The sequence below is a fragment of the Neodiprion fabricii genome, chromosome 5 (assembly GCF_021155785.1).
Source record: "Neodiprion fabricii isolate iyNeoFabr1 chromosome 5, iyNeoFabr1.1, whole genome shotgun sequence".
In the NCBI taxonomy this organism is placed as follows: domain Eukaryota; kingdom Metazoa; phylum Arthropoda; class Insecta; order Hymenoptera; family Diprionidae; genus Neodiprion; species Neodiprion fabricii.
The window spans coordinates 30,068,146-30,173,367 of record NC_060243.1 but is presented as its reverse complement, the minus strand read 5'-3'; the positions used below and the strand labels follow the sequence as shown (position 1 = coordinate 30,173,367).

The 105,222-nt window shown below is 37.1% G+C and overlaps 11 protein-coding genes across 26 annotated transcripts; 4 read left to right on the top strand and 7 right to left on the bottom strand.

The window, feature by feature from the left end:
- Window positions 1-12,520: 12,520 nt before the first annotated feature.
- Window positions 12,521-15,991, bottom strand: LOC124182268 (26S proteasome non-ATPase regulatory subunit 6). Of its 2 annotated transcripts, none has more exons than XM_046569285.1 (5): window positions 15,745-15,991; window positions 15,112-15,463; window positions 14,720-15,048; window positions 14,461-14,629; window positions 12,521-14,369 (listed from the first exon to the last, which is right to left on the bottom strand). In XM_046569285.1, exons 1-5 carry the CDS (start codon window positions 15,887-15,889, stop codon window positions 14,195-14,197), a joined length of 1,170 nt encoding a protein of 389 aa, XP_046425241.1. In that variant the 5' UTR covers window positions 15,890-15,991; the 3' UTR covers window positions 12,521-14,194. The 2 variants fall into 2 exon arrangements, with proteins under 2 accessions (XP_046425241.1, XP_046425242.1); XM_046569286.1 differs by having other exon boundaries at window positions 15,112-15,514; window positions 15,745-15,878.
- Window positions 15,992-21,486: 5,495 nt separating this feature from the next.
- On the bottom strand, window positions 21,487-43,093 carry LOC124181942. Of its 2 annotated transcripts, none has more exons than XM_046568675.1 (10): window positions 41,506-43,093; window positions 40,384-41,150; window positions 31,410-31,477; window positions 30,934-31,145; window positions 30,512-30,816; window positions 30,225-30,366; window positions 28,769-28,838; window positions 26,892-27,041; window positions 25,509-25,651; window positions 21,487-25,264 (listed from the first exon to the last, which is right to left on the bottom strand). In XM_046568675.1, the coding sequence occupies exons 2-10, from the start codon at window positions 40,620-40,622 to the stop codon at window positions 23,216-23,218; spliced, it is 3,378 nt and encodes a 1,125-aa protein (XP_046424631.1). In that variant the 5' UTR covers window positions 40,623-41,150; window positions 41,506-43,093; the 3' UTR covers window positions 21,487-23,215. The 2 variants fall into 2 exon arrangements, with proteins under 2 accessions (XP_046424631.1, XP_046424632.1); XM_046568676.1 differs by having other exon boundaries at window positions 42,973-43,080.
- LOC124181941 (DNA (cytosine-5)-methyltransferase 3B-like) lies at window positions 26,232-52,467 on the top strand. Of its 2 annotated transcripts, XM_046568674.1 has the most exons (20): window positions 26,232-26,530; window positions 31,933-32,009; window positions 46,689-47,637; window positions 48,195-48,283; window positions 48,379-48,498; window positions 48,590-48,671; window positions 48,749-48,862; window positions 48,928-49,008; window positions 49,230-49,382; window positions 49,468-49,559; window positions 49,645-49,755; window positions 49,869-50,091; window positions 50,204-50,334; window positions 50,423-50,470; window positions 50,548-50,612; window positions 50,680-50,945; window positions 51,031-51,267; window positions 51,382-51,523; window positions 51,615-51,829; window positions 51,928-52,467. In XM_046568674.1, the coding sequence occupies exons 2-20, from the start codon at window positions 31,962-31,964 to the stop codon at window positions 52,146-52,148; spliced, it is 3,387 nt and encodes a 1,128-aa protein (XP_046424630.1). In that variant the 5' UTR covers window positions 26,232-26,530; window positions 31,933-31,961; the 3' UTR covers window positions 52,149-52,467. The 2 variants fall into 2 exon arrangements, with proteins under 2 accessions (XP_046424630.1, XP_046424629.1); XM_046568673.1 differs by lacking the exons at window positions 26,232-26,530; window positions 31,933-32,009 and adding an exon at window positions 43,381-43,555.
- Window positions 52,468-52,574: 107 nt separating this feature from the next.
- On the bottom strand, window positions 52,575-58,430 carry LOC124181940 (polynucleotide 5'-hydroxyl-kinase NOL9). 2 transcript variants are annotated; one of them, XM_046568670.1, is made up of 8 exons: window positions 57,419-58,430; window positions 57,092-57,236; window positions 56,268-56,993; window positions 54,063-56,067; window positions 53,736-53,956; window positions 53,630-53,671; window positions 52,951-53,150; window positions 52,575-52,860 (listed from the first exon to the last, which is right to left on the bottom strand). In XM_046568670.1, exons 3-8 carry the CDS (start codon window positions 56,309-56,311, stop codon window positions 52,622-52,624), a joined length of 2,751 nt encoding a protein of 916 aa, XP_046424626.1. In that variant the 5' UTR covers window positions 56,312-56,993; window positions 57,092-57,236; window positions 57,419-58,430; the 3' UTR covers window positions 52,575-52,621. The 2 variants fall into 2 exon arrangements, with proteins under 2 accessions (XP_046424626.1, XP_046424628.1); XM_046568672.1 differs by lacking the exon at window positions 57,419-58,430 and adding an exon at window positions 57,297-57,389.
- A 730-nt stretch (window positions 58,431-59,160) lies between these two features.
- Window positions 59,161-64,792, top strand: LOC124182342 (potential E3 ubiquitin-protein ligase ariadne-2). The gene is made up of 7 exons (XM_046569479.1): window positions 59,161-59,320; window positions 59,981-60,503; window positions 60,607-60,838; window positions 60,953-61,070; window positions 61,180-61,404; window positions 61,534-61,746; window positions 61,997-64,792. The coding sequence occupies exons 2-7, from the start codon at window positions 59,981-59,983 to the stop codon at window positions 62,150-62,152; spliced, it is 1,467 nt and encodes a 488-aa protein (XP_046425435.1). The 5' UTR covers window positions 59,161-59,320; the 3' UTR covers window positions 62,153-64,792.
- LOC124182343 (haloacid dehalogenase-like hydrolase domain-containing 5) lies at window positions 63,957-69,811 on the bottom strand. The gene is made up of 3 exons (XM_046569480.1): window positions 69,546-69,811; window positions 67,940-68,757; window positions 63,957-67,144 (listed from the first exon to the last, which is right to left on the bottom strand). Exons 1-3 carry the CDS (start codon window positions 69,603-69,605, stop codon window positions 66,832-66,834), a joined length of 1,191 nt encoding a protein of 396 aa, XP_046425436.1. The 5' UTR covers window positions 69,606-69,811; the 3' UTR covers window positions 63,957-66,831.
- A 1,210-nt stretch (window positions 69,812-71,021) lies between these two features.
- Window positions 71,022-76,301, top strand: LOC124183128 (GPI ethanolamine phosphate transferase 2-like). Of its 4 annotated transcripts, XM_046571201.1 has the most exons (15): window positions 71,022-71,261; window positions 71,358-71,500; window positions 71,824-71,986; window positions 72,086-72,284; window positions 72,373-72,582; window positions 72,743-72,931; window positions 73,076-73,418; window positions 73,862-74,058; window positions 74,154-74,399; window positions 74,474-74,655; window positions 74,907-75,088; window positions 75,171-75,324; window positions 75,404-75,704; window positions 75,824-75,990; window positions 76,073-76,301. In XM_046571201.1, the coding sequence occupies exons 2-15, from the start codon at window positions 71,473-71,475 to the stop codon at window positions 76,299-76,301; spliced, it is 2,790 nt and encodes a 929-aa protein (XP_046427157.1). In that variant the 5' UTR covers window positions 71,022-71,261; window positions 71,358-71,472. The 4 variants fall into 4 exon arrangements, with proteins under 4 accessions (XP_046427157.1, XP_046427160.1, XP_046427159.1 ...); XM_046571204.1 differs by having other exon boundaries at window positions 71,022-71,450; XM_046571203.1 differs by having other exon boundaries at window positions 71,022-71,500; window positions 73,904-74,058.
- Window positions 76,302-76,444: 143 nt separating this feature from the next.
- LOC124183130 (GPI ethanolamine phosphate transferase 2-like) lies at window positions 76,445-80,707 on the bottom strand. Of its 4 annotated transcripts, none has more exons than XM_046571205.1 (9): window positions 80,495-80,707; window positions 80,162-80,360; window positions 79,874-80,080; window positions 78,478-78,726; window positions 77,972-78,398; window positions 77,716-77,878; window positions 77,290-77,584; window positions 77,029-77,198; window positions 76,445-76,694 (listed from the first exon to the last, which is right to left on the bottom strand). In XM_046571205.1, the coding sequence occupies exons 1-9, from the start codon at window positions 80,641-80,643 to the stop codon at window positions 76,445-76,447; spliced, it is 2,109 nt and encodes a 702-aa protein (XP_046427161.1). In that variant the 5' UTR covers window positions 80,644-80,707. The 4 variants fall into 4 exon arrangements, 3 of the variants coding, with proteins under 3 accessions (XP_046427161.1, XP_046427162.1, XP_046427163.1); XM_046571206.1 differs by lacking the exons at window positions 79,874-80,080; window positions 80,162-80,360; window positions 80,495-80,707 and adding exons at window positions 78,799-79,001; window positions 79,083-79,288; window positions 79,349-79,401; XR_006870931.1 differs by having other exon boundaries at window positions 76,577-76,694; window positions 77,534-77,584.
- A 1,399-nt stretch (window positions 80,708-82,106) lies between these two features.
- On the bottom strand, window positions 82,107-93,217 carry LOC124183127 (transmembrane protein 94). Of its 4 annotated transcripts, none has more exons than XM_046571197.1 (25): window positions 92,909-93,217; window positions 91,862-92,033; window positions 91,481-91,615; window positions 91,250-91,386; window positions 90,886-91,079; window positions 90,002-90,469; window positions 89,624-89,785; window positions 89,355-89,458; window positions 89,176-89,267; window positions 88,846-89,083; window positions 88,663-88,756; window positions 88,272-88,489; window positions 87,926-88,161; window positions 87,544-87,668; window positions 87,307-87,455; window positions 86,405-86,539; window positions 85,778-85,921; window positions 84,962-85,106; window positions 84,663-84,871; window positions 84,386-84,560; window positions 84,016-84,261; window positions 83,408-83,678; window positions 83,217-83,310; window positions 82,874-83,035; window positions 82,107-82,795 (listed from the first exon to the last, which is right to left on the bottom strand). In XM_046571197.1, the coding sequence occupies exons 2-25, from the start codon at window positions 92,029-92,031 to the stop codon at window positions 82,723-82,725; spliced, it is 4,176 nt and encodes a 1,391-aa protein (XP_046427153.1). In that variant the 5' UTR covers window positions 92,032-92,033; window positions 92,909-93,217; the 3' UTR covers window positions 82,107-82,722. The 4 variants fall into 4 exon arrangements, with proteins under 4 accessions (XP_046427153.1, XP_046427155.1, XP_046427154.1 ...); XM_046571199.1 differs by having other exon boundaries at window positions 88,272-88,486; window positions 92,909-93,160; XM_046571198.1 differs by lacking the exon at window positions 92,909-93,217 and adding an exon at window positions 92,739-92,858.
- A 1,131-nt stretch (window positions 93,218-94,348) lies between these two features.
- Window positions 94,349-96,925, top strand: LOC124183135. The gene is made up of 4 exons (XM_046571239.1): window positions 94,349-95,424; window positions 96,016-96,300; window positions 96,396-96,691; window positions 96,788-96,925. The coding sequence occupies exons 1-4, from the start codon at window positions 95,035-95,037 to the stop codon at window positions 96,894-96,896; spliced, it is 1,080 nt and encodes a 359-aa protein (XP_046427195.1). The 5' UTR covers window positions 94,349-95,034; the 3' UTR covers window positions 96,897-96,925.
- On the bottom strand, window positions 95,916-100,064 carry LOC124183134. 3 transcript variants are annotated; one of them, XM_046571237.1, is made up of 8 exons: window positions 99,722-100,064; window positions 99,265-99,374; window positions 98,983-99,169; window positions 98,719-98,847; window positions 98,457-98,642; window positions 98,061-98,333; window positions 97,746-97,828; window positions 95,916-97,657 (listed from the first exon to the last, which is right to left on the bottom strand). In XM_046571237.1, the coding sequence occupies exons 2-8, from the start codon at window positions 99,371-99,373 to the stop codon at window positions 97,554-97,556; spliced, it is 1,071 nt and encodes a 356-aa protein (XP_046427193.1). In that variant the 5' UTR covers window position 99,374; window positions 99,722-100,064; the 3' UTR covers window positions 95,916-97,553. The 3 variants fall into 3 exon arrangements, with proteins under 3 accessions (XP_046427193.1, XP_046427192.1, XP_046427194.1); XM_046571236.1 differs by having other exon boundaries at window positions 97,746-97,917; window positions 98,072-98,333; XM_046571238.1 differs by having other exon boundaries at window positions 98,072-98,333.
- Between the last annotated feature and the right edge of the window lie 5,158 nt (window positions 100,065-105,222).

Sequence of the window (105,222 nt, the reverse complement as noted above, 5' to 3'; positions counted from 1 at the left end):
ACGTGTAATATTTTAGTACGTCTCTACACGGTTGTACCGCATATTTCGAAGTCACGAGTAATTCGTATCCGTATCCTTGACGCGTTTTTTGTTTTTTCTTTTTCATTCCTTCCTCAAGCCCGCTTTTCAACTATGTTCCATAACGTAAATTGTACAGGAGACTCGGTGGAATAACTCGGAGCAATTAGCTGCAGAGCTTGTATAGCTAGCGTAATTTCTTTTTTTTTTTATTTTCAACGTTTTTCATTTTTCTTCGCCGTTCGATGAACGCCGTTAATTCCCAAAACCGTGAAAAGATAAATAAACGATGATCACTTGACGCGAAAGCTCGATGAATATTTACGGCTTGAGGTTGTTAGAATAATACATCTGCATACGATTCATCGATTTCTTTTCCGAAAAGCTCCTCGAGCATTTTGCATGACATTCACGTTAAATTTCGTTAGTCAAATCTTACGTGATTTTTAATTGTTGTAGTCCCCCCCCCCCCCTGCTTCTTCTTCTTCTTCTTCACTTCTCTTCGAGCCAAAAAAGTCATCTGAGAAACGCGAGAAAGTCAACGAAAAAAAAATCGATATAAAAAGGCAACATCGTAGCCAGAAATATAATTATCTTCATTGCAATCATAATGAAATCACACTCGAATTGAAATGCAGTTGTCGCTGTTTAATTTTCCCTCACTTTGCCAAACTTTCCAACGACGAAACGCGCGAGATTAATTGATCGTGAATTGAACGTCGAACCGCGTTGTCAACGGCGGTTATGTTTAGTTCCGCTAGAATAGACGCGTATAATGAGGTATATAGATAGATTGGTCATACGTATAGGATTTTCAGGGGAACGTATCGCCGCAAGTTCGGCCGATCGTTTCACTCTGACAAGTTCAGTAGTAACGGTCAACGGGCATAAAGGACGCAGAAACACGTACGTCGTGCTCTTCCGCACGTTCGCACAAACGATACTTATCTACACGAAATTTGACGTCACGCTTACATCTAACTGTCAGAAGCGCGCGGCTGCCTGTTGATGTCATCGTGAAGAAGCTCGCGTTCTAGGAATGCTCCAATTTCCCCTGTGATTTTCACCTTTTATTTTTATTCCCGATTACAATATGCAATTGAAATGCAAGTAATTGCATCACGAATTACGTTCCCTTTCTGTAATTGAAATGGAATGAAATAATATGCACACGCAAGATTTATATTTTGTAATTTCAATGCAAAATAAAATAACAAAATTACATCCGCATTTTGTAATTAAGAGGGGTGAAATGAAATACGAATCAAGTCCGTTCTTAGTGTTTCAAAAAAACAAGATATTAAATACAATTGCACGTTTGTGTTTCGTAACTTGGCTGAAATAAAATACAAATTGCATTACAATGAACGGAGTATTTTATTTTTATTATTTTAGCAATTTTTTTTTTTTTTTGTTTTTTTTTCCTCACATCCACGTCGACTGTTGAAATTTGAAACCAAAATTATCGAATTGAACTTGAGGGAAAATTGTACAAAGAGTGCGGAATGGTTCTGTTTTCGATTCTAAGAACGTTTCGAACGGTTTTTAGTACGAAAATTCAAATCTTTTGTGCAAATAGTCTGAAACGGTTTAAATACGTTTGACGACGAATTCTAAGAACGATTTTCCAGACCGACGAACGGAAGCGCAAGCATAAACTTTGACAAGAAAAATAGGCAAATAATTTTTCGCACAAGTTCTCGATTATGCTTGAATAATTTCTACATATGCTGAAACTCTTGTAGCTATTATCAGCTCTACCGACATTATTAAGCCATAAAATAAAAAGAAAGAAGATCGTTGCATGGAAGAATTTGTCATCGCGAATGAGTAAATATTTGATGAAGAGAGAAAAAAAAAAAGCAAGAAACAAAATAAATATTGACACAAGACGAAAGAATACCGCATGCAAGCTTTATTTAGCCCCGAAGAGTCGTTAAAACGGCAACTATAATCTAACAAACGTATAAGATAGAACGTTATAGATAACTGTCCATTGTGTATTATATACAAGACTCTAAAAATTGATCTCGGACTGTCGTAGGAATCGGGAATTATACTGGCTGACTAAGTGATGCCAACGTTTAATAGTCATCTGTGTCGTCGCGAATGACAACCAATCAATTTCAATCCGTTAACAAACGTTTATACATGCATACACATACATACATACATATATATATGTAATGTATATAATACAGAAGTTAGGCGGCGAGTATATACCTAAATTATATATCATCTAGACGTAAGTATGTACATACGTGTATACCTGTGTACATAAGTATCTATGAGGACCCGCGGTTAGTCATCGCGGGATGCTCGAAAGTCATCAACCGGACGTGCCAAAAATAGTTCAACTTATAAGTTTGTACCTATTCGTATATTGGACAGTAAGATGTGTATAATGTATGGATGTAACGAGGCGTCTATAGGCACTGTGCATTGGCAAGTGCCCTCTTATTATACAAATTTATCCCACGGGTTTAACAGTACGATGAAATTGAATGTTATAAGAAATTTTTTTTTAAAATGGAAACTAAGTGTAACCGAGTAACTGGGCGAGAAACAAAACTTTGAAACGAGTATCTTTTTCGATTGGACTTCCGAAAGAAATGAAACGTCAACTGTTACACACAGCTGTAAACATAATCGAGAAATATAGTTCAGAGTACAATACGAACTTGAGTTTTTTAGTGGCAAAGTAGAAAATCTTGCATGTGTACGGTTAGTGGGTTTTTTCATTCTGGTCACTTGTACTGTATTTTCTCGTAACTATGACTACAGTTTTATATTGGTGCACTAATAAATTGATGTTAAGATATTGTTTGATTGACGGTGAAGAAAAAAGAAAATTTTATCATGTTTCAAGAACCGAAAAATTTAGTACAGACAACTCTAATCGCACTAAATTGACCAAATCGTTACTTGTAACAAATTTTCTTATTATTACAACTGTGTTGAAACCGTTATTGTAACGATAAAAATTCCCTTAGAATTTTCTATTTAGTAACTATAACAAACGAAGTTCTACTTGGCTACGGTAACGATACAAATCCCCCTAGAATTTTCTATATAGTAACTATAACAAACGAAATTTTACTTGGTTAATATAACGATACAAATTCCCCTAGAATTTTATATTTAGTAACTATAAGAAACGAAATTTTACTTGGCTACTATAACGATACAAATTCCCCTAGAATTTTATATTTAGTAACTATAGGCAACGAAATTTTGCTTAGTTACTGTTACGATAGAAATTCCCCTAGAATTTTATATTTAGTAACTATAGGCAACGAAATTTTACTGGGTTACTGTAACGATACAAATCCCCCTAGAATCTTCTATTTAGTAACTACAACAAACGAAATTTTACTTAGTTACTGTTACGATGAAAATTCCCCTAGAATTTTATATTTAGTAACTATAACAAACGAAATTTTACTCGGTTACTGCAACGATACAAATTCCCCTAGAATCTTCTATTTAGTAACTATAGGCAACGAAATTTTACTTGGTACAAAAATACGAGTATATTGATGACGCTGAGGAGAATCTGGCCTGCGGTGGAATTTAAAAAAATCTGTATATATTTAGTGCTCTATTATCGTGAGTTTTGAGGAAGCGATTTGTGATTTTGAGAGGCGAAAATGTGATCCAGGATAGGGTCAGGTTAGGATCAGGTCTGGCAAGCAGAACGGCTATTCTATATATAACCGGTCACCCCTCACTCGTGAATCTATCTTTACATATTACAATCTATTGGGAAATCATCCACTCAGATACGCTACCTGACGGATCAAATATAAACTACTCTATGCAGGTCAAGTTTAAACTGCTGATACCAAATATAATATGTGAGAAATGTAGTTTAAAAGTGTTAAACTTTTTTTTAAATATTAAGTAATCAATTATTATCTGTAAGCTTAGTTATTACTTAAAAACATCTTAAATTTCAATATTTGATCAAAAAATTTAATCATGGAGTTTCCATCACGAGAAAATAAATATAAAACTTTCTGCTGCGTGTATGGGTGTAATAGCAAGTCTAGTAAGAACAATACAGTTCGATTTTACACTTTTCCTTCGGCAAATTCTAGTTTTGTAGTAATCAAAAATAAATTTGGTGAAGATGAAGTAATTGATCGTCGATTAGCTTGGATAAAAGCATTGAAAATTGGGAATGAGGTTACACAGTCAAAAAAAGTGTTTTCATTACATTTCACCAAAAATGACTTCATACCAATATGTAAGTAATTACCTATAGAATTTCATTTCATAATTATTTGTTTATCATCAATATGAAATGAAATTTTTTGTAGTGTAATATTTGTCAGAAAAAATAAAAAACAATAAACATTAAATTTTATTTTTCATTGCAGCCAATGTTGCGATATTGCACCCACAATTTCATGCGGTGGATCTTTTAAACGAGAAGTTTGGAGACAGAATGCAATTATTTTATACTCATTATCACAACTAGTATGTGATTGCTGTAGGCCAAAATTTCATTAGATGTCCCGCATCAAGTATATCTTCACCACCAATAAAATTTTTATGACTAGGCGGAGTATTTGCAAACTCACAAATTTCTTGTATTGAAATTTTCATATTTTATTGAATTTTGTTTGAAAATTCGAGTTTAATAACTGTAAATAAATACACACTTTCACATAAGAACACGAAAGCTGATTTAAAAATGCGTTTTAGAATAGTTACTGCTTCTGCCGCAAGGAGAAGCCACGCCCCCGGCAGATTTCCCAATACCGCCGAGCCTCCAGCTATTTGGCGGCTGCCAGTGGCCATATTGTATACCCACGGCTTCGCTGGGTTATGTAATAATCGGCGGGCCGATTCCCGCCATTAAGCTGTCCGTCAAAGATCATCGCGTTTAAACAACCCGAGGGAAAGACAATTTTTATCGATATTTCTTTTTTTCTTCTCATCCTTTTTCTTTCCGCAAATCATGTGATTGCAAATTTTATCGCATCGAATAAAACATCGATATACGTACCTGTAGGAGGGAATCTATAAATTCATATACCTAGATATTCGACTGTTTTTATCTTTAGAAACAATCGTGTGGTTATAATATTTTGAGGGTGTTTTTCTTTTTCAAAATCACACGTATTCGGCATTATATTACCGCATTATAAATCCAACTACCGCATCACGCATGTTGACATGTATACCTACATACATATATATATTTTGTATACGTGTACAGGGTTGTATGCATGGTATATTCCGAAATTAGATACGGCCCTAATGCGCAAGGTCGTTTCTAACGTGCAAGTTATGACCTTGACTACTACCACAGATATACGTATATAAATGTAACACAAGTGTGGCGTTCCACTTCAGGAAATACTTTGGAAACCGGTGCATTATAATCGGAGGTGTATAATATGAAACCGCTTCAATTTTTACGAACCCAAATCTAGCTTCGCATCTTGTTACATTCGACCGCGAATATAATGATAGTAATAATATCGTGGCCACATTATTTTATTTTTCATAATTTTTTTTTTTTCACATTTATTTATTCCTCTTTTTTAAACCGAACGATTTTTTTATCCAACTAATTATTCATTCGTGAAAATATAGTGGAACAAAAAAAGTTCTCAAATATTTACAATATACAACTTAAAAATAAGGACCCTGGACGTTTTTATTCTACGTAGTTGAGATCGAAGCGAGGTAAAAAAAATATGCTTGTAAAAAATATAAAAAAGTGAATAAGTAAAGTAGACGGATTCGGACCACTGCGCGAATCAGATAAGCTTTATAAAGCTTCCTATATACTCAGCTTCTAGATTTATATGATAGGTTATAAGTACTGGGGTAAGTGAAAAATCGTAAAACCAGAACCCGTGTTTATTGGTAAAACGTGAAACCCGAATTGCGGAGCGGCGAGTGATATTTCTGTTTAATTTTACACCAATCGGATTTATCGAACCATATAAGTTACAGACACACCTATAACAGAAATATATGCTACGGAATGTTGTATCGCTGCAGTAGATAACTCAATCATTTCATCAACGATACGATGTATGTGAAATATATTGAGCTACAGATACCGGTATAATATCTTTGGTGGTATATAAAAATAAGGATACAATGCGCAAAAAGAAATAATCATAAATTCGTGGAAATATTATTGCATTCTTCACCCTGTGCGTGAGCGGTGCAACGGATATTTTTCGCAAGTATTTGAGAAAAAAACGAATATGAGTATGAGAGAAAAAAAAAAAAAACGAAAAATTACGAGCAAACCGGTTGATTAATATCTCACCGCGGAATAAAAATAATCCATTCCACGAATCTCTCCAGAATTTTTGCGGACAGAGACGCAGATTGTTTGTACAAAATATCGCGTATCTGTACCGGAAAAAAATTATCGTTTCGTCTGAACTCTGATCGCAGTTGAGAATTTTTATTAATTTCAACAGATAGATAGAGATCTTTTGACAGTTACACAACGTTTCCTCGATTAATACAATCGCACGATTGTGCGGAAATTTGATAATTCTTTTCACTTTCCTCTTTTTCTGGAGAATTGCCGATCAAGATCGCCGCAAATTTCTGACTGCCAGTAATATGCAAATTGTCATAAATCAATTTTTTAAGGTATGCACTTCGGTACGCTAAAATCGCATCTATATGCATACGATTGCAATCAGCTGTTCGAACAGGTGCAGATGTACAATATATTGGGGTGCTTTACGTTTAAGCCAACAATATGAAATGTATAATTATAGACCGAGACTTTGATGCCGGTATACTAATATATGGATAACTTTATATTACGTGGGATAAAGTAAATATGACATAAATGCAGCTTAAACAAAAAAGAAAATCGCATGGTAAAATATTCGTTAAAGGGGGTTCTTTTCGAGTTGTTGTCCAGTTTTTAGAAGCGTTAATTGGGTGTTGAAAAGTCGGGGTTAGGCAAGAATGCGACATTTGTTTAAAATCGGCAATCGAAGAGCTAACGATTGCGAATAATTTCGATCTGGATAGATAGGCGTTTTAAATATTCTGTACAGACGAAGGTTGCATTATCTTGTTTACATTATTTTTTCCCCCTCCGCAGCCTTTCCTTTTCAAACGTCGATTGAGACAGGATCTTGAAATTTTCTGTCTATGCTTCTTCACTGAATCACGACGGGTTAAACAGTTCTCGGGAACGCGTTCGGTACGATGTTTTCAAGCCAGTTCTATAATTATTGCAATGGAAATAGGGTCAGGTCTGTTACCGACCAAATACACGGCGAGGAGCGAGAACAGTCGAGAATTTCCATCTTTTTTTAATTATTTACGTTAGGACGAAAATAAAGCGGGGGAATTTGGCAACCCGAAATCATTAAACCGTATCTCACTTTTTTTTTTCGTTTTTTTTTTTTTTGTTTTTTTTGTTTTTTTTTTATATCTACATTGCCTCAAATCCACCGTCGCAGAGTGTCATTCGATGTTACAATCGGGGTTACACCGACGAGTCAAAAATCGAAATCAGGATAAGGATTACGATCTGAGATTTGTTATTGAAAAATGTCCTCGTGACGTCAAAGCATGGTTGCCGGCGCCATTTTATCACCACATAACCTAAGTTTTTAATTTCAATGAAGGCGAATCGTAATTCTTGGGGTTTCAAATTACTCATGTTACATAAATTGATGAAACGTAATTGATTAATGTACATTTTTTACCATCCGCACGCGAAAAAACACGGTCAACGATCAGCTGTCAACCTAGATGCATTAGTTTGACTTTTTTTCCACCATGTGACGCATTGCAAAGTGACAATCCCAATAGACGGAGAATAAGTATGATGTATACAAATTTTTTCGAAACGGATCCAAGACGTGTTTTTTTAAAAAAAAAAAAAAGAAAAAAAAGAATGCACAGGTCGATATGAGATAGTCCCTTTTCTTCGTAGGAAATGATAATTTCGAATTTTACTCGTTCCAAATTCACTTGCAAAACGTTTTCTGTGATCTTCTAGTGTTAGCCGAACAGATCATACGTAACGCTTGTTTCTTTAAGTGGTTTAAGAGACCTCCAAAATGGTCTATTATGACAAGAGGTATAGATTGTACCTATATTAATACATCTTCTCGATGTGCTGCGCCAAAACGCGAGGCTACAAATTGTTTACACCGTCGCCCTGGCTAAGGGATGAGTGAAAAAAAAATGCCAGAGATGTCTCTGGCTATTTGACATATTTCTTTATTCTGCAACTTCTGCCAAGGAATTTTGTGTCCGTCACCCTGCAGCGAAAATTGAAGCTTAACGAAGAACACGCGCAATCGTTTATGCAAACTGTGTATAAAATACATTCGAAGAATTTTTACTCCGCAACAACTTCATTATTATTATTATTATTATTACTATTATTATTATTATTATGCGGAATAGAAATTTGTTCGTATAACTTTCAACACGTAATAGATATGATTGAATTATTTTAAAACATACTCGTACCGGCATCAACTATTTGTAGTACAGCCCGATCTGCGGCTAAATATCGAAATACATCGTTCACGTTTCAGCGGTGAGATCAAGAGCCTATTAAATGTCATGCTCAGACTTTCGGTTTTAACCCTATTTTCATATTTCTATCACAGCTCTTCGCCAACGAGAATTATATGCCACGTAGCGTCCGACGCAGGAACAAATCTTTAATCGTCGAAAATGGGGAAAAAAAAAGAAAATAATAAATCCCTAGAGTTAGTAAAATTACCAGGGAATTAGACAAATTCTTTGGAAATAATCTGAAATTAACTCTAGAACGGTAAAGTTATTTTTTTTACCTATTCCGGTAACGGGGGGGTGAAAAAGACCCCATCTTGTAAATTTCATATCCCGGGTACATCGTATCGTTAACGGTCCAATAGGGTATCATTTTCTTAATTTTTTTAATAAAAAATCACATGTGCTAAAAAACTTTTTGCGTAAGTTCCAAAAATGGGTTCAGAAATTGATGTGTCTCGAGTCGAAAACGTTAGCTGTTCTTTTGCGGCGGGAAATTTAAATTGGTGTTGTTTCACACCCCGTTACCGTTCTAGGATTAATATTCCATATATTTCATGGCATAATGGGAACACTGTTGTTTACAATTATTTGATTTGGAAAGGAGAAAACTTTGCTGATAATTGGTTCTACACATTGGGAAACGGTCTCGCTTCTCTGCACGTTTTATGCATAAAGTTGTCAAAGCGCCTATTTTGAATTGAGTTATTCTGTGACAGAAGATGACTGCAGACATAGTTAACGAAGGCTGGGAACATCCGGCAATGAAAGTGCCTGAAAGTACGTGTATATGTATATCTGCAGGGTTGGGATTTATACATTTTGCACGTTTTACTCGAGGTAGTCTCGCAAGTATGTCGAGTCTTGTGTATATGGAACAGCTGTTCTAAACATAACCGTTGGACCATTCTGAAAATAGATATTATGAGTATGAGGACAGGACAAGACAGCAACCTATTATGCTGCCCGGAAAAATTGTGTTACAAGCAAAATACACGGGCGGTCATACCGAGGATTCGACCATTTTTCTATTCAAAATTTACCTCTTTTTTTCCTTCGATCGTTCGATCTACTCGCCAATTAATCATTATCTATGTAGTGGCAACTTATGTGAATAGCAAATTGAAAAATCCTCATCCATCACTAACGATAATAAATGTACGATTTTTGATATACGATTTTTTCTTTTTGCCTTCTGTTTTCCATTCAAAGATTATAAAAAAGTTTAATAAAACGGCGCATATTAACATGAAAGGGGAGAAAAATGTAGGGCACGTGGACTGGAGAAAAATTTTTAAATTGAGATAAACACCGTTTCATGGCAAAGAGCATCGTTGATGTATACATATATATACATAATGTTATTACAGATTCTAAAAGTCAACAAAAATTTTGTATATTTATAAATTGAAAGTAAGACTAAGCAGTGGAAGGAAAAATTTCATCTCAATAACAGAACCAAAAAATAACAAGTCGAGACGAATATTAAGTTATATATAAGTCGGGCTTATCACAGGTATTTTGTAAAAATAAACTCGGCACGCTAGTATGTAAAAACAGACATCAATCAACTGTACAAAGCATAACAAATGAAATAAGAATTTCTTTCGAAAGAATTGAAAAATAATGAACGCATGCATTCTGCAGTGACAAATAAGTTACATGTGACACGTATACGTATGCATATTAGTGTACAGGCTTGCGATTGACGAAATTTTTCACGCATGTTGCATCACGCTCTTGGCCAAATAATGATCGTTATTCACCGATCTAAATTCGTAACTAAGAAAATAAAAGCTCGTCTTCCTCATATTTATTCACCCGCGATTTACGAGGAAGATTTACTTTTTTTTCCCTTTTTCTTTTTTCTGTTACTCACAATACCACATGTAGGTATACTGCAAGAGCAAGGAACAAAATCTCTGTGCGTGTTTGAGGTTCTTTTTTCTTTATTACCAGAAAAAAAAAATGGGACATACGACTCATCCGAAAAAGAAAAAGATTCTTGTTTGTACAATATATCGAGAACGAAGTTGCAGTGGAAAGAAAGTGAAAATAGAGAGAGGAAATGAACGTGGAAAAACAAGAAAACAAATGACGTCATTTGGATATTAAATTTGAAGAATCCTCAACTTTTCTTGCGATATCGCGATCTCACGTAAACAATTTGCCAATTTCATGTACTATCGGAAATCATAATTTAGTAGACCGGGAGAAATCCCTGAAAATATAGTTTTGGGTACGAAATACAAATTGGTTTTATACCTGTAAGCAGAAAATCTAGCAGGTGCTACTATTCTTTTCGGTTACATCGTCACTCGTACTCATCCCGATAATTCGGTACAAAAATAAATTGATGTTAAGATCTTGTTTAGCGACGAAAAAAAAATACACAACAGTAAGCCAAACAAACAGATTTAACGTTGCTATAACCAAAAAAATTTAATAGAAGCATTGAAAACTGTATACACAGTAAATAGTTACTTGAATCAAAGTTTCTTGCGATTCCGAATAATACACCTATAAATCCGTTACTGTATAACGATACTCTCGAATACATGTACCCAAAACATTGGCCTCGATGCACTGATAGACTGTAATAATTAGTAGCAGGCAATAATTTATTTTCGACAAATGTCACTATCCGTGACCTATAGCTAGGTGCGACTAAGGGTGGGTTCCGAAACTATCTGGCAGCGCTAAAAATTCCCTAGGACAGAGACATGGCTAGTCACAAACTCCGCAGCGCAAAAGAGATGAAAGATTGTTGACAGCACTTGGAGCTAATTTTGCAACGCACCCTAAACCGAATAGAGTGCAACACACGACAGACGAATATGTGTGCGTGTGCGTGAATTAGGGGGGGTGGAGGAGGAGGTGGGTGCTTGATAATATTGAAATAAGGAAAATTGTGGGTGGGTATAAGATGGGATTGCAGAAGGTGAGGATGGGGATGGATGGATGGATGGATGAATTGCCCAGAGCGGTTTCCACTTGTTGTTCAGACGCGAGGTATTTTTGGTAGCGGGCGTCGGCGTCGACGTCGGCGGTGGGCGCCGTGAAACACGGCGATGCCTCCGCTTCTTCGGCTCTGGATCCGCTGCTGCTGCTGTTGCTTCTGGCTCCGCGCATCGGGAAAGAGGATTGAAGGACCGAAGGCAGGCGCAGACCCGAGCTGCGATACCAGCTGCGCCGCGCCGGCTTGTAATTCGAGAGCCTCTGGCACCGGGCCGACCATATATGTCCGCTGCCACTGCTCTCAGTCCCTCTCGCTAACTTTCCATCTCTCTATCCCTCTCCGAGAGCGCAGGCTAGCGCGGACTGCCAATTACGAGACAATCTCTTTCTCTCTCAGTCTCCGTCATTCCCCGATACTTCAATCATCTATGAGACAATATCGGGATCCATTCACCTCGCCCATTTTCTCCCTATTCATGATTCCTTTACCTTTTGTTTTTCACATCGCAATTTTTCTTCAAATGCACAAAGCTAAAATACTTGCCGAATGGATATACCGATTCTATTATTAATATCATTCTTACTTTTCTTCTAATTACAAAATTATATGATAGTCAAATTTTCAACAATTGTTTTGTAGTCGCGCCGCCTTTCTCGCAAGGGCTATTGGGTCATTTGAAATTCTCAACATCTTGCTAAAAACATTCGGTTCTACTCCTGATGGACTACAATAATTTGTAGCGAATATGACGATTTTAGATTCAAATTCATTTTTAATATGACGTCATTTTCCTTAAGGCAGGGTGCGACCAAACCGAATAAATAGACTGCACCATATTATTGAAATTCTTTTTCTAATCATTGTGACCTCATTTCACATCAATGATTGTACTGTACACCAACGGTTGTAAATCTTGCATTAATATCGAAGTTGTATTCAAGAATCATCAACAACGCAGCAATACGACAACATCGTGAACTTTACACATTACTTCAGAGATTGACAAGATAACGAAATATACCATAACATATTATAAACGACCTTTACAATTGTTAAGAATCACGTTACCTTGACTGTAATGAGACTATCCAAGGGATGTGCGTCACTGGCTGGGCCTCGTATTCGTCTGACATCCGTGACGTAGACAAGGTCATACAATCTTTTACACGTTACTCCGTACGAGGAAGAGGCCGGCAAAATGAGCCCCCTTTACAATCGAATGGGATTTCAAAAAATGCCGATAACGGTTGGAATATATTTTTAGGCCAAAGACAATAAAATAGTGTTGTCGAAATTGGTTTAACGTCATTCCTCCCTTAATGCGATCCATTTTGTCCGCTTCTCCCCTACATATAAATATGTTGTTGTCTACCGTATTTTATAATTAATCATTTTTCTTAACTATCAACAGACGTTCTAGGGTTGGCTTACAATTAGTTTTTCTCTCTTTTGCCTCTTGATGTTCTTTTACCGTAATCGTGTCCTCGTTGGTTGGGGAAAGATTTTTGTTAAAGACACTGTTGTTACTCAATAGCGCGTTTAGAGTGTGACAGAAACGAATGCCAAGTGTCCGATTCCTTGCGAAATCGGATAATATTTTAAGAAAACTGAACCGCGGCATTCAGTTTTAGTTGGACTTATGACAATTATTATACTTACCGTTATACTCTCCCAGGCGTCTATATATTACTTTTTAGAGATGATAAATTATTATACCGTTGACTGTAACGAGCAGACTCCCCACGGTTACTTATAATATAATTGACGCTAAGCAACGGAATTTTCACCATTGACTAATAAACCTTGGTGTAATCATTAATTCGTTGGTTACGTCTGAATGGATGAGTCGCGATTATTCTTCTTCATTTTCAGAAATTTTTAATACACGAAAAGATTCGCTAACCTTTGAAGATTTCCTGTTTTTATGTGTGAGAAATTATTACAGGAAGTGGAACGCGGATTACATTATTTAAAAAAAGAACCAATAACACTAATCGATCTAAGTCACAAAGATATTAAGCAATAAATCAGCAAATCTTTGAAGGCAAAATAAAAATAAAAATTCTATGTTCATGATGCTTAATGAATTCATCTTTATATTACCCGAGGAATATTCGCAAAACCGTTAATGTGGAACTCAAAAAATGTAGAAAAATATTTTCGCAAAGTTTTGTCTTACCGACTACGTAAGTTTTATTTAGTTTATTCAAGAGTATCGTTTCCGCACTTTTATGTTACTCATATTTATTTTTATCTTTTGTAAATTTTGGTTTTCAAACACAATAATGATTCGTATTGACGAAGTTCGTGCGAATAATATTAAAATTATAAGTATATGGAAATTTCTCTAGAAACAGGTGAGTTTTTTTTCATTTTTCCCTTCCGAAGTCGACGAATATCTCGAGTGAAGAAAAAAAAACCGATAAAATTCTACACTGAAAACATCCTAATTACCGTAAAAATCTATGATTACTTTTCAACGGCATTGTTAGCATAACGGCAAATTGCACCTTTCAAACGGACCCGTGATTCGCGAGCTTGATGTTAAATTCTCCGTTTCAGGATAACAAAACGTTGTTTTAGATTCTCATTTTCTGCATAACTTTGTACGCAAAAGAAAGCGTTCGGTTTACGAACTTGACCGATGATCCCTGAGCCCCCCGCTGTTATTATTCGTTACAATTAAATATTTATCACTCGAGACAATTTCTGGACTCTGTTTAAAAGCAAATCTCCTTGCTTAACCATAGCTTGGTACTGCCAATTTTTGCTGTCCGGTCGATTTGTCTCCACGACACCGCCAACACGGTCGACTTTACAATGCAGTCGTCCGGCGGCTATGAAGCGCGAAAGTTCCCTGGGTGACAGAAAAAGTATACCAAGGAAAGTAGTTGAGCAGATCTTGCGATGCGAGTCGAGTTAACATCACAAACAAGAGTAATACTCACTGGTCGACATAATCCACTGTGACGCCAAAGGCTTCAGCCATGTACTGAAGCGTAAGCGATCTGTAGGACTCGAGGAGCTGAGTGTAAGCTAAGATACGCATTTCCCTAACATAGTAACGGTAATGGGGAAAAACGAGGTAATCTCTGCGCAACAATCCCTCAACTTGGGCTGAAACATAATTTTAGAAATGGATAACTCTATGAATCATGGTTTGGGATCTAATTTCTCATTACGGAAAATGTGTAGTCTGAATCTTACCTAAATTTTTGAAGAAATCAGCGTAGTGGCAATTGTACAAAGAAAACAGATAGTCCTTGGTGTCGGGATTGGTGTGGAGAACTTCAAGAATTTCAGAACCTTTAATAATTTTGTCTCGAAGCTGGTTACGGGGCAAACTTATCATGCTCAAGTAGACCGTGTATCTCACAAATGTGTTGTAGTCCATCAGCTCATAGCTGGTGAACGTGCTAATTGTGTCCAGGAAGAATGTCGCAGCTTCCTTGAAGTCACGGACTGCGATGCAGTAGGTTCCTTGGTAGACTTTGAGCCTGTTCCTTCTGTCCCAGTCTCCACCTTCCTCGATCAAGCTGTGCAGATGGAAATAATAAAGTTATGAGTAAGAGAAGTGAAAAAAATTCAGATATCTTTACCTCTTAGCCTTCTCTATGTTTCGTGTGACGAGATCGTGGTCCATGTAAAAAAGGCCGATCCTAATATTGTGGAAGACAATGTCGAGTCTGTGACCCAGAGATACCGTCTTATCGTAAGTTTTTCTAAATGCAGATATCGCTCCATCCTTGTCTCCGATTCTGCACAGGTGTTCAGACTTCTTTAAGTTCGCCTCTCTAACTTCCATCTCGCCTAGGTTTTGCTCCGCGTCTTCGATCGCCGCATCGAGCACCTTCAGCTGCTCCTGATTCGTCGCTACCATCTTTGCTAGAAAGGCCTCGTCTACAGTCCAATTAAGGTCCTGGCAAACTTCTTTGTAGAACGGCGCCATATCTGGGAAGAACAGCGCGAAAGGTCAGTTGGATTAGCTCGAAGAGAGGTGGGCTGCAACAAAAGTGCAACACGAATCGGCTGACGCTTTTTCAAATATGGGGTTAGGAAGCACTTTTCAAGATTTTCGAGGTTATGTTCCCGATGAGTTGACGATAACCGCAAAAGGTAGAAGAAAAGATCTATGGAGTGATTACGGGATTGGCTGGTATTTTGATGATTATTTTTTTTATTTACAGGCAGTAATTCCCGCATGCAAAAATAGTACCGTGGTATTGTCTTACTTTCCGCTTTGATGGCATCGAGGAGCTTTGTTTTCAAGCTTATCTCATCTTTGTGCTCCGGTAAACCAAGCAGGAATTTTGTCTGGGCCAATTCCAAATTTGGATTCTTTTCCAGACCCTCTTCTTCCAAATTTTCCAACGGCATTTTTCCTCTTGACAGCTTCCTACGACTCAGCAATAAAGGAACAATCCCACTGTTAAGGACGGGAATGAATTTACACTTTATGGTGACACGGGTGACACGCTTCTCTAGTTGGTCAAACGGTTCACTAACCGCCCCAGAGACAGCGCCACAAATCAACCTGCAAAGCCTCAAAAGCCCGTCGGTATTACAGATCCCGGTCGTCTCTTGTTTTCTCTCTTTTGCTTCGTTAGTTCATTCTTCCTAATGTTTGCTATTCGGCGACATCGATGCCTTTGAATGTCAACACATTCACCTACAGATATTAATTGCACAAACGTTTCACCGGCTTGATATTCATATAATATATTTGAGATGATTTTCTGATTACTCTCTTTCGGTACCAAATACCTCATACATACTCATTCATCGGATTGATTCCAATTTTGAGAACAAAATTTTATGGAAATCATATCTTGATTCTAGCAGAATTACTGCAAAAATTTGATTCCAATTAATCTTCAAGTTTAATTCCTTTAATGCGAAGCGTCTTATACGATGTAATATTTCAACAATGATTATACCGAGAAAGGAACTGCAAGAATATTTGTAGAAAAAAAATTGGAGGCAGGGAGCACCGGTACGATAATAAATAAAATCCGCGTTTCGATTCCTATTAGTAATTATATACAATTTTAAATAACTCCAGATATCTACCGTATTAATTGTGAGTTGGGTTTTTTCCACACATCTTGTTTATACCCCAACGACGGTTTTAAATACAGACACAGAAAATATGTATCTATATGAATATATATATATAATATATATATACACTTATGTTTAGAATATACGATATTTTAAACCATATAAGATTGAAACTCAATCTCACAGATCGAAACTGACGATCAGTCTTACTCACCGTATAGTAAAGAGCTTTTAAACATCAGAAGCAAAGTTTTTTTCATATTTTCATCTTCTCTTTTTCCATAACTTGATTAATCGTCAAACTAATGTTCATTTCCATCAAGTACATATTTAAATCGAGCCGAAGACATCTTCGTATTCGTATGCGGTGCGAAATGATCTTACTGTTCCATCTCTGCGATAATTTCTGAATACGGGGATAAATTAAACGCGGCTTAATATCATCATTATATTGGTAGTACTAATAATGATAATGATAATGGTAATAACGATCATAACAATAATGATAATAGTAGTAATTGATATCGAACAAATTATACTGAATCATTCATTCAATCCATATTTATCGTTTACAGTTAAGGTATAGTCACATTATATTATACGTAGAACAATAGAGATTCGAAGCGATTAAAAAATATGTTTGGAGGCCACTGGCCCAAGCTCTCTTATATAAGATTACTTTCCACGTGGTACTAGAGACGAATTTCAATACTTTCTTACGGTTAATTCGTAGAAATTAACTCTTGCGTCATTAGTACATAATTGTTATTTATAAACCAGCAAAATTCGATGCTACATATGTAACCACATGAAAGGTAACCGTTATATGTACTTAATATGATTACTTGCTCCGTTCAACAGCAATTTTCTTTATATGTGTATATATATACTTAGTTATTATTTAATCCAATAATTTACAATTAAGTATAATTATATTCAATACGAATTAATAAATCGTAATCATTTACCTCATTATCATCGGCATCATCGTCAGTTACTTCGATAGGTTTACGTGGTAATTAACATTAACATTTATATTTCAATTTTAATTCTGATAATTATATTATTATTATTATTATTATTATTATTATTATTATTAGCATTAGGATTAGCAGTAGTAGTAGTAGTAGTAGTAGTAGTAGTAGTAGTAGTAGTAGTAGTAGTAGTAGTAGTGTAGTAGTAGTAGTAATCTATACTATTGTATAGATTCTCGCAAAGAATTATACATCTATTAGTTGCGAATTGTTTTAAATTTGTTAATATTACAGAATTCATTCATTTCTTTAAATTTATTTTTATCATTATCATTATTATTATTATTGTTATTATCATCATCATTAATAACATTTTCAGGCCGATAATTTAATGAAAGAACATCTAATAATTAGACAGTTATTGGTTTTTTTTGTTGTTGCTGTTGTTGTTATTATTATTATTAACGATTTCATCTATACCCTGTGCATCATATTAATATCTCAACACATTCTATTTGATTACTTGATAAAATGTTACGTAAAATTATTAGTATTATTATTATTAGTAGTAGTGGTATTGTTATTATTATTATTCACTCATATATATATATATATATATATTTATTATATATATGCACGCGTTTTATGTATGTTTCCAGAAACATTTAAAAATCATGTATTATACCTAAGTACTTAAATTTTCTTATCTGTACACATATATCACGTATTATAGGTATTTATGGTGTATGTGTACTATTTTATACCAATATAATTTTTTATTTATCATGCTAGTACTGCATGTATTCGGGTATATTTATACGTGTATGAATATATAATAATGATATAATAATATTAAAATTTATTTCATATTATGGTATTATACTAATAATTGTATACTAATATCGGTATTATTATTATTATTATTATTTTTGTTGTTATTATTATTATTATTATTATTATTATTACTACTATCATTAATATTTGAAAGTAATAAAAATAATATTGTCAATAAATGTCATAACAGATTTATCAAATTTTAAGTCACAAGAGAGTTAAATAATAATTTGATCAAACGCAACGGTGTAATCAGACGTGAAAAATTAAACTTGATAACACCATGGACGAATTGAACATGACGGGCAATATTTTATCGAAAATTTCATGTATTCCATATTTAATGTGAAATTTTTTATGTCAAGCGGAAAATTTTATGACAAATTTCAAACAATGGTGGCAAATTTCGGAAGATTAATAATTTAATACGTTTTATTTATGTACCCCTATATTTGTCGATTCGCATCATATTTTATCTTGTTTAGTCGTTCTGTTCGATGATATCTGTTCTACATTGAATAATATTTATAATATGCCATATCAAACAGATATATCTAACAAACTGTTTAACTATGTAATATGTTTATAATCCATGGGGTAGCGCACCGTAGTTCTTCTTACTATTTTTATTTCTTTTTCTCATTGTAGCTTGAATGATGAAAGATAAATTATAATTTAAGTACATAACACAGTTAACGTGATTGATGTGTGTGTGTGTGTGTGTAATCATCACCGTACGTCTTGAATAGTGTATAACACGGATAGAGGATAACCCAGAGGACAAGGAACAGTTTTAAAATCCATGCAGAGATATCATAATGGACCAGTAAAAAAAATGAGATTCGTTGCAGGCTATTTTTCTGTGTTAAGATTTATACAGTGTACAATAAGTATAATAGGTAATGCCATAGAGGTACCTGCGATCAAATTATGCGTATACTTAAAAAAAAAAAAAAAGAAAACAAAAAGATATTACGTATAAATACGCACGTATATACCACAGAATGATGTACAAGCTCAACGGCGGGTATAATTGGATCATTTTGACAATATCATATAATTATGTATAATAATGCACATACCGACAATTCGAATTTAAATATGAAAATTACCTAGGTCGCAACGTCTTCAGAGTTTCCTCTTTGCCGATTAGCCGATTAATAAGATATTAAAATATTATTGCACAATTTTATAAGCAAGCCTAGATTACGCTTTATATTTCTCGACGCACAACCGACATAACACTATGGAACCGGAGGAAGTTTTTTTTTCCTGTTCAATTACATCGCATTAAAAAAAAAAAAAAAAAACGGCGAAAAATCCGGCTCATAAGTGACTATCTAAGATTTACTAACAATCGGCCCAAAAACGCAATAGCAATTCCGAAAGCCCCAAGTTTTAAGCCTGATGAAAACAAGATCGCCACTTTAAGATCATTGACATATATTTAATTGATATATTCAAGGCTTAGCGATACTGGTTTAAACATAACTGCAGATGTAATTCAGACATAGAGAAGGCAAAAATCAATTTGCAATTCACGGTTGAGAGAATATTTGAAAGTGAAAAACATTGTTATTGTAACATATCTTAATCGTGCAGGTGCCGATGATCCGATGAAATTTCAAATTTTTGTCGATTCACAGAGTTGGTGGAAAATCCTGGAGGCTAAAGTCGCGAGGTGGACAATTGAAAAAGCTTCGCGGCCATTTGCCTTCCATTCCCAGAAACTAGACCTAACCTCGAATCTAATATTCCTCTATAATCCGATGGTAAAAATATGGTGCGTTCTATCGCTTTCATCCGATCATTGCCAAGTCTGCGTTATATGCATTGCAACCGTCTCGACTAAGCCTTATTATAACTTGATATGGACAAATTGCAGGCAACGATTTCTTGTAAATTTAAACTATATATTTACAATCTCAACAATAATAATCTCTGATCAGATAATGCTAAGAAAAAAATTTGCATTCACTTAAAATAATAGAAAAAAACAAAAAACTAAAATCATCACAACGCTCAAATATTTCAAATTTCGGTATTCGAGATATAATATGTATACCTAATATACATATTTTTACGCAATCATTATATTTTCTATGTTTCGAATAAAGAATCATTCTTAAATTGATTTCCACCTCTTCCCGGACAGAACGGATTCTATTATACACATATATAAACATATCCGCATATATATATATATATATCCATATATATGTATATATGTGTATAAGTACAGTATATATACAAGTATATTGCACGCAGGCCAGATTTTACACATGAATTAATTTCGTTTGACATAACAAAATTATCACATATAAAAACTGTAATTTTAATTGCATTTCCATTTATAATATATATATATATACCACCTGTTTACCGCTATTATACTCGCGTTTTTTAAGAACTAGCATTTATCGCCAGTCAATTATATCTTTTCTCCTAAAATAATTGAATTAATATTATCCCTGGTGGAAAAATATTTCTGAGTCACAGTGTTCCTGCAATTACTTGAAAGAAATTAGAATATTTTTAGATATAATCAAAGATTATCAGATTTTTCACAGAGTTTTTCATACTTACTCATTATCAGACTTTTACAGAATATTTCTGAATAAATCTAAAAAAAAAAAAACTATGAATAGTCTAATAATCTCTGATTATCTACGAAAATATTCTAATTTCTTTCACGTAATTGGAACACAGTGAGTCAGAAATATTTTTCCACCATGGATGTCCAATAATATTTCTCTAATTAATAATAATCATTAGTTAATAAAAGATAATATTAATAATAATAATTAATATTATTATAATAATGTCATACCTAAAACTGAACAAATATATAACAATATGTATAAACAATAATAATTAATTATTGTTAATCACCATATCGCCGGGACACAATTAAATCTCCTATATACTTATAATACGTATGATAACTATATATCATGTACTCAACCATCGTCGCATGTTATAATTATAATAATAATAATAATAATGACAACAACAACAACAACAACAATAATAATAATAATAGTAATAATAATAGTAATAAAATTATTAATATTCATAATAATAATAATAATAATATTAGTATCGTATGATAGGATAAAAACCTGTGCATTTATACAGTAGCATACGATGTTTTTCTCCTTATCGCAGTTTTTTTTTTTGTTTTTTATTCAAATGGCACCATAAGTGTCCCGTTGAAAGCCGAGGGTCAGGGTAACACTTCGAGGATTTAGTTTAGATTTGAGTTATAAGTATACGCGTAAAAGTTATAGCCAGGAAATAGTCGTGATTTTCACCGCACTACGTAGTGGATAGGTAGGTAACATACATATAATAATTTTGACTATTGTTAGTTTAGCCATGTACACATACGTCTATTATTAGATGCTGATAATATAATTATATAGAATTTCGTTAAGAAGAAAATAAAGTACATAACTAGTATAACTCACAGTTGTTAGAGCGCATATAGGATATAGACCAGGGCAAAGTGGATGATATTATTATGTGAGTTATTCTAAAATAATATTGTATACAGTTTATATCAATTCGATTTCACTTTACCCAAATATTGGAAAGAAAAGGGAATTGGAAAATTGCACTTTGCCCCTTGATGTTACAACCATGCGCCCTGGTCTTCCCTATATAATTACCTATTTATACTTACTTATCTTCAAATAAGTAAAAATCAAAATTTTACCTACAGAGCTGATTGCTTTGAGTCCGTAACAACGCGTGATTATTACCGATATATCTACGACACATTCTTGGCCACAGACTTTGCGAGCAACCTTTTATTCGTTCGTCTTAAACTTGTAGCGTCGATGTTGCGAAAAATGTGATTTTGAAATTTTAATCTTAGATAAAATAAAACGAAAACGGCGACATCGTCCACGGATCTCGGAGATAAGGATAGAGAAGTAATTCAATTCTGTTCCCATTGAATATCTTTCACCTGTCTCATTTGTTTTTTTTTTTTTTTTTTAACACCGTTCAAAGTTTTTTCCGGATGTAAGTTATAATTGATTATTATCCACATTACAATGAGTAAACCATAGGCAGGCAGTACGTGTTCTGACGAGTGAATTTCGCAAGTTGGATTGTAAGTCCATACAATTTTATCAAGAATATAACCGTAACTAAACATATGTTGCTTTGATTTCGTTTCGCGTGCTATAGCATGCGATAATTGGCGAGTATTGAAGATTATTTTAGACCCAAAATGAAACTACAAACATATCAACGGCTACCATTTTTAATCTATATCAGCATATGAATTTACCTTTCAGGTATTCTTCACGATTTGACAACGTTTTTCACTTTCAAAAATCTACCCCACATATAATTCACTCTTTATACATTGTATTTGTGTACTTCTATCTATACCGAATAATAAGTATCAGGTTTACTGTTGATATGTAACTAAAAAAATACTGCAGTTTGTAATATTATTTATACAGAGAGAGAAAAAGAGAAAGTTTCGATTTTTTTTCTTTTCTTCCAAAATCGTACGTTAGCGCCGATTTCGCGAAAGTCTATTAAAACTAAAATTGGACAAACTTTATATGATCAACATTTTTTCTTCGTCATAAATAAATAATCAAATAAAATAACAATAATAAATAACCTCCTTATCTGAGAGAAAATAAATAAAAATCAAATACCGATAAATAATTTTTCATATCACTCATCGAGGCTACGAGATATAAAGGCGAAAAAATTCAGATCGGACAGTAATAATAAAAATAATAATAATAATATAATATAATGTAAAAATAGAAAAAAGCGAGTAATATTATATCGATTACTTTGATTATCATACAGCGTCGTAGGCGAGGTCGACGGGTGGCCTGTGATGTGACGAAAGGTAGGAAGTCGCGGAGCTCCCGGGACCGGGTCCACCGCCTCCAGGATACCCTGGATAGTTGGCACTAGGCGCGTGAATCCCGGCGTGGGAAGGTGGGTAAGCGTCAAAGGAGCTGGTGTACGACCCGTTATAGGGATAGGGATTAGCCATGGGTCCTAGAGAGGGATGCATGCCGCCCATCCCACCCATGCCGCCCATGCCGTAAGTGCGTTGCATCAGGCTGGGATCGAGTCCGCCGAAGAGATATCCGTTCGTGGAACCCATCGGGACGGGATAATGGGGTCCGGGTATGATGTTGGGATACGAATTACCCGGATGGGGGTGGTTCATGCTCGAGCTGTAACTGTTCGAAGTCAAATTTTCCACGGTATAAGACTTGCTGTGCTGCTGGGTCTCCGGGTGATGCCGATTGTTCATTCCGTACAACGAGCCGTAGTTGTCTGCCGGCGAATGATGGAGAGAACCGGGATAAAGTCCGGCGTGAGGCGGCGCGGGAGGCGGACTGTAATTCGACATGCTGGATGGCGTGAAACTTGGTAGATACGAGGCCTGGTGATGGGTATCCATCTTCTCCGCGAGGGACTCGTCGCTCATAATGCTCTGCGAAGGGTGACGCTGGTTACCGCTGTCCGCTATGCTCGGTATCTGGTCAACCAGTGACTCCAAATCGCTGAGGCTCTTTGACGAGACGTCCTGGCCCCCAGTGCCACCCGTGTTGCTCCTCTTCACCGTATTGTACTGCTCATGGGAGTGCGGCGACATTGCCGGGTGCGTAGGGGTGTGCGGATGCGTGTGAGGGGGCGTCTGGTGAGAGTGGTGAGAGTGCTCGTCGTTGCCGAAACCCTGCTGGCTCAACGGCGTCGGCGTCGTCTGGTGGGGGTGGGTGTTATGAGACTCCGGCCGCCGGTCGTGGTACCCCATGTAGCTGTTGTAGCTCGAGTGTGACGGGGTTCCGGGATTGCTGTGGTGACCGTTGTTGTCGCCGCTGCCCGGGTTGTACGATCTGTGATCGCCGGCTATATTTTGCTGGGCGATGCTGGTCGGGGGTTCAAAGTCCGGGTGTTCGACGCTCGGCGATGTCAGGGGGGACGGCTCAAGGTTGTTCTCCGACGATATCGCCGTGTTTATCTCCGAGGACAAATCGGAGTGGGTGAACGATAGCGACATAGACTTTGGACTCTGGCTGTAATGATGCATGTGGACAGGGCTCTGCTTTGCACTTATGTTGTACGGACTGTCGTTCATACTCTGACCAAAGAATCCCGAATCCCCCATCGACGGGTACGGCGCCATATGGGGAAAACTGTTTGGCGGTGACATTATCGGTGGTGAAAAACAGTTTGGCACGGAATTCGAATAGTTGTCGTTATGATGATTGCTGAGAGTTTGATGTTGTTGTTGTTGTTGCTGTTGCTGTTGCTGCTGCTGTTGATGCTGATGATGGTGTTGCTGCTGGGTCTCTCGTTCCCTGCTGTCGCTTTCCATTTGCTGTTGTTGCTGTTGTTGTTGTTGTTGTTGTTGTTGTTGTTGTTGTTGCTGCTGCTGCTGCTGTTGCTGCTTCTGTTGCTGATGTATTTTCTTCGGCCTACCACGCCGTTTCTTTATCACTTCACCGTTAGCATCAAGCTTCTCTGGGTCTGGCGCGGGCTGTTCTTCGATACTCTTTATCTTCTTTGGTCTTCCCCGCTTTTTTTTACCCGGTATCACACCTGTGCCCGGTTCTTGCTTTATCTGCACCGTGCTGCTCAAATCTGTTATCTGGTTTTCGCTGTCCGGTGTAAATTCGTTATCGAATATCGGCTTCCTGTCCTCCACTGGCTCCACCTCTTTTTTCTTCAGTTTCGAATCGGCGAAAACTATGTCCGATTCCTCAAGGTGGCTTATTGCACCATTCAAATAATCACGGAACTTCTTCAATGCCGCGTAGTATGGAACTTTGTCCGCCGCTCGTGGCAGCTGTGCACACCTCGCACTACTCGACGGCATGACCCACATGTGCTATTAAATCAAACAAAAAGTCAGTCAGAATACCCCAGTTTGAAATATTATTCTATAATTTAAAAAATTAGAAAAATGCGAATGTGTGATCGAGGAAAAAAAAAACAACTAAAATCAAGAATACGGTAACTGTTCTATTCGATGGAATAAAATTTCTTAATCTTTGGATCCGATTTCCTTCTGTTTTGCGTACTTTTTTTAATTTATTTGTTCATGTTTTTCAGTGTCATTAATTCAACTTTACCGTATTAGTTCCATCGACGAGAGTTGGTTGCCTGCCAAATCCAAATTCTTTTTTGCCAGAAAATACTTCGTAGATCAATTTACCGTTGAATACGGCTATTTTGGGCTTATACTTTTGTAATTTTTCGAGTAACACGTGACTTCCTGAAACAATTTTAACAACATGTGTAAATGTCAGTTTATTTCGAACATGTACAAACATTCTATGAGAATTTTTAACGTTTACGAGATAAGGAAAACGTTGACACAAATTTCTGCTAGTACGAATTGATATCTTCTTAAAACTGAAACTAATAATAATTGTGTCAAAGTTTATAACGTAAATAAAATTAGAGAATCAAAGAATATTGTATAGGTTTTTCGTGGTAATTATCTCATACATAAATAATCGATTTTAATTCGCATCCCGTGTTATAATAGCCCCAATCAAGCAATAGAACGTTAGCACGCGAACCTATAAACCATAGAATGTAAAAATAATACGTAGATGGATTTCACGTGGGTACATTTTCAAGGAACTAATCTGGAGCGTTTCTCAATCGCCTGAACTTTGACACAAGTTGAACGGCGGCAAAATAATCCCAGGATTTTGTCGGGTACAGGCAAAGATACTAAACTACAGAGTTAAATATCCGTGGGGTACAGGGTCAATTACGTCATTGCCGAAGTGGCAAAAATACAACAAAAAACACAACTGGCGTGTGTGCGGCACTACGTACGTGGTGTATTTACACATGCAGATTCGTAGGTTGATCGCCATTCGCCATATTCTTTGTGTTCGACTCGAAGTGATCAGATTGAGTGAAATGTAACTATTGTCCAGTACAGAGTTTAAAACTGGATAAGTGTTTTCTGTCCCGTTTAGGCGTACAACGTGGTCCGAGAAACCATGCAGGTTAGACATCATTAAAAATCAAAGTAACGAACGAAGAAAGTCATAATTGTGCCGGTGTAAAATTGTGAATTGTCACACCAACGCAACTGATAAATCATTGAGTATTCTCCTCGATTAACCTCCCCTGGGTAAGTACGCATCAAAAAACCTAAGCGTGCATCTATCATTTTGTGCAATAGATCAAATAATCTGATCAATCTACGCGATCGAACAATAAAACAACACCATAACCAACAAATCTAGTGATTTTCTCGCGGATAAGTCTAGCTTTGTTCGATTGTTTCGGCTCTTCGGAAACTTTCTAACACAGATCAAAACGATGTGTGGTTAAATTACATTAGAACCACTACAATAAGATCGCTTTATCTCGAATTGTGTTTACAAGTTCCACGAAAACAAAAGGCGGCCGCTATGGAAAAAAAAAATTAAACAAATTCTGGGATTCTGGTAATAGATGGCGGAAATATACGCATGTAAAATTGGACTGACCTTCCTTTATTTCCTTCCGCGTGAGATCGGCGCTTCCTTTGGTCGCGCGTGCCACCATATTCGTAAATCCTATTCCAAGCCGTAACAATTTATAATCGTCATCGGCTGTAAGAGGTTCGGGCGTTAATCCGCTCAGATGAAGACATTTCCCTGAAAGAAGTCACAGTTTTGACAATTTACTTTCGACCCATCGACGATTTTTTTTATTGCGATGTAGACGTATCTTTTCGATGTAGAACTTTTTACTAGGGGGATTCGTAACGCCTTCCAACGAAATCCGAAAAAACCGTTAACACTATTATCGTGCGTCGTACAAGAGGCGATAGATAATAAGGCAAAAAATCGTATCATTAAATCGCGGAGTCGTGAAAAGGGATCGTATAAAAGTAAGATCGACACACTTTACACATTTTACGCGTATAGGTGTAGCAGAGAAAACAAATGAATTAACTTTTCCGCTATCGAACCGTTTGTAATAAAAACTGCCATATCACATTCGAAATTCGAATCCCGATGATCCGTTAGCTTTACCAATCGAGTATACTGCATAAACATCGTCATATCTGGTACCGGTTCGGTGAAATGCATTAAAAAATCGTGACTACGATGATGACGATGATGACGATGATGACGATGATGACGATGACGATGACGATGACGATGACGACGATGATGATGATGATGATGATGATGATGAGAATAATAATATTAATCACATTATTATTGTATTCTCGTTAACGAAAGATTACCTCGTGACATACGAGGAGGAGAACGAACAACGTGTGGGATATAATCGATCGAGCTAAAAAGTAGGACGAAGCGCGTACCGTACGTATAAACGTATAAACGTACATACATGCATGCATACATACGTATGTACGTACATACGTAAGTATATTATACATACACAAGCCGTAAGAGATTCGTAATTTTCCGCCATGAATCTGTTGTAACGAACTAAGCATTTGTAACGCGCGTATAAATCGCCGTTGGCGCGATGCGTTTAATTGTAAATGAAAAGAAGGAAGTAGAATGTCACCGGAGGAGGAACCGAATGAACGAAAAAGAAAAGTCTATTAAAATACACGTGACGGAGGTCTATTAAAAATATACATGTTTGTAGAGAAAGAAAAAGAATACGACGGGACGGTGAAAAATTAGGGGCAAAGGGGCGAGGGATGAAAAGAGAGAGAGAAAACAGGGAGTAAAAAATAAAGAGAGAGAAGGATAGAACGAAAGAGCGAGAAAGAGCGCTGGACTAAAGCTGCTATTGAACGGATAGGCGTGGGACATGAACTCACCCACACCTCTTCATTCCACCCACATTTTCCACCCTCCCGTCGTTCTCCGGCCTTTTCCTCGTTCCCCCTGCCTGAACTCCTCTCCCTCCCCCTTTCTGCCCCCCGTTTTTCCCGCTCACGTCTCTCCTCTCCTCTCCTCCCTCATTCCCTGGTCCCTCTCTCCCTCCCTCCCTCCCTCCCTCCTACCCTTACCGTCTTCCTTACTCCGTACAGTCGTTTTTATATAGTTCATTTATTTACTTTTTTTTTTTACCTTGTTATTTTTTCTTCCGTTTCATCAACTTTCTATAAAATTCTCATTATGTTAGAATAAAGTAAATGCAAACGATTTTTCATCTTGACCCATTGATTTAAACGTTGTTTATTTATTTTTTTTCTGCTAACAATTTTAGTCTCCTTTTTATCTGTCATTTGAAATTACTTTTAACCAATATATAAATAACATAATTATAATTGCTGACACTGACAGTAAATTTTACACGCATTCTAAAAGCACACCGGGATAATTATATTTAACATTCGTTCTTGGGTAAGGAAAATTCGGATAGTAAATTTTGGAAATTAATTGCTACTTACAGAAATGATTTCCAGGTCCCGCGTAATGATGCCCTTTGTAAGCGGCAAACAATCCTGGATTGATGCCAATCTATAACATAAAAATATGAACTGCTTGAAATTATCTATAGGAATATTTTATTCTCAAAATGAATTTTTTTTCATTAGCCACAATTTTGAAAAACCAGAAAATATTTGCGTCTATTTTATATATATATATATGCATTGTACATGTTTCTTGATCACTGAACACCTGATGCAAATTTGGCCCAAATGATTACTTATTTATTTCTTACTTTTTCTAGAACAAAGTATTCAAACATAGATGCACACATCATCTCAAATAATCGTCTAATAACTAAACTTTATAATCAAACCTAGAAACAAGAAACGAATCATGCATCCAGGAGGATAATAAAAATAAAATACAAAGTATCGCTGTATGAAGAGATGACCAGAACCAATGCAAAAATAATAATGGATGTGTAAACTAGTGATAGATTTACGAAGAAGTCTATTCATCGCAGGCATATAATAATAACAAAGTTACTTTTCATGCAAAATAAATCAGTTCGACGATGCTGGCAGAGCTTTTTAATTCCCTTTTTGGTTGTATTTGATGTCGCGTTTGACCAAACATATACTTCTTCTTGGAGGATTCTCTCCAATCTTGGTATCAGCTTCAAACCGATTTCTGGTCTTTTCGAGTCACTAGATGTTGTATGGCGAACTCCAATTGCAGGTGTTATCCTCCTTGAATAGTCTAATGCTCCTTATCTTTCTTTACTATTCTGCATCTCATCCAATATCGTCTGAGGACTCGCAATAACTTGATGATCGAAGCTGGTGTTACTCAAATATTGTTTCAGCTATACCCTGATCAGTACTAATCACTAGCTCACTCATAGCTACAACTGGAACTTATATAAACGTTGAAAGAAATATGTGATAAAAATTTGTAGATCCGACAACTTGACGCTGCTGAAAGTTTTCAATTAACCTCAAGAATCAAATATTCAGAGAGTCGATGTTAGAGGTAGAAGAAGCAGCTAAGCACCGTACAATCAGTACTCTTATTCAACTGAGAGGAAACGATTTAAACGCACCAGTTGGATTTGATTTTCAATCACTCCGACTAATTCAATGCAAATGTTCTTCTACCTCCAACTCATTACAAAGATAAACAATCTTCAATTATGACAATGCTGTTCCATTTTTCATCTGGTTTGTTTTACCCTGTTTACAAATGTTGCCTCATTCAATTACTTTTCCTCTTGACTTGTTGGATTGCTCATATATCAAATTTCCATGAAACTTCAGACATTCTCAATCCACTTTAATGATTCATTCAACTTTTGTGTTTAACATTTTTCTGCGCATCTATAACTTTTCAATTGTTAACAGAGAATTACTTCATCACTACCAATGTTTGCCGAATGAACCAACAGTTAACCACCGAGTAATCATTAAAACTTACTATAATAATGTCGAGATTACTCGTCAGGTGATCCGGCAGCACTCGTTTACTAACTTCCTCTTCCGGCATCCCATCAAATCTGTCGTGCTTTTTTCGCTCCTTGTAAGTCTTTGCCCGTTTCTTGGCCTCTGCCAGTTCGGCTCTGTAAATACAATGAATTTCAAATGAACGGGGGCAATTTTTATATTGACCAAGTCTATTTGAGTCAGACAGAGAAGTAAAACCAAGAAAGACTCCTACTTGAGCATCATATTATTTATGGGCAAAAAGAAGAGGATAGTTCTTACTCCTCCGGCGTCAGTATCATCTCAGACTTCTTCTTTCTGCCTCGTTTCTTGGGTTGGTGCGGTAACTGAGGATTCGTCCCATTCATGGCGAGGCTCATCTGAAGCTGACTCGTGATATTGCCAGGCGAATGGTTCTGCAGGTGAACAGGAGGCGTCGAAGGTGTTCTAGATTGAGCTCCTCCAGGACACGTCATACTTTCCTGATTGCTACCTGGACTACTCGCCGCCCTCATACCGCCTCCCATCGACATTTCCTCATCGACAAATGAGTAAGGATCGACAGGTGTTTCGCACTTGATTGTGACCTGCGATAGTTAATCGTACATTGGTTAGTTTTTTTTCTTTTTCTCACTCAAAAAAACCTGCAGAGAGTGTACTTATCAACATTTGCAAGTAATAACGATTCCCAACTTGAAACCCACCTGATTGAGATTCGTTGTGTTGCTACCTGGCTGTTGAGATGTCGCAGACATCGGTGTGAGCGGTGTGTGAGGTGTGTGAGGTGTGTGTGGTGTGTGAGGTGTTAGGGGTGTATGATATTGTTGACTACTGTCGCCACCCGTACTCCTGAGTTCGAGATCCGGGCTTGTTTCGTAGCCATCGTCCCTGGCTTCCTGCTTCACCATAATTCCACCTGAAATAAGGAAGTCAATGATGAATCGTTACCACAAGAGAAATCCTGATGACTCAATTATTTCCCTTTACTTTCTTGTAAATATATTTTTATAGTTTTATCATTGGTTTTATTCGAACGCAAGTAAGTTCAAGGAATTTTTCAGCGAATGCGAGTTTACTTCTGTGATTGCAAACCGTCAGTTTTAGCATTCAACCAGGAAAACCGTCGATGCAAAGTTCCTTGTTTACTGAAATGATTCCACTGTGTTTTCTTGGTACAAACCTTGTGTGCTTGAGCAATTCATCGTCTGGCCATTGGGAACTCCATTTTGAACCGGAGAAGGATATGACCTGAAACAAATACCGGTTTAGTTAACAAAATTCTGAAACAATGCTGCGTCATGTCACAAGAACATTAGTTCTCTTGCACAAATACACTAGAGATTAAGTAGAACAAAAAAATATCTAAATGTGTTGAGAGCAAAAACCCACGTAATTCCGACTATATTCAATTAAGGGTCTTGGCTTTTCTATGATCCGTGTACAACGTCAGTCAGTCCAGCTGTCATATGGCTTAGGAGTATTAAAGGTTTCTAAAGATCAGAGGCCAGTGCCAGTCCGACAACATCTATTGTGACTACAGATACATAAAAATTTATCTGATGAAACAATCCATAGGTGAATTTTGCAATTCAAGATTTTTTTGTGCATGTTTTGAGTTTAAGACCTGAAAAGTTCAAATTTCTGTTATGTTGTATCTACTGGTACTAGTACACTATTGAAGTATCTTCAATCCTATGTTTCAGCAATAGGCGAATGACACAAGATTGTGAAAATGGAACAGAAGCAAAGGACTGGTGGAGACTTGACTTCTACAAAACAGGTATTTGAATGATCAGATGGAAATTGACGTTGATTATTGGAGTAATTATGGAGAAATAAACCGTCAAAACAAATTGAATTTCCTGATACAAGTAATGATGATTATATTATTATTCGTCATGGCTGATTGTAGGGGAAAAAGAAAGCTCTCGCGAAACTTCAATTAATTCTTATATATTCGTCAAGATTCTGTTAATGCTATTCTAACCGTCCATCCATCAATCAACTAAAAAGTAGAAAGAGGAGCATCTTTTACTTCAATCAGAATTCATCCCTCTTCTATTACCACCAACATCTGTCCGAATTCTTTCAACTTTTTTTCCAATCAAGATATCAGAGTAAGATGATTTTTCACGGTGTGATTTACACGCGTTTACGACCCTGCAACTTTGCAGGGTTGTATAGTCGTTACTCATTCATCAATAAAGTGCGAATAGAATCGTTGGCTTATCTTGACTGAATATCTCCCCTTGTACAGGATTTTAAACGTCAATAAAAGGGACGTGTTGTACGAATAAACATAAACGAAGGGTTGTCCCTCGGTTTAAAAAAATAATCAACTAGACGGTCTCATTAGCGGTGTCAGTGGGTCGTTCATCAATTATCCAGCAGTATCCGTTTTGCTTATCGTTTATACTTTCATTAATCACTAACAATAAGTAAGCAGAACAAAATCCCTATAGAGTAATAACTTTTAAACAAAAAATCTTGAAACTTGACCTAGTCATTTTCGGTTAAAAAAATAAAACTGAAAAACTTTCTACCCGTTGTCAATAGCACACCAATTTTCCATCATCAATCCGTTTATTAGTGTAATTCGTGTTTTTTCACCCTTATATACCTAAACGTTTCAGGAGGTATGACGAAATTCCGTGAAAAATTGTTTGATAAACCATCTATCATTTATACTATCTCAACACCGTCTTACAGAGACGAAAAAAAGTTATTGTGTAACATTTTGTTCCATTTTTGTGCAACATGACCTGCATCGCAGTTGCGGTTGTACTTTTATTCGATTTCACGTAGCATAGAATAAAAAATACGAGATTTAAGTTAGTAACGTTATCGTAACGAAACTTTAGGGAAAAAAATCACTATTTTCTTATTTTTACAATAACTGAAAGAACAAAGATTTCCAAATACAAGTATGTTTTGTTTTACTACGATTTACTGAATTTCAAACAATTGCAAAATCACGAAATAACGGTCTTTCCTCAGTCTGAATCGTTACGGTAACGTTGCTAACTTCACCACGGTGAAAAAGACCACCATTCTTATTTCAATTCGTGACTCGAAATCTTTGATTTATTTTTTATACCCTGTATATTCCCTCCATAAATTATCGTCGCCGATTATCGCCACAAAACATGGCGCCACCTGTGCTGCTGGCCAACCGAGCGTGTATAAATAACGTGAAAGACTTGAAGAAATTTGAGAAAAAAAAACCCTAGATGCGAAAAATGGGGGAAAAAAAAAATTCCAAATCACAGAGTAATCATTGACAACGGCGCAGCAGCAGCAACAGCAGGTGTATATAACCAAGGTAAGGCAAACCGAAAGAACCCCCCCCCCATATATTTTGACATGGAGTATACTTTGTATATACACGAGCGTATGTATACTTATAAATGTATGTATATATACGCGTGAGTGCGCACACAACGCTATGTATGCGTGTAATATACTCTTACATGCCCCGTGGTGTTTATATACCTATATATATGTATAAGGTATACCCATCTACCTCCTTCCACGTGTAAATACATAGTGCCGATGTACATACATATACCCCCGGTATACCATGTTCAAGGTGGATACATGCGTTGGCCCCGAGTGTATATGGCTCTCCCTGTATCTACGTACCCTAGGTATATACGTCGGATCGTGGTACGTACGTGTATGGATGTGGCGTACATGTATTATGCTTAGCGCGGTGTTTGTGTCTGCGTACTTGGTTGAAACGACTGGCGGGGAGCTGGTTGCATGGGATGAATGGGCTGGGGGGTGACGGGGGAATTGGAGGAAGAGATGGAAAAGGGGGAAGAAGAGGTGGAGGCGGAGGTGGAGGCTACAGTGTGAGGAGGTAGCGATGGGTACGAAACAGCGTGTGATAAACAATTTCCGATTAAAACAACTCGGAAAAAATTATAAATTATACAATGCGCTACGACTCTATTTTATTTTTTTATCCACTCCACTCTATTTTCAAGGTGTAGAACACACGTGGGTAGTGTAGCGACAAAATTTAACTCTTCTTGTTTGATGCAATTCTGTAGAATCACCTACTTGACACACTGGGGTCGTTTGTACCCCAATGACAAAAATCGTTATGAAACATCAACTATTAAATATTTTCAATTGACTTTTTTTGGAAGAACTTAAAAGGTTACTTTTTTGAAACTGTATAGGTTGAATAACAAAATATCAAAATGCCGGATGGCGCCACAGAACCGATGTTTCTAGATTTAGGTAGTTTAAATTAATGAAGAAAAGGCGTGGAGTTTCTTTGTACCCCAGGGTGTGAAACAAGGGTTAAATTGCACAGTCACTTTTTTATTCCACTACTTTCATTTCATTATAATTGATTATAATCTGCGGTTCCGCAGCGAAAAAATAAGTTTCCACAAGTTACGATGAACTTTTCATAAAAGTATCATAACTCATCTTCAAATTAATTCTCTATTCTCTATGTTTTTCAACACGTGTGATATCATTATTCTTCAAAATTTTCATTCATTCATTCATCTTTTTACTTTATATACACGATCGTAGTGCGTATAAAGAATTTGAAAACATTCGCAGCTACTTTTGCCAAAATTTTAACAACTATTACTTTCATCGATTCATCAGTAAAGTCATTTTAACTTATAAACATATAATAGAACAAAGAATATATATCGAAAGAAAAAATTACTTGAATATCTACAGAGAGAATCGTAACAACGAATAAAAAATACGATATCGCGAATCTGTTACGAACTAACAGAAGTAACGTAAGACGTATAATACAATACGATGGGAAGATAATTTTTTTAAACGCAAAGCGATAACAAATTACGAAAAATAATGATAATAATAATAATAATAACAATAATGGACAAACTAAAGCAAAAAATTAACGTTTCTTTCAAATTCACAGTTTCATCCCTTTTCTTGCACGTGTATTTTTTTTACGCCATGGGGGCTTGTAGCCATCAGTTAATCCAGCAGGGGCTGCTTGTTGCTAAGGGAGACCCCCAGAAAACTCTTCGCACACAGGGAACAACATTTATATATGTATATATTTATATGTATGTGTGTGTGTGTGCGTGCACGTATGTATGTGTACACTATATAATACACTGTATACATACACCCAAGTCGCACGCGCGCCAATATATATTACGATATATATAATGTAGATATACTGTAGAATACATACGTGTATATGTGTATATAGATAAACATGTATTGGCGTTTACGTGCAAGTGCGTATGTATATGAATTCATGTTCGCGCATACAAACAAAACCCCTCCGAGCCTCCCTCGTCCGCATGAGAGACAGACACGAACGAGTTAGGTGGTGCGATGCCCACATACATGTGTACGTGTACATATATGCACGGTAATGTATATGGATAGGTATACAGTGTTATACACACGCGTTGCTAAACAGTGAAAATGTCGATAAAGGAAAAACCACAGGGCTAGCTAGGGTATAGGCCAAAACTAAACTATCCTAGCTCTTTATCCCGTAGCATAGTGTTTTTGAATTTCCCGGGGAAAAATTTGGACTAATGCGTTCGTGAAACTATCGCGTGGTAGAAGGGAATAAAATTTTGAATCTCGTTCAAGTTTTGATGAACAAAAATTGTAGGGACTTGTAACATTGACGAATAATCGAGCTGATGCATCTTTGTGTAGGTGGTGTTCGTGGATATTGCGAGTCGCATTTTAATACAGAGAAGAAGAAAAAAAGAAGATCGATGAATGTACGGCGTTAAAGTATTATCACAGTTTCCCACTCACAGAGCGTTTGCGGTAATAATAAGAAGAAAAAGAAAACTAACGTAAGAAAGAAAATAAAGAAGGAATGAATGAATCAATCGAAAAAAAGAAATTGGCGATCAAAACTGTATCAATATAACTAGCAACAGGCTGTTGATACTTTGCCAGCCTCTCCTCACCGTTTCTGCTGCTTCTTGTCACTTAAATCTTTCACGGCTGATATATTTCAAAAGAAACAAATGTTATTCGTGAAAATAATCGAACAAAAGTTCCACGCTCGGCGAGTGTTGAAAAAAACAAAAAAAAAAAAAAAAGAATATTAGGAGAAGGAGAAAAGGTGCACAGCTGTGAAGATCGGGGGTTGCTGAATTTAACGTGGGATTTAGTACAGAATCCTCTTTTTACACACCCTGTCAACGCGTATAAGGATGTTTATGTCAATAAACTGTAAATCAACCTGCAATACGCGGAAAGAGTACAAGTTTTTATACTTCTCAACATCCTAACCGAGTTTTTGGATGTAAATTAGGTTTATAATACAACGAAGCTTACATTCGATGATGAATGATCTTCGAATCGATATTCAAAAATATGATTATATAATTTACTCTCAACAGGTTGTGTCGGAAAGAATAAATAAATAATAAACAAATGTATGCACTCGTGAATGAACGGGGAGAAGTTGCGAATGAGGGCGGGGGGGGGGATTTTCGACGAACGAAAAACGTGAGGGAATTTCACGGACCAGCTTCGGAAAGTAAGAGAGCAAGAAAAAAAGAGAGAGAGAGAGTAAAGGGGGGAAGAAAAACGGTGGATGAATGTGGATACTTTCTTCGCGAGGAAGGCAATCAGATTTTATGATGTGAATCAATCTTGGCTCTTTCAAACCTTAACCTTACCCAACTTGGCGAAAGGAAACGAAACGAAAAACCTGGAGTCGAACCTGAACCTAACATAACTTGGATCTCATCTCCCGGGGCACGTCTGCAAGTATCCTTGTTTATTGGTTCGTTTCTTTTCTCCCCCTCGCTCTCCGCGGCTCTTCATTTTTACTTATTTGTTTGTCAAATTTGTTGTGTTGTTTTTTTTGTTTTCCTTCCTTCTTCTTTTTATCGTCATAACTTTTCTCTTCCCCAACCTCCCAGTCGGCAGGAAACTTTTCAACGTCGAATTATACTTGTTTTTCATCTCATTCTGCAACGGCTATATTTAACGCGGTACGAATCGTTGACTCCTTTATTTTCTTACATGTTTAGATAATACCAAAACTTTTCCCATCTCTTTCCTCTCTTTCCTCTCTCTCTCTCTCTCTCTCTCTCTCTCTCTCTCTCTTTGCTTTTCTCTCAAGTGTGAAGCAGAGCTTTCGAGATGCGAAGAAAAGAACCTCGGGTCTCTCGAAACGTTTTTCTTTTTTAAATTATTACCATCATTCTTATCAGTCCTTTTCTTTATTGTCTCCCTATTCGGACCAATTTATCGTCAATTTCATTCGAATGAAAAAACTGCGTCAACTGCAATGAAATTAATATCTATCTCTCCTTTACAATTGATATGGCAAATCGATTCACCGTATTAATTAACTAATTGATCGAAACGTACGTGTAATAATTACACCCGGAAAGTTATCCGCACAACAATTAGAAATAAACGATTTTAACGGTGTATACAATTCAAGCAACACATGGTATATTTGTCCACAGTCCTTTTTATAGTTCAATATCACTTTTAAATTGTTTCACGCACGGGGATTCCCCGATTATTTTAACGCTCCGCTTCGTCCGCTCATTCCTGCCACTCTCCGTCACTCTCTCGCCGTTTTTTTCTCACTCTTATACAAAGTATATTTTCTACGCAAGCGATTCCCCTTTGATAATGCCATTTAAGATAGGGAGCTCTTGGAGGAAGAGGAGAAGAATGAAAGTTTGCGGGGGAGAATTACGAGATATCTTTTACTCCCCGAGCCAGCCAACTCATAGGAGGCATTCAGCCAGGCGACCCTGCAGCCAGTAGCAAGCAGTGAATCCCAGAGAGTTGTAGGAGGTAGTAGCTTCGCGACGGCGGCGTCAAGACTTTGACCGAGTTTTCATCCAACTACTAACAAACTGTAAACTCAGAATCCAGAACCCCGACCTGTGGCATCGTCTTGCCCGATGTTTTTTATTTTTTTTTTTTTTGCAAATTTTTTTATTCTGTTTTGAATTTTGTTTCGATTCAACGCGAGCATTGACATATTATCCACGAGTATCCTTAGGCTTTTTACCGCCGTTCCCGCAATCAGCTTAAATCTCAGATATTTCCCTCCTTTTAATAAGCGTTACGTAAGAAGTACGAAAATTCAACCTTTAGTTGCGGCTACTGAATTCGAAAAATCGTAAAGAGGACGTCGACCTGATTTCAACGATACCCATGAACACGTCATTTCGTTTCAAGAGTCCTAAAGTGCAACGGTCGATATCCGTCGTGCGCTCAAGAATGCGCAGCAATTAGCGCTGCGCCGTCTGACTTTAAACCGCAATATCTTACGATCGGGTGTGTCGAAAAATACGTTGTGACGTATCGTTTTACTCGGCCCTGAATACTCTTCGCGTATTCAACGCCGAAATGATCTTTGTTGTTGAATTGTAAATTGAAAAATTACAGTAGCAGAGAAACATGACTTCGTCCGCGCTTCCTCACCCTGAACCTAACATGACTGAGTGTGTTTCAACGACATTGTCAAACTCTGTCTGACAGTTTGCCGACTCTTGTTCGTGCCCTAAATATGGACTGCTTATCACGTGTTACTTATCGTTTCCTGGAATTTATCGTACACACGTTTCTGCGTGGAATGTATACGGTGGGCTATATAGTCAGTTAATACATTCTCAAATCACTACCAAAGTTCAAGCGTGTTATATAAATATTATGAACGTACCGCGAGAATAAATATTGCAGAATTAATTACAAGTATGTAATATATATATATATATAATCGGTACGATAACCTTTACTGTCGCAAACAAAAATTTCGATTAACAAAAAAAATTTAAATACAAAGTTGGGAAATAAGCTTGTACAAGCAAAACTGAAAGAAGTAACTATTAAGATCGGACTTTAACATCGATAAGATTAACGGTGTAACAAAAACCCGCACGTATGTATATAGTACCGAAAAAGTTTCGCTCCGGGTAAACTGAATCGTACCCTTTCACCCAGAAAAAGTTGATCCAAGGTCGGAGCCTCATTTCTCATTCGTATACGTGCGTATATATATATACATACGATCCCAAGTTTTGGCGCGAGTTTCAAACTTTTACTTCCTACTTTTGTCTCTGTTAATGATGCAAGAAAAAAGTTTGCCAACTTCCTTTTCTTCTGGTTAATTTCAGTTTTATTTTTCCTTCCTTTCTTCTATACCTACACCTATCCGCGCGTAAAGTTGGCGGAAGGAAGGTCATGTTTTGTCATCGATTACCTTATATCATTGTCTGCATTTAACATGTAAGGGAAATGGCTGGTGTACGTGTATAATGTGCGTTACATACGTGTACGCTTGAAATTCAAACGGACCTCGTATGGCGATTGTTAATTTCGATATTCTTGTATAACAGTGTTGCAGAAAAACTGCATGTCGGGAAATTGAATGTCGTCAACGTTTGCTCGCACGAATCAACGTTAGGTTTTAACGGTCAATGTTATACATAGGAAATAATTGATAAAAGATTAACAAACATTGATTAGATTTAAGTTTGGAAATATTGGAAAGCAAAAAAAAAAAAAACAAAGAAAATAATGACGTTTTCTTCTTGTACGACCAACTCTTACACAATAGCTATGCGATATTGAAATCGACGACACGAAACTTTTCACCTGTCGCCGATCTAACATAAATCAACATATTCATCGGGTCAGAGTTCTTGACCTCGGTGAAAAAAATGTGATTCATGCGAAGCGAAGGAAAAAACAGGTGAAGTTTACATAGTGTGCGAGAGGCACGCAAGCGCGTAAATTTTTCCCATTACGCACGTACCGCACATATTTTATATGACGATAACTAGAAATGCGATAAATATTTCAAACGAACCGAAACCCGTGGTGGGAATTATGAGAAAAATGGTTTTCTTCCAGGAAATTTAACCGACTTTCAAAAATCGAGGATTCTCAATTTTTCTTTCTTTGTTTATTTCGGCGAAAAATACTTTATCGCCCGTTTCTCTTTGTTGCGCAAAGCAAAAAATAAAATAAAATAAAATAAAATACCGCGCTTCGCAACGCCGTCGGATAACGACGATGCGTACTGTCGTACTTTCTATCGATAATGATGATTAGTCGATTGTCCAACAAAAATGGAGACTACAACGACGACGATAACAATGAAGTAATATCGTTTTACAATAAGATAAACTTACATTTTGTAATGGTGCTGCATGTGATGATTATGTCCAAGGTGTAAGTCGGCATGCTGGTGTTGCTGCTGCTGCTGTTGTTGTTGTTGTTGTTGTTGTTGTTGTTGCTGTTGCTGTTGCTGTTGGACCTGCTGATGTTGGTGCTGTTGTTGCATGGGTTGGTGATGAGTCTGTTGGGGTGGATCTAAACTCGATGCTCCCAAAAGGGTAGCACTTTCCCGGAAGAGTGTTGCAACCTGCATTTTTCCTTCCCTTCTTTATCACTCTATATCTTCTCCTCTCCTTTATCTATACCACTTTTTCGTGGTCTTCGACCACTCACTGGCGGTCACTTGTTAATTCGAAAAGAGACCACATCAATACCCCTCTAATTTATTCCTATACGGGGGTATTTGTTCCAGGGTTTTGGATTTATCGCCCCAAAAGGCTAGAGTTTTATTATATTCATGATTGAACAGATCTCCCGACACCGCTTCACTTATTTTTTTTTTTTTTTTTTTTTTTTACGTTATATATTTTATTTTTTCTTTCGTTACAATTTACCCGTTTATTCTCGATTCTTCGATATATGGTACTCTTGACATCCACCAAACACCGATTTATATTCCACCACTTATTATTATCAATATTACCTATTACATTAATCGTACAAGTTACGTTTTAATGGAAATTAACTTCCAACCTCCTTTAAAAACTGACACAGTTTATTGTTGTATATGTAATACCGTTTAACATTTATTAATCCCTGTCTCCCTTCCTAAGTATATAAACTTGACGAAACAGAGAAACACACTGAGAATTAAACTCGATGTGAATATCAAGTGTTACCCAATCCTCGACACCACCGTGCAGCAGAGTACCTCTACCTACTACGGTTATATTTTCACACCACTCAAGGTTCAGCTGTTGTATTGTGCAGCGCACGAGCTCCGTAAAAAACTTCCAGATATCAGTGAGGAGTAATAACTTTTGTAGATTTTTTTTTAACGCAACCAAACTCACTCGCTCTCTCACTCTCTCCCTCTCTCTCTCTCTCTCTCTCTCTCTCTCTCACTGTATAGGTATGTTTGTTGCACCGCAGCTTATCGCTAGGTAGACTAAAGACAGTAGTCACAGAAGATATACCTCCTATTTTTGCGCGCAACAAACTTTCCGTACGCACACACAGGCAGACGCATACCAGCCATAAACGTTGTTATAAACCTTTCTTATCACGAACTGTATGCACACAATAACGCTGCGGCGAACTCGTAGATGGTCAACGTGTGAGCTTGTGTGAATGTAGTTTCCTCGTGCATACAGGTTTTGCGTGCGCGTGTGTGATTTTTTTTTTCTCCTACTTTTTCGTTTTTTTCGATATTTTTTTTTTTTTTTTTTTTATCTCACCGCTTCTTTCTTTGTTCCTTTGCTTCTTATTACTCGGAGAAACGTAAGCGCTCGGTAGATGTATACTCTCTGCCTTTCTGTTTTTTTTTCCTTATATATATATATATACATACATATATATATATATATATCTACTTCGTGTTTTTCTTTTCTTTTTTTTTTTTTTGTTTAATTATTTTTTCTCGTTCTACCGTGGAAGAAAAAGCGCGTCCTTCTCAAGAGCTGGCAATGTGCAACTCTATGAGGTATGTATACGTGTAATACCTCAAACTTCTTGGTACCGCGGCGATGTATCTTGTTGTTCGAAAACGACGAGGGGGATCTCAAGAAGTTTTCTTCTGCCGAGGTAACTGGACAAGATAACCTCGTCACAACGCCTACAAGATCTGCGAGACCGTGTTCCGCACCAGCAGCACCACAACCAACACGAACACCACCACTAACGTCTTACACAAACTATAGTTATAGAACGAGTACAACACCACCTTCTTTCCTCTGTACATGTTCAGCACCAGCAGCAGAGCTCATACCCTCCAACGTCCATACACACATACAATGAGTGTACGTGGTAATGTATATGTACACAATATATACGTACGCACACGGAGAGAAAAACACCGACACGAATATGTATACGTATATATACGAATTTTGTATATATAGAACGGTGAATCCTCTACATAATCCAAACCCCGAACAACTCGAAGTGAGCACCCGAGAAGTAATAGCGAAATCCGCACGGTATTATCTTATATAAATAATTTTCGGTAAGTCAATGACGGTGTACACCGTTTGTGTAAGGTGTTGTTGGAGATAAAGAAAAAAGAAAAAAAAACGAAATAAAAATTTTAAGGTAACCGAGAACAGGAAAAAAAAAAAGAAAACGAAAAAAAATTTAAATAAAAAAAAAAACAATGGAAACAATTATTTTGTCACATGAACAACATCACTTTTCCCCATCTCGCGCGAACCGTCGGTCGTGACTTGTGTAATTAAACTTGCGTAGAAGAATAATTGAAATACGGTATTTAATAAAGAAAGTAAAATGAATTAACAACAATAATAACAACAACAACAACAACAATAACAACCAACAATGATATCCAGCGTAGTATTTAACACACCGCGTAGCGAGGTATATTTAATTTATAACTATATAATAATACACGGGTTAAACTTGTTCTTGGCAACCATGTTCGCTTTTACCACGAGTGCAAATGTGCGCTGTGCCTGCCCCGTCGCTGGTGTTCACAGAGACCTTCTCTCTTACTGAGGACGGTGCTGGCGCGGTGTGCGTTTGTGTCGGTCGGTGACTGGTGTGACGGTGATGGCGGCGGCTATGGTGTGGTGGTGGTGGAGGAGGAGGCGGCGGAGAGGATCGTGTAGCAGCTAGCTTTACGGTCGCGTCGGGAGCGCAGCGTCGTCGTGTAGGTACACGGCCTCTGAGTGTGTGCGCGTCGCTGCGCGCGCAGCCGCTCCGAGCGAGCGAGCGAGAGAGAGAGTGAGAGAGAGAGACAGAGACAGACCTCCCAACATACAGAGAGGTTCTCCTATCCGATCCTCCCTGCCGCGGCTGGCTCGCTGGCTCGCTGGCTGGCCGTAAAGCGCAAACCGTTTCCTCCTACCGCGGTTCGCCGGCAGGCAGAGGCAGCTCGGCTCAGCTCAGCTCAGCTCAGCTCGGCTCCTCGCTTCGCGATCGCGAGCCAACAACCAGAGCCAGCCTATGCGCAGCGGTTGTGCACGCTACTACTTCAACTCGGTCGCCTGCGGCCTGCCCGGCGCACAACCGGTGAGTATCCTCGTCGTCGTGGTCGTCGTCATCGTCGTCGACGTCGACGTTCCCGCCGCCGGTTCCATCGTCGCAGCCGCGGTCGCTAACATTCCCCACCCATCCACTCAACCCACCCACCCCCCTCCTCGCTGTCTCTCTCTCTCTCACACCCCCTTCCCTCCGTCGTCAAAACTTCCACGGGGAAAAATCAATAGAATACAAGAAAGACTAGGAGACCCGTCCCTCCTCCCCCCCCCCCCCCCTCCTGCCCTTCCCTCACCGACCCTCACCTACCACCCCTGACGTCCCAATCCCCGTTTCGCGTTTGCCAACGGTTCGTTCGGCTCTGTGTGCGCCATTGCGCGCGGCCAGCTAGGACGTGTACGTGCATACAAACCGCTGCGCCGCGCAAACCTGCTGCTTGCTGCTGCTGCTACTGCTGCCGCCGCCGCTGCCAGCGGCCTCCGCTTCTTTGCATAGGGTGGGAAGTACGGAGAGCTCTTCTCTTCCTCTTTTCGCGCCGGTTTCCTCCCTCGTTTTTCTCTCTTCCTCATCAGCGCGGCTTACACTCTGTCGCATCTAGTACCTCTCTATTCTGTTGTACGTATACGTACACGCGCTGCCCACGCTCTGTCTCTCTTTCTCTCCCCCCTCCTCCGCCCCTCATTCTCGTGTCTCTCTCTCTTTCTCTCTCTCTCTCTCATCGCTTTTCCTTCGTGAACACGCGCGCACACACTTACACACTCATCATCCATCCAACCCAATATTTGTGAACCCGCGTGTGAACCTTACTTACGTTCATTTTCCGAGCACCTCTATGCGTATATGCACGGTTCGCTCTTACCCGTATTTCTTCATTTGCACTCTTCTCTTCTAGATCATCGGTCTCTGTTTTATCTATATCTCTGTCTCTCTTTCTGAACGAGGAAGAAGCCTTCGTTTCTCTCTCGGAGATCGGTGGTTTTACATCTCTTATTTTTAACCAATAAATAACCACCGCTGTTTAGGTATGCCTGTACTACTACACTTGATATTCGAATGAATGGGGAGGAAGAATGAAGTTGCCTGAAACCAATCGACGGGTCAATCAACGAATCAATGAACTTGCCGCAGAGACAGCTGGTTATCAAGATATGAAAAGAAAACTTTAAATTTCCGAGCGAAAGAAAAGATACAGGATGATTAGAAAACGAGAAAAAAAATCTTTGCTATTGTTTCTTTTTTTATTCTTACTAAAATATTGCTAAAAATGTGTTCATTAAATTAACAACTATTAAAAGACAAAACGTATAAGAAATGATACGAAATTTATGCAATTCAATGGCCATCATCTGCTACGCAATTTCTATAAATAATTCTATGAGTAGGTTTAGGTATAATATGAATGATGTGAATGGAAATAAAAGATTTTTTCATAAATTTTGCAAATAAAGTCTTTCAGTATGACACGACCCATAATAATCGTTAAGGCTGTTCCTGAGTCCAATTGCACTACGTACGAAGGTCGAGAGATACCACGGGCAGACGACAAAATTGCGGTTCACCGATTTTCCTGGATCTTGTACATAAGAATCAAGTCTGGATATCCTGGGCCTGAGGATGGAGATGTACACATGCGTAATATACGTACACATGTATAATATATATACATACATATATGTACACGCATTTTATCTGCCTACGTGCGGATACTGGTATAATAACAGCACATGAATGTATTTTTTTCCTGTATAGAAACAGAGAACTCTATATCACTTCATCGTACGGAGGATGTTGTAGAATGTTGATAAAGCGAACTAATTTCCGGATGAAAGAGTATAACGTATACGGGAATATGTTCATATCCTCTCCTGATTTTGATAACCTAATCTCTAGGGTGATGATATAATTACAGAGCTTGAACGTGTATCAGAAATATTCCACGAAATATTTTGCACATTATTTTTTCCTCAATAATTTATATGCATGTAGCTGATGTGATTTTTTACTGTTGCGTGGGAAATGGAAGATATTATTTTTAAAAAAAATTTTAACGACCTAGCGCAGGTTCGAATTTTGAATGATAAGAAAAAAAAAAAAAACAATCAAACAACAAATCAAGAAAAAAAATATATCGATGAAGAGACAGTCCTGCACTCGAGACAATCCGCATCGGAGTAGAGCAGCGCTCGAACTAACCAGAGGCACAAGAATTACTCTTGAGGGTTGCCCCGCGCCTCGTTCCCTCGACAAAACTCTGTCAACAACTTTCAATTTATGCCGAAAGTTGTTACGAGGAAACTTTGTGAACCACCTGACCTACGGGTCATCAAACCTATTACTTATAGTTCAAGGCTTCTTCTCCATTCGTTTTCTTCTCGTTTTTTCTTTTTTTCTTCTTTTCACACCTCTCATTTCATTGATCAGTTCTGTTGTCAATTATCTTCTCTGTTACTTTTTTTCTTCGCGTTTCAAGCACACGATACCACTTTAAAATCACCAAATTTTCCATATATATCGTTGATTATAATTTGTGGGGAGAAAAAATTTCCGTTCCGCATCTGCATGGGTATGCGTTACTGAAACTTGAGTAATGTTCATTTCTATTAAACGAATTTCGTTTAAAATAACTAATTCACTCCTGCTCGATTATATTATTTTCTATCCATGGATGACCAGCTACAGGAAATATTGTCATTTCACTTTTGAAACTCTTAATTATAGCACATTTCGTCTTGATTCTATAATCCGTTCGGAACTGCCATGGCTTCCGCCAAAAACATTCAAATTCTTTGGCAAGTCGTAAATTGTTTTATCGGGTTAGTTTCAACTGTCGCCATCTGTTGGTCGCTTGGTAACTTTACGTATATACACCTCAGAATAATGTTTCCATCAGTGGTTTTCATCGAGAATTTGCCCCACTGGATAAATAGATATCGATTAGTCTCCTCGACATCGAATTTTCAAAAAAATTTCACTGAATTCAATCTATTATAATACTTAATATACACTTTAACATACGGTTGAAAATCTCTGTCCCTGAATCGCGGAAGTAAAACTATCTAGAACAATAACTCTAACAAAAATTTGCAGTCTGAAATTTTTCATGCTATCAACAGTTTCCACAAAATTTGTAAAGAATTACAGATATAGGTTGAATCGTATGTTCCAGAACGAAACTATCGTCCGGACGTCGAGCGATGAATATGATTCGAGTCTATTCGTCAAGAGTAAAGATGATCCTCTTGTAGAATGGGAATCGGTTCAGTGTTACACGATGTCTAACAAACGATCAATCGGCGAGTCCGGTATCCTAGAAGATCATTGTCTTTACACAAAAAAGCCATTTTTCAAAGCAGAAAGAACCACGTCGTCCGATGGTTCTTGGCCAAAGTCCAAGGGCGAGATCGGTAAAGATGTTATGGTAAAAGTTGAGGAGACCGATTACGGAGGGTTGTACTATGACTTCGATGACTCGAGCGAAAAAACCGGCGTTGCTTTCCTGAACCGCGACCACGATTACTATTCAATCGAAAGCAGCAACAGCTGCAAGGAGGAACAACCATCTGCCGAGCAAAGTTTCTCCAGTTCATCGAGCACGAACGACGACAAATCGGTCATCATTCGTAATCTTGAAAACTGGCTCCACGCATCCTCCGAAAATCAAAACGCCTTTGACGGTCGCATAATTGCCACAAACGCTGGCCAGGATAAGGGAAAGAATTTATCTAACACCCGCGATGACTTTCCTCGGAGTAGCTACACTGGCCGGAATCAAGGCCAAGAGTCCTTGGAGCAGAATCTCTTCACTTACGGAACCAAGCCGTATCCTTCGGTCCGGCAAAGATACCCGGAGACCCGGAGCAAAAGGGGAGAGAAATATTCATCCGCAGATGTATCGAAAGTGAAATCTATCCAGGGTAAAAAAACGAACAGTGTTTCCCAATTCCCAGAGGTCGGAAGTGGCAATCACAACTCTCTGAAGGAACAGTCTTCGCACAATAGTCGCAGGATGACGCGAAGCCTCATTAAGAGTATCGAGAACGTATTTGGGTCTGAAAACGCACGCAATCAAGTCGGCAAGTTCGTTTGGGGACGGATCAGCATGGCCTGGTGGCCCGGTAAGATATCACTGACCATTTCGTCCGTTGGACGGATGGTGTCTTTTACATGGAATAAAAGTTTAACCGCTCCTATCACATCGAATTTCACGAAATAGACGGCCTGCAGACTTCTTCATGGATTTCTCGAAAATTTCATAGATGTCAAGAGGTTTCAGTGAAATTCCAATAAATCAGTTTCTTAGGTACCCTGTACCCTTCACGGTTGTCCATAAAATTATTAAAAATTTTACCCGCAATCGGATTCATTTCACGGTATAACGATGCGTGGAAGTTCACGGATTTCACTGAAATTTCATGGATATTTCTTCCAGAATTTACTTCTAGCTTCGCTCATTTCACTGGGACTTTGTAGAACAACGTATTACAGAATGCCAGGTACTTTTGAACACTGCAGCATTACGGAGGTGTACGACTTCTGCGTTTTAAATAAACATTATTTTATGGAGATATTTTGAATTATTATTTAAACCAGTACAATCGGTTTTTTCTTACCTTCTGCGCTTTTATCTTTCAAGATAACTTGCATCACGTTTCGTATTCTTGACCTTTTCTAGCAATAGTGGTTGCCGCTGAGGATGTTGGGATTGAACCAAAGGTGGATAAAGTTTGTGTTTATTGGATAGGCGAGGATCTAATTTCGCTGGTAACATAATTGTTGGATTACATACAGACGATATAAAATTGTGTGATTCCTAATGCGAGTCACACATTGAACGTAAATTTAATTTCCCGTTACAGCTAAACGAGAAAACTCAAGTTGAACCATTTTCAAGTAGTTTAGATAGTAGACTGCTCAGACATCTCGAAGACGAAAGAGTACCAAGAGATAGGAAGAAGGCCTGTTTCGTAACTTTGAAGGTAAAATTTTTTAACAGGCATTCGGGTATAATTTTGCCGAATTAAATCAAAATTTTGTGGTTCTCCGTACGATTTATTTTTTTGCTCTTAGCTTTTCTCGAAACGTTTGAACATCCCTTTGATCAAACCTCACGTAGCCTGGGCCCAAAAGCATCTTATGGGAAAAAACCACCGTGAGTACTATATTTCCATATAAACTAACATCTGGTTAACTAAAACGCAGGTGTGATACTTCTACCATATTTTATAGTGAATGATGTAATATGCAGTCCACTTCCAAAATATATACAACAACGGCTGGCCCAGTTAAAGCAGGAAAATACTAAGGCAAAGGCAAAGATTGAACGCAGTAAAGAAGAAGCACGTGAGTTTGGTCAGACGTCGAGGACGTCCACTCGATCGATATAATCAAACCTTCGTTTATTTCAGGTTCACCAAAATCGCCCAACGACTCGAGTTCTTTAAGCAGCGAAAATCGGGACAGCTTGGACAAGAAGCTCAAGGATAATGGTCCTTCTTTTCTTTGACACTATTCACACCATCTTTTATTTTTCTTCTCACCCTGTAATCCATGTAAAAAGTATCAATCCTCTTTGCTTAAACCCTCTGATTTGCTAAATCTTCTCTCACTTTCTTTTCTGATCTAATATGCGTTGTTTAGAATTTTTACGTTCTTATCTGTTTCCAAACCACCTTTTTGCTTCGGCTAACACTTCAATTCTTCAATGCAGGATCACGATCCAGTAAATTTCCCAAATACTTGGTCCGAAAATCGGCAAAGGAATTGCTTTCCAGTTCTGCAGAAGATCTCGTACTGCCACTGATGGATCAAAAACCGGGAGTTATCGTGTGGGGAAAAATCAGTGGGCATAGCTGGTGGCCTGGTAGGTTTTCAAATCGAACGATTCGGTACTCCACAACCTCGGATAGAACTTGATTAATAATTTATCGTTATATCTTTACCGGCAGCGATGATCATTCATCATCACGACTGTGGAACAAAGGAACCCAACTTTGGCTGCCAATGGATCCTCTGGTACGGGGATTATCAGTTATCCCAGGTAATTGGGTAGTAAATTATTTTAAAAATACTATCAAGAAGAGACACATATAAAAACTTGAACATTCCTTTATCCAAATTTCCAGGTTCACTATGAGAATGTAATGAAATTCGACGAGGGAATAAAGAAAATGCAGAGCTACGTAACTCAGTGTAAAAGACAAGTATATACGAACGCTGTTCTCAACGCCTGCAAGGTATGCTTCAGAGTTTCAGCCCGTCTACATCGTTCTACATAAAATATTCAACACTATTTTACACACAATTACTACTGACATGCATGACTGAGAAGTTTCTGATTCTTACTCAGGATTATTGTGCTCGGCTCAATTACGATACCAGCAAATGGACGATGGACGATGTCTTAGCTTGGGTGTCAAGTTTGAGTACCACTTCGAAAATGCCAATAATTTCCAGGCCAAATGACGAGTCTTCAGAATCGAGATATTCGTCTCACATTGTGGAAAAACTTAATGAGATGAAAGCAAATCAGGGTGTTGCAGCTGAACGTGAAAGCCAAATTGAAAACTGCGGTAAAGCAAAGATCTCGTTTAGAGTTGATAAAAATTTATTATATAAAAATTAAAAGCAGCATTTTAAAATAGAAATAATGTAACATCTAACTTATCGTTAGTCACGTTTTAGATGCTTTGAAAGCCGTATTTGCTGGGCTTTGTGACACTCTGGAAGTTCTGTGCATTATTTGTCTAAAAATTCACTGCAAAAATTTACAAGAGCATCCGTTTTTCAACTGCGTTCTTTGCACAGCTTGCTTGGTCAGTTATTAACGATTATTAATATCATTGATGATACTTTGTTTCACATGTACTGTAAACAAAAATTTATAAAGAATTTTTATTACAGGAAGAATTCAAGGCAGCTATATTCGCTTACGGGGATGATGGAAAATGCGTGAGTACAATGAACGAATGTTCTCTAAAATATTAATAAAACTGATTGTAAATTTTATTGTTCTTAACAATTTTTAGTTCTACTGCACTTTGTGCGCCGGTTCGGACACAATCGTCATGTGTGACAGTTACGATTGTCCTCGGTAAGTGAGGTACCTAACATTATTCGATTGTTGATGAGCTGAACAAATATTTCATACATAATTTCAGAGTTTATTGCACCGCTTGTCTTAAGTATCTGATAGCTCCAGCGGGCTATGATGAAATTCTGCTCAAGGATCCATGGCTCTGTTTTTTATGTGACGACTCTTACAAACAAGAGAAAAGTCGAATATTCAAACCACGAGCAGACTGGAAGAAAAGGATGGGTCAACTATTTCACAAAAACATTGACACAAGTTGGAATAAAGTATGGGATAATAGTAGAGAGAGAAAATCAATACGTGTACTGTCACTCTTTGATGGAATCAGTACAGGTAATTGAGTTCATATTTTACGAAAATGAGCTACCAAATCAGAAATAAAATATCTGTTGTTGCATGTTGGATATTAAATTTTCAGGACTGCTAGTGCTAGAAAATCTGGGCATAATAGTGGAAGATTATTACGCTGCAGAAATCGACGCCGATGCGCAAACCGTCAGCATGGCACATTTTGGGGACAAAATATACCAGCTTGGTGATGTCAGGAGTATAACGCAGGACGTTATAGACTCGATTGCACCCATCGATTTACTCATCGGCGGTTCACCATGCAATGACTTAAGCGTAGCAAATCCAAACCGATTGGGTTTAAACGGTGAGTTGCATTTCACATACTTTCATCACGCTTCTGTCTGAAGAAGGTTTTTTCGTATTTAAAAATACAGGTACCTTGAAGCTGCGAAATTTCGACTTTGCATGCATTTTCTAGATCCGAATGGAACTGGAGTACTCTTTTTCGAGTACTGTCGAATAAAGAACCTCGTCACTGAAGCAAACGGAGGTCACCACTTGTTTTGGCTTTTTGAAAATGTTGCTTCAATGCAGAGTCGATACAGAATTGCAATTAATCAGTAAGATTGGTGAACTTTTGAATTTTGTACTCAAACCAACAGCTTTTAGAGCTGGAAGATCGAGGTAACAATGATGTTTTTTTCTTCAAAGGTCCCTCAATTGTGAACCATACCTCATAGATGCCGCAGATTTTTCACCCCAACATCGGCCAAGATTGTTTTGGAGCAATCTTCCAATAGGGGTAAATTTTCCGCCTCCAGACCCCTCTCAAAATCTGCAAAGCGTATTGACACCAAATTGCAATCGCCATGCTTTGGTAAAAAAGATACAGACAGTCACGACGAAAGTAAATTCTTTGAAACAAGGTAAGTAATAATGAAACTGATATTGTCCATCATGCAGCATTGTCTTCAAGTTTCCACTAATTATTTAGATTTTTACACATTTTAATCAACGCATCTAGGTGTATCACTTTTGAAACCAGTTTTGATGAACGGAGCACCTGATTCTTTGTGGATAACAGAATTGGAGCTAATTTTTGGCTTTCCAAGGCATTTCACTGACGTTAAAAACCTTTCTGCTACAAAACGACAAAAATTGATCGGTCAATCATGGAGTGTGCAAACGATCACTGCAATTTTACGACCTCTCTGCTATTTCTTTTTATTAAAAACGCCGGAGTAAACCTTATTGACTTCCGATAAACGTACTGATATCTCTACGTTTGTCGATTTTACATTGACGCGATAAAAAAAAATGAACGAACTTTGAAAACCGGTCATGAAAATATCTTCTATACTTTATTCTAAATAATTTAGAAATATTTTACATCTAATCGTCAGAGGAACCTTTAATCTCTAAATATAAGTCATATCTAACGATAGATATACGAAAAGTGCAATGGTAATTGTTGTATTGTTTTTACGCATGCTCAAAACACTATATGAATAAATGATAACCGCCCTGTTATTTTATTAATATAAACAGTCTATTCGTTATTTATCAAATAAAACATGTAAACCATACTTCTTTAATCCAATAAGCGAATTTCAAACAAAAAATATATCGTCAAATCGAACCCGTTGTGCCCTCCTCCCCCCCCCCCCCCCCCCCATGTTGCACATAATTCTTGTTGTTGTTTTTTTTCCCCCCTCGATTCAGTATCTATGTACATAGTGACGCCTCATTCGGAAAAATCTGCGATTAGTGTCTCTGCTCGTTGGTAAATTGACCCCCTCACTCACGTAAGGCGCATTACGATGACCCAAACCTCCGATCAATTTTACCGGTAACGGAATGCAACCGACGAAGGCATTTACGGATTGTAACTCGCTGATAGAGAGCGGAGTGTTGACATATGCCTTTCCGGTCTTCACGTCGACGCCCCGCACGATTCCTGTAACGGAATCACGGAATCGTGAGTAATAGTTTCATGGGCGAAAAAATGGAATCGAAAAAATAAAAACGAGAAAACAGGAAATCTTACCGAATCCGTAACACGTCGATAACGGCGCTCTCGGCAAAGTTTTCGGATAAACTTCCTCCGTAACACGAGCCTCCTCTGAATTCTCTTGGGTCTCATCGATCCCGCATAAGGCGACGATGTTTCCGTTCATTGTTGCCAGAATATGGGAAGCCGGAACTACCGGGCGCATCAACGATATCGTTAAACCTGACAACGGTACCCTGCGAAACATCGATAACATATGAGTAACAATGAAAATATAGCCTCGAATTTTCGCAAAAAAAAAAAAAAAAATTGGTAGGGGTACAAATATAGAAGGATTAAAAAATTGATGGGCCGCAATATCGAGTTTTTAAAGAACCAGAAACTTGATTTATAGAATCTTAAAATATTGAAAGTCGAAGTATGGTGGAGAAGTAACATAGAATACCAAACTACAGAATCGTCAGAATTCCTCTCGATAATATAAAATCGTATACAGATTCTCGATTTTGCCGTTCTACATGTTTAGACCTTTCTATGTGCTGTCTTTCTGTACTTCGATTTGCAATATTTTAAATTTTCTATACTAGGACTTTCCACATTTTTAAATTTTACGACTAAGACTATCGCATCTATGAAAATTCGATATTCTGGTTCTTTTATCGATAGGCAATTCTAGTTTTTTACCCCTACTCAAAAATATTACTGATTTACTCACGAGTAGGGAACTGCATCGTTGATTCGCAACGACTGAGTGAATCTGAAACAGTGTGAAATTAATCGAGAAATAATTTCACAACTTGTAAAAGAAGCAACAGACTCACAAAAATTTTTCTCCGAGCTCGTCGTACTTCAGAATTTTACTGAGGTACGATAGCAGTGTGAGATCGCGCTGTTGGCGCGGTCCGATTTCCCACAAATCTCCGAATTTTCCTTTCGATTCGGCGAGCGTCGGCACCACGTGTAAATCGTGATCGCAAGCCTTATCCCAGAGTGAATATTCGTCCTCACGACCAGCTAAACGATCTGGTGAAAGAATCGGGATCTGCGAAATAAATTCATCAATCGTGCAAAGTCGGACTCATTTACACGATAATTCATACCGAAAGATAGAAGAAATTTTTAATAAATTATCCAAGAATTATAAATACCTGCTCGTTGATCACTTTACTGCTCAACGGGCGCAAGAAGTTGTTTTGCGGTCTATGGCTACCTATTTGCACGACTGTTGAAGGGTGAATTAGTTTGATAATGTAGACTATGATGTCCCATCCGACACCGGTACAGAATCCCATCGTGTTAATGACGACTGTGCTGTTCTGTAATCTCGTCGATTCGTTCAGGTATTCTACCAATTTTTTTGCCGCATTTACGTAGCGTGGAATGCATCGGGTCACGTCAACTTCTTCGATAAAAAGCTGGTAAAATGGGGTTTTCAGGTGGGTGTAATTCGGCCCGATTAAAGGCCGGTCGATCAAGCTCAAAGAAATGCATCCAGACGGCGTGAATTCCGGTTGACCAGGATCGAAATCTACGACGACGATTTCCTTGCGGGTGGGCAACAAACCGTTTATGAAATATCGCAGAGTCGTCGACTTCCCGACGCTCTTGCCGCCAGCAATCAATATTCGTTGATAATCGTTCGGATTCTGGTTCACAAGTCGTTTCAATACATTCGAATCGCGATAACTGTCTTTTTGTAACTGCTTTCCCTGCAGATTGTCGTACTGAAATACCGCTTGCAATAATTTTTCCGCCTTTTTTGGATGCAAGTTGTGATAATTTGTCGTATCTTCGACCTTCGGGAACAGTTTGAACTGGGAATAAGTGTCCAAAAATTTCGTCAGAGTGTTTTCCAAATTTTCCAAAACCACAACCGCTTGTCCGTCGGGAGAATCGTTCAGTTTCTTTGCAAGATTTTCCGCTACGTCGATGTTGATTCCCTCCGTTCTCAACGAATTGCAAATGCTTTCTGTGCTCGTATTCTCATTGATCTTGTCGCAGACAGTCTCTATGCTCACCAAACTCACCCCTCTTGGGGAATAAATTTCGGCAGGCACGACGGTTTCGCTTTTACTAAAAACGAACCCGTATATTTCTACCTTGCCGATCAAGACTTTGACGCGCAATTTTCCGTTAAAGTAAAATTTGCAAGACGGACTCATTATGGCTATAACCTTATTTTGAAGACTGTAAAATTTTGGCTTTATTTTTGACGGGGTTTCCAATGTTATTTCCGAATCCTGAAACGGCAGTTCTGCCCTGAAATCGTTTTTGCTCGGAGTCGAGGAAGAGTTAGGATGTGATTTGTCCCCACTCGAAACAAGCGATACGTCCGAATCATACTCCTTGATATCTACGGCTGTATTTACAAACAGATTCGCAACGTCGTCGATATCTTCGTTAACACCTCCATCAATTGATTCAGTATCCATTGTAGCATTCTCCATGATCGTGGGTTTGCTATTGGAATTTATTAAATTTGTGCTCAAATTCGAATCTTCCGCGTCAGAAAAAAAGCTGCAACCAAAATCATCCCGCGAATTTGACGCCGTAAAATCTGTGCTTACATATGTAACTGATGAATTAAATATTGACAAGTTTGACATGTTTAATGGAACTCCATTTATTACCGTTGGATCTCCAAATCTCTTTCTTCTTTCCGAAATCGGTAGTGAATCATTTAAGGCGTAACGATTCCTATTCGTCAAATTATCGTTCATATAAGCATTATCACGATCAGTATTCTCCGTAAGATGTAAATTGTCAGTCGGAAATGTTAGTAATTTTTCAGATTTCGAGACATTCTGTCGCAAACGCTTTGAACGTGCCTTTTCTTTTTTCAATATATGATCTGATTGAGGAGTTTCTTCTTTTTCAACTTTTTGCTTTTTTTTGTGTACTTTTTGTTTCTTTGTTGTCTCGCAGCTGTCTTCGCTGGGACGTTTTTTACGTTTTTCTGATTTTAATTTTTTGTTAAATATTTCGTCAACATCTTTCGTCGAAACTTCAGTTGAATACTCATCGTCTACGACGGTAATTGTTTGTGGTGGTTTTGAAATAACGGCGCGTTTTCTTGTAAGACAATCAATCACTTGCTTTTGTTTTTTGGAACGGGCCTTCGATATTTCACCTATTTTATTGGTCAGCAATTTTCTGAAATCAAATAAAAGTATTAAAAATCAAACGAGTCAGTATCGAAAATTCATTAGCACCAACTCGGATCGCATGTCGTTACGCGAATAAATGTAAAAAAATGTTAATGAAATAGAAAATCGGGTTGATGTACAGACGTACTACGCACTGAGAATGCGGTTAACCTCAAAACTAGGCGTTGAAAATTCATTGCCACTCACCTGACACGATTTTTGAATTTCCGGTCATAGCCGTTTGTCGTCATAGTGAAATATACCACCCGTTACGGATTTTTGTTAGTCACGTTCTTGTTTCAAATAGTATTTTCACTCATTGTGCAAAATAATAGCGCGCAAGAAACGATCATCCTGGGACTTCAAAATATCCACGCCGCACACGTGCGTTTGGCAGCTTTGACCATAGATTAATAAAGACCCAGATGCGGCACTCTCCGAACATTTCGAGGCCCGCTTCGGTCACTGTTCGAACTGAATGAAAGTGGAAAACGGGTTGTCGGGAAAAAAGTTCGCTGCTTACCGTCACAATCTTTATTAACAGATTTTAGTCAGTTTTCATCATCGTTTTTGCCACAGTTTCAGTTTTGCTGATACTAGACAAGAGTGTTCATCGAAGCAGCTTAGCAGAAGGACAAATAACGGATTACATATCAAAAATAAACATATTTCCTGCTCTGCTAGTTTGATAAAAAATAGTCCACAGTTCCGTCCTTCAACTACTTGGAATTTATCATACATGATTGCCACATTCTGCAACTGGGCTTTGTCAACTTTTCTAGCCGACACAGTTACCACCGCTTTGCTCAATGCACTCCCGAAATGTTTGTTCTTTCTGGTGAATGAATGACTTTGTTGTCTCAAAGCACAGGATGATTTACTATCCAGTTTCCATGTGGCCAAGGAAATTGGAAAGGCAACAAGCTTCCTGACCTAAATAAATAAACACATCAATTAAGAACAGTAAAATTAAGCAACGATTAGTAGAAGTATAAAACTTTGAATCTCTATGGTCATCAAAATCTACTAACCTTTTTCCAGTCACTCGGTGATTTGAGGAAATTTCGTACTTGGTAAGATTCGTCATTTCTTTCATGGGATGACGAATGGTCATTCAATTTCAATTAGAGCACCTCTGTCGTACAATTCTCATGCTCAGGTTAATTCATATATTGCCTAAAAATTATATACGTATGTTAGTAGATTTTCTTGGACATGCTATTGAGTTATCGTTACCTAATAAGTTTCTAAACGAGCATCAGTAATTTGAGATAAACATCACTAGACTAAAAATAGAATTCGAATCTGAAATTGGGTTCAAAAATATTATAGACAAAACAGGACGGAGTGACACCTACCAAAAGGGGGACAACCAGCTAACGAATTCCACCAGTAATATTTTCAGCGGGAAATATCAGCTGCGACTTTCCCCTAACCTAAGTTACCAATGAGTAATAAAAAGAAATAAAAGCAATAAACAGATTTTCTCGGGCATCAGTTCAGCCACAGAGTGTCCAATGTATCCCATACAAGTTATCAGTACCAAAAATTGATCGAAATGAATCCTTCAACGAAGACCTTTGCAATCAGCATGTTCACCACGATTCGGGTGAAGAAGGTTCACTTTTAACGTCACATAGCTCACTGTTAGCTACAAACAAGGGGTCGATTTCCTCAGAGGGAGGAAGTGGTTCGACTTTCACTCCAGGCATTTGGATGTCTGTTGTGGAAAACGGTTCGCTTTCATCAATGAACAGTGGTTCGACTTTCAAAATCAGCAGTTCAGGCTCGACAGCGATTTCCATCTTTTCCTCATCTTCAGACTTATGGGGTTCTTTCTTTTTTCTACCGCCTTTCCGACGCTCGTACGGCCCCATCTTAGTTTGTTGGAGAACCCTTCGCGCCGTAGACTTGGCGACACCAATTTCTTCAGCGATGTGAGAGATGGGTTTGCTCGGGTCTTCAACGACTTTGAGACAGATGTCCAGCTTCACTTCATCCTTCAGTCGCTTCAATGGCTGGATCACTTTTACTAATTTTCCATTGAGGTTACCCGTCTCGCGAAATTTTTTTATCACGTTTCTCACCGTTGTCGAAGACGGTATGGGCCTGCTAGGATACGTTGCCGCAAAATGATCCGTAATGCTCCTGTAGCTCAATCCCTGCTCACGCTGCAACACCATCTGTATTTTTTCGGCTAACGAGTACACGTAATTCGGCATTTTTATTCTTTCATTGATATGTCAAAACGTCAACGTGTGGATCAACAATTATCGAGATAACTTTTGTGTCCGGAAGAATTCACGATACTGCCCTTATCCGAGTACCGACTACATCTGGAGATAACCGGTCCAACGTCGGTCTAACAACAACTGGAGCTAAGTCTGTGGCTCAAACCTACAATTCTGTCCGCTAAAGACACTGCCCTGCGCGGTGATAATTTGGCGCGTCTTTTGAACGACAAAGCTTTGACGGCTGGAGGTCTTCGGTTAACGGCTCAAGTATTGACTGAAGAATATACAAAACTTCAACCAATTTTCATGAGCTAGGGTTCATTTACTTCGTTAATTAATTTCCGACAAGGTAATGGTGTCAGATTTTCTGTTACGACTCTAATTTATTCAGAAAAAAGCATGATTAGTAAAATCGTTGTTGTTACTTGTCAGGGTTAACTGAAGAATATGTCTTTAGTCAACGTTGCCAGACAGTGACGTTAATGTTATCACTTGCGTCGACGGAAGAATTTATTTTCATCAACGACATTTATTATGAATAGTAAAATTGGAAAATGCGCACACGCACAGAACAAGTCTGCATTTACCTGAATTATTCGCATTAATAATCAAACTATCGAGTAACCATATTATTGTACCTGCTATTCGCGGTTTTCAACTTTTGTCCTATTTGCGGGGATATCCTTCCAACTAAATTCAAATTGCTGAAATTCCTCAGCTGCTCAATAGTTTCATAACATTTGTGTCACGACGGCTATTTTTTCAGTTTACCTCGTTACCGACTGAGGCTGCAATTTTCTACCTTATCGTCGAGGGGAGGGCAATCGGTACGGCACGTCTGCCGGCACGTCTGTAATCACCCTTTCTGCGTCTCTCTCTTGACGTCGTGTATAGTGGGGGGAGCTTTTACACGAGGTGGTCTTCTGTCGTTAGTGGTGTTACCCAAGTTTAGGATATTTAGAGCATTATTTTCGCAACGTCAGTTGTGATTTTAATGCATTTCTCTTGATAATCGAACGATCCAAGGTACGTGTTCAGACGAATATTCCCAAGAATTCAATGTTCGAGTTTCACCCGAATGAAAACTGTAAATCCGAGAAAACAAATTGGGAACCTCATACATCTATTGTTTGCATGTATATTCTCCTCGTTTGTTGTTCTACGGTATCAGAAACGTCATTGTTCCCAATCATAATCTGAATAATAATGTTTTATCTATTCTTGCAATAATTAGGACCGTAAGAAATGAACGGTCTCCACAATTTGCCCACTGTACACTCAGAGCCTTGACGAAATTTCGTCATTTTTTTCGTCTCCATTCCCTCTCTCACTCCAACTCTCTTAACGTATTTATAACCCCGATTCATCCTTATATTCGAGAAAAGAACAATCATCTATTCAGCTTGAACAATATCGACACTGTTCCATCAATTCATACAGGCATCGGTAAAACCAAATTGATCGCTAATAAAAATTCACCATCCTAAATCCCCCATGCCGAACATACTTTTGCCCTGAAGAGTATTTTTTCTCAATCATATTTCACTTGAAAGTTATTTGTCAAACTTGTCCGTTATAACCGAACAGTACGTTAACAAGTTTGCTATTTTTTCATCCTGATTTTGTATATACCATGCATTTTCGGGATCAAAAGATGCAGCGATACTTATTTTCAATACCACACAGATGTCGGGCGAAGAATATGAGAGCGACATGGATTACACGGATTCGGATTGCGGCGATCCAGGATACGACGATTATTACAACAATCAGCAATGGGGCAGCGAAGTGGACAACGACATTGATTCAGAGCAGAACAAAAAAGATCCGGAATATGCGATTCACGAGTGCCTCAAAGTCGAAGAGGTAGAAAGACTTTTAAATGAGAATGTCGAAGAACTGAGTAATAGATTACAGATCACGCCATCCCTAGCCAAAGTATTGTTGCATGCCCATGAGTGGGCGCTTCAAGATATTATCCTCAAGTATCGCAACGACGCTTCCGGTCTTTTGGTTACTTCCAAAATCAAATCCTCCCATGAACCGGACAGCAGCATAGCCCTCAGAGGTGCAAGGACTGGAACATGTTTGGTTTGTGTTAATACTTTGTCCCTGGAAAGATTCGCCGCTCTAACATGCGGCCATACCTTCTGCAAGGACTGCTGGTGTATGCATTTCGAAGTTCAAATTATACAAGGCATTTCAACCGGTACGTTCGTCAACTTTTCATAGGTTTCATTACAGACACAACAAGATCCATTACTACTCGTTCGTACAATCGTACTATTGTATTATTGTTTCACTTTCTCTAGGAATTGGTTGCATGGCTCAGGACTGCGAAGTACTTGTGCCAGAAGATTTTGTCCTATCTCTCCTTACCAAATTGACAATGAGAGAAAGATATCAGCAGTTTGTCTTCCGTGATTACGTCAAGTCTCATCCGCAGCTTCGCTTTTGTCCAGGACCGAATTGCCAGATAGTCGTACGCTCCAAGGAATTGAGAGCCAAAAAAGTCATCTGTTCCTCTTGTAAAACACCATTTTGGTAACTGCGATTATTGTTTGCTTAAGAAAACGTTTTTTTATTCTCTGGCAAATTTGGTATTCATTTCTTGTGGGATTTCAAATCTGTTTATCTTTCTTGTCCAAATATTTCCAGCTTCAGGTGTGGTATGGATTATCATGCACCAACCGACTGCGGTACGATAAAGAAATGGCTTACTAAATGTGCCGATGACTCAGAGACTGCAAATTACATATGCGCTCACACCAAAGATGTAAGTGAACTGAAATGCTGGCTAATTGTGTGGGAAAAAAAATCGCCTGCCCTTATTTAAGTGACTTGTATATTATAAAGTAGACCAACACATTCGTAATCGATTTCAGTGTCCAAAGTGCCACATTTGCATAGAAAAAAACGGCGGGTGCAATCATATGCAATGTTACAATTGCAAACACGATTTTTGCTGGATGTGCCTGGGTGATTGGAAGGCACATGGCAGCGAATACTACGAATGTTCACGGTATAAGGAAAATCCTAATATTTCTCGTGAAAGTGTCCATGCACAAGCTCGGGAAGCCCTGAAAAAATATCTACATTATTATGAAAGGGTAAATAAATAAATACTTATCATATAATATTTAACTCAGGCGAAAGATTGTGGTAAACTGTTTTACTTTACATCTGAGCGTGAAATCCTGTAAATTGCTCGTTTTTAATCGACCGAAATCTTATTACAGTGGGAAAATCACAGCAAGTCGCTCAAGCTGGAAGAGCAAACACTGGAAACAATAAAATCTCGCATCCACAAGAAAGTAATGCATGCCAGTGGAACATGGATTGATTGGCAACACTTGTTTGAAGCTGCTTCTCTTTTGGCCCGCTGTAGGTATACGCTCCAGTACACATATCCATATGCTTATTTCATGGAGGCAGGACCTCGAAAAGTACTGGTAAGTAAACATAGAAATTCTTCATTTGTCCATTGAAAATCATGTCTAAAGGTTCATTTCTGATATGTGTGCCAGATAAATTAGATGTCGCGCTCAAACTTCAGAAGTTTTTTTTCTTTATAGAAAATTCAACAGTCTCGTTATCTTTATTTAACTTATAAAACTTAGAGAATTTTTTTGTCATTCGTTTTTCAATAAAAGAAAAAGCGAATGTTTTATTCTATTCTGTAACTATGTTTTTTTCATGCAGTTCGAGTATCAGCAAGCGCAATTGGAAGCAGAGATAGAGAATCTATCTTGGAAAATTGAACGTGCAGAAACAACGGATCGTGGTGATCTTGAGAATCAGAAGGACATAGCCGAGAAACGGCGTGTAACTTTGCTCAAGGATTTTTTAGAGGTCTGATCCGCGTCTGAATCAGATCGCGGTTTATTATCTTCCGATTAAGACATAATTTTCAATTATGTCCGATAAATCATAACCAGGTTCAAAAACTGGCAATAGAGTCCCCTCTGCTCTTCACGGTAAAGTAGGTGGGTAAAAGAGTAGAACTGAAAGAGAGAATTAATGAATTACTGATGAAGAAAAGTAAAGAACCTAGTGATCTCTACAAAAATACTAAAACAAAATTATCGTACAGTTATTTGAAATCTAACGTTTTTATTAGATTGTGCTGCGCTTCTCAATGCAAATTTCCATTATCATACAGGTCATTCGTACTTTTAGCTAATTATTTTTAATCTCCCGAAACATGGTAAACATTCAACAATAAAATAACCTCGAAAATATTTCTGAGAGAATAAAATAACCGAATAAAAAATGGAACATCAGCTATTTCATGCGAAATTTGATTTAACGGTTTGCAAAAATTATTCCATTTACGTTTGGCTGTTGCAAAAAGAATACTACACTACACAAGAAAAAAAAGAAAAGAAAATGAATAAGTCAGAATTTTATTAATCGTAATTGAAACGAAAACAAAGTAATAAGGCCGAGAATAAGATATTGTAACCAGCGAAAAATTACATAGTTAGCATATTTCAGATTATTCAGACCGTCGTGGTTGTTGTAACGATCGTGATAAAATGAATTTTAGTAATTGAAATTAAGTTGTGCAAAACATTTAAGAAAGTTTGATTCGAGTTTTTGAATACGAATCGTGAGTTATCGTTTGTTGAATATATGTAAGCAAGTAAAACGACATCAAACGGTACAATGATACATGGATATTTATTTTTCATATCAAATAATTAACTCTGTATCTTCGCACAATATTTCCTTCCGAATAAAATATCAGACATTTGACAAAAATGTCTTACACGTAACAAGACAATTTGTTTTGATCATATACTAGTTAAACCGTTTGATATAGATTTACTTATGTGTTAAATTGTTTTATACTAATTAGTGATTACAAGTTGTATTGCCTGTTTAATGATTATATCATTTTTGTTTCTGAAATTTTTTTTTCCCCATTATTACCATTATTATTATTATTATTATTATTGTTGTTATTATCGTTAAGTACAGTTTGTAATGTTTTTCCGTTTCTCTCATCAGTTAGTTACATAATTGTTTCAACACAAAACGATTCAGAAAATCCGAACAATTACTGACTCTCAATAAATGGACACTGATCATAGTAATTATTTCAATTTTAATTTAACACAATCAAATTGTACTCTTGTAAAATTTGAAGAAAAAAAAAAAAACGTGAAGCTTTTAATCTTATGAACGTATGTATGAATATTATGTATATTTTTTCTGGTCTAATCATTTTTTATTTATGTTTCTTATTTATACGAACCAGTACAATTATTAATAATATTCAAACGTACAGCAAATTATTGTCTGCTTAAAGCTCGTTATATGAAATGCAGTAACATCCAAGCCAGGGATTATACTGTAAAGAAAGTCGTTCTGAGTCTACGGGCAGTGAAGCAATAATTCATTTTTATTACTGTTTCATGAAAGAAAAAAATCGCAACGATTAAGTCAGCTAAATGTGAGAATTTGCAAATAAACTTGATGTATTTTTTTGGCGCACGCGTGCGTGCGTAGTTTATCTTGCAATAATCGTCCAGGACGGTAACAAGATAGAAAAATGGAAATGAGAATCTGAATTATAGGCAATCGGTACTCCTGTATAATTGTATAATAAATGAATTTTGGCTTTTGATTTTTTATTTTGTTTTATTTTTTTTTTTTCATCTGTTTCTTCCGATAAAGATGTTACGAATTTTCAAACTTATACGACTTAATTCTTGGACTTGGTCACAGCAAGTATATCGTTAATAGCGATTAAGTAAAGTGGTTGGATGATTTTTATTACCGATCATAATTGTTATTAATGAAACATAAAATAACGAGTACCTTAAATGAGAAGAATAAAAGAAATGAGCAAAATAGAGAGGGTTGATAAAGAAAGGAATCTGAGATAATTTCAGAAAACTTTGAAAATTAGAGTAACTGTACTGTAAATATTATTAGATTAGTGTACGATTATAATGTGCGCGAAAGATTGTGTGTGACGTTTTCTATGATTACGTGTAAGATTTTAGGGAATTAATAAACATTGTAATTTGTAATTAACGCTTCAATCTACGAAGCTCAAGCATAATTTAATATATTTCTGGTATTCCAACGATAATTATTAGTTTAAGATTAATTATGGTCCACAAGTTTATCGCAAGAAATAAGAAATTTAGGAAAAAATAAAATATCATTGTAATATTTTACGTGGAAATAAATTCGATCCTTGTTATATATGTACGTACGAATTAGTCATTTTATTTCATTGCTTATAATATTCGTCTACTTAAATCAAAAATACTAGTCTAATTTATCCCCCTCCTCTCAATGTCTAGAAATAATCGAATCATAGTTCAGAGCCAATGCCGAAACACTTGATGAACAAAAACACACATAAATGGATTTTAAAGATAAAATTTTCCCAGCCCAACAGTTTAATCTGCAGATATAACAAAAGTGGTTGAACTCGCTTTCATCGCTTCTACCTGAATCATAATTCCCAGCAAAGTAGAACAAAAGTATAAAAAAAGGTTTTTTTTATTAATTAAAATTTACACACTATAGTGTATCATTGATAAATTTTGCAATATTTATTATTTAACGCCGATGATAATCTACAATAATTCCTGCAATCTAATGTGTTGAAAAATCATTATTTTTTGTTTTTTTTTACTCTTGCACAATTATCCTCAAATTTACAAATACGCGATAAATATTTATGCACATTTTATTTTGATATATTTAATGTAAATAATAATAAAATTGCATCAAGTTCGTTTATGTAATGTATACCTATATTGAAGTACTTGAACGTACATACGTACAACGTTTTGGAGAAACGTATAGATTATGAAATATGAGAATACTTGTTTTAATTCCGTCCTATGCCGATAATTAAAATATATATAATATCGAACGACGATACTTTAATATTTAATCTGTAAACACAATGCTGTATGCGTTTGATGCGAGACCGTTTTTCATTTCGTAAGTGAAAAAATTGTTCATCGTTGTTAATTAATTGACCATTCTCTAGGTTTTATCAATTTCATCTCCTACTGAGCACTGATATTTATGTGCGTATTAAATTATCCATATTTTTACCATCTCAACAATGTAATATTAAATGTTGAATAACTTTGTGCAATTTTTCTTCTTTACTATTTAAAAAGTATTCACAGATCATATTTCAATGTGTATTTCATGATTAAAATTGTTAAACTAGTTAGGTATTCGAATTACACTTGAATAAATTTTTTAATGATAATTGTTTACCATTTCTTATTTGTTTTCCTAAGATTCATTCGTTTCTCTATTCGTATTATTAGTTTTCATTCTTCATACTACAAAACATATCCAGCTAAATATTTTTCTACGAACAACACAAGTGCGTTGTTATATCAATTTTACCCTACTGCTTTAGTTTGATCGCAACTTTTTTTTATCATTATTCATATTACTACATCATCATCATCATTATTATTAATATATAAACAGCCAACATTATTATAGCACATATATTGACATTACGAAGTCGTTTAATTCAGCTTTGGTCAGTCTTACGTCGATATACGAGCAGAGTTGCCTTCTCGTTAGCATTTGAGTTCATTCATAATCTATATGTATAAATTTAGGATTGAGTATAATTTTGAATAATGTTTGTAATAAAAATGGACTTTAAACTCTGATCAAAATTATTATTCTCTAATGAAAACTTTTCAATTTTTTGTCATTATTTCTTAGTTATCGTTCGAGCAAGAGATTTTCTACTCTTTATATTTATCTTGGAATAAAATTATAATGATCTTTTTTACTTTAATAGCCATAAAATGTTGCTTGTAAATCACAATTAATAGTCACGAAAGTATTATTTATTACATGGGTAATGTTTAAAAATTTTCAAACCGTCGCTCGCTTCTACTCCAAATTATCGTCTCAAAATTGTTTATTAAAACTAAATCTAGGAACGTACTATTATGCTTTGACTAAGTTTAATGTATGTACACATTGTACAGGTGTATATATAACATTTATGTATAACATTACACCGATATAAGTCATGCATGCATTCAATGGACCTGAACTTTGAGTAAAAAAAAACGAGTTACAATTATTTGGGTTGATTTCCCACATAAAGTAAGATCGTTACAATCGTAGCGTAAACTGAGAACAAAGTCTCGCCGCCATAAACCGATCTTTACATATATTCGATGTTAAAACAGGGCATCAAAAAGGCAAACAAGAAAGACTTTTATGAATCTTGTCACTGAGTGCGATGTATAATGATAAATGGCAAGACAGATTTGAATAGTAATATTGCAAACAATGTGAATAACGTAAATATTGATGCTTTGTGCCACATACCTAATATTTATGATAGTATATACATGACTCAATTGATTCGTATCAGCAAATTATACAACGTTTCAAATTCTAAATTCCGATTACTACCAAAAACGTAATTGTGCAGTGCTTCGGATATCAGGCTAAATTTTCTCCATCGAAATTCGAAAAGTCTCTGAAAATTGGAGGCTAAAATTTTTACCACTTGATTAATCAAACTTTTCTTCTTTGAAGGCCAGATCAATTGCGCATTCTACGTCGTTAACTATGAAAGCAGGTTTGCACAACGCATCCTCGACCGGTAAAAAATCCCTGGGACTGTGTTCGGATATAAACTCGGAATCTCGTTTGTGTACTCCAGTTTCGACAAGAATACTTATACAAGCTTTGGCGCAACGCTTCAGACCGTTGTTACCTATCAGCTTCTCCATGCTGCGCGATTTACTGCCTTTTCCGTTTGCATAACGAGCCAGGTACTTGTCGTATAAATTTGCCCCAAAAACATCCGTGTTTATGTTGTCGCTGCAAATAAGTGAAGATACATTGTGTTATTATTATCATTACTAATATTACAATTCTTCTCCCCCCCCCCCCCCTCAGATTTTATTGAGTTGTCAAATAACTATGCATGCATCCAAGAACGTCGTCATTTCGTTAGAGAATTTTTAATAAGCGTCTATTTGAAATGGTACGGTATTGTTATCTCGATTTTTTGACGAGTAATAGGATTGTTTGACAAGTGAAATAGATTAAACAGTTAATGCACGGCAATGATAAATGAAGCAGACAGTTTGCTCGTTTAAACTTTTATTTTCATTTCATGAAGAAAACATGCTTTGTTTTGAATGCACAGAAAAACAGGCAACGTTTTAAACAGCTGTAAAGATATCGATACTTGAACCACTCGAAATGATTCTCCTCTCTAGATAAGCTAGACTTTCCTATACTCAAAGGTCAATTATCATTGAGTGTGGTCAGTTTTCTACAGTAAATAAACCTGGGTATGTTTTTATTATCCTGATAAGATAACATGGACGAAAGAGCCTTGCAGTGATTCTATTTTAGCAATCGTTCTGTAGGCTCAAGTAAAAATAAACACGGCTCTTTACTCCACCCAGTGGCTAACGGTTCAACAGAAACCTTCGACATTGGAATAGATAATAGTGAAACATCGTATTAACGTCTTGCGTAATCAATTAATGAAATGAAGCAACCGATGACGCAATAAATTATCGAACTTGGGTTGTTTTTGAAAACAAATCACATTTAGTAATGGCTTTTTGAAAATGGACGTGGAGGATCAAGAAGCTGACTCACCCAACCGCATATATCGTTTCAATGTTGTGATTGATCCCGATACTTTTGGCGTGATTTAATATCATACGATTGGCGTGGTGGTATGTTACTTCGCTCGGTTTACCGACAAGCGCGGTGTAGACCATATTTTTACCGGTAACTTTTTTGTAGACATTTTCAAGGCATAATAAAAAGGCGCCATGACCGAATCTTGGTATCGGGGCCTCGGCCACCCACAGAAGATCCATATTACAGGCCAATACTGGGATATGTGGGTAAGGAATGGCCAGAGGTGAAGCAACGGGCATTCCGTCGGTCAACAAAAGATCTACCATCAGTTGTAAAGAAGTTTCCCAAGCCTTTGGCTCTCCGAACATGACGATACCCTCTATTCTCGGAAAGTCAGGATCTATCGGACCGCAGCGTGGATTCCTTTTGGCCACATCTACGTAATCTAGCGACGGAAAATTCTTGGCAAGCTCGTCGATCGTTACTGTTTTTTTAAATCCTAGTTCCTTGGCTATATCTTCAATTGGACCTTGGCCTGATATTAAAAATTGTTTTTCATGAAATTGTTTGAACATCTGCAACGGCGAGTGCGCCATCACCACCTGCTCCTCTTTCACTTGGTAACCGATCCATTTGGACAAGTCTTTCGCTTTCTGACTGCGAAGCGCATTCCCGCTGTTTGTAACAAATACTGTCGGTACTCGAAATTTGCCATCCGAATCTCGTAGACGTTCAAAGGCTTTTGGCACGGGAGGCAGAACCGTTTTACCGCGAACTATGACCCCGTCAATGTCAAAGAGAAGACCAAACTTTGGCTTTGTACTTAAATGCTGAAAGATTAAAGGCAGATGGTTTGAAAAATTAAAATCGTGAAGGTGTGCTTTTTTGATTTCAGCATATTTCACAATTTAAAATGTCACTCAAAGAAAGATAAATCCTTTCCACTGATTCAATCTGATTATGTAGGATTTGCAGATTACAATATGATTAAAATATTCTATGACCAGCGATTCCAGACGTGGATAGCTTTTCTTGATAAAATGCATCTTTGATATCCAATAAATTTATCTATGTATTGATACCCAGCGATTTAACAATTATGCACATTATATCTGAGAAGCAATTCAATTTATCAGGAAAAATTGTAATTGCACAAGAGACTATTTTAATCGGAAAACCAAACTCTTTGCGATATTTCAGCTACAGCATTACGATTAAATGAATAGTTCGTGAGAAATTTCATCTAGACATCGATTAGGTATGTGGCTGTGAAGGAAGTTATTCAATGGAGTTTTCTGGACATGATTTGTGATGTGGAATTGGAACAGTGAACAGGGCGGTTTTTTAGTGATTTACCAGAGCGCTAAGAAGTGCAAACATAATTTAACAACGCAAAGTGTGTGGTGTGTGAATTAAAAGTGAACATAGTTAGAATACGCTAACCTTGGCTCGTTATTTTTAACCATTATATATTACTCTGAGGTCATGATTATTGAGCAACACGAATAATAGTGAGCGTAAAACTATGAATGCGCTAAGAGTGTTCTTTCATTCAATGAAGTACAAACAGGAATAATGAAATTTCTAACAATAATGATAAACAAAAATTCACACTTACTCTAGTTCCATAGAATCTGTTCACTTCTGACAGTCGTTTTAATAAGCTGACGATTGTCATTTTACTTAATAAGTTACTGTTCAACGTGTATGTAATCAACTGGTTCACTTTGTTGCTATATTTAATTTTATTAGATTTATATATAAGTTAAATACTTGATTTACACACAACTAAACATACGTACGAAACGGCGTACATGGTGTTGTACTGACCCTTCTAAACGGTCTCTGATGTGTGGATCGCAATTGTTATTATGCACCAGTTGGACCAGAGGTCAGGTTAGGTTAGCTAGGGTTAAGCTAAGTTAGGTTGGGTTAGGTTAGGTTAGCAGCTCATGTATGCTGAAGAAATAAGCTGCGATGTACATGGATGCTTACCGAATTGCCTTAGCACGCGGGCTCAGGCGTAAACTTGAATTCTCCAAGGACTCTAAACCGAATAAAATATGCATTATAATTGAGAAAGAAAATTAAAATCGTAAATCTCGTATCTTCTCAATCATTGAACGTAGGCAGAATTCAAACTAATAAGATGATGTTACCGCCAAAACTTGTCGACAGTCGTAGCCTGTCAAACGTGTCTAGTAAATTGATCGTCCAATTTTTTCCCCCCCTCATTCGAGATATATTTAACGATCAGTTTAATTTATAATAAATACTACGGAACGCGAGTCCTGGTATTCGCGATTCTCGACCCCACATCCGAAATTTCCACCTTCGAACTTTGATAATATATGGATAGATAATGTATAGATCGTTTCTCCGGGCCGTAAGAAGTGAAGATTTTTTTGTGAAAATCGGAGCACTCTTTTTTGAGTGCCGTCATTTTGGCAATATCTTCTGAATTTATACGCGGTTTTCTCTGCATATGTTACACTGTTTTCACTTGAATTGTTGACGTTGACATTAAGTGATGTCGTATTGTTATTGCATGCTAGTCTATCGATAACCGGTTGCTGTAAACCTTGCTGATTGTTACGACTCAGAGTAATAGTATCGCGAACTAGAACCATATCTATTTGTCGCTTCTCACACGAATACCTGTCTCTTACATTTTTCTCTGGCTGCAGAAAATTTTCTTGAAATCTTTGACTGTATTTAATTTTTTTGCATTTTCTTAATAAGCTTGATACTGTTACTTGCTTTTCCTGCGTTTTATCTATTGGATACGACCCTTAGAGCATGTACTAAGTTACGAGCCCTCGCCTCTACAATTTTTTGTCTATACTGAGCGAACTATGCAAACCTTCGTTTAGAACCTGTGTTATTTCCCAACATTGCCATGGGAAAGATCTCAATAAACCATCAAACCATCAAACCTAATCATATCTTTCCTTCTATTTTCTTTTCTTTTAATTACCTAAAATTTGACGCTAATGCATCTGGCGCACAACTATCCTTATCGTTTGCTTGTGGGAAAAAATAGGCGACTCACTCGATCGGTAGAGTTAGGAGTACTACATAACCTTAAAATAATGTCACAATGGTCACAACCCTACTTAACCGATGGAATATTAATTGAAGAATTAATTATTCTTTTCACACTGGATCTCTGTGGCGAATAGAATTACGATCGACAGAACGAGAAAATTGTTGAGCTCGGCAATGCCACATACGCTTTTCAAACGAATCTTGCAATTACGGTGCAATTATATATGCACGGTTATTCAATGAAATTACGAACAATTTGGAATTTTTGAATGATTGTAGCGAACCAGTGCGTCTATTATCTAAGATTGTCGTATTTCCTCACGTTCAACACGTTCACCTCCTTGACTTGAATTGACCATGTGACATATCATTTATATTTTAGATGCAGATTCCTGATCCCTTCCAAAATAATAAAAATAATATGGACCGATTTTGATTTGTATGTCAAAATAAGCGGAGCGACACTGAATCAATAGTGAGCTATCATTTTCAACAGAATGACGCCCCATGAACGGAGCAAAAGAGGTTAGCTCGTTATTGCGATATTCGTGTACTCTCAAACCGCGAATAATCAACTTTGCCATTGATATAAATTCTCAATCGATTCTGTAGTGACTGCGCCGCACTTTTATTCAGAAATCAAACTCATCCACCGTTTTAGAAATAGCTGGTGCATGCTGGTCTTGAGAATTCATTCAAAACCTACGACAATCATCATTGTTATTATCACCGTATATTTACCTACATGCCGTCATGAATAATTGCCGAATCAACAATTTCTCTAAAAAATTTCGCAGTATTTTAACAACTCAAAAATTAGCAATCTCTGAATAGCTGTCTTCTTCCAGATGGAACGTCACGATTTTCCCTCGACTGCTGTACCTTGTTCTATGCGATGTTCGTCACCCTCTTCTCCGCTCTGTTATTCCTGTACGGCTTCTTCCCACTGCAACTTCTGGATGCTGGTATCGCCAGCTTCAAGGACGTTCCAGATCATGTTGAACATATCAGGTAGACAATTATCGGTGATAGAAATATGTCTCTTCCTTTTTTTTGCTGGCAGATTTTCACCAACTTTATGGAGCTGAAATTTTAAACCCCTATCTCTAGAGTGAACAACGAGCTGTTGTACAAACCTATGATAAGCAGGTTAATTTTCATGGTGATCGACGGACTGAGGTGGGATTTTGTTGCTGGACCCATCGGACAAGCCGGTATGCCAATCACACGGAGCTTGATACAAAACGACTCGGCGTGTCTTCTTCAAGCTAAGGTCGGCTCTCCTACGGTCACCATGCCCAGGATAAAGGTACCGGCGTCAGGCGGCACTTCGCTCACTGATAAAAAGTGGTAAAACTGACTTACAGCATCAGGAAAATGACTTATCAAATTTTCAGGCCATAACGACAGGAACTGCGCCAACATTTGTGGATGTGGTATTGAATTTTGGCAGCACGAGCATATCGGGTGACAGTCTTTTATTGCAGGCCAAAAACCATGGTCATAAATTAGTATTCTTCGGGGACGATACCTGGTTAAGGTTGTTTCCTGGTATATTTGACCGGCATGACGGAACCACGTCATTCTTTGTCACAGATTATACAGAGGTGAAGATGAATTAGTGGGTTACATAATTATTTTGTGTGTTTATGCCATCCTTTTGTTGGTCAAGAAACCAAACTGTCTTCATTCAATTTTTGGAATTTCTTCTTCTTTCTTGAAGCACACACTGATTCGTTCGGAATACACAAATTCGATTAAATTCAGGTAGACGATAACGTGACACGCCACATCGATGGCGAGTTGAATAAAGACGATTGGACCATTATGGTGCTGCATTATCTCGGGTTGGATCATATCGGGCACATAGGAGGGCCTCAAAGTCCTCTGATAAAACCGAAATTGAGAGAAATGGATGAGATAATCGGTAGAATTAACGCCAAAGTTGTGCAGTGGGTACGTCTTTATAAGTAATCGAATCTTTCAAGCTAATCACTCATTTATCTTCGCTTATCACAATTTTGCTGCAAAGTTTTCTGGAGCAGATACTGTTCGGTACTTATGCTGGTATTGTTTTTTAATTGATAGATGATATTTTAGCACTCCCAAAATGAGCCCACGTTATTTATCGTTTGCGGAGATCACGGGATGAAGGACTCGGGTGGTCATGGTGGAAACACACCTCAGGAAACTCTGGTACCTTTTGTAGCAATCGGTGTATCTTGTCCTGGAAACGATGATCAGCCCGTTCAGATGGATCAGATAGACGTAAGCAGTACCCTTGCAGTGATGCTGGGTATCCCAATACCGGCGTCGAGTCTAGGAAGTATCTCGTTGAATGTCTTGAGAGAACTGTCCACGTCAAGAAAGCTCTTCAGTCTTTACTACAATGCCAAACAAGTTTTCAATCACTTTAAAAGGCTTACTGGATTCCAAGCTTCTGGTAAGACACCTTCAAATCATTCCTTCTTCATGTGTTCTAATCTGAAACTAAAGTGCCCTAAAATTGGCGGCACGTAGTGATAATTTTGATCCTTAATTTTTGCCCTTTTCAATGCGGTTCGAGAATCATTATTCAACCTGTCCGAATGTTTGAACACTAGTTAAGTAGGGAACAGCAAAAAATCATTGGAGATTCATCAAATCTTGTTTAATACGAATTCAACTTTTCAGTTCAAAAGTTCGAGTTGTGCTCTGATAATGAAATGGAAAATGAAAAATTTGTTTAATATTTGAAGGATCGGCTGAGACCGTTGATCATACTTTTTTACATTTATATAAAATTAATACATAGCGGCGCTAGTAACAGCTTTTTTGTAATATCTTTTGTTTCTTTCTAATATTTCTGTTTCACTAACAACTTGACTAAATAAAAGCTTATCGCAGGAGCTTATGAAAAATATTCAAATGCCATAAAGTTACATACAGCTTGGCTGGAAACAAATGGACTGACAAATGAAACAGTGGATGAAATCGTATTCTTATATACTGCTGCTCTTAGAGGGATGAGAAATAAACTTACCAGCAGCATGACCAAATATGACCTTCACGTCATGACAATCGCAATGTTTTTCATGTTTCATGTGAGTTTTTCACCAAAAAAATTACCATCTTCACCACCAACAAAACAATTATATTATTTTTAACAAGTTCTCTTTAATTTTTGTACAACGAACAGGTGCTGTACATTATAACGAATACGCAGCAGGATAGGAGCATTACTCCTAGAAAGATATACGGCTTTCTGATAATCAACGTAATCCTTTGGACATCAGTCGATTACTTATGGGAAGGTTCAAGCGAATCGTTGCTTTTGTCGAACGATACAAACAGTAACTTAATTCTCATGGTCATCGTTGTAATATTATTTGGAAACTGTTACTTGTGTACAAAGCGCAGGCTCTCTGCTGATAGTTTAGTACAGGTATGAAAGTTCATTCCTTTGAGATAATCAATCCGGTAATATGTCAAAGTGAACAGTATTACGTGAATTTTTAGGTTCTGAAAAGTAAAGGAACTACACAGTGTCTATTAATAATGGGTATCATCATTCATGCTCTGAGTTTCAGTAGCAGTAGTTTCGTTGAGGAGGAACACCGTACCTGGTACTTTTTTTGGACTACGTTCTGTATTCTATTGTTGTACAAGATCGGTAAATCCCTCATTGCACAATCGCCAAGGTAACATATACAGGTTCGCACCATTGAATAGAGTCTATATCTGTGCAGATGGCAAAGAAGTTAATTACTGAATTGCTACAAAATATTTTCAACGTTTTCGATCTTCTGAGAAATCTATTTGCACCATTTACAGTCCGTACACTGATTTACAAAATAGACTTGACTTCCACATTTTGGATTGTAATTCGTTCAATATATTCTTCATTTAAACATCAGCCTGATAATTAATGCAAATTTCATGTCAACCACAGATATTTTTACAGACATTCTCTCCAAGCAAATATTTCTATGAAACTGTTCCTGTGTTTATTGGCTCACTCGGTACTCAGGCAGCTGAATAGCACCGGAGATATGTACGCCCACTTGCCCGATATCGCCGATTGGCTTCAGCAACAAGAAAGCAAAATAAATATGTCCGTGCTGCTAATCTCTGGTAAGCATTTGTTCGGTACCAAAAAGCTTCATTACCAATTCCTAGCATTGAGTATAATTATATTTTGAACAAAAAATTTTAGCCCTTTCAATTCTCGTTTGGATCGGACACACCCATGAGGAAATAAAATATAAAACGTACTCATTGACGCTGTATATTGCTCTCGCTGTTTGCGTGTATCTTCGGCACATGGGAACTGAAGCAGTATTGAGGATTCCATTCTATCCAACCTCCAAGTGAGCAAGTCTTCTTAAATTATTTTTCACTAATGTAAAGAAAAGGGAAACACAACGGTAATAATTATTCATTTTGCAGGGGAATTGTTGAGGCGCAATTTTTCTGGTGCTTGATGCTGGTCTTTTCAACTTGTGCTGTGTTTAGATTGGGGAGTACAATACGGAGAAGTAGAAGAAATTTTTTGTCCCTACTTCTGCGGTTCGTCATAGAATCCTGGGTCATGGCTTCGACAATGTTACACAGACCGTATAACGTCGTATTGTTGCCGATTCAGATATTGTCCAGTATTGTGATATATGCTGCGTTGAGGGGCTATCAAAATCGTGATATCATTATCCACATCTTTTACTGGCTGGGCAATGTGTTCTACTTTTATCAGGTACGTTAAACTATAAAAATTGGGTTGAATTCGTTGCATTATTTATATCAGTAAGCTGCAAAACCTTATGCAATCACAAATAAAAAAAAAATATATTCACTGTTCCCTTCTTATTACAGGGTAACTCCAATAATTTATCCACTATTGACGTTGCTGCGGGCTACGTGGGAGTAGAATCGTACAATATTTACATTACGGGACTTTTTCTAGTCATCAATACATATTCTGCACCAGTTTTGGCCTATCTCACACTTCTGTATTTCGTCACATGTGAAAATGAAAATCCGTGAGTACCTGTTTAATCGTAAAAATGAAAGCTGTTTCATTTGAATAATTTGCAAATATTCACATACGTTTTATTTCTTTAGAAAATCGCTGGACGACGTGATTGAGATAAATAGACTGTACGCCACGTTTAGATTACTTCCGTTAGCTGTGTACACAATAGTAGTTAGTATTCAAAGATACCATTTATTCATTTGGACCGTATTTTCGCCGAAACTTTTATACGAGGCGATGTACTGTATGGTAATGTATATTGTAATGTTAACAATGAACGCTACTTTTATTTTACATGACAAAATTAACGAGTATTAGCCGATTTTGTGCAATATTTATATGAAATCTGTAAATATGTTTATATTTATTATCTGACGTACAATTTCAAAAGACTTTTACTGTTATTAAGTAGATTGAATTACGCCTCTAATATCGTTTGTACCAAACCGTTACCTCAACATCTACATGGGTTCTGTAAAAGGCATGCGTAGCTTCACACTTAGATCGTGTAACAGCCCGGTAACTTGAGCACTTATCATGACGAAGGCAATCAAAAAAGTGTAAACTATTTCGTAGAGAAGCTTTGGACTCAAAATACTCCACAACCACTCGTTGTGACGATGGACAAACATTCCCAGGAGGTATACCGCCATCAGAAAAAAACGACAGTATCCAAAAATCATGTTTACCTCCGAGATTCCCTGCGACGTGCTGTGAAGGTTTACAATTTTTTACATCACTTTACTCCTATTATTCATCTTTTTTAGTCTGTGATTTGCAAGAAAAAAAACTTATTCGTTGCATTGCCAAATGAACAACTCAGTATTGTAAAAGTTACCAAAATATAAATTAGTTACCTAAGAAGTGAAATTAATTCAGAGCTCCGAGAACCAAAGACAACGAATTACCTGATATGATGAATAAAAGAATTTTCTTCTAACATGACGCGAACTTTCTTTTTACTGCGAGTTAGTAGCAAGATGGTACACATCGCCATAATGTAAATAACAAAAGTGGCCAAAGCATAAACTATTTTATTACCCACCTTGTCTTGGAATTGTTACTCAGCATTCCGTGGATGCAAATGAGGTATGATAGAACAGGTGCAGAAAAAGTATTTATGACGAGAAGTACTTCATACATCAAAGTGCACATCTTTTTTGAAAATAACAGTCCAGTAGCCATATCGATGCTATCGAGGCTGTACGTGTATCCCTAAGTGAAACAGCGTCAGATTAACATTCTCGGTAAAATATAGACGTACCAAATAATGTAACCGAATGACTCCTATTAGTTGATGACTCGCCTGATGGTGAAAAAACAAATGGCCCAGCCACACGTGAGAAAGAATCGAACATTGATTGTGCTTTTTAAAAACATCGCTTATTGCCTGGCCAAATAACATCTCCACGGATATCAGCAGCACTTTATGAGAGCGAGTAAGCAAGGCTGTAAAACATGCCCAGCATGTTATCGCTACTGCGATCAGTTGTTTGCTACTCGACATTCCTTTGCAACAGGTTTGTATCGTACAGAATCCAATCCCATACCCCATGATGGATATCCACGTCAACCAAAAAAACAATATCTCAAGTGCGCCACTGAAAAAAATTACACAGGGCAACAATAACGGCAGTTTTTTTTTAATCTTGTTTCATTTTGCATCATTAAATGGACACTATTCAACGCAGTCTATGTATTGTTAAACAAATTTAATTAAAAGGAACCTCACTCTGATTCTGGATATTTTGGGAGCAGCACATTCCCTTGAGCAGCGTTCAATGCGTATATCGAACAGCATATAAGACCGAGCAGGATGCGTGTGATGAATTTATCAACTGCAGATGTGAAGGGCTCGTAATAAATGCTACAAGTAAATGCTAGCAGCACAAGACCTGCGTCAATAATTGCAAAAACTTTTTGTTAATCATTTGTTTCTCGTGAAAAGCAACGGTGAAGTTGTATGGATTCGTTCAAATGGCATGTACCTAAAATCAAGCAAAGAGATGTGCACAAGCGATTATCGTTATGCGACACCCAATTATCGACTGTCGTGTAAGCCATGATTATTCTGTGCATGATTAAAATGGAAGAAACTACAGTGATAACTCCGTGTTTAACATTTTGCGATTCGTTCAAGAGCTCGTGACTGGTTTCAGGAGTTTCGCTTTGATATACTGTTCCAATGTGCTTGTAGATGATGAAAAAACACATGGAAGTCCACAGAAAGAACCAAACCCATTTTTCTTGCTTTATGTAACTCAATTCGAGCAAACTTGTTGCGTGAACAATTGTTCCTGACATAAGAAACACCAGCAGCAAATTCATGTTTTTGTGCTTGGATGTGGCCAATTGAATTCTTGACGATATGGTATCGATGGACTCTTTGGAATTCTCCACCACTTCTGTACTAGCCTGGATTATTAATCGAATAAAACAGTAGCAGGACAATTAAAAGCGTTATGGGAATCAATTTTGCAAAAGCATTACTCACGGAAAATAATCTCGTCAAAAAGCTCTTCTGTGTACCCATAATGTAAGAGTTGCAACACATTAGCACTGCAACATTTGCAATGACAAAACCCTTCGCAGTAGTCATGTAAATAAACGATGTGCCTCGCTTAGACATTCCTGTCGCTAGTACCCAGGTCAGTATCATCAGATTTGTTATGAATATGACAAAAAAGTTGAATTTTCTGTTCGCAGTATTTTCGTCCATTTGATTTACAAGAATAATCACAGCCTGTAATACAGTAACTATAATATCATTTGATTCCGATCTGATTTACAGCTGACAAAAGTTCATCACAGTTACCTCAAATATCAAGACAAATGCCAAATATTGAATGGGTACATCCGAGGTGTTTAAGAAATCATTTATACGTTCGGACAAGTATTCCGTTGTTTTGGTGTATAAAATTCTTATTGTATTTCGTAACTGGAACTGGTTGCGCAAGTTTACACTTCTCAAGTACCGTCCATGCTGTTTAATCGCATTTTCAAAAAGCACATAAGCAGCTGATCGGAAAGATAAATAAAATAAAAATTAAATCCTGGGAGTGATTTTACAATCATTACAGGCATCGAAAAATTACTTACGGTCATCGATATATTTTATGCCCAATTTTGATGTCAAGTTCATCAGTCTGGCAGTGTTATAATGCAGTGCATACAACAATTGTTCGTCGCTCAACTCATTCAAGAAGACAGAATTTAGGGAGCCATAACTCGACGATGGTATCGGAAGGCCTGTCAGTACTGCAAGCGTTGGCGCCAGATCATCTTCGCCCATAAATTTCGAAGGACTGTGCAAATATGATAAATAATGTAAACCAATTGTTATGATCGAGTCGATTGATGCATACCCAAAATTTCGACAATGCATTCCGATCACAATGTAGGGAGCAACTGTTCCGAGATTTTCATTCGGATTTGAGGGTACGTTAAGCATTCCCATGCCTGTATCTCCAACAATTATGATTCTGTAGTTACTTCCCTGTGACGAAAATGGGGCTTCATTTAAGCAATTGCGCTCGGAGTGAAAGTGAAGGTAACGTTGCGAAATGGTAATTAGGGAGAGACGAAAGTACTTGAGCAGTCAGCTTTGAGTGTGTAAACTTGATGGCAGCATCCAGTTCTCGCAACTTGATTGAGACTTGTTTTGAGTTTGAATTGTGATTGAACCCCAAAGTTTTAAGACCCAAGTAGTGAAGCAGAAGCCAATTCCAATCATTTTTATCCATCTCAGCACCCAAAGTTTTACTCACATTGGCATCAGCCTAGCAGAAAAATTCGAGCGACTACTACTATTCATCGTTAATTATAAGACAAGTAAATAATATCCTTGATCTTAACTAGATTCTGTCTAAAAATCATTTCCCAATTTTCACCTCAGAGTAGTCAAAAATTGGGGTATCGATCGTTTTGAAGCGGAGAAAAGAATCTGGAAATAGTTGTTTCCAAGTTTCAGGTCCATGCAGGATAAGTTGAAGCTTATTGTCCATTGCCTGATGGAAGATGCTATCCATTTCCAATTCTTCCACACTGAACGTGAGAATCGATTCTATGAACGAGGATCTCGTGCCAGTGGCAAGAGCCTAAAAAAAATTGCAGATTAACGATTACTTTTTCTACATTTACAACTCCATCCAATTACTAGAGATTCAACCAATTCAAACTTTAATCTTTTGAATGGTTGTTGTCGGTGAAGGCACGTTGTATGGAACGAGGCATGCGTCTCCCCGATCAATGAGTCGTGTAACGTGAGGTAGATTCTTCTTGATGCTATAATCTGTGAAAAAGCCGATGCTCAAAGAGTCAATGATTATGATAACCAGCTTTTGGACGTCTGAATGGTAGATGCGCTCTGGGTCGATACTGAAAAAGGAAAATGCCGTCAGCAAAATGACAATATTTATTGATCCGATGATCCATTTGTTTCAGGTTTGGCTGATCTAACTTTTGTCGACACAGAATGAATGCAAAATTATACAGGATCAGGGCATAGTAACCTTGAGCCATCGATTTTAGTTGGCAAATCTTGACGGCTAGCTGCGTTAATCTGTGATGAAAATACCGGCACATAGCCATAAAGAAAGATGCACAGCGCTATCAATCCGGAGAATATCGTGTAGAGAAACACACATTTTTCGTTCAACATTTTACTGTAATAGGACTGTTGAACAAGGCTGTTTAAAACTATATCAATATTTTCATCAGTCAGTCAACGTGCCAGTAACTGTAAATTGAGTATAACCAAGCTGTTTAGAATTGTTAAAAGTATAAATGACAGCTGGATAGCAGGGACATCAATTGTTAATAAAAAGATATAACGTACAGCGTGTTGATGAATTAAATTTCTCAATAAAATCGAACTTGTAAAGAATATAATTTGGGTGACACAAATTCATACACATACTTTTTTTTTTATTTACACAAGAATTAAATTATTAATGCAATGTGTACTTTGAATAAATGCCGCAGATCTGTTAGATCCTGTGAGATTAATTAGATCGTTCCAAATGCATTGTGCAAGATAGTAAAACTGAATTGTTGTACAGTTTTATCGCAGATTTAAAATTGGATGACTAAGGGTGGAAAAAAAAAAGAAAAGTATGAAATGCAGTAATAAAAAAATAAACAGATTCACAGAACCCTGTCAGTATCTAGATAGTATACAAACTAAAATTAAAATTGTAATCATTGTGACCGAGGAGCAGAATAAACTATAATTCCTATTTTACATTCAGTAATTTCATGCCTGCAACAAGAATTAACAAACGTAAATTATAACTGTGAACAACAATCTCATTTAGCGCCACCTATATTCCTTATTATACAGATCACGCTGATTATTAGACCTAACAACCGTTTGATTAATACACAAATTGGTACACAGTTAACTTTGGCTTCACTCTCACACTTAGTTTTTTTTCTTTGTTAAAAAAAACTTTTTCACTCTGTTTTTCTTCTACTTATATATTATATACAAACTATAAATTAAGTACAAACATGTTCGCCTATCGACAAAGTATAACGAAATGTCAAATTGATCGCAGGACCAATATCAATCATACCCTTAAAGTATAAGTGCTAGTGATTTTCATTCGTACGAAGCACTGACTAATATGACAAAATGTAATGCACGTAATCGTCCGTGAAATAATATCAATAAAATATCCTTGAAGTGATTGTTCAGCGTAAATAATTACCAGATGACCTCAAGATAAAATATTTATATGTTGCTATGTATATTAATATGTAATTTAGAACTGTTGCAAGTAGTATCTTATATATCAGGCATTTCGTGACGCGACGCGGCGGCAAATGAAAATTGTGCTGAGCCTTGAAAAAAACATATGTGAAAAAACTAATGCCAACAGTTCGATGTAAAAGAAGGTCGTTTGCTTTTGTACCAGAATTCATTTTATGTACGAGTATGTTGTACAAATTATTTAATAGTATGTGTGTATGTATATTATGATAGTTAAATAAATGAACTCACTGCACTAAGCACGCCAGCATTGTCAAATCTTGAAATGTGATGCGGATTATATAAAAATATAAGTGTACAATTATCTTCCCTGTTCATGTTATTCATTTACTATTATACCTAATCATGACTGGATAGGTATATATACTTATTATTATTTTACATATATTTTTTTTTTTTTGTTACTGAAAGAAAATCTGTGTAAATATTTTCCCTTCGCACATGGGTCCTTCTGCCAGTAATTTTGATATTGTTTTACAATTTCTTCAAATACAGCCATTTATTTTTATTCGATCATTACCTTTGTGAAAACCTTTCAGATCATCTATGGAAAAAGGGTCAATTGTGCAGTTTTTATTATATCGAACGGGTGTATTTTGATAGAATGAGGATTCTGGAAAAAAAATGCCAGGCAAACTTGTGTCAAGGTATGCCGATATTTCTTCGAATTACGAGAAAAACGCAAACCGCAAAGTCAGAAATTATGACGAGAATTGGTGCGAGGACCCCGCGGATATGACGCAATCCTTGAAGATTACGAAGTATTATGTACAGCTAGTAATTAATTATTTATAGAAAGACGGCAGTATGTGGTTGGTTTGGAGAAAAGATTTGCAAAAATTTTCTAAATAAAATCGATCGCCCGTTCTGAGGGATTCAGGTAAGTACTTCAGAACTTACGACACTTAATTGGGTACCGTATTTACAAATTACAAAAAAAAAATATTATAAATTGGCAATATTCCATTAGAACGGCGAATTCATCCCGAGTTTTGTTCCAAATTCCAATCTGGCCCTCTTTTGATATCTCACGTTCGCTCTAAAAGATTAAAAAAGAATTAGTGATCATTTTAATTTGACGCATTCATATTTTGCGTAAAGAAGAAAGAAAACTTACTTGATTTCTTGCCATTTTACTAGTTCATTTATCGCGAAAATGAGGGGAACGGAAAAGAGGAAAAACAGTGGCAATTGAAGTTGAAAGTTATCAAACCTTTTGGACTCTTCTGTCCAAAATTGCCAAAATATTATTCCGGAAAAAATGGCCTGTGCGCCAAGTCTGAAAAAAATGAGTCAATCTGTTGATACTGCTAATATTAAAAATCAGATGGTACGGAAAAAGTGTACAAATTGTTAGCGAGTCGGAGTAAAACTTGACTTTGAATGCACATGTGGAATAATGCCTCGTATGCATAGATACGATTCGTTTTTACAACAACTTAAACAAGTGGAGCACTTACACGATGAGGGTGGTGAGAACCCACGTCCAATTTTTTATCGGCTGTTTCCTCCAAACGGAATATTCACGGTGCACAAAACTGATAGATATTGTAACTGCAAGGATAATACAAAACGAATTGTAAATTCTGTTTGGTGTTATTCAATGGCGAAAGCGTTGACACAGGCATCAGATCGAATGATTCTTACTCACCAAAGTGTAAGACTGCTAGTACCAAAGCAAAATGCTGCGCGAGCAGAATAGCAAGTGGTTCTGAACCCCAGCCACCCCATTGTACAGGCATGTCAGAGTCAGCTCCGAGAACAGGAGCGGGGGTAGGTTGTGGGTAGACGTAAACACACTTGGAATTGATATGCCAAAATTTATAACACATATTGGCTAGTAAAATACCCTGAGACAAAACCACTGTTATAACAGTTGGTAAGAATTTACTGCCGTAACACCAGAGGACGAATAATGCGACCTGTTAATCAGTAGAAAGAAAGACATTGCATTGATCTTACGTTATAAGAGATTTAATTTAGTGCTGTAAAATTAATCGATAGCTTCAATTAATCATTTTTCCGAATGTTCGATTAATTCACGGTTTGGATTAATCGATTAATTGAAGTTGCCTCATAATAATTCAGCAGGTCAATCGGTATATGAATCGAAACCGTCGATTATTAATTGATTAATCGCACAGCACTATTTTAATTATTCATCCGAAAAGGATTCTCCCGTCTATTCTCAAAACGTTGCTAGCGGAATTTTATGGGACTGAGAGCTCTCAATTAGTTGTGAAAGGTCGGTTGGCTTACCTGTCCGTTAACTAAGCATTGATTCTTTCCCGTAGCTCTTTGCATGATTGTCGGATCAGTAGGAGTCGCAACCAGCGATACTGATAACAGCGGAATAATCAGACAGCTCAACCACAGCACTTGTCCTACCGAAAACAGTGGCGGCAGCATCAAGAAGCTGGACAAAAGTTGTGCCATCGACAGAGTGACTACGCAGCAAATCCAAAATTGTACGCAATTCCAGACACATTGCATATAGTGGCGGGCCTAGGAGAAAAAATAATTCATCTATAATCTAGAGCGAAGATACAATAACTTAGAATTAAATTGTTAGTAGAAGGAAATAGTGAAACTGGTCACGTGTTTGTTACAACAATCCTCTCAATCGTACCTCCATAACTAGATGATACAAGGCAATCGGATCCTCACGTTTAATGCTGAGTGAACAAGAAATGGAATTTAGAGTTCTGCTGAGGTCGACAGGTGACGGACCCTGATCTTCCGTCGTGGGCATCATAACTGGCACTTTCTGACAGACTTGAGGATAGAGAGGTTCTACGGCGACTCTAGAAATGTTGTAATGTCAGCGTGGTAAAACATTGACGAAAAAATTAACGTCGTATAATTTACACAACTGAATTCAGTAGTAGCAAAAAGATGCAACACACCCAGCGTCAGCCTGCATGAATATTGGCATGTTTTCTGCGTTAGCAGAAGAGCCGAGAACGCAGACAACTTCTCCATAATCCTGCATAATATGAAGCATTTCTCGGGTAACTACGGTATTGCAGTCTGTGAAGAGAGACACGAGCAGTGGAACGTTGTCGATAAGTTCGATATGTGGCCTTATCTTGTCTATGCCACGAGGTAGTTTAGCCTGATCAGGAATTGCAAGTCACAGTTAATTAGCAAGATGGCCAAATCCGTTTTGTATAGTTTATTTTACTCATCAACTATCGCAACTTACTCTGTTGGACATATCAAAATTGACGGGCGCGCTTTGTTCCGTGCTATCAGTCAGACAGCTCAATGAGCGCCAAGCTTCTTGCCCTGATCCCAAATCAACACTCTGAACGAGAACACTGTCTTCACTTTGCATGGTGTCCTGCTCCCTGTGAAAGTTTGAATTTAAGCAAGTCTTCAATATTAATCACAATTGAAAGAATGTAAAATTCGAAAATTTGGTGATTTCGAAAAATTAACGACGGAGCCAGGAATCGAACCTGGCGTCTAGAGATGCTTTACCGGAGATTTACTCCACTAGACCACCCAGCCGCCCTGACTCTGTTGTCATTAATTTCTCTCATCACCAGTGAGTTTCGAATTTTGTTTTCATGTGCCTGGGTATGTATGTTTTAAGAAATTTTCGTCTCTTTAAGCACCAGTAAGAATATAATGTGTAGGTGAAATGTTTACATCTGAAATTCTTGCTTCTTGACGGGAAGCCACGTAAGACAAGCAAAGCCGTCTAATGAATGATATGCGGATGTGCAAATCATTTTTTTTTACGAGAAGAATATTGTTGAAAGAATGTAAAATTCGAAAATTATTAATTATTAATTATGAAATAATAAAAAAAAAAATGATTTGCACATCCGCATATCATTCATTAGACAGCTTTGCTTGTCTTACGTGGCTTCCCATCAAGAAGCAAGAATTTCAGATGTAAACATTTCACCTACATATTATATTCTTACTGGTGCTTGAAGAGACGAAAATTTCTTAACACATTAATCACAATTATTTGGAACGAGTATTGAGAAGGAGTCAAAGATACAAGTACCTATGACTCATTGCGCTCTTGGGCTGCATTGGCTCTGCCTCATTGCACTCGGTGGTTTCGTCATCGAACTTGACTGTGGTAAATTCCGTGTTTATGGCACTCGGAGCCGACATGCTCATTGCCCGACTGTTATCCAGGTTACTACTGCAATTGAAGTATATTTCATAAGGTGATTCCGATTACGGAGACCATTCAAAAGAGCGTAATTTTGAAAGCAAACAGTTTTTACAATACCACGGTATTTTATACAGGCTCGGTAAATATAAAGAACTCATTTTTCTTGCGAGAAAATCCACAAGTAAAGATAAACGATAGCGGGAACGCGATTTCAGAGCGCTTTTCATAACGCAATAATGGCACTGATGTTAGTTTATGGGAATGTGACAAAAAAAAAAAAATCGTTATATCGAAGCTGTGAAGGCAGTGTGGAGAGTTTCGTGATGGCGAATTTTTGTCTTTTCTACTACAGGCATAATGCAAAGCCTCCGATTCAAGGAATTTCGATAAGTTCGATTCTTACTTTTTACTTTAGTACTGTCATTGAAAACCGCTAATCATTATCAGCAATTTGAAAATTGACTGTTTGATTGATAAGTAACTGGTATGTAGGGAATAGAGATGACATACCGAGGGGAGATATGGTTAAGCAATTGGCTGGCCTCGTCCATGCAGGAATGGTTATGCTGGTGAGATCGAGTGGAGGGTGTGGGTGAGAACATAGCTGCTGCTTGGCTCACCCAGTAACCCACAGGACTATCCGACCTAATATCGGCGTGTTATTTACGCACATTGAGACACTTATTAAAAACGTAGAAAACAATTATTATATAGACATCTAGAAGTATGAATTTGGAACAAGGCTCTCGAGTAGAATTACTTGACTATAAATATAAAATTGATAAATTGGTACGTTCTTGTTGTTTACAAACGAACAGTGTGGTACTACTCAAGTGCTTTATCCTGTACTATTGTATTGGATGTCTCCGTATGAATGCTTGTGTATGTTAATAAGTATGAAATTATGTTTCAAAAGTGGTGAATATTTGCGACTGGTAAAAAACAGTGACTAAAATCAGTTTAACGATTGCAAGTAGGACAAGAAAAACTTTCAATCAACAAATTAAAACTCTCCCAGAGCCCAATCGTTTGTTGTAGAAAGTTCTTAATATATATTTGACAAATTTAGATACGTTAGTTTGAACACAATTGAAAACAGATTCAAGGTAACGATTTGTTAGATCAATTATTTTCAATTGATTTTTGAATGTACAGCATTGGATGTTTAAAAGACATATTACCTTCAGTTTTATACAATTCAAATTCCGAACATACTGGAGTAACATTCTTTTAAATAGAATTCATAAGTGGCTGTATATATAATTGGCAGCGACCGCTTTTGATACAATTATTGTTAAGGTAAAGTTATGCAAATGAAATTGAAAGCAGTTGAAAAAATGAAATTGAAGCACAATATGCAAAATTATGTATTAATAATATGACAATATGACGGTATAAGTTGATTCCAGTACCTGGCCCTTTCACTTAACAGTGAAATGTGACAATTCCACCCACTTTCGAGTCCCATTTTCTCCGAAAACACCCTCGACCTCAATTCATTCTCTTTGCTAAAGTGAACAAATCTTATACAGGCTCTTTCTAGTTGTTCAATTAATTGTACCTGAAGAAATATGGATTGCAAATGAATAGTTTACGGAGAAACGTGCAATTAATGAAAAGAGTTGACGTGTGGAAAATTATGATTTTACCATGTCTGTTTGTGCTTGATATTGCATTGTGACCATCCCAATGAAAATCTGGTTACATTGAAGATCAAAACATCCTTCGATGTCGTTCACTTCTTCGTCTTTATTCTCGTTGCACAAAAGCGAATCTGTTAATTGTACCAAGGTGTTATGTTAGTCAATTACATTAACCATGCATACGCTTAAGCTTCCTTTCCTTTATCGAAAACCGCCTCCCAATATAATCACATGCAAGTGGAAATGTTTTCTAATTTGCAAACACGAAGTTTCTCTCTTTACTAAACGCATTTAGAACTCTGCCGTTTTACTTATACATCCAACGATTCAAGTCACAGAGTTTCAAATGCATCTTCGAAGTCTGATATCATATTTCTGAATCTGTTACCTGTCGAATGAAATTGCCCAAGGACTCCCCTAACTCTTGGGTCTAGAACATTCCTAAAGTCCCAAGGGAGCGGAGTTGGGCTTCGATGCGGCGTATACAGATGTTTACTGTCTGTAGGAATCTCCAAATATATTTCCGACAATTTGCTGTTAACGCTTCGCGTCAGCGGTCTATAGGCAAACGCGGTACAATAGGACGTCAAGCTCGTACGCTGATAGAAGTCTTGCACCTTCTTTCTACAACGAAACACGACAACGATATTCCGATTTATAAAAACTGACTAAATTCACTGCAAGATTGATCGAATTTTTCAGGATTCGCGTTACACTTGTCTATTGCATATTACCTATCGCTAGCGGACAAGGGACACAAGTCGTGACCATCCCAAAATTCGATGCACGAGTCCAAAATTAAGTCCGCTGTTCCTTGGGCCAGCAGTTGCAAACCTCCGCCGCTCCTCTCCCTTACCACGACGGACACCATGTGCGGGAATGGGAATTTCAGCTTTGTCGAGAGGCTCAACGATCGAGCAAACTTTATATCTCTTCTCACCATTTCAGGCTGCTGGTAACATGGCGAACATACGTTGGTTTAATTGTTTTTCAAGATGATTCAACAACTTTCAGTTTCTCAAATCTCGCTTAAATGTAGCTGCCCATCCTTTCTTACATTTGTAACATTTCGAGAACATTCGATTCTTTCCTAACTCTAGAATCCATCTCAATACTGATACTCACTACATGCTTGAAAGTCGAAAGTTGTTCTTCAAGCTTGAATATCTCCTGGGCTTGATCTTGAAATCCGATTTGCTTGGCCAGTTCGCACAAGCATCTATCGAGCGAAAGGTCACATTAGCAAGATTGAAGATTTTATAAAAATCACAGATTCAATTTAAACACTTCAAGAGCGTGAACACACACCTTCTATTAGTAACAGGAACAAGATTTTCGTTGTAGAGAGCTTCGCAAGTGACGTGAGAACAGAACTGAGTATAGTGTTCTTGCGTGTCCATATTGCAGGTATTGAGAAGAATAGCCAAGCCCAACGGTTTGAGCGAATTTATATGCTGCTTCCAAGCGTGGTCGTCGAACTCCAATCGAAAAGGTAGAGCATGATCATGCGTCAGATCTAGAACCTCAGCAACTGAATGTGACATGTCTGAAAAATTGGATTATTGAGAGAAATTAATGAGAATAGATTTTGAGCAATGTGAGAATACAAAAATTATTGAAGAAAAATTACTGCCTCACCATGTTGCGCATAAGATATTCTATTCGTGTCCTGTTTTCCCTGTTCATTGTGAGATGAGAGCAGGTCGGCAGTTTTCTCCATGCTTTCGTTACTGTGGTGGGAATTTTAATGATTAAAAGTATGAGTGGAAAGTGCTTCGTCAAAGACGACAATTGAATGGAACAGAATAACGACTCACCTAGATGTTTGAGACACAGTGCTTGCGTTACGAAGGAAAAAAACTTTCTCTGCTGTTGGATTCGGCCATGACAATATCCCCTTCTTGTCCACGCAGCACAATGCCTGGATACGGAAATGTGGGGAAAAAAATTCTACCTTACATAGCGATAATAACTTAAGTACAAAAGTAAGATTAACGTGTCAAAAGATCAAGACTCGTCTATGTGGGGGAGAAAAGTATATGGTTCATTTTTATCGTGTTTCACTTAACCGTGCATAGGAACATACAGTGACCGATCCCAGGACGTGAAGTATATTGGCAGATCTGGACATCATGTGTTCTCTGCCAACAAAAATATTGACGAAGTACTGCCTGACCTCTGACCAGTTGTAAACCACTTCCGGGTTGCTTGGTCCAGAAATATCAGCATCCTCAAAGGGATCTACAAACTAAAACGAAACTTCATTAAATCTCAATTAAGTCTTTCGCCAAATTGTTCATGAGTAGTAATGAGCAGACGCACATTAATTACGTAATCTAAAATTGTACATCAACGTTTGTTAATTTTTCTCAGAAATAAATGATCAATCATTTTGTACAACGTGATGTGAAATTCATTTTATGAGTAAGATAACTCTCCTAGTATTCTAATTCACTTAACGAACCTGCATCTTTTTTGAAGACTGGTATAACTTGAATAAAGCCTTGAACCTGGCCATTCCAAAGCAGTTCAAAGCAAGCCAAGCAGCGGGAAAAACCAGCGGTAACAGAGGAAGTGTCACAGCAATCGGTTGAAGTAAAAACATTTCAGTCCAGAGACCGATGCCGACGTCCTTCGATAGATACAAATGACGTAATAAGTTGACGAGTAATACGATGATTAAAATAATTGGGTAGGCCAACTGCTCGATGCAACAAATCATGACTAGATGACGTTCTCGATTATGATATGTAACTGGTCTATCCAACGCTTGGTCCAAAGCCATTCTGAGGTTGGTCAAGTAAGGCGTTTCCTGAAGTTTGTAGATCTTGTTTTTCAGAGGCGTACGAGCCTTTGGATTGGAAAATATCTCGTTTGCGCTGTGAACAGGTGGGCTGTAAACCTCCTTGGCATGGAGGATCGGCCCTTCGTCCTGAAATCATTAGAATTTTCGTCATTTTATCCGGAACTCGACTCACAGGATGTAACAAGGTTTCTGATACATAGAGATGATTGAATGAGATATTTCTATCTTTTAGTGATAGTAATTTTTTATCTCTTTGTGAAACGGAAAATTCTTCATTCATATTTAATTGTTTACTTATTCTGAGGTTCATAATTAAACGAGGCTAAAACCAACAGCTAGAAATAGCAGCCAAACATTCTAATGTTCATTTGAATAAGATAGCAAAGTTTGAAAATTAAAATTTTATGAAACACCTCGAACTCCTGATACTTTTATACAACGATCAGGATAAAAGTGTAATGCATTTTTCTATTTCCAAAAAGTTTAGCGCGTTTTGCTGGTAACTCTGACTGCTAGCTTCAGCTTCTTCAGAATTAACTAACGTTGTAGGGAATGCAGTGACCCGGAACTTGCTGCCCCGGCTTAATCACAATCACATCTCCAGTGACGAGCAGTGCCCAAGGCAAGTTTACAACTTGACCATCTCGATATGTCCATTGCAGGGTGAGGCATGGTGAAAGAGGACTGCATAAATGAGGGTAGTTTTGTATGTTCCAGTTGCACACGAATTGGGCATCTATAAATTAGTGGATATTTCAATAATCAGCCTTTGTAGTTGATCATTATTGTTCACGACAATGAACAAGATGAATTACATCCATCATTTTAAGCTCACAAATTTTTTTCTTGCGATATCTGAATAAATTAGATATTCATCATTAATTCAAACCTGATCAAAATACTTACTTTCAATTTGTTCAAGCAAAATCTTCACCCTGTTTAATATTTCATGATGACGAAGTTTATTGTCGCAAGCGACTAGAAAAAAATTAAACGACACAAGGCAGCAAACTATTATCCCAGAGGGGAGAAGCGATCTGGACCTGGATGAATATGAAAAATGTTGTTATTCGTTGAAATTTCATTACACGATTGGCAAAAGTGAGAAAATTCAAGGCTAAAGTGACTGGAACCAACCAGAATTCATTTTCAACAAAGTAGAGCGCGATTAGCGCAACAGCGTTCAATAATAGAGCCAGGGATGATGTCCAGCAAAGCGTTGTGTACTGGCTACAATGGTGAAGTGAATCCTTAAGCCAAGCCATGTACATTCTGTACGAGAAAATCATAATAATAAACATAAGTGATAAGATTCAGACGAAAAATTCCTACTTTGTATCAATTTTCCATATTTGGGGCTATACATTCGTTCTCGTATGACAAACTTTGCTTCGCTTTGGGTGCTTTGAGATCAGAATAAGTATGCCGATGTGGAGTATAATTAGTCCTGTAATTTTTCCACTACTGAGACTATAAATTAATGATCTATACTTTTGTTCCAGACACTTATATCTGTACCTATTTTTCTTGTAGTTTGCCTCATATTCGTCAACGACACGCCTGATATCGCTTCCCAATATTTCTAGAGCCTCGGTTGTCGTTAGGCCCAATTTATCCTTGGCAAAGCTCTCATTTTTTTCTGTTTCCATTTCCATCCCCGCATCGACATCTCGCCTATCACCCTCCATATCTGAGAATATATCGATAATGAAAATATTAAAGATAATGCAGGATTCGGTCATGTTAGTTAATGTAATTTGATAAATCTTTGAATACTAGTATTACTAAGCTGGATAGTATATGTCGAAGCTGTCGTTCTACCGATATTCCGTAAATTTATATGTTGAACAATTTCAACTGGCATCAGTGAAACCAGGCATAAAAATTCAACATGGAAATTTAAAATATGAGCAAGCATGAATTCAGATTTGAATTTTATTTCCAATTGCATCGGGCACGAATTTCCAAATCGAATTCCAAATTCGAGTCAGAAATCGTATACATGTATGTATATTCAAATTCGAATTGAGATAAAGCTTACAATTAGACTGTTAGTGATTTGGCAGCTAAAATCTAGAAGATAATGAATTCCGAACAAATGTTTAATGAAATTCATTATCAATGGATCCATCATTCATCTTCATTCCGCGCAGTTAGTAAGCAGAACAAAAGAAATCAACTAGCCGTAACCACGTGATTCGTCTTTTATAGTTCGGCGCCATTCATGATCACGAACAGAAACAATTGACGAGCAAGTTTGAAAGGGAATTTTTCAACAGTCAACGCGCTGATTATGATGCCTATACAATGATGCGTTGTTCTCGAAATTGAGATTAGACATGAATTAATCGTAACCATGATAAAAAGGCAAAGGAGGGAAATAAAAAATGCGTACTGATGAGTACTCGGAGGTATTTAATGCTGTCAGCAACGTATCATCGTAAGCGGGAGTGCAGCTGATTGCCAGACAGCTGATGCAATTTTGTCAGTAGATCAGTTCAAAACAAACGAAGCGAGGTTAAGGCGCTAAGAACGCAAGTTACGTAACCCACCGCCTCTACCTACCTTCGTCGTTTCATCAAAACAGAATGTAAATGCGTCCGATATCCGAGAGGTATCAGTGGACGTAAATTGTAGCGATTTTTCTTTTATCAGACAATCGTTTTAGCGGGGTTAAAGACATGGTTGGGTCGCTCTACCAGACATCGAGATACTTCGGTCACTGCAATTCACTTGATATTTTGACCCCTTTTCTGTCCGTCCACCCCAAATCACAAACGGATGCTCGGCATACGCGCATGCGATTTTGTGCTTAGTGCTTACTGCCGCCCATCGAAGCTATAAACGCGAGGCAAGCACGTCATAAAATTTGTCACGACTTTAGGCAAGATCAGGAATACAAACTGGACCTGCATCATCGGTCCGTGTACCGTTAACATAATTTCCCATGATTTGCAAAATTTTTATATAACCGCGTATCTGGCTAATTTCGAACTTTTGTCGAACTTGATTGCGATTATATAATGAAGTTTTTTTTTTCAGACAACTTGCGATAGCTATTTCTTAACAAGCATAAGGGTTTGTCCAAATTCCTAAATACATCTATCGATCTAAAATTTTCATATCTAACTGTAACATCGAGTATTCATGAGGTCAGATTTTATTGCCGCGAGCTGATTTATATCTGAATAAATATAATTTTATAAAGCAGCAATACTGCATATGCACGAGGCTGAAGTTGTTAACGTTATCGTAATGATTCACGTTTCGAAAATCCGTTATTTCGTAATTTCAGGAATCCTGAAATGTAGTAAATTATAATAAGGCAAAAAAAAAAAAAAAAAACTATAAAATTTCAAAATAGTAATTTATTCCCCCAATCTTCCGTTGCGCTAACGTTGATAACTTCAGCCTCGTGGATATGCTATATTTGAATTTCGAATAAATAAATTGTGAATGGCGGAAACGTAGGAAACATACTTTTTACGTCAATGACTGCGTAAGTCTCGTTAGAAGGTATCTGCATCGGGTCGCGTGCATATGAAAAACAAAGAGAAAGAATGACTATGATTACAGAATTCTGTTTTCACAATGATTACAGACTTGAGCCCATGCGAGATACTTTGCTGTGATGGACACATGCCGGTATTCCAATGCAACAACGATTGTTAATAACCACGATTATTAGCCCCCACAGTTTGATCAGTTCCTCCCAACTCTCGTATAACGGCATACCGACTGGCCTGGTTAAAACATTGTCTACGTATGTATGGATCCATATACCTGTATGTTGCAAAATACGCATACAAACAAGAGATATTCTTGTTTCACGGGACCCGTTAACGATCGAACATCCGGGATAAAAAAATCCTTGACCATCCGCTGAGTGATTTTTTCTCGCAGTTAATTTTTATCGATTGACAATATTGTTCCCTCTATTTCCCGGTTGTGATCCTGTACATAATTCAAGTAAGAATATGGTGAAAAAAAATTCAAACTCTTGTAATAATTGGCTGTAACTAAATTGAAAGGTGTAATTTCGTTTCATTCTCTTTTCAATGGGTGAAAAAGTCTCTGACATATATTCGCAACAATAGCCGATCGCAGAATTGTTATGCAATGAATCAGACCGAGAATTAGGGCCAACTTTTTCATCATTGGGTTTTCAGTCGTTTTTTCCTTATTCTTCTTCTCCTTCTTCTTAAAACATTCAATTTCGAGCACCTGACGACACACATTGCCCGATGCGGAGGTTGAATGTGGATCAGGGCATCGGTATATGCTTTATCCATGCTTATTTCCTCCCCGAAGAATGCTCCAGGCACTTGTTAGCCTGAAGTGAACTGCTAAAACGAAGTGGGGAACTGGTTGACCGTAGGAACTTGCTTGAGGAATACACATGTTCAAGTTCTTAGTTCACTGCAACTATCGCCACATGATCTGAGCAGAAATGGATATGCGACATTAGTTTCGAACATGATTTGTGACGGCGTTAAATTAAATTGTAATAAATATCACGTCGATGACAATGGGATAGTGCAAGTTTTTTTCGGTTATACGAATTCTATGTAATTAATCTACAATTGTGACAATCAATGAAACCGTTCTGAATTGTAGTACCAAACCACGAGTAAATAAATTGCTAAACAGTGGACTGTTGTTTCGTATTGAATTCAAAACAAGTGTTGAAAATGTTCCGAATTGTGAGGATAATTTTTATAATGCTCGGCCCGATATTACAAAAGGAAATTATGATTCGTGCGCAATTTTCGAGCACCGAATCCAGTGCCGAGTATCTTTTTAATGTGATGAATCAGCTACAGGAACACAATAGACCATCGCCTGTAAGCGCGGATAGAACAACTGGTCCTGGAAATGATTTCAATTACTTTAATAACGATGGGCTGCAATCGAACTCTAACAATCAGCAATTTCCAAAGGAGATTCTGCAAACGGAGAAGCCGGCTGTTCATGACTATCATCGATACACCCATGATCAGAAAAAAAAAGTTCTACCCGATCTTTCAGTCATAATGAACGATGAACAACAATTTGCTGAATCTGTTACACCTTATTACCAGGTTTGATAATCTGTAGTGTGGTTTACATTAGTTTCAAGTTTGGGGAAAAATGAATAAAATAAACATACTGGCTGCTAGAATTATTAACGTTTTCACACGAGATTGAAGTTATTAACATTATCGTAACGACACATTGAGGGAAAAAACACTAATTTCTTATTTTTACAATGAGTTTGAAGGAGCAAAGATTTCAAAACATGAGTGCGTTTCGTTTTATTACGGTTTACTGAATTTCAAACAATCCAAAATTACGAAGTAACGGTTTTTCCTCAGCATGAATCTTTACGATAACGTTACCAACTTCAAAATGGTGTTTGCACGAGAAAAATAAAACTATGAGCAAATTTTTTAATTAAAGACTTCGGATATTTCGTGATGAAAATTTTTTATAGCTTTTTCCAATGTACAAATAGCCTTAAGACGTGTATAAAAGTGTACAAAAAATATAAAAGGTAATCTTTTTGCTTAGTCATGATATACATTCTTGTCACAGTAATTCACCATCTTATTTATCGCTATATCTATTAATTTTTTTTTTTTTTTTACGATCACAAACAATTTTCTACCTGCTTATTTTTTTATCTCACTCAGGTTCCGGCTCCTCAAACAATTTTGAAACCCGTTCAAATTGTCAAAGAACCCGCCCCGCTTGGCTTGACACGCAAAGATCTCGCAATACTCTACAGTAAGGCATTACAGCAGGGTTCTCCACTGAGTTTATCATTGGTAAAAAATTCATTTCCTCATGGGCAGGTGCCTCAGATTATTGGAAATCAACTTAGGCTAAATTCTGGCCCGCCTGGATATTACTACTATTTTTATCCACTGAAAAGTTTTATGAATGAGCTACAAGTCAATCATGCGTACAATACAATTGTGAGTTATAATATTGACTAGTTTTATCTATGTGCGTAATGTGCTTTGAATCTATACATGCTGATTTACAGTATAAATAATAAAGTAATTTTTAGCAACACAATATTAAACCGCAACATGCAGACTTAACTGCAGCATCGTCGGAAAAACAAGTCGCAAATCCACTGTTCATGGCCATCAGTGGATTCATAGGAATGGCGTTGATATTCATGGCATCTGTGCTGTTTTTACCAAAAATCGAAAATTTCGCCGCAAGAAATTCTTCGAATGAATATTTTCAACTTAGTAAAGTTGCTTGGGATGCGATCGAAGGTCGCGATTGTTCGGAACGATTCGCTTGCGAATTGAACAAACTTGTGGTAAACTATAAGTTCTCCAAAAGAACTCGAAGGTGAGTCTGAATCGAAATATTTTATATCAATTTAATGATGTATGTAGTAAGCATTATGATCCATCCGATTAAAAATGATTTTTTACAAAATTTTAGGTTCTTAGAAAATGTAGTACCAAACAACCTCAGAAGACAAATGATCAGACTCCGAAAATCTACGAAAAACCGCCCAGAGTGTAGATTAATAACGTGTAAGTGTGATTAACCTCAGTTTCTCTAGCCAAAAACTTCATCTAGAAATTGAATTTCTATCTGGTATCCCGAATTAGTTCAATAATATTTATTGCAATAATTTATAAATTATTTATATATTTATTTGTTTACTTATTATAGAAAAATCTTATTTTTAAGATACGAATGAAAGAGTAATGTGAGGTGAAATTGAAACGGTATGCGAAAAGTTAAACGCATGTGTTGAAACTCACTCGTTTGAAATACCTACCTACGTCACTATTGCGGCATGTATAAGTTTTCACGATTTATTTTTTGGTGCATTTAAATATTTAGAAAACATATAAACAGTACCAATTCGAAATGTATATAATGGAATATAAATTATTTTCTTATTGTTTTCGATTTTCAAAACCGAGTCTTGCCAACTTTCTACAAATCTCAGATTCCGCCCTTTCAGTATTTTTACATAAATGTACAATTTCATGTCAGGCACAATTATAAGGCTGTGTGTGTGATATAACATACAATAAAAGCAAGGAACATTAAATTAGATATTCCTGTCTCCAGTTGTTCGTCTACAACATAAAACATGTCGCGACTTGAAGAGGTAGCCGTGTTGATTTGAAATTATGTAGAAATCTGAATTGTAAATTCATTAATGAATCATTGATATGCTCGTGCCGATAATTCAGGCATCTTTGAGACGCCTGCTGCTCCTTAAGCTGTCCAACTTCAGTTCTTCCAATTCTCGTGACTCTTGCTGTCGTCGTATCGCCAGTCTTCTTGAAAAGCCTGTAATACCAATGTCCGTAAATAATTTCCAACTACTGCAATTCTATTGATTAAGCATAACAAGAAGGCACCAATCGAAAATACTCACGAACAGGTTTTTTCAAATCATGCAAAGATTTCAACTGATATTCGATTCGTTTGAGAGTTTTGGAATTTTCCAATTGTTCGTCTCTGTACAGAAAGGAAGTAAAAATCAAAGTGACTGTGCAAAATGTTAAAACAATCTTGCGAAATATCCAAGTAATGTGGGAGAGTTCAATCTGTAAGTCCAGAACAATTGTTAATTAATTTTAAGCATGACGGACAAATAAAAAACCTTGTAAATAATAAAATTTTCAAAAGTAGTAAAATTTTAATAGATCTCATCATGTCTATATCACGACGATCACATATCCGAAGATACCTCGGCATTACCTTGGCATCATCCGAATTCCCTTTGTTGTAATATTGTACTAACATTCGTTCCACAACTACATTCAAGCTCAGTGCAACAAACACGGTAATCCTGGCATCGGCTGTTCTTTTAGAAGATGTAAATAACCCGCATAATATACAGCCAACCGTGTAAAATATTATAGACTGAAACCACGAAACTTCGCCGACAATCCAATTTTGAAAAACATGTACGTGAGAGAATATTTGATGCAGGAGTTCTCTCTGTTCGCTTGCATTTTCTCTGGAAGAAATTTTAAGACTTGAGAATTAAGAGAAAATAAACAAATTTCTCGTCTTTATCAATAACTAATTTTAGTCAATTTTAGATTGTACAAAAAGTAAAATTAACCAATCGTAAGCTTACTTGAAATCCGATACCATGTTGGTAACAGTTTCAGCCGATGACTTTATAACTGTGCCTAATTGTTGTCCGTGATGCAGAAGTTCATTTTGCAGCATCAGTCCTTCTCTTTGACTCTCCAGCATGGCGCTTTGCATAGCTGAAGCTTCAAGTAGTTGTTGATTCATGCGAGACGAGGCACGATACAACCTGTACGATAATTTCAAACCAACTGATTAAGGTCGTTAACGGTAAAGCTCACCTCAAACTGACTGCTCATACTCACTGCTTTATGGTTTGGTCAGTTTCAGATTGCCACACCTCTTGATTCAAAAAGTAACAAATGTTTGTCGTCTGGGTAAAGAATGCGTTGTAAGCACCAAAAGCACGGTCAGACATATCGTGTATGCATTTTCTGTATAGAAGAAAAAATGGGATTATTTTTTATCGTAAATCAACATCTAATAATAAAATTGTGGAAATATTAACAAGACTAGAGTTTTCTCATGAAAATATAGTGGAGTAGAAGAAAGCATTGCTTATGATTGACCGTCGTCCAGCCTCTTCATCGTTGAGAAAGCAGTCATAAGTGATATGGCCGGAGTCTTCGAGAAAACAATTAGCCAATCGCAATGCAAGCAGAGAATGTTCTCTGTCATTTAAATTGTCGCAGCTAGCTTTAATGTCCTTAAGCGCGTCGTGCCAGCATTTACCATGTTGTGGCAAAGTTGATTTAGCTGAAAACAGTGAAGAAAATTCACAAGTTATTTAGATTCGCGAGTAAACAGAAGAGAATTCTGATCAAAGCATTCCTTACAAAATAACTCATCACCTTTTATTAGGAGATATTCTTTTTCGCCAATCTCTTTCAACGCCAGGCCAGCATTGTACGCGATGCTTCGTGAGGTGACATAAAATAGAAGTATCATTTCCAAGATCATTCTGAAATTTGAAAGAGTATTAGGAATGTTGATGGCGCGAAAGTGGCTTCGATACATGCAATATAAAGGAGTTGAACGAAAGCGGAAAGAGTAAAATAGAAGAGTCAAAAAGCAAATAATGAATGAAATATAAATTACGATACGATTGTAGGTTATGTTCTGTTATTTAATTTGGTATTATTGCAAAGTAACTCTTGGCGTAGTGCATTGTTTAAAATCAACTAGAAAAATTCATTGTTACTATCAAAATAATGATTCGATTGCTTTTAGCTACCACAGTAGACGTAAACAAACCAGTTTGTGTCTGTCAACCATTACAGAAAATGAGTTTTAATGTAAAACAATTACCTGATTAGCCGAGAGATTCGTAGGAAATTTTATCGAGGGTATTCAACTTGCAAAAATCATGCATTCCAGCACAAAACTAACTCCGGAAATCATTTTAGCCACAAAATGATAGCCGTTAAGAAATGCGAGAAACGTTCGTTGCAATCGAACGCTGTGATTCAAATATAATTGCGCTCGATTCTGATTGGTCAAGGCCTGTGGTTAGTTCCACGCTAAGGCCGTGTTCGAAAATTGACTGACAGTACTGTCAGCAATCTTTTATCTCTTTTGCGCTTCCAAGTTCGTGGATAGCTCTGACTCTGTCATAGGAAATTTTGAGTACTGTCAGTCAATTTACAAACATGGCCTAAATAATTTATGTACACGACTAGTAGCGCCATCACAACATCGCCGGTGAACAAACAAAACGTTTCAAACATTATTCTGGATCGGGCCTCGTTTTGGAACAGTCTAATTCGAAATTAGTAATCTCAGTACAAGCGATCGCATGATTTCCTCCAGATTTGCGCGTCTGCAATTTGAAGCTTATTTCAAATCGGTAAAAGTTACTCGGAGATGATAAAAGCTTGATTTACAGACGTAAGGAAAATTATGAAATGCATCAACGTTCAAAACCGTTGAACGAAAAATTTCAAAAATGGAACAGAAAAACAGAATGATTGTGAACGTATCGAGCTGTTCTTGTTCAAGATAGTATCGATATTGCGTGTCGTATCATGTATTCAGTTGGTATCGCTAAACCCAATTCGCATGCCTCGATTTACCTCTAATAAGAAATAATCCAGGAACCGCTAAAGTCGTAAAAACGTTTCGGATTAGTAATCGCGTTTGGCACTCAGTCCTTGAGTGTTTCCGGAAAATGAAATTTTGTCATCGATAGAACGAGAAGTAGAAACTTGATCCGGATTAGCGTAATATAATTGTTCATAAAAGCCTAACAAGACTCATAGAGCGGATTTATCAATGATACGTATACACTCTGGATGGATTCAGCTGTATCTATCCGATAAGTGGATAATCGCTTTTACCTTGACTAAGTAATAACGCGCGAAGTAAAAACTAAAAATAATCGATATCTGAAGGTTGAGCGGTGTGATCAATCGTTGACGTAAAAGCGACAAAAATTTATTCTTAAATTTATTTTCAGATACGAAACTGATTCGCCTTATGCTATACGATCATATACGATACTTGATAGAAAAGTCATGTCTCGAATCGGTCACCCTGTATACACCTACGTATGTTTACATAAAAGGAAGAAGAAGAAGAAAGAACACGATCACTTCAAAATAGAATGGGGACAAAGAAGGAAATTGCAGATCGTGGTTAAGATGCGAGGGAGTTCCACTGGATGAAGAGTAGTATAGTACAATGACTTCGTCTCTCGTATCCTTCGCCGTTCGACAATGCTTTATTCGTCCCAAAACATTCGATCAACCCTGTATAAAAATGAAACGATGATACCGTACAAATACAAAATGTATAGATTAATGTGTTGTATTGGTATAAGCTCTGAAAGAGTACGTTGAATCCAGCTAGCGAACGAATTGAATTGAATTCCGAACTGTTGTTACCCGACAATTATCATTTCTATCACAGTGTAATTACCGATGCAAACATGTTATGAACTCGAAGTCAATTACGAACGCAAATTAAATCGTTCGTCTTTCATTCGAACAAACAATCAATCAATTGTTTCGAATTGAATTGAACCCAATTGCGGCTCTCGTTTCGAATTGTTATCCTCCCCGGGGTTACGGTGAACGTACAAGTGCTTACAGGCATTGTAAGCACCTATCGAGTAATTCTGAAAGACAGCTACCGTGCGCACTCTGGAGTTCCCACCCTGAGACTCCGAGTCTCTGGCAAAAGGCCAATTAACTTGCCATTGAATTTCTACCTCTCGAAATAAATTGTCAGCGATGCACTGCAGGGAGAATGAAGGAGGGTGGGAGAAGGTCTCTGTAGACCGTGAAGAGTAAATACGATTAAACAAGACCACTGCCACTAATTACCCGATCGGTTTACCAATCCCTTTATAAGATCGTTCATCCCATTCTCTTTGATCGTTCTGTCGCGACAATTGCAAATTATTTAGTCGAATAAATCGCCAGTCTCACCCTGCCGAAGAACTGTTAAATCAGGATTGATGACCAAATTTTTTCAATAAAAAACTTGTTTTCGTGTCGATAATTGATTTCGTATTTGGAAAAATATCTCTTTGTGCTTCGTTCGTGTTTCGTTCGAAGAAAATTTATCATCTTGTTCTCCTTTCTCCCCGCATCGTCGCAAGTTTCTGTACAAAAAGTACATAGTCGCTCGATTCTTCCGACTGATTATAAAAAATCTCGACCTTGGACCCAAAACGGTAGTTGCAAAGAGGTCTTCAACCAGTTACTGAAGCATATTTTTTTAATTGATCTATCCGCACAAGCCGAGCCGACAGATTAACGGTTATAATTTGAGATGACACTGTCCTGCACGCCTGGCCTGTTTGACGTCACTCGCGGAAGTGGGTAAAAATAACACCGCAACCCAGAAAAGCATTCAATGTCAGAAGCCCGAGGTAACGCTATAATCCAGCTGGATGATTTTACATTCAATGGAAATAATTTATCCATCACCTCGACCGAAGATTCAACGCCACAATGATATCGATTGTACTGCCCAGTGTCAACTCCAACAAGTTTATTGAAATTGTTCATATTTTACATAGCTTGTGTTATGTTCGAATTTGGTCTGCGGATTCTATAATCATATGGCAATGATGTTGCAATATCATTAACGCGAATAACATCAATGGAAATTTTTTAAAAATTTTCCTCCACTCCTAAATCTTTATTAAAATAGTCGGACCGATTCTTCCTTGCCGTTCACTTTTCCGAGCTGATTAGGTTTAAAATCGACAAATAACCATCGTCAGTGGTTCGATTGTTCGAAAGTGCAACGGTAGCGTGAAAGTACGATATAGCCGAAGTCTGTGAATCATTAAACGGCCATTATTGGCGATCAAAATCGGTGAATCTTGTACCATTTTTAAAGCGACCTGCACTATTGGGATTTTCACTTTGTAATGCGTCATCTGGTGGAAAAAAATCAAACTAATGCAATCGGGCTGACAGCTGACCGTTGACCGTGTTTTTTTGCGTGTGGACGGTAGAACATGTCTATTATTGATTACGTTTCATTAATTTATGTAACACGAGTAAATTTAAACCTCAAGAATTACGATTTGCCTCCATTAAAATCAAAAACTTTGGTTATGCGGTGATAAGATGGCGCCGAAAACCAGGTTCTGACGTCACGAGGACATGTTCCAATGGTTCGGGGATTCCCATCGTCGTCGGGGGCATGGCAGGTGTCTAAAAATGAAAACTGGCCAATTAAATGCTTCATGTTCGCTCCTGCGCCATCTGGCACTAAAAGAACGCAAGATGACGATCGGTTTAATGATAAAGTGTGCGTGTATATTCATAACCTACCACTCTTCCTTTGGCTTCGATTTCTTGGCCGGTTCCCAACGGTCCTGTATTCCGCTCGTTTTTAGCATGATTTAAATCATCGACTACCACCGTCATACTTCCATTCCTACATACATGCCCAATAAGTCAACAGTGTAAACTACACAAATCTAAGAAAGTACTAGTTCCCAACAATAAACGTCTCCTAATTTTGAATTATAACGTATACAACGGATTATAATTCTTAGTTTAGAAAAAAAAGAAGAAAATTACATAAAATTTCATATTCCCATGTACGCATGTTCGAAGACAAATGTAGAAAAGACGGCTTGCTGTAACCGTATAAGGTTATGCAGGTCACTCGAGTTCCTTGTAGGAGAAAAAAAAAAGACTAAGAAAAACGAAAAAAAAAGAGAGCCAGACACGAAGACGAAGAAACTGTTTTAAGCAGCGTTTATTCAAGTTTATTCCTTATATTCACCTGCGCGTCAGGACAGACATTTTATATATTTATATTGTTTTCCCCTTTCATCTTCTCATATTCCAAAAAAACGAAAAATATATAAATTTGACAATATTACAAAATTCGCAATGAAATTTAATTTCACATTTCGTATTTAAATTTAACAATTTTCATTGAACCTCATCGTTTTACTTCACACTCTCTTCTTTGTAACTACACGAGTTATAATAATAATAATAATAATAATCTCCGTAGTATTGAAATCATTTTGAAATTGCGTTTACGATATTCGAATATAAAGGATATTGCGCAATGTACGAAGAATTTAGAGAATTAAAAGAGAAAAAAGGAAGAAAAACTAACATAACATATGCAGGACGTACTAAAATATCATGCGAATTCGTTAAATTATATATATATATATATGTATGTAAATACTTATACACATATATTTAATATATTGTTATGTACGAGTAAAGAGATCAAACATCTTAGCATTGTCGCTTAAACAATATTATATAAATGTAATTTTAGATACTTATTAAATAAATTATATGTGCAAAATATATAATGTGTATAATAATAATATAGAGCATATAGTGTATTCCGTCGTAAAATTATACGTACACAATATAATATAGGATAAGTATATATCTATACTGTGAAGAACGCCACTGCACCCAACGATCATATCGAATCGACTTTTTTTTTTTTTTCTTTTCAATTATGATTATCCATTTTTGAAGTAAATGCAAATCGTTGTTTTTCTCTTCGATTTCTTTTCTGAATTTTAGAAAATCGTACTCTTCAAACATGCGCGCTAAAATAAAATCCAAATTTTCTATAAAATCCGCTCAATTTCCCGTCGAATCGGTGCATAATAATAATAATAATAATTAGAATAACAATAATAATAACAACAATGTTTCAATTCACTCTGTTATTTATTTATTTAGTCAACTGTTTATGTTTTTGTTCCTACATTTAGGATACGGTTTCGTTTATCGACCGAATACCATAATGTATTACTTAAGCTCATCAAATTTTCACATCCTGTAACATTTACATACCTACGATAGTTATCTCCCTGAATTTACGTATATTTTCAGGAGTCAGGAATCGGGGAAAATAAAATTAAAACAAAAATTCAGAACAAACAACTAAATTTCTGAGCATTGAAAACGAATTAAGATGAAAAGAGAAACATCCATCTATCTCGCTGGGTCGCGGTGGCAATTTATTACGTAATAAAATATGGATAAAAACTTAAAATAAAGAAAAAAAAAAAAAAAAAAATATCTGATTTACCTACAAAATTGATCTTAAAAATAGGAAAAATTTGTTCGGTCCGTATTTCTTTCTTTTTTTTTTTTTTTTTTTAACAATACATATAAGTGACATTATTAAAATACCTCGTGAAAAATGATGAGCGATATAAACAGAAAGTGAGTGAGTTTTAAAAGCTTGTGAATCGTTTGGGTAAAATATACGTATAGCTTGTTTTGAACTTATATATAATAATACGCGGGTAAAAATCATTCGACCAGACGATGAAACTGCAAAGTTTTGAGCGATTT

Excerpts from the sequence above, each read along its gene's own strand:
- LOC124182268 (XM_046569285.1), bottom strand. The coding sequence starts at position 15,889 with ATGCCGTTGGAAAATTTGGAAGAAGAGGGTCTGGAAAAGAATCCAAAT. Across the intron at positions 15,049-15,111 it reads AACATAGAGAAGGCTAAGAG|CTTGATCGAGGAAGGTGGAG; the intron begins GTAAAGATATCT and ends CCATCTGCACAG. Across the intron at positions 14,630-14,719 it reads TGATTTCTTCAAAAATTTAG|CCCAAGTTGAGGGATTGTTG; the intron begins GTAAGATTCAGA and ends ATTATGTTTCAG.
- LOC124181942 (XM_046568675.1), bottom strand. The coding sequence starts at position 40,622 with ATGCAGGTTGCAACACTCTTCCGGGAAAGTGCTACCCTTTTGGGAGCA. Across the intron at positions 31,478-40,383 it reads ATGCAGCACCATTACAAAAT|GTCATATCCTTCTCCGGTTC; the intron begins GTAAGTTTATCT and ends TATTTGTTTCAG. Across the intron at positions 27,042-28,768 it reads GGGACCTGGAAATCATTTCT|GGAAATGTCTTCATCTGAGC; the intron begins GTAAGTAGCAAT and ends GACTTCTTTCAG.
- LOC124181941 (XM_046568673.1), top strand. The coding sequence starts at position 43,490 with ATGCGCAGCGGTTGTGCACGCTACTACTTCAACTCGGTCGCCTGCGGC. Across the intron at positions 50,335-50,422 it reads TTCTTTGCACAGCTTGCTTG|GAAGAATTCAAGGCAGCTAT; the intron begins GTCAGTTATTAA and ends TTTTTATTACAG. Across the intron at positions 51,830-51,927 it reads AGTAAATTCTTTGAAACAAG|GTGTATCACTTTTGAAACCA; the intron begins GTAAGTAATAAT and ends CAACGCATCTAG.
- LOC124181940 (XM_046568670.1), bottom strand. The coding sequence starts at position 56,311 with ATGACGACAAACGGCTATGACCGGAAATTCAAAAATCGTGTCAG. Across the intron at positions 53,957-54,062 it reads GTAAAGTGATCAACGAGCAG|ATCCCGATTCTTTCACCAGA; the intron begins GTATTTATAATT and ends TTTATTTCGCAG. Across the intron at positions 53,672-53,735 it reads GAGCTCGGAGAAAAATTTTT|ATTCACTCAGTCGTTGCGAA; the intron begins GTGAGTCTGTTG and ends ACACTGTTTCAG.
- LOC124182342 (XM_046569479.1), top strand. The coding sequence starts at position 59,981 with ATGTCGGGCGAAGAATATGAGAGCGACATGGATTACACGGATTCGGAT. Across the intron at positions 60,504-60,606 it reads TATACAAGGCATTTCAACCG|GAATTGGTTGCATGGCTCAG; the intron begins GTACGTTCGTCA and ends CACTTTCTCTAG. Across the intron at positions 61,071-61,179 it reads TATGCGCTCACACCAAAGAT|TGTCCAAAGTGCCACATTTG; the intron begins GTAAGTGAACTG and ends AATCGATTTCAG.
- LOC124182343 (XM_046569480.1), bottom strand. The coding sequence starts at position 69,605 with ATGACAATCGTCAGCTTATTAAAACGACTGTCAGAAGTGAACAGATTC. Across the intron at positions 68,758-69,545 it reads ACAGATTCTATGGAACTAGA|CATTTAAGTACAAAGCCAAA; the intron begins GTAAGTGTGAAT and ends TTAATCTTTCAG. Across the intron at positions 67,145-67,939 it reads GAAACGATATATGCGGTTGG|CGACAACATAAACACGGATG; the intron begins GTGAGTCAGCTT and ends ACTTATTTGCAG.
- LOC124183128 (XM_046571201.1), top strand. The coding sequence starts at position 71,473 with ATGACGCCCCATGAACGGAGCAAAAGAG. Across the intron at positions 72,932-73,075 it reads ACGCCAAAGTTGTGCAGTGG|CACTCCCAAAATGAGCCCAC; the intron begins GTACGTCTTTAT and ends ATGATATTTTAG. Across the intron at positions 75,991-76,072 it reads ACATGTGAAAATGAAAATCC|AAAATCGCTGGACGACGTGA; the intron begins GTGAGTACCTGT and ends TTATTTCTTTAG.
- LOC124183130 (XM_046571205.1), bottom strand. The coding sequence starts at position 80,643 with ATGTTGAACGAAAAATGTGTGTTTCTCTACACGATATTCTCCGGATTG. Across the intron at positions 80,361-80,494 it reads ACTAAAATCGATGGCTCAAG|TATCGACCCAGAGCGCATCT; the intron begins GTTACTATGCCC and ends TTCCTTTTTCAG. Across the intron at positions 77,199-77,289 it reads ATTTGTTTTTTCACCATCAG|GGATACACGTACAGCCTCGA; the intron begins GCGAGTCATCAA and ends TGTTTCACTTAG.
- LOC124183127 (XM_046571197.1), bottom strand. The coding sequence starts at position 92,031 with ATGGAGGGTGATAGGCGAGATGTCGATGCGGGGATGGAAATGGAAACA. Across the intron at positions 91,080-91,249 it reads TTTGCTTGAACAAATTGAAA|ATGCCCAATTCGTGTGCAAC; the intron begins GTAAGTATTTTG and ends ACTAATTTATAG. Across the intron at positions 88,162-88,271 it reads CCCTTGTCCGCTAGCGATAG|AAAGAAGGTGCAAGACTTCT; the intron begins GTAATATGCAAT and ends GTTTCGTTGTAG.
- LOC124183135 (XM_046571239.1), top strand. The coding sequence starts at position 95,035 with ATGTTCCGAATTGTGAGGATAATTTTTATAATGCTCGGCCCGATATTA. Across the intron at positions 95,425-96,015 it reads CTGTTACACCTTATTACCAG|GTTCCGGCTCCTCAAACAAT; the intron begins GTTTGATAATCT and ends TATCTCACTCAG. Across the intron at positions 96,301-96,395 it reads ATCATGCGTACAATACAATT|CAACACAATATTAAACCGCA; the intron begins GTGAGTTATAAT and ends AGTAATTTTTAG.
- LOC124183134 (XM_046571236.1), bottom strand. The coding sequence starts at position 99,373 with ATGATCTTGGAAATGATACTTCTATTTTATGTCACCTCACGAAGCATC. Across the intron at positions 98,643-98,718 it reads ACTGACCAAACCATAAAGCA|GTTGTATCGTGCCTCGTCTC; the intron begins GTGAGTATGAGC and ends ATTATCGTACAG. Across the intron at positions 97,658-97,745 it reads TGATTTGAAAAAACCTGTTC|GCTTTTCAAGAAGACTGGCG; the intron begins GTGAGTATTTTC and ends TTGGTATTACAG.